The sequence below is a fragment of the Nymphalis io genome, chromosome 6 (genome assembly GCF_905147045.1).
Source record: "Nymphalis io chromosome 6, ilAglIoxx1.1, whole genome shotgun sequence".
Taxonomy (NCBI): Eukaryota; Metazoa; Arthropoda; class Insecta; order Lepidoptera; family Nymphalidae; genus Nymphalis; species Nymphalis io.
Window position 1 is genome coordinate 8,457,407 of NC_065893.1, and position 119,813 is coordinate 8,577,219.

The window sequence follows — 119,813 nt, forward strand, 5'->3', positions numbered from 1 at the left end:
TTTTATACTTATTTAAGACATTGAAACATTTTTAAAATATAATTGATTAATTTGAATACAATTATTTAACTGAATTATTTATTATAATATATTTATTTATGGTAATTACAATGAAGTCTTAAAGTTATATAATTATTAAAAAAAATACTTATAAATACTTACTAATAATAACTGATTTAAAATTTTATAAATTGAGATTGAAATAAATTCCCGTAATAATAAAAGAAAAATCCTTTTTTTTTCGCAGTGGAAACCTTCAGAAAGGTACCCGGGTCCTATGGGGGTGGAACCGGGTTATGTGGGATTCTTACCCACTAAAACCACTGCTATGGCCGTCCTCAGCGCGGATCTGAGAGGCTGCGGGATCGTGTTGATATAACGCATCCGCGGCCTCTCCTGTGCTTTGCTCCACTCGTGGCTCGGCGGAGCTCTCATCAGGGGGCGAATTTCGCCCCCCCCCCCTGCACTCCTCGCTAGTGCGTACGGCAGCGCGAGGCCATCACGTCTGCCGTCCTCCACAGGGCCGTCTGAAACACGTGAGGCCCCCACCTCACGCATCCACGGCCCCAGGGTTACGCCCTATCTTTTAAGCCTCGGGCGTCTGGGCTATGGGAGGGCCGAGACGACGCCGTCGTCGTCTCCGCCGAACAGGATCGGCCCTTTCCCGTTCCCGCTCCGCCGTCTCCTTCTGAACCATGACGGTCTCACAGAAGGAGGCTACGGCCCTCCACGCCTATTCCCTGCGAAGCATCGCCGACACGATTGCTCGCAGGGACAGGTCTTGTCCGACTTCACGGACCAGGATCTCCCTCTCCACACTCCAGGCGGGGAACACTTCCAACGTATGCTGAGCGGTGTCCCGGTCCGCGCCACAGTGGTGACACATCGCCGTCGATTCGCGTCCGATCTTACACAGGTATTCTCCAAAACAACCGTGACCGGTCATTACCTGCGTAAGTCGGAAGGTGACACGTCGCTTCATCCAGGCTTCGAAGGCTGGCAGGATCGCTCCAACGACGCGTTTGTGTGTGTACCGTTCTTCACAGAGACGGTCGCGCCACGTCGCAAGAGCCCTCCGGTGTTCCTGCCGCTTCAACGCCTCGAGCACACTTGAAGTGGGCGCGCTTTCACTGTTTTGGCGGAGGATGCGGGTCTGTAGGTAGACCCTCGTATCCATATCCGCCAGAATATCCAAGAAAGCGCGCTAGGACGGTTGCCGCCTCGTAGGATATCATGCGATATCCCCGCACTATGCGGATGGCCACTCTCCACTGCGAACTTTGGATCTTAGTCCTGCAGCGGCGGACGCCCGATAGTCTGTGAGACCAAACGGGTGCCCCGTAGAGGGCCATCGATCGCACGACACCGGCATAGAGACGGCGAACTTCCTCCCTCGGCCCCCCGAGATTAGGCAGCAGTCTGTGCATGGCATCCGCTACCTTCTCGATCCGGGGGCCTAAGCGCTCGAAGTGCTTCTCGAAGCCCCAGCGACCATCCAGTGTGAGGCCCAAGTATTTCATGTACCTGGCCACCTGGACGTATGAGTTACCAACGCGGACGTGCGAGCCAGGCGGTTCCTTGCTCCTTGGCAGTTTATGGAACCATAGCGCCTCCGTCTTATGGGACGCGATCCGAAGGTCCAACTCGCAGATCTTTTCGACGACAATCTTTTCACCCCAAGCTCGGCGAGCTCTTTGGTTCTCTCAAAAAAAGAAAAATCCTACTGTAACCTTAAAACTGTAAAACATGAAGAGTTGACTTTATTTTAAATAAACAGTCCGTAAATGTTCCTTGTAATTAGAGAAGAACTGATAACAAACTCGTAGTTACTATTTTTCTCAAACGATATACACACTCAACTACATATATATATATATATACAAGTCACATAACATCTTAGTTCCCAAGGTTGGTGGCGCATTTGATGTACTCAATAGTTAACATTTCTTATGCCAATGGCTATGGGCATTGATGATCACTCACCATAAGGTGGCCTATATGCGCGTCCGCCTACCTATATTATAAAAAAAAACGGAACACACTTTACTAAATATCGATGTTTGGAGGTAGAATTTGTGATTATTGGTTGTTACCTACTCAGGTGGGCTTGAACAAAACCCTACTTCCAAGTATATCGTCACCTTGAAGTTGTTGGTGAAAATATCTACCCGGGGCCCGGGGTAAGTCATGCAGCTTAGAAGAAAACCAATAGAAGAATTCGTTGGGGATCATTTGAATTGATCTGGGCTTAATCCTTGACAGAAGATGGAGCTTCGGGCACCACTTTGTGCAACTGGGCCTGAAACTCGCCAACGCCGGAATACATACGGTACCTGAAGTGTACCGGTTGCGGGTGGAAGCCAGAACAACGCGAACTCTCCAGGTTCCGCGAAGGGGGCAGAATCAGGGCTCTAGCCCAACGAAGCTCCGTTGACCTGCTCTGCCAAAGACGATTAGGAATAGGCTACTACTGCTCCCGCCTACATATATTCTTTATATCTTACTTATTCTACTATTTTAATATAGGAAGGCGGCACTAATACCGTTTTTGTGAAGTCAACTCATAGGTATAGAAAAAAATTAAAGCGTTTAATGGCCGATGTTTTCATTACCTGTCCTTCTTTTGATCGATCAAAGGACTTCAAAATATATTTTTTATGTCTCTTTATCTCTATTTCTATACAAACTATGAGGCTAACAGGCTTCGACAATCCTAAGAAAATGCCAGAGTTCAAATTTAAATTATACGTTACTTATGTTTCTAATAACACTATAACATTCTTAAACATAAACAAGTTAAATAGGATCCAGTAAAAAGAAAATTAGGTCGTAATTACTAGTTAGTGATATTTTCCTTTCTCTCGCCACAAAAGGCAAGCGAGATTCTAATACGCGAATAATTCGAAAGCTTCTCTTCGGCCCAGCAGTCGGTATTAAACGTCCGACCTAGTTAACTAAAGTATAAACATCAAGAGTATTGAATTAAATTATGAATATAACATTAGTTTTATTAAAACCGATTCGTTAAATATCGCAAGGCTGCTACTATGACCTAAATAAACTAGGAACATCGTAGCAATTCAATTCTATCCAATTACTGCATACGTATATTGTTAGTATATAGGTAGGCACTGACATAACAATATGTATTATTTTGTCTCGTGTATCGAAGCGCACAAAGAATTGTTTGAATAACTTCCATTTAAATTATTATTAAAACATTTATGTATGAATTAATGTCGGAAACGCCACAACTCTTGTGTTTAACATTAATCTATCGAAAAGTTAAAATGATCAGTTTTGTGATAACTAAATTATTCACAAGTACACACGATAGACCGAATACCATTATCAATAGCGTATTCAAATATATTTTCTTTAATATGAAATTAATAAAATATCAATATTAAATATAGTCCGGTGTACTTCAAACGATATTTATTTTTGTTACTGAAATACATTAATTTTTAAAAGTTTTCAGTCAGTGTCAAACGTGGGCATGTCCACAAGAGGTCAGTGTAAATGGTGACCCGAATACACTCCCGACACAATCCAATTACCTCGAATATGGATGGAGAGTCGTAACTGGTTCACGTTGATTATTATTGAAGGCTAAATTTTGCATGTGACTTTACTCGGTTTTCTGTTGTTTCTTCGTTAGAATGTTTCTCACTGTAATTCGATTTAAATTATATAAATACATATATTTTATAACACACGACATGATTTGCAAGGACTATTTTGTTTTTTTTTTTGCTATTTATTTATATCTTACAGATTATATAGGAATAGGATATATATTGTTTTGGTTAAAGTGTTTTTTATCTATTTCCAGGCAGCAATTAAATGTAATGAAATTAAATGAAATCTTATGAAATTTGTACGCAAAAACAATTTTTTTTTCTTTGTGCCAACTATATAAAACAAAACTTTCAGGTTTTATTTCATAAATGATTATTATTATGTTTTACTTTTTAATAAATTGTAAAAAATATAAATATATTTTACTAAATTATGACTATATACATTTACATAAAGTTCACATTACGGTACGTTTACGTTATTCTCTGTGGAACACTCGACATGTTTCCGAAAAATACGGTGCCATCATCATAAAGTGGAGGCGTCGATATTGCCATCACTGGCAACGTGATATAGTAATATATATATTTTTTAATTTCATACAAAGTGGGGGCAAACTATATATATATATATATATATATATATATATATATATATATATATATATATATATATATATATATATAAAATATTTTCACGTATTTCACTCCTCTCAGAACATCTCCATAAATTATTCACAAGAATATTAAATGTACAAACATTCATCTCACTATATTGTTATACAATATACTGTGAGTATCATCTCGATGAATTCGTGCTGAATAAGATCAATAAAAAATAACGTTATTTTTTTATTTGCACTTCTATAGCCGCCTGCAAGGACGGGTCGGCTTCAAATATTCATACAGAGATCGATATGACTCGGTACAGCTGTATGCGCTCGAGGCCCGAGGTCGGACTTCACTAATCAAAATGTAATTCCAAGTTAATATTGTATTCGAAGCAATACATGATACTTTAGCGTTTAAATACCTTAATTTTATCTCATGTGTTGTGTTGTAAAGCAAACAATAAAAGATTGAAATGATTTATATGTAGCATAACAAAATTATTACCTATATATAAAAAACTGATTTTTTATTTTCTTAAAAATAAATTGAACGTATACTATATTTTGTAACTGGTTCTTTTTTGAATTTTTGATGTGTAAAAAAAGTACTATCAGTACTTAAGGTAAAGTAAAAAACAAGTACTTATTAGTCTGTGAATGTCCCACTGCTAAGGGCTAAGGTTCCACCATTCTGCTCCAATGAGGGTTGGATAGACACATGCAACAGAATTTTACTGAACTTAGACACACGTTTTCCTTCACCGCCGAGCACGAGATGAATTTTAAACACAAATTAAGCACATGAAAATTCAATAGTGATTGATTAGATTTGAATCCTAGATTTGAACCTGCAATCACCGTGACGAAACCTGCATGTGACTTATTTCAATGAAACTGTGTACCATCAACCAGCATTGAAGCAGCGTGGTAAAACCTACGTTATAGAGTGTATGACTTGATGGTTTCAATACTATTATGATATACATGAAGGTTATTCATTATTTCGAGTACCTTTGAACTTTGGAGATTACGCCACAAGCTAAATAATTCAATTATAACAAATGATACGAAAAGTATTATCAATCGCAACATTTACAAACATGTGGTGGTATATTAGATTATTGAGTTTTATTTCAATTGTGACGTATTGTTTCGAGCAACTCTGAAAGTTTTTTTAATTAAATGTAGCAAGTGTACCGATCTTCTTTTAAAATATCGTGACTTTTATAAGAACTTTGTTTTATTGTCATTGCATGAAGATTTTAATATTAAAGTATTTATCTTTTCGTTCAGACTTCATTAAAATTAAGGTACGTTATAAAATTAACATTGAAAGGTGAAATAATTATAAAAACCAAATTATTCACTTACATTTAGATTTTTTTTCAAAATAAAAATAATGTCAAAATGTTGGCATCGTAATAATGATATCAATAGAACATTTAGCGAATCTAAGGTAAGCCTCCACTCTGTTGCAGTCGAGACCTTAGGCTGGCGCCTCTCGCTTCCAGAATTAATAACTTTCTCATCCCAATCACCCCTTACCCCTAAACACCCTTTTTCTCCCTTTCTCATACCATCGAACACTTACCATAGTTTCTATTCTCACTTATCAATATATTCCATTTTCAAAAAAACGTGCTCCCGCAAATCGTTCTAATAAGCTTATCAATTTCATATAAGCCTTTATATATTAAGGAGTGGGAAAAAAGAACTTTTTTTTGTAAAGTCCATTTACGAAAATCGAGTTCCCATGGTACGCTCTGGGGTCCTCCATCTCTCTCTGGCGGTCGGAAGTTTCACGAGTGTTTCGGTTTGCTTCTTTGACTGTGTTTGGGTGTGTAATGATTTGACGCGCGAGTAATTTGGTGAAAAAATGTCGTCGCCTTTCATTGCCGTATTTTTCCATCACGATCCTTGCGTTTTGATGATTGTTATTATGTTGCTTGCTACGAATTTCATATGTGTGTGATTTCGTCTTTGATAAATGAATTATGTAATTCAAAGATGTTGTAACACATATTCATTACTTCTAAATAATTTTACGTTGTATAAAAACAATATTATTACGGAACTAAATGAAAAAACAACAATTACTTTAACTATGTATTTTTTATTAAATATTTCCGAAAGACAGATGATCAAGTGGCTCAACTATGGCCATATATACCCATGAAGATAAGTGGTCTCCTACGCTCATAGACACAGGCACTGTGAGAAGTTAAAGCTTATTCTTCTTCATAGTCAATGCACCGCCCACCATGGGATGTTATATCCCTTGAGCCTGTGATTATACTGGCTCTCTCGCCCTTTAAGCCAGAATACGGAAATATGTATTTTATGTTTTGCTATAAAATTATTAGTAGACTTGTTGATAGTATGATGAAACTATTACGTTTCCATTTTCAAATTTACTATTTTATTGATGTTGTTACAGAAACACATAAACTAAAAAATACTCTAAAGTCATCCATTCGGAAAACATATATCAACATTTCTACATGAGAACAAGAACCATATTTGCATACAAAAATGATATTCAAATAAAACCTTCGGCAGGTTCGCCGTTGGCAGATCTGTAAAATATAATTTTCATAGGAGTAAAATCTTCGGAATGTAGTTTATTTCTCAACAACAAACGTACAGACTGAACAAAATAATTGGTCCAATAGTTTCAACGCAGTCCGAAAAAATCCGGGTGTAAGAATTTTAATTCCTCCGATGTGTAGCCTTATTTTGGTAATAAATTTCCTATAACTTTTATCATTAAGATCAAGGAATCAACAAGTAAGTGATAATATATATCTATTTTTTTTTTAAATTTTAAGGACACATAATATGATAGACTGGACGCATCAGTTGCCATTCTAAATAAACACCAACTACTGAAAACGCATTTGGCTAATTTTTACAAAGTTCAAGCGCAAACAGACCTTTGGCTTAATGTGCTTTCCGAGATTTAGATATGAATACAGAAATTTTCAACTTCTGAACTTCAATCAGCTATTGATTTTTCTAAAGAGAAAAATCCAAATATTTTTAAATAACCCAATCCGGGATTAGAATCCTGTAACATGGCCACTAGGCAACAAGTTAGTTAAGGTCACATATCCATACACTTAAGTCAAGAAAATAAAAAATTAATTATTAAAAATCAAATGTAAATTATTATTAAGTCTAAGGTTTCGAGCTTATAAAATCATTTTTCTGGTAAATAGATAGAATAGACGTGACAGGCAATCCATAAGCAGATAAAATTGGGTAAGCTTTTAAAACGACATAAACTACTAAGAGTTCATAAATTGCTGTTATCTCTTCTTTTAGTATATTCAGAACCGCAAAGCTCTGCAACATGTGAAATCAAATAAAATATTACATTTAACATCTATATATAATTCGCCAATGTTGTAGAACGTTATTACTACCGTGATAACACTACGTTGTAATTTGATATTAAATTGACTAGCTACACAGCCTCCACATCTGGACCGGACAAATGCGTCCCTTAGACCATAGTCCGGACAACACTGCCACCAGGTACACAATCAGGATCGCCACTTCTAATTCTAGACTGAAGCTAACATCTGCACTACGTCGGACGTCATTAGCGTCTTGAGTCTGAGCGTGAAGGTAAGTTAATTTTCTTTTCATAAATGCCGCAGCTTTAAGTTCTGCGATGCAAGCGGTTTCTGGTAGTAATATCTTGCGTGAAAGATAGCTGAATGAAATGACACCTATGACAGCCACGCCGAAGCCTCTCCTTTAAGTGCACGACACAAAGCCGTCATGAAAGAAGCTCTGTGATGCACACGTCATTATATTGCAAATAAGCAAAAGGCTAACTAATATTTGAATGGCTTTGACAAAAAAAACAGTTACAGTCAGTCGAGACGAATATGAGTAACTGTTCTTTTTGTCAAAGCCATTCAAATATTAGTTAGCCTTTTGCTTATTTGCAATATAAAGATCATATATATTGCAAATAAGCTTAAAGATACCTTACTAAAAGTGCAACTTTCCCTGTCAAATAAATAAATATATCTGCATCATAAATATAACTGTCTTAGTATTATTGTGTCGTTACTGAATATTATACTTTCTACAGTTTCCAAAAATTCTTAACTGCGCTAAATTAGTATTTTTTCTATTTATTATCCATTGCCTATAATGAATTGTATAACAAATAGCGCGTTGAAGTCTTTCATAAGAACCCCCATATCAACCATATAAGAAAAATATTAATACAGAACTTTCAGTGTTATTTATAAAATGATGATTAAAATGCATTCAATATATAATATACTTTAATTATATGAAATATAATTAAATAAATATTTATCAATTTATTTAATTTCAAATAGTATTGCGGTCTATAAATCTGCCAAACATGTGAAGTTAGTTAAGTTTAAAAAAAGCAAACAATAGTTGCTAAATAATTATAATAAAAATATGCCAATATTTTTAATGTAAAGATCACTTCAAACTTGAAAAACTAATTACATTCTACCATTTGTTATTCATTTTTGAATCAGTCACTAATATTTACAACTAATATTTTAACGTCTGCTGAAGAAAGCGTTAAAACAACTTATAACCATATGTCGTTTTGTTCATTAATTTAAAAAAAAAACATATAGTAAGATAGTAAAAGGATAAGTGCAATAGCATAAACAACGTCAACTATAAATAGTATACTGTTATTAAAATTCGTTTTATCATACATATTAAATGGTATCAGTTAATTTTATCGATAAAAATATGAAATCCAAACGAAAAACAAATGTTAAATCTTTATAAAACTATCTTGATAAAAATCGAATTTATTATACGATGGAAAGAGCACTTGTAATTGCAACTAAGAGCACTTGCAACCTAACTAAAAGTCGCGGGTTCAAACCTCTGCCAACACCATTGAGTCTTTATATGCTGAATTCATTTCGTGTTGAGCAGTTAAACAAGACATCTGCAAGGTTTGGCTTAGATATTAATCCACAAACCCGCAGCGAACGATGCGGTAAAATACGTTTCAAACCATCTTAAGAGGAGAGGAAGCCATTGTTTAGCACTGTGACATTTATATGCTAACACTAAACTAGAAGTTTGAGCAGCCGATTGGTCACTGTACAAACTTGTAAAAACGACCTCATAATATATAAAGTTAGCAAGATTGAACAAATTAGTAACTAATTTATTACCATTTTTATTATATCTGTAAATAATTACACTGAATTTCAAAACACGGTTGCTTGAAGGTAAAATATATTACTTATTATATTTCTCCTCTCACGTTAACCTCTCTTTTCTACTAGACTTATATTAACACATTATGTTATCAAAATCAAGTTTATTTTTTAAGTAGGCTCTTATAAACTTACCTTTAAATCAAGATTAATTAAACGTAAAACAATAGGTACACATATTAGTTGTTTTCAAATAAACGTAAATTATCTGTAGGAAAAAACAAATATTAATTGCATTTTTTAATTATCTATATCTTTTTTTTTAAATTGTACGAATTGTCTTTTATCGCTTTATTTTTTTATCTACGCTTTTTTAAAGCTCCAAACTATTATACTTTATATGTAATATATTTCATATGTAAATAACATTGCTAATGTAAACAATTTTCTAAAAATAATCTTATAATTTGATGTCATATACAAAAGACAAAGAAGCATCAGTGGCAAGGGAAGGGCGTTCATGTGGACGATATGCATCACAACAGCCGCGGAGCAACATTCCAGTTTAAAGCGAACAGTAGCAATGTGTGGATAATACGAGCATATTTAATTTAAATACTGTTTATGTGATGCTCTTATCAAACTTTTTTGATGTTATCCGGGACAAGATATAAGCGGCACTCCAATGCAAAAACATATGTACACTGAACACATATTAAAGAACAATTTCCATTGAATTCGCACTTTTACTTACTTTTATAGTAATGTCATAGAAATTGGGTTTATGTTATGATAATCTGCCTGACTTCTCTTATGCCTGCCCAGGAATGCCTTCACTGGTGTGTGGGTCACCCTCGTGCTGATGAATTTGCATCAAAAATTGTTCATTCTGTCGGCTCTCGTGCAGCAACTCTATTCTACTCGGGCGGCAATCATACATACATCGAGAAGGTTTTTGTACCATCTACTTTTGTTGTAACTCGCCGTTAGATAACGCTGCATCGACTTCTATACCGTTCAAACAATGGCCTTGATAACTGGTATATATGTTACGGTAAGAGTGATTAATTTAAAACTATGAATAATATTTTCGAAATTCAAGATTTTTACTTTTACCTTTTGGAAAATGAAATAAAATTACACATTTATCGTCTCCGTAATTTGTGTCGAATTTCCGATCTTATTGGATGACGAAAGTGGAAGAATAGAGAGTGCGCCTCTGTTTGCGCACAAACTTGTGCGCTACAATATGTCTTTTGAGAACGGCTGCCATGGCCGAAACCGGTAAGGTGGAAATAATCAACATAACGTAATTATTATTTAGCATATACATTTCCTTTAGTCAATATTGTGGTCTAATTACTACCTTTTAGCGATTACCTCTGCAGAATTGTTAATAACAACCGGTAAAAGTGATGCATTTCACAGTTATTATTAATACTTACCACATTATTTACATTTACCGTAATTATATCTACAGACAGGACACATAGTTTTAATAGTTTTATATAAAGCTATGTTTCTATCTTTTTTTTTTATAGAATAGGAAGGTGGACGAGCATATGGGCCACCTGATGGTAAGTGGTCACTAAACGGCCTTAGACATTAGCATTGTAAGAAATGTCAACCATCGCTCATAGCCAATGTGCCACCAACCTTGGGAACTAAGACTTTATGTCCCTTGTGCCTGTAATTACACTGGCTCACTCACCCTTCAAACCGGAACACAACAATATCAAGTATTGCTGTTTTGCGGTAGAATATCTGATGAGTGGGTGGTACCTACCCAGACGAGCTTGCACAAAGCCCTACCACCAGTATCTATTATAATGAGTAAAAATAATATGATATATAAAATTATATCTATTGAAAGATTTAATCTGGTTATTGTATCGCGTAAGTGTATAAAACACCGTAGTGTTTTACATATGGGACGAAATGTCCTATCTTACCTCTATGTCTGCTGTTGTATGTGAATTATTTTGTACTAGTATATGTTTTAATGTAGTAAGCTCGCAGCTAAAACTGGTTAAAAAGATTTTATGTGATTTCTAATATTTATTTAACGACGATGAAAGATAAAAAAATATTTTTTTCTATATGAAATAAATATAAATTGATATATTTTTTAATAAATTTGGTTACATTTTAATCAAACCACAGCGGTTCTATTCTTTTATATATAGATTTTAAACCAATAAAGTTAACAAAAATTACAATATATTCTTATTATTTAATAACAATTGTATTCTGTTGAAACGTAACAGATTAAATAGTAGAAAGCTGTTTAAATCGACACAAAAGCTGATCCGAAATGCTTTTTTTAATTACAAATTTATTAATGTTTCTTTATGTTTGTGAGGAATATCCATATTATACATACGATAGTGTCAGTGCAACTCTTAGTTACAACTGGGTCTTTCTCTAATTTACTTGGCCGCCGCTCACCAACGCCAACGGTCAGGCCACACAAAGCATTAAGCAACCGTACTCTTTAGATCGTAGTACCAATATTTCGAATTCCTATACTTATAAAATTTTCTACTTGTTATAATTGACCTTGCAAATTTAATACAATGCAAAATTTGCATGTTATTATTAATAGCATAATAATAATACAATATTTAAAATTTCATATTTATTCCTCAAATTATAATGTACAAAAAGTAAATATTTCAATTAAACACAAATCTATAGTATTAAGCAAGTCAATAAAATAATTCAATTTAACCCTGTTGCTAGGTCGTCACTTCCAAAGCCATATCGCGGCCCACTCCAAATTGTGATTAAAGTAACCTAATACACACAATAACAGGTCACGCATTTACCAACAACAGTCGCCTTCTCAGTATCAAAAGACCAGAAACGTAGTATTATTTTTCAGTTTGAAAATCGACTCTGTACCTTTAGGAATATGGTTCAAATTTTGATACCATAAAGTTGATAAAACATTAAAGTACAGTTGTGTGCCTCGTGAAAGCTACACATTTCATTTAAAACAGTAGGTACAATATGCGTCACAATGTACACAACATGTCCACTATCGTACACACGCGCGATGTATGTGTGGGTGAATACAGAAGTGAAACATCGAATGCTATAATAAAGGGATTTTGAGTCTTAACGCTGGTGTTTTAAAGTATAATTAGGGTAGATTGAGACGAGTATTAAGGCAATGAGAATATGTTTTGTAAGTGTGTAAGCCGCAACGGTTCCGACGGTGTATCGAAGAATGCGGAGCGTGAATTACCATGTTTAGGCACATGTCAGTTTGACAGTTTTGCTCTTGTTTGTTTTTGATTAGGTTTAATTATGTAAATTAAATTTCAATAAAAGAAAACCGAATTAGAACTACGTGTCTAAGAATTAAATCGATAATTAGATATAAGATTTATTTTTTTATTAAAAGTTAAATATTACAAATAGAAACTAAAAATCAATGAGTGACTGAGTCAATGGGGTTCTCTGAGTCCTTTTTTTTTAATAATCTTTCAAATATTTATTTATAAGGAATAACAAAAAATAAATAATATTATTATAATTTAGTTAACTAAAGTAATCATATTTATTAAAATTAATAATTAATAAATGCCATTACAAAGCAGCAAAGTGACCAGACAAACGTATCAATTACTAAATTGAATTAAATGCTATAAACCGCGTGGACACGCTGCGCCACAATAAGCGATCACAGCGCATCGCTCGCATTAGCTACTGACAGTTCGCATGCGTGTGTGACTGTGTGTACCACGCTCGTTACGTTACGTGATGCTCACATACACCTGCAAACTTATACGTGCCATCCGTTTAACCCAATTTAACCTCTGTACCCTTGCCATAACATCTTCACTGATTCTAAGGTAATGTTGCCGCTCATAAACTTGCGCCCGCCACCGCATCGGGTGGCGAAGTCCGGCAACGTCGCGCCCGAATTTATTGTGACATTTATATCACATTAGCTACAAAACGGTACCTCTAGCGACATCTATCGGTGCTTCATGAACTAGAAGCTCGGATTTTAGAGCAAGACGGAAACATTTGACAATATCACTTTCACGGTCTCGTACTTAAAGCTAAGCGGTTTGCAGTGTACAGTTTGTTTGTGTCTGTAAACAGCTCGCCCGCCGAGGTGTACCGCGCATGAATGAAATGGATGACCTACAGAACGAGATAGCGTAGTAGGAAAAGTATATGTAAGAAAAGGACAACATAAAAGCGCGAAGCGTGCAGCGTACATCGTTTATCAGATTACATGCGAAGTATCGCGAGCGTGGCGATGTTTTGACACGCGATAATCATGAGATAATGCGGGCAATCTCAACTACGTTAAAGTTGATATTGGCTTTTTATAGCGACAAGTGGAGTGTTGGCAGTTGTAAGTAGGCAGAATAATACCAAAATAAAAATAGCATGCGCTGTTCGTATGACGTATGACGCCAGGTGACTCTTCAACTTTACACGCGATGATCACAAATTAGTTGCCGTATGGTACTTGACAAATGTTTTTCTCGGCTCGCCGTTTTAGTAACTCTCCCATCGGTAACAGTAACAGCTAATTTTCCTAATTTATCGTACTTAATCGAGAAATTATTTTCGGTGGCCACTTAATTAAATAACATTTTAATAACTCCGTACTAATTATATAACATTACTCGATGCCTTTTTTAATTATTTTTTTATTAACGCCATGTCGATAATTGTAAAATAAGTATTGTAATCATTTATAAGTAATTAAAAAGACGATCATATTCATTCAAACACGACGAGATGGATAAAAAAATAATATATCTTTTATATAACAAGGAATGTAAAATTATTAATCACTTGTATTATTTTACTACTATCATACCACATAACGATGATAAAAATTGTTTCCGTTCAATTGTTTAACTGATATGTTGGGAAAGACTACTACTGCCATCTTGTGATGAGTAGTGCTACCAATGTCATAGATATACTTAATAACAAAATTATATTTAATTTATTAATAAAAGATAATACATTCTGTTATTATGATTTTAATATTATAAATTCGGTTTTTAAATCAAAACTAAGTACGTTTCATAACGAAGAAAAGCTTATTATCGAATTGATGATATTCACTAGCAACTATTTAGCAATCTAAGAAATTACGCATTATCTTTACCTCAAAAACAAACTAAATAGATACAGCGATAGCAATCGAAATTCCTTGACCGTTATTTCTGGACCATGTTTATCTTATTGTCGGCTTCGTAAACTTACCGTGTTATTCTAGTATTGGATTTGTTTTCCTTTATTTTAGTAATTTTAGATGTTATTGGGATTTTGAATCGGCTTTAATTGATTTTAGTGTAGCGAGGACACCCACTGCTTTGCCAACAAGTGACGCGGTATTTCGTTAATAGCTTTCATTGCTACAATCGCTTTGAAATTATTTCATCTATATTAAGTAAAATCAATATATTTTTAAATATATATTTTTTAAACAAACTTGATTTTATAAATAACTTAATTGTTGCTTGAATTTGTATGTTGTTAGGCCATGCCAGATAGATAATTAATTTATAATATCAGAAGATGAATTCATACTCATTTTTAGGCCAGTCAATTTAAAATCGACTATATTTTAATTTATCTTTGATAAATAAAACTTGTTCTCGCGCTTTCATGATTTAAAAGGGCTACTTTAAATTAAATTATAAACATTTAATAACATTGTAACATAACATTTAATAGCCTGTTAGTTAATCTCATCTATTTTCATATTGTTCAGTAAAAATATGCATGTACACATGCATATTTTTTTTATTATCTGATCTTATTAATAAAAAAGGCGCTAAAATGTCTAACAACACCTAAGCACTTAGGTAAATCCGTCAGTAAAAGAGATTAATTAAATTTTTCGTTTTATAGCAAAACCCTAAACGAGTTATTAAAACGATTTTGATTTTCTTTTAAATTTGTCTATATTCCTTAGTCTTCAATTACTGTAATTAATTAAAGTTTTTCCCAAAATATTTTTATTATATAAATATATATTTTAAAGTGTAACATAATTGAAAATACATTCTGAAGTTACTTAAAACACACTACAAAAGGACATTCATTAATTCAATGTAAAACATGAATTTTAAAACAAGTAGCTGAATATGTCACTTTACCAGTCAAAGTCGTATTTTACATAAGAAGGTTAGGTGATTTTTCCACCACACCTATCCACGCTGGTTGGTGAATAAAAATAAAAAACAGTCAAATGAGATACCTCAAGATGGTAAACTGTCACGAACGCCATTCGTATTACAAGGAATATTAATTATTCTTTATACAAAACTTGGGATTAGTATGAATCAAAATCATATATTAATCATATAGTACATATTATCTTAAGTTTCTTGTGCCTATGACAGCTGGCTCACTCACACTTAGTATAAACTGTATTGAAATCCGTTCCGTTGTTTAGAAGAAGTAAGCGGAGATACAAACATACAGACAGCGATACTATTTACAGTTTGTAATTATAATAATACCTGATTAGCCTCTTAGAATAATTATTTATTAACGAACAAAAAAAATTGTACCGTTTAGACTCTTTAATTAACCTGTTAATGTGCTGAACACTCCTTCCGAATATTATAAAACGTTAGCATATAATTATTTATCGATTAACTATGAACAATAAGTACTTAACATTATATGAATATCGATTTACATACTTATTTTTATTTTCGCTCGAATCATCTAGTCACCACTGTTTTTGACTCTGTTTACATATTCTCCAAACCGAGGTGTAAATCTTCCATTGATTTACACAGCACGTACTTTAATTTACAGCGAGTTCAATTTAGCTTTGTTCTGACGTATGCTAACGGCCTATTCGAAGTAATTCCTAGAGCTCGTAAATGCATCATGTCGATTTGGTGCTGAATTTTTAAAGCATTAAAATCTTTTAAGAATTACTGATGACCTTATTCTGGACGACGTTATTTAATGTTTTTAAAGTTATTAGAACAAATTATCATTAAACAACGAAAAGTTCGTTGTTATTATAATGTTTTTGTTCAACAATAAATAAGTTGTAATTAGAAAAGAAAACTAACACAATAATATAATTAACAAACATAATTACGATATATTTATAAAATTATAATTTTGATATATTTCATAAAAGTAATTCAACGTAAATATTTACAATTTTCCACAATGATCATGTTCTATTGAAAATGTGTACCAGATTCGTCAAATGAAAAATAAATCGGAATAAGCACGCAGACCGACCTAGTTCGACACTTCGTTTATAGATATTTTTTGGCGTTCGCTCGTCTGATTTATAACATGAATTAAACCGGCCAGATGCTGGATCATTGTTCACTACATTGCACATCTCATAGCATATGGGTGGTCTACGAATCTGTAATGAGGATTTACTAAAAATATCTTGTATGTCTAAGAGAAATAATTTTTTTTTTATAAAAATATATTTACAATGATTGTATTTCTAGTGGCTAAGTTCATAGATAACGAATATAAAGTTAGTAGTTGAAAATATAAAGTTAGTAGATGTTTGACGAAATATACAATTAAATAAAAATGAGTTCTAGAGATAAATAAAAATGCCTTTTAAAATTACAAATTGAAGAAGTTGTAACTTTTGTACTTGCTGCGCCTAGATGCATATAATTTTCTTTGTTAGAACATTACTTAGCATTTGATGTTTTATTTTGTTTCGTAAATCGTAGTGCCGGCATTGTAGTGTGAATAAGTTATGAACGCGTACGACTTTCCTCATCCAGTTACACGAGACCTTCCCTGCCTTTTTCCTTTGATGATTTTTCTTACCAACGTGAGGAATTTCCCACTAGATTCTAAGGTCAAAGTGTATCGGTCGCTGTACGACCTACTTATACTAAAAGTATCGCGTTTTCCGTACCTGATCCCCTTTAGTAAAATTCAAACGTTATATGTTATTATTTACTTGATTCATTTACATTTACGAATATAATATTTATTAGATGTATATTCTACACCTATTGATTTTGTTAAATACTACTCTTAATATTAACTGTGTATTTATTTTTTAAATATATTTTGCCTTTATTTTTAAATGATATTTTTTATTGCATAATTGAATGCAACATGCCTATTAGTTAAATAGTTTTGCGGAGAGATGGCGCTATATGCTGAATTGCCAAATACAAAATAATAAAAAAAATGATTTTTTTTCTTTTTTTATAAATGGAATTATTATTAGTAAGTATAGACTTATATAGGTCACGGTTTTTGTAAGGAACATAGTTGATAAAGAAAAACGACATATTTGTTGTTTCTTCGTGTATACAGTTTAACTAAAACTGTCTACAGCGTTTTAATTCATTCAACATATACGTACGCTTCATATTTTGATTTAAAAACTTGCTCTATTTTATAATTATTTTATTATTAATTAGTTAATATTAAAAGTAACTTTGACAAACAATTCAATAAACTGCAATAAAACAATAAAATAAAATAAGTTATATCCATGTAATTAACTTATTTGCCATCCACCAATAGGTGGCGCTACTACTACTATCTTTATTTTCTATCAAGAAATTTGTAATAGTTGGTATGTACATGATCTATTATAAACATTTTATTACATTTATATATTAATAAAAATAATTGTTAAATGCTTAAAAAGACCAATTCTTTGTCTAAAACCCATTCAAGAAATCATAACAGCTTATTTAGTTCTCTCGTCTGGATTACATCATACAAAGTACTTAAATTTTCCTTCTGTGTACAAAAACTATAAATTATGTTCTCTGAATGTTCTATAAATGTGGATTACATACATCTATTTCAGAAATTGTTATTACTGATATCTGAACGTTCTAACGCTGGAGTCTAGGGCTTAAAATAAATATGACCGTGTTGCTGCCACGCGCTCACAATTTCCTCTCGATTCTCGTCAAATCATAGATATTGGTCGACAAAAATAGCCTAAACCAATATGTAAGGAAGGTAAAGAAGGGAGACTATATTTATTTACGGCGCACTTAACCTCTTTGTTTATGAAGAGGCGACCTAACGTCATATTAACCGATGATTGGATTATAGGATATATGACTGATTAAGAAACTAATAAGTAACTAAAACTGACTGGAAATTAATTTGATGCGTTATGAGAACTAGCCAAACATGAAGTATTGTCACAAAGTGTGAGCACCAATGGATAAATTAAAAAATTGTTGAAATTGATTTTTGTTAAATAAATATTTATAATTATTTTCATTTTTAGTATATGCAACATTTGTTTATATATTTTTTTTTTCATTTCGCCGCGTAAAGAAAGACTTGCTCTTTAGCAAGTAATTAACTACTACGGTGAAATAATAAGACACTAAGACTTCACCAGATGCTTTAATATTTACCAGATCTCACGAGTAACTTGAGAGGTGCACTAGTTATTATACACTACATATTATAAAACAAAGTCTCCAGCCGCGTCTGTCTGTCTGAACGAGATAAACTTTAAAACTAACGGATGGATTTTCATACGCTTTTCACAAATAAACGAAGTGATACATAAGGAAGGTTTAGGTGTATAATTCATTAAGATTTTGTGAAATTTAGCTGAAATATGACGATAAATGTTGAAAATGTGTTGATACCTGATACAAATGTCGTTGTTGCATGTAGTTATTGGATATAGGGATACAGATTTATTTAGATTTTATGATTTATTTATTGCTTGGAATAAATTTATCTCTCTTACTCAGATTATGTTTTACAATAAAACATATTTAAATGGTATATAAATTATGAAATTATACAAATTAAAACATTCAATAAGATTCTAAATTGATAAAAGTATATTTTAAACTCTTATTTAAATATATTTTTTATAAACACTTGGTTGTATATGTAAACAATAATAATGTTCACATCATTATATATGTTTATTTTTTAATTCTTAGTGTACAGACACAGATGTTACATTTTCATTATATCTGAATATATCTCATGATATTTAGATCTGAAGACTTAGTCGCTAGCGATTTCGCCAGACAGTCGTCTACTTTATCATTATATGTAGGCGACCGTCGTATCAATGGCAGACATAATAATTTATTTTATTTTCAAGTAACTATTGCGTTAGGTATAACTAAATTGGTTTTATATATATATATATATACATATATATATATAAATATATATATATATATATATATATATATATATTATATATATATATATATATATAATTATATATATATATATAATAAACCAATTTTTGCATCTTTTTTATGTATAAAACCAAGGTGGTGCAGTGGATAGAAAACGTGAATCTTAACAAAAGATGGCAACTTCAATTTCGTGCAAGCATGCGCATTCAAGTTGGATTTAAGAAAGCATCATTAGAAAACCCTCTTGTTTTTCATATGTACCTATCTATCTAAACGTATTAGATCAGCATGGTTGAAAAAGGTCTCAACATCATTTAGGGGAGTGGAGAAAATGAGAGAAAATATCCTGATCCTGTCCAGTCCTGTCAATGACTTTCTGGCTTTTACCTTACTGTACTTACTATGAGTATAGAACTTTCGTATGAATTACCTAAGAAAAAAAAACGAACCGAGATGGCCCAGTGGTAAGAACGCGTGAATCTTAACCGATGGTCGTGGGTTCAAACCCGGGCAAGCACCACTGAATTTTCATGTGCTTAATTTGTGATTATAATTCATCTCGTGCTTTACGGGGAAGGAAAACATCGTGAGGAAACCTGCATGTGTCTAATTTCACTGAAATTCTGCCAAATGTGTATTCCACCAACCCGCATTGGAGCAGCGTGGTGGAATAAGCTCCAAACCTTCACCTAAAAAAAACAAAGAGGAGGCCTTTAGCCCAGCAGTGGGACATTCACAGGCTGTTACGGTTACGGTTACCTAAGAAAAAACTGTATTAATGCTGTTCCTTATAGACAAAATAATTGTAAGGCTACTTTAAAACACTATCTTCTACAAAATAGTGCAGTCGATGCGACTAACGAGACTAAGACGCGACATTTTTTACGCAGTCTACAGTCCCCTCGTGGGCGTTCGTGAGCATGAGTAATGAATAATAAATAATATTTCCTTCAAACTACGCATCAGTTCATGTCGCAATGATTAAAATCTTGCCCTTATATATATAGGAAAAACAGACACAAATGCGACCTATACCTAATTGTAGAAGTCACTTCTGCACACATACATTAAGTATAAAGATTGAAATTGCTTCCTTTACGCTTATATCTGCAATTAAACACTTTTTGGCTTAATCACCATTCAGTCTTCAATTCAATCACCATTCAAGCTTATTACAAAGTATTGATTATTCTAAGGAAAAAAGCTGACAGCCGTGTGGTACCTGCCAACGGGCTTGCACAAAACCTTCCACTATACTTTATTCAACCGTCATTTCATAAGATCGAGTTCAATAACAAGAATATTTTATTGAAAATAACCGGCAAGCAATTCACTAGTTACTCTTTTTCATAAATCATATACATGTAATAATCACATACAGTTACATATATCGGATGACTTCATAATAATATCGGGTAGAGTTTGTCGATTAGGCGTCGCGACAATATATGCAAATACGTCTCTTGTACCATATTTGCACTGGGACCCCTCCCTCCCTCCTGTTACAATTAAAATATGCAAATTGAATATATTACTTCTTTTATTTAAAACTACGGGGGTGAGGAATATTTATTTTCCTTAGATATAATAAAAGACTTTGCACTTTTTCAAAACCATATAATTATATAGCGAAATAATTTGAGATAAGTAATTAGTAAGTGACGTTTTTTACAAAACAAACTAGTATATTTCTTGACTAAATTATTCACCATAAACGATTGAACGAAATATACGAAAACAATAAAACTTTATTAGTTTCTTATGAGTTCATTCGCGAACATCGAATGGTTCAACGTCACTAACCAAAGCCATTCACATTACACGAAACAGCGACGAGCAATATCGTTTCGTAGTAGACAACTGTTAAACGACCAAATTACAAAGATTGTTAACTATTGGGGCTGTTGCGATGTAAATTAATAATATGCAAATTTTCACGTCCGTTCTAAATACTAGAATAAAGCAACCCGACGTATGCTGCATGTATATATGTGCAATTTATATAAATTTCCGTTTTGTTTTATGTTTTGCAAAAATATTAATTATTTCGGCTATGTTGCTCTTGAAAATCTTTTATTTTATTGTCTTTCTTTTTACATCGTATTCTTTTTTTCGTCTTAAACAATAAATGATGCAAAATTTTAGTTCTTATTCGTTGGTTTAATCCGGAGACATTTGACCTTTAGTTTTTAGTCTTTTGAATCGTACTACTGGAAGCTCGATTGGGTTTTCATAGGAAAAATTACATTCAATCTTCTGATTCAATACCTGAGCAATCAAATTCAGAGGCTTGTCTTAGCTTTAGATGTCAATGGAATGAGATTTTCCGAGTCTCCAGTAAATGTAGGGCCCCACAAGAATATTTTCTTGAACTGTAACATGCCTGACCTGCCTTACCTTTCATGTGACAAAGATAAAACTTTATTGTTGCCTGATGATTAATGAGACCTTTTTAATTTTTAAAGTTTAAAAATAATCGTTATCATTATAACGATGCTTTTTAAAAAATATTAAAATAAATGAAATATGCCAGTGTTATTAGAAGAAACGTGCTCGAGTGGAGAAGACAACCCAGACAAAAATGGCTCAGGATCGATCAGAGAGTGACCAGAAGAGGAGATCTAAAGCCAGCAGTGGACATTAAATGTACCATAGAAAAAATATTTTTTTAATAAAAATAAAACAAAGAATCTTGTATACGATCATTAGTAAGATTCATATAGATTGATGAACGGCTCGTAGGTCAATACTCCAAGGGGATGCGACACATCGAGGGCGCGCACACGTGTTGAAGGGGAAAACGCGTTTGTGTCCAGCTTAATTGAAAAAATAAGTTTATAGAGGTCTTTCTACGTAAACAAGGATTTAATTAACTGAAAAATAAAAAAGTTGTGATCTTAGACAAGGGCAACTCATATCTTTTAAAGTTACGTCAACACAACTGTAGTTCTGTTGGTTTGTTCGACTTTTCTCAAAAGTATCTATTCGACTAAATATCTCGTATATAATATAATATTTGTTGTTAAGGTCGAATTAACTACTTGCTACTGAGAAATAAAAAACACCCATCACTTTTTTTTTGGCCCAACCTGGGATTTAAGTCCCGGTAATCAGAATCTGCGGCCTTATATCTAGCTACTAGACCAACAAGGCCGTCAAACAGAATTGTAACAAGTACAACAAAACATCGCATTGTAGAATAGTAGACCTCTGAAATATCTGTAAAAAAGCCAGCATTAGCATATATATTAATAGTAGGTACTATTTACTGAGTGAGTTTAGAGAGACTACGAACGACGATATTATTTTGCACCGATTTTATTGCATCCATCATGGGCAGATAGTTATCATTTAGTTGAATACAATATCGAAGTTTCCGTGAATCATATATTTAATATTGACCAAATATATCTTTCGGTATACATTTTGATATAGTAAGTTTGTTCTGTCAAATTGTCAAACTAATTTGAATAAACATGGTATTGACACGATAACATTACATAAACCTACTTTTAATTTCTGGTTACGTATCAGAAACCACAAAGTTGCCTTTAGATGTATATGTACACAACCAAATCCACGATCGATATGATTACGATGTTCTTACTCGAGAGTATATTCTAAGAAAATCTGTAAACAAAGAGATTCAAAGTTACCTTTACGTAACTTAATAAATAATTGAATACGCTTTGGTGTGCTTACTGATTACATCACAAAATATCTTTTTTTTATTTTAATTGTAGGTCAAATTCTGCAATTGAATTGTTACCATTTCTATACAATCGATTGAGCTGGAATTTTACATTACGAATTCGAAAAATATGGCGATACTAAATAGATAGTGTTTACAGATATTAAATTTAGGCTTTCTTATTAATTTATTTAATGCTCTTATAATGTAAGCAATCTGAATAGATTCTGTTAGTAACAATCGAACGAGCCCGGTACATGTTCGATTGTTGTGAACGGATTGATGTCACCAGACACGCCACGGGCCACGTGATCATGTGATAACGAGACGAGGAAGACAATTTAAATTTTTTTAGTTCATAATTTATGTATGAGATTATTTATGTTTAAAAACAAAAATTAATAAATGCTGTATATTTTTCATTCAAATGTTCAATTAAATATGAGAAATGGAGATAAATATAGAATATAACATTTAGTTAAATATTATGCTTAATTAAAATACAATCTCTTTAACAACTGCAAAAAAATTACACCAGTTTTATTAAATTTAAGATGAAATCAGCAAATACATCAATATTATAACTTATCGATAGGTTTTGTGTTTAAGTATTGTACGAATGTTGGAATGCTTAAAGTCATTCCGGAAAAAAATTGTACGCCTAGTGTAACATTAGTTGGAAAAGACTAAGGCTTACATGTTTATCTTTATTGCATCAATTCTATTTTTTTTTAATGTTGATACTAATTATTATTATTAGCTTTTCCTTTATAAGCGCATATTAAACATTTAATCTAATTTATAATCTTTTTGCGTCCTTTTTAATATGTGTATAAATATTTAAAAATGCGATAACGATTGCAAAGGCAAATCTAGAAATAATGACTATACAATATATATTATTACAAGTAAAAAGCATAAGCTTGTTATTTCTCACATCCGACGGCACATAAGCTCTAACTCTTTTATGGAAGTAACAACAGGATTCCGTAATACGAAGAAAAAAAATTTAAAAAAAAGTAACGACCGTTTTTGTGCTACAGTAATATTCCATCCAAATTCTGTGCAAAAGCCTCCTTTCTCTTTTTAAATAGAAAGGGGGTTTGGTTTTCGCCAAAGGAAATTATGCGTACCGAATTCTTAGATGATGAAAAAGAAACGATTGTCCAATGCTATTTTATTTTAGCACCGAGTAACTCGATAGTAAATAGAATACATTTTATATTATAAAGATTTTGAGTTCCACTTTGAAATATAAAGCGTTATTAAGGTTAAGGTTTCATAGGTTTATATCGAGAAATTATCGTAAATTCGACACGTTCGCTTCATGATGATCAGAAAATAGTCAATAATGTGTTAGGAGGTAAAAATAACCATATCGAAACTCGATAAATATTTAAAAAATAATAACTTACAATAATAATATTATAAAAAAAATAAATCTATAAATTCATTCCAAACTTTAAAATAACTAATTAAAAGAACTTCACTCGACACTAATAAACAACGTTTTATTTTAAATTATCATAAATGCTTCTAACATTAATTCCAAAACATATTTAGGATCTAAAAATAACATTTCAATAGACATATTACTCGCGTAACATTGCAGTGATGCTCAATAGTAATTAGCTTGTATTATCATCTGCATTCAAATTCAATGACCGGGAATAATAAGATGTACTATAGATTTACACGTAGATATTAGTTATATTATTTTGGTGCCTATTCAATATTAATATTGAACCTACGCCTGTTATAACTTCGTTGATTATGTAAATGAAGTTTCGTGTACTTCGTTCACGTGGTTAAATTATCTTGTTTTCTAATACATAACGTCTACTAATATAGTGTTTTACTGACGCGTGATTCGATATTAATTCCAAATGCCTATGGAAATTATTATCGCTCTAGATGTGTGTAGATAAAGGTACATAAAATAAAACATCGCACTGAAATTAGTCTAAGTGAAAATATTCTGTTTCTAGTAATTTATCGATCGTTTGTAGTTAACGTTTAATTATTATTTTTTTATATAGCGTAGGTAGGTGGATGAGTACATAGGATACCTGATGGTAAGTGGTCACCAATGCCCATAGACATAGGCTTTGTAAGAAATGTTAACCTACGCCAGTGCGCCACCAACCTTGGGAACTAAGATGTTATGTCCCTTGTGCCTATAAAACACACCGGCTCACTCATCCTTCAAAATAATATAATTATTTATGGTGAATATAAATAATTTTCACATTTCAATCAAGTATAATTGATCTTTTAGATAAAATATACTTGAATAATTTATTTTCCATTTAATTCATGATGATATCCTGACCGAATTTCGGCTTAGTCGTGGGATATCCTATCAGAAACATTTTATTATTATTGTAACTAAAGGCACAAAGTATTACATCTCAGTTCCCAAAGTTGTTGGTACATTGGCAATGTAAGAAATGGTTAATATATATCTTACACCGCCAATATCTATGGGCGCTGATGACCACGTACCATCGGTTGGCCCATTTGCGGCCGTCTATTTCATAAAAACAAACAACATTAAAATTGTGATATTGCTAATTTTTTGCCAACCCTTCAAACTTTTAAGCTGATTAAAACATCGACCATCGTTGTTAATACAATGACTCTCACAGCGCAAAAAAGGTTGATAACCATATAAACTTTTTATTAGACCGACGCTAGAATCTCGACATAATTGCTTATCTTATACTTGTTAGCTTTTATTTTTTCATGTGATTGATTTGTGTAAACAATTATACATTACATAAAACCTGCATGTGTACAATGAAATTCCAGGACTCGAATAACCACCACCAATCCACATTACAGCAGCGTATTGCAATAAGCTTTTTTTTTATAGAATAGGAAGGCGGACGAGCTTATGGGCCACCTGATGGTAAGTGGTCACCAAACGCCCTTAGACATTGGCATTGTAAGAAATGTCAACTATCGCTTACATAGCCAATGCGCCACCAACCTTGAGAACTAAGATTTTATGTCCCTTGTGCCTGTAATTACACTGGCTCACTCACCCTTCAAACCGGAACACAACAATATCAAGTATTGCTCCAATACTTAATAAAAGATAAGGCCGTTACTGTATGTAGTTACGAGGTAAAGCTCCTGATTAATTTATTGATCCATTGTACGAATTGATAAACTGATGTCCTAAGCGGAAACATTAAACAAACAGTACCGTCCGATTACGTTTTCATTTATCTACTGTGTATAATAAAACATAGATCGATATTTACTTATTTATTTACATAGTGTGTAATCGGAGCGTGATAGTGGTAACAAGGAATTAAAGAAAATTGCAAGATGGGGCAGTAAATATTTTAAATATTTTATTGACCTTCATTTGGACATGCAATTCTATTAAATATTTTTCTTTTTATATATTATAGGTAGGCGAACGAGCAAATGGGCCACCCGATGGTAAGTGGTTACCACCGCCCAAAGACATTGGCGAGGTAAGAAATAATAACCATTCCTTATTGCCAATGCACCCCCAACCTTGGGAACTGAGATGTTATTTCCCTTGTGCCTGTAGTTTCACTGGCTCACTCACCCTTCAAACCGGAACGTTACAATAGAAGTATTGCTGCTTAGCGATGGAATATCTGATGAGTTGATGGTACCCACCTAGACGAGCTTACACACAGCCCTACCACCAGGTATCGGTAATCTTAGTTAATAGAGAACGTAGTTGTTTTTTTTGTTTTATTCATTAATTTGATAGTTATCGTATGCCTTCTTAAATAATAATAAGTGTTAGAAATGTGACAACTCATTTTGAATACGGTGCTTTTCATAATTAGTAGACTATTTTTGCCAGTGAACTGCAATGAATGCCAATACTTCATTAAATTGTTGGACATACATCGTAAAACTGGTATATGATGTGTTGAAAGGTTTTATGTTTATTTACACACAAAAAATATTATTACAAAAAGTAATAAAAATGCCCAAAATGCAAAAATTATTAAAAGTGCCCAAAATGATCCTGTCGTTTAAATCATGCGTCTCATTTACTGCTACATCAAAACTTGTCATATAATATAAATTGTCGCCTAGAGCGTCGACTGCAACTGTCATTACTGAAATATTTTTAATTTTAAAGTGCTATCGCATTTGTGGTTACAACTATTCAGTTGATTATGAAGGCATTTGGGAAGTAGATCATAAAAATAACTACAAATTAAGCAGTTATTTCAAGGGGCACAGATTTTTTACAGAATTAGGAGAAAAACTTAGGAGATTTATTCAATAAGTAAGGGGTATAAAGTCATATTATGGTTACAACGCCGACAACGTTTTAGATACTTATAGTCTGTGCATATCGAGAAATTTGCTGATGTAGAGCTTTAAAGTCCATGTCATATACAGAATGAAAATAATTCTGAAGCAAGATTGGTTGTCTAGGATATGTGAACATTAGATGTCAATAAATCAATTTAAATGTGGTTCGAAGTAAAAATATTAAAAACACAGCGATGTTTTTAATTAAAAAGCACAAAACTGTTAACATAGTAAGCCAGATAATAATGGGATGTATAAAAAAATGACAGTTTTTCAACCAAATATTTGTATTATTATTTCTTTCATATAAAATACGATTAATACTCAAATATACTATAGTCCATTGTTATCTACTGTCATTAGCCATCTCCTAGTCAATTGCTCGATCCCACGCTGTTACCATTTCTTGGGATGGCTGTCAAATAACTCTTGGACCGCAATTTCAACTTCGCAAAATTATCGATCGAAATAAGTAGCAATCTAATGGTGCGAGGTCTGGACTATATGGTGAATGAGGCAGGAGTTCGAACCCATGAAGTTCTTCAAACTTTTTTTTGGTGCGACGGTAAATGTGCGAACGAGCATTGTCTTGTTGGAATATAACTTTTTTTGGTTTGATCAAAGCAAGATAACGCTCTGACAACTTCGCGTACTATCTTTCCAGTTGTTCGCAGTATAGTTCAGAATTCATAGAGCGTCCATCAGAAACAAATTCGTGATGTATAACACTTTTAAATTTTTTTTTTCAAATTGCCCCCTTGTAGCAACCGAAAAAGCGGTTAGGCCGCGATCTAATCACGGGTACTCGGATTTCGCCAGTGAACCCAAAATATTTTTTCACCCTGGTCAGGTAACATTCGTAACAACCTTATGCTTGTTCCTGGTGCTAATAAATACCATTTAATCACCATTTCTACCTAAAACCTTTTACAAAATTTAAAATATTAGAAGGATCTATTGAGATTTATTGGGAAGAAACAGCATGTTATTTTTTATATTTTTGAACTTACATTAATTATGTTTGATAATGAACCATGTCTGTGAATACGGGGCATTTGGTTACCCGGGATTAGCAGTCCTTCACTTTATCACTTTCATAGGTAAAACGCAACAGCAGCTCTTTTTGGTTCAGCTCGGTGGAACTTTACTCAGGGTACGAACAAGTGGCTGCTCAGCTCCACCTGAAATATGACACGCGAGCCCCAACCTCTATGATAGGCCCTGGGTATCGAAGCTGTTGGTGAGCCGAGTTGATGTGTTTATCGTCTTCCCCAAGTAGCATCAATCTTTTTTCGGTCTCTTCTAGACCACAAAAATCTTACAGAAGGAAGCTACGGCCATCCTCTCTAATTCCATGCAGATCATCTTCGACACTGTAAGACTTGTAAAGATAAGTCTCCTTTTTATTTATATTAAGTAGCTAGACTAGCAAATGGATCACGTACTTTTAAGTGGTCACCGCCACCCATAGACATTGGCGCTGTCAGAAATATTAACCATCCCTTATACCGCCAATGGGCCATCAACCTTGGGAACTAAGATATTATGTCCCTTGTGCCTTGTCCCTTGCTGTAGTTATATTGGCTCAGTCATCCTTTAAACCGGAATATCTACAACAATACTAATTAGTGTTATTTAGTCCGCCAATGTAATGGCATCGTATTCAAAGTTAAGGAATAAACGAAAAGTAAAACAGAATGTTTCAAAACTATTTATTCACTATACGGAAGCTGTTTTTGTTTTTCTTTACTCTTTAATCTTATATTATTTAACTTATAACTTTATTAGATAAATCAAATTTAAATTAGATAAATCTCCATATGGTGTTATATGGAGAAATTTCGAGGTATAGAAATTTAATATAAAAATATTAAAAAAAAATGTTTTTACCTATTTAATATAATTTTTTAAGTATTCCTTTTTGTTTATAGATTTTTTTTCTAAATAGAGCAAAACTTTCCTTTTGGCTGGCTAATTAGAACACGGTAAATAAAATCAAATATTACTAATTCGAAACCTCACGAAAATTGGCAAATTTGTTTAGACGTGGTGTTTGTATAGACCTGACTTGAAATACGACTTATGAAAATGCTCTTCTGGTTAGGCTTGTGCTTTTTCCAGCAACTCTATAGCCGTATTTTATCTCATTCTATCAACGGGAGCCAATTGAATTATGTTTTCATTACTATTTGAAAATACTTGGCGGGGTCATCATAGTGGTGAATACAAAATCAATAACAATTTTTATGATCTTTTAAAGACGGGTTAGAGCTATTATTGATTTAAAAACAAAAAAGAAAAACTTTTTCGTAGCCTAGTTAAGACTTAATAAGATAGAGATATTTATATATCTCTATATAAGATTATGGTGTCTTAATTAGGCTACGAGTAGACAATTTCTTATTATAGATTTTGTCGACAAAATCAATCAACAATCCATTCATTATAATAAGAGTGTAGATACGGCGACCTCAATTAGATTAAGTCAATCGAGTGGCTCATAGCACTCGATTCGATCGCCTAATGAAGAAGTGGAACCCGCATCGCGTGCACGAACAAACACCACCTCAATACCGTCAATAAAAATAAATATATCACTAATAGACCGCCGCTCGCCGACTACATTTCTGAATCCCCTCCCGTACCATACCGTATCGTTTCCATAACTTAACTAGGTTATATAATTACGCATCACATCACTTCATTGTAGTGATAAATACTTTCACACACTTATCATTTATGGAATCTACGCCACTGTCCATTTTAGATAATGGTGGAAGGGAGATAGCGCTACAGGCAAGACTGCGGGATGGAACAACACAGCTGTAAAATAACGTATATTATTATAGTGTCCACAAGCCAAGCGGATATTGATTATCTGCCACAGTTGAGAGCCACCGAGCCCCCCGCCCGCCGCGGCCTCTGTGCTCGAAGTTAATATGGCGTAATGTGTGAGACTTGCTATTGGAAAATCGACTTAATCAGCATAGTAAACAAGTCATTTTACCAAGGAAATAACAAAAAACATAACCCTTTCTTGCGAGGGACAAAATAATATTTGATCTCTGTCTAACAGACGGAGCGGTATGTGACTGCAATATCTCCATCCCGTTCGAGCACATTCCGTAATCATTTACGATGCATTCCCTTGCCATGATTTTCCCGCGGCACTTGCGAACTCAAGTATTCTACCATTTTAGGCGCATTTACTCTACATCTACAAAGACTTCAGATTTTTTTATTACTAAGAGATTATTTTTTATTTATTTAAAATATTAATTGCATAAATATTTATTAATTTGCGTATGTAATCCGATTAACCTTTCCCGAAATTACATTATTAACCGTACTTAATAAATAAAATACCGTACCGTACTTAAATAATAAAAATAATTTCAATTAATAAAATTGACAGGGGTTCATTAATGTAACCTTAATTAACATCAAGTTCATGAAGCAAGTTTCGAAAAATTCACCTCTAACTTAAAAGCATGGCATGTCTAGACACAACTAGCGAACAAATTTACTAGTACAAAACTTTCTTGGGGCAAAGCACTCACTACATTTGCTTTGTTGCGTTAGTGTGTTTACGTGTAACCTGTGAAAAATTGCTTTTCCCGCAGTGTAAGTGGCACACAGACACAACCTCCAACGGGAATGGGGCTCAAGGCATCTGTGTGAGTGAGGGAGTCGGGCGGTAAAGGGCTCCGAGTCGTGAACTAAATAGCTTAGTGTTAACACATATTGACATCAAATTTACCGCGATGTTATCATTTATTCAGGTAGCTGTTAATTCATTGTACATTTCAGCGAGATTGTGAATAAATAATCATCTCGCGTGTCGCCGAATTCCCGCGCGACGTTTTTACTGTTTAGCGTGTCAGCGATTCATTATTTTTGTCGCTTTGTTTAACTGACGTTAACTTGGCCTTAAAGTTATTACAAAATTTAATTGCCCGCTAGCGACGCTCTTCAATTCAAATACTATACCTTAAAGAAAAGTTAAAATTAAATAAATTCATTCACTTGCAACACAGCGCCACTTACGTCGTCAATTTAATTGCGTAATGTTAATAATAAATATATTTTAAATATGGAAAAAAAATATTGAAACCTTACTGAAAAAAAATCTTATAAGGTTTTGAGTACTTTCATGGTATGTTTCTTTGTTAGATAAGTATTTAAACAATTGAATTTTACATTACAATATGTATAGATTCACAATTTGTAAGTAATCCTTTATCTTGATAGTTTTATGCAGTTAAATATTGAATAATTATTTTATATAAAAAAAATATGTCTCGAGAGGGCCTGGTGGTTAGAACGCGTGAATCTTAACCGATGATCGTGGGTTCAAACCCGGGCAACTACCACTGAATTTGCATGTGCCTAATTTGTGTTTATAATTCATCTCGTGCTTGACGGTGAAGGAAAACATCGTGAGACAACCTGCATGTGTCTAATTTCATTGAAATATTGCCACATGTATATTCTATCAACCCGCATTGGAGCAGCGTGGTGGAATAAGCTCCATACCTTATCCTCAAAAGGAAGAGGAGGCCTTAGCCCAGCAGTGGGACATTAACAGGCTGTTACTGTACTGTATATAGGAACAAATGAAAACTTTAAAATTGTTATTTACACTATACAATATTATGTATATTAAAATTAAGTATCACATCATCATCATCATCTAGGTATAAAAATTAACATTGCTTCTAACTAAGTAACTAATATGTATGTAAGACACAGTTGGATATCAACTCTGACTTTTTGTCAGACCTTTAGATGATGTTATGATTTAAAATAAAAACGTTAATATCAGCCTTTTATACTTTTGGTTCATTTCACTAGATTATTTGATAGTTCTGAATAAACATAGGCATAGTGTGGTATTCAATAGGTTTAGTGGAGCAATTTCGTATTTAAATAATCGTATCGTATTTTCGATTGTATAGTATCGATTTCTAATCGAGACACAATCACAATCGGTCAAAAAAACGTGCCAAGCTACGGGCTTGCGCGTCGTAATGAACTTGTAATAAAATTATTGGCTTCATAGAGGGCAGTTGAAGCGACGCCCCGGCGGCAACGAGTAAACCTGCCTAGTGATGTACAATTTACTGTGTTCGATATTGCAAAAACGTATTTTTAAAAACAAATGAAGTGTACCGATTTTGTATAATATTTTTATTTTAGTTGAGTAAAGAAGAAAACGTCGGCCAAATATATATAAAACAGTCTATGTTAGTAGTACTAACAAAGATTACTCACTAAAGACTGTTATATACCCTTATAGCTAGACACAATAAAAAATGACAATCTTTAAACGTATTGGGCAGAGTAGAAGCAACTTTTATGTAAGCTCTATTAATTTGAATTAACTATAACTACTGTCGTTAAAAAATTTTAGTTTAATAATATTTTAGTTAATATTATGAAAACTATTAACAAAAAACGCATTACAGTAAAACCTGTATGCTTATAGACATAAAACTTCCCAATCCAATTTCGTTTACAAGCTATAGAGAATGAAAAACATAGCAGAAAACCATTACTCGTTTTATATCGACTTCGATAAACTGGGAAAGCTCCACTCAGAATCAGTAGTATCTAGAGAGGCGAGCTACAATAAAATGTACCGAGCTAGCTACAAGCCTGAGCAGTTACTTGACACCCCACTCACACTTCGCTCCCACCCTATCGACATATGCGCAGTACTCCCTACACACAACTCACACACGTAACACCTGCGAATCCTTACACACACATACGCAAAGAGTAAGCGTTATGCATCTGTCAATCCATCGATGCAAGCGCTCAAAACATCCGTCGCAGTCAATTCGATTATTAATTGATTGGAAAACGGCCACAGTCAATAAAAAACCTGGATTAGTTTCAAGTAGTTGAAAAACATTAAAAATTTACTTCAACATTTGTCTCTTTTCAAACCGATAACATTGTATAGTTATTTATAATTGGTAGAGCGAAGTCTCCTAATACAGGTATTATGTACTTAAAAGGAGGCTTCATGTACTTATCAAAAAACTTGGTATGGAAATAAATTAATTTTGTATTTGTCTTATGCTATCAATATCGGTTTAAAATTTATCATGAAGATCCACCAACTGTATTCGAAAAACTACTTTATTCCTCTTATATATACTTTATTCCTCTTATACTACTAGCCTTTAACGTGCTTTTAACTTTTTAACTTTTAACTATCAAAATATTAACATTACGAGAAAGATCATATAACAATGTCAAAAATATTTACCCGCCCACAAACAACGGGAATTGAACTTTTTATTACCTTTAACATAAAGGTTACGGCTGCCACCCCACACAGTGTATATTTGCGTCACCAAACATGAAGCTGACGTCTTGCATTGCAAAAATAACCGTATTACAAGTTTATTAACATTTAAGTACACCTACATACTAATAATATAACTGGCAAATTGAATGATATGTAAAAATTATAAATCATTTAAAATTAAAAATGTTTTCTGTTCACAAATGATAATAATTCTTCAATTTACTCAATAAAAAAATGACATTCAAGGGACCAAATAGTATTTACATAAAACTGATAAAAATATAATTATGCAATAAAAAAATAAATACATTCTAAAAATAACATGTGAAAGGTTTATTATGTAAAACATCGCTACAAAACTACAAATAAAATAAAACCTGCTAAAGTGAAACATATTTGCTATATTTATAGGCAGATAAATGATAAATAATTACGTGGGAGTGAATAATCAAATAAACTACTTAACTTTACTTTAAACAACTTTATCCACACCTATTTAAATACTACTGGAAAACTCCTTGTATAACAAAATCCTACTTTAACCAAAAATTAGAAAGGAATGGAAATCTTAAGTACTAAAATGAAAATATGTACTAATAACCTTTTTTTTCACGCAGTGGAAACCTTCAGAAAGGTAACCAGCTCCCATGGGGGAGAACTGGGTTATGTGGGATTCTTACCCACTAAAACCACTGCGATGACCGTCCTCGGCACGGATCGGAGAGGCTGTGGGATCGTGTAAATGTAACGCATCCGCAGCCTCTCCCGTGCTTTGCTCCACTCGTGGCTCGGCGGAGCTCTCCTCAGGGGGCAAAGATAATACCGGGCCCCCCACCGCATTCCTCGCTAGTGCATACGGCAGCGCGAGGCCATCCCGGCTGCCGTCCTCCTCAGGGCCGTCGGAAATGAGACACGTGAGGCCTCCACCTCACGCTTACACGACCCCAGGGTTACGCCCTATCTTTTAAGCCCCGGGCGTCGAGGCTGATGTACTAATAACCTGTGTTAACATTACGTCACTTACGTGACATCATCATGAATTTTAAAGGAATTATAGTTATGATAAATAAATAGTGTAAATAGTAAATCATGCATAAAAAAATTACGAGGCTTTAACCGTATTAAACCATTTTTTCTTACTCCAGTTTACAAATACAGATCTCGGTTGTGTCTATCATTGTGTCTACCATATGACATACGGGGATGAGCTTATCGCCGCGCATGTCAGGCGGGTTGGCGATCGCAGTAAGATGGTGATAATATTAGAGAGACACTGCTACCCTTTCTCTGGTGTATATTACCTCAAGATGACTTCTATAAGACTATCATTTCTTCATGAACTTAAGCCTCAGACTCTTCAGCCGAAATGACACCTTCATCGTTTCCACCTAGTGAGATTGCGCTCCCAAAACCCGATCTATTTCTATGGGGTCGTGAGATTTCCACGTCAGTTCCCTGCGGAAAATCGTAAACAATCTGCTCACAAGCTGCAGTCTCGTCTGACTTCGAGGGCCAGGAACTACATACTGAATTTTACGATAATAATTAATTTAACTATATAAAACTAATCTTTCTTCATTTTGTCTTCAATTCACATTCTTTTTTAAACCGCGAATACTGTAAAGCCATTAATTTACGAACCACAAAGTAGGCTAAGCATCTGAGTGTTAGTCTGAAAAAAATCTGTGGTGTCTACAATTCCTAATACTCCTCAATTTAAGAGTACTTACATTCATACAATAATATCGGTTTTAAATATTTTTCGTTTTAGGTAATAAATTTCATAGATTGTTTTAATAGTACGTTTTAAGACTAAATCAATGTACTATTTTATTACTTTTAATTGATTATTTTTAAGATCAGCGTCGGTGTCGTCGGTCTGAAACTCTGGTCATTCTGCAATGGTTACTTGAGTCATAATGAAACAGTATCAAGAGTTCTTGAAGACCTTAGCGAAAAAGGACACCGGGGTACAGAAAGTTTTCCTGGAAGTGAACGGGCGGGGCGGGCCGGGTAATGAACGCAACGGCTTCAATATTGTGGAGGCATGGCCTTATCATTATAATTTATTCACGCCGCAACTGGTAAGAAACTCTTGGTACGCCTTTGTCCTCCATCTTAATAGAAGTTTGGATTACGCGAAATGATGCTTTGGATAATTCAAAAACGTATAAATTAATATAATCAGTGGTACTTCAAAGTTTTACTAGTAACGAATATAAAATGAAATAAAAAATACTCGTAGCATCAGAGCTTAGTGCAACTTAAAATTTAATTTATTTTCCCTTGTGGTCAAGTGAACGCCGCGCATTGTAAGAAAGGCAAGCCCAAAAAAAGTTCATACTCTCTAAACAACCGCAATGAAACTGAAAGAACTTGGAAAATTAAAAACCTTAATTCCAACTAAAACATTAGTAACATGTTTTCACATTGCCGTGTTTAAGTACACGGCAATGTGCTAAGTGTTCATATTGAAACATTAATAATGCTAGCAACTTTAATATTTTAGATAATAACAATAATTATACAGATACTACTTCGTTAACAAAATTCAAATATCACGTCCAGTGTCGTATATTGAAAATAGGAATTAAAAATTAAGTAATTTTTTAAGTATCAATATTTATTAAGTATCAACTTTGTAAACAATAACGCGAAATTCCTCAAGAAGAGTTTGTGGAGTCGATAAATCAAGGCACACACTGCGGCGGGATCTAATAAAGACTGTCCAGGACTATAAGAATATATAGATACATCCCGATCTCTAGGTAGCCGTATTGTCTACAGCCTCGTCGGACCAAACTTTCCTTTCCGCAGTCAAACATACGTCAAGTGAATCTCGGAATATTTCGCGTTGGTTGAAACGACTGTGATTGTACCATTACGGTGTGACTTCATTTCATATAATTTTATTATAGTTGAATCACACAAGCATCATCTATGTATATATTCGTTAGCGGCAAATGTAAAAAATGACAAAAGACGAAAAAATATGTACTTAGACTATAAAATAATAAATAAAATTATGTATTCTGCATGTTACAATGACTGATTAAAATAAATCAACCAGCTGGTAGTAATTTAACCGATGTAAAATCGTTCTTACTAATATTTGAATGCGTTTTTAAATTGTTAATCCTTACGAATATTATAAATTAGATAGTTAATTTGCTTATTTGTTACGCTTTCACGTTTTAACTCCTCAACTGATCCTCATGAAGTTTTCATAAGGACATTGGGTACCTAACACCTCCTCTCCTAACATGCGGGCGAAGAAGCTAACGGAATCTAGAACAAGAAGTACAGATTATAAATTTCTTATATAAAAATGACCCAAAAATATATACATATTTTATTGATTTAAATTGTAATTTTTTTTATATACAGATACAAAATTTTTCGCCCGCGGTTTCGCTGTATTATTCTTTTCGTGTTTTGCAGGTGTTAATAATATAATAACACGTAAATTCAGTTAGCTTAAAAAGGTCATCAAAATTAGTTAGTGGTTTAACTGTGAAAGCGTAACAGAGAGACAGATAAAAAGAAACAAAGTTACTTTCCCATTTATAATATTAGTATAAATTTTTATTTTTTAATCAAACGATATAATGTGTCCAAATTATTCCACCCTCATAAACAATGCACGTTAACAAAACAACGCGGCGTCTTAATTAAAGTTGCTCTATATACTTACGTACTCAATCTCGCTAAGTTAAGGAAAGGTTAAGGCGCCCACCGCCCACCCGAACATTCCCGAAGTATCGCTTAATGCCGCTTTATTATCTCCCATCGTTGAACATTAATTAATTCTTTTCGAACCGTTACTTTAACAGATTTCGATGAAAATTGACTAGGCTTTTCTTTGTTTGTTATTCTCTTTATAGAGTTAAATAAAGCTGAACTATTATAATTATGCCTGTGAGTGTGTGTGGTTTTAGGTTAAGGCGATATCTTTATTTTCCTCTGAAAAGTTACTGTCAGAAATAAAACTATTATTTAATTCGTTGTCCCAAATTATCAATCATAACAGAATTGTGTTACAATCCGTTCAGGGATTTCTATGCCATTTGTACAAATACTTCTAATTATTTTGCAAATTGTTTGTGGTTTAATAATTATCCTTTACGTATAGAAATATGTAACATATTGTTAACTTTAAGAGATGTTACGAGAGGGCTTACTAAAATAGAATAGTTTTATATTTTCTGGTAATAATAAAAACTATAACAATTTAATATATCTAAGTCACTTATTAATTATCTGTTTGTCTATCGGTGTTTAATGAGCTTTTATTACTTCAGACAATGACAAGATACGCGTTAACAACAGAAGATAACCAAACACAAGACAAATAATCGAATTAATCGCAAGGCGAGCCGATATCAACATTATTAATTCAAAACTCGAAGCCCCCTGCCGCTCTCTCTCCTCCCTACTACCCTAACCCCTAAAGGTCGCAATATCTTCAGAGAGGTCTCTACTCGAAGGTTACAAAATAACCTTACCCAAATAGAATATAAGCTAACACTATATAAAAAATATATAACAATTTACAGTTATGAAAACTGTTTATTGTTCTATAAAGTAAAACTCCTAATATCATGAATAAAAATAATTGTAATAATTTTAATCAGTATTATATTACAAACTATACAAGTGAATTAAGATAGCCAGTAGAAATTAACATGATCTTTTAACATATTTATTTTATATAGAATAGGCTCGTACACCTAGCATTTTGGACACCTGATAGTAAGTGGTCACCAACGCCCATAGACATTGGCATTGTAAGAAATGTTAACCATCGCTTACATCGCCAATGCGCTACCAACCTTGGGAACTAAGATGTTATGGTTCCCTGTAAATACACTGGCTCACCCTTCAAATCGGAGCACAACAATACCAATTACTACTGTTTTGCGGTAGAATATCTGATGAGTGGGTGGTACCTACCCAGACGAGCTTGCACAAAGCCCTACCACCAGTACAACATAAGCAAAGATATAGAAATGAAAAAGTTTCTAATCACACAAAACATCTATTTGCGCGCATTGGGGGTAACACCGACTCTTATGACGTGACGGCAAAGGGATGTCGCTCTCTTACGCAGTCATAATCACCTCTCCGCCTCCGCTCTCTACTACCAGAGCGTGGGCGCATAACGAGTGTACTATATACTTTGTATATATTATATATATTATAATAATAACAAATATATTTTTATTTTATTAAAGAAAATCTTATTGTTTTGTTTATGTTACTCCATATTTATTTATAAATAATTTCAATAACTAATTACAAAGGCTAGGAAATTATTAAAAAAATTAAGATGCCAAAGTGAAACCAAAGTAACCTCTTCGCTTATTGCGTGTTCTACGGAATCTATTCTCAAACCAACCATCGCTCCATTCGTAATATAACATCAATTTTCCTTTTCCCACGTCATAAGGTAGTACTTTGGGTAAAAACTTATTTTCCGTTCGCAAACGTTCTGATGCTATCTGTCACGGGGCTGTGCAAAGACTCTTTGCATTAAACATTTTCAACTGTAACTCTTATTGATTATACTGTAAGGTTGATAATCGTACATAAGGCAATTTGTAAATTGTAAAATATCCTTGTTTCCCGGGAACGGACCGCCCACACCCCTCGCCCAAGCTCTACATGTTATTTACGTGTGAACACAACACCACCAAGGGTTCAATTTATCTGACCTACTAGGCCTTTAACTATTACTACACCCGAAAATACTTGAGCTTCAGAATAAAAAAATTGTTGTAAATTTATTAATACGACTATTATATACTAGCTGGTGCCCGCGACTTCGTAGGCGTAAACACGTGTTATATTTAAAAAATGCATCTTCTTGTTCTATTACGCTTATTTTATCACTCACGCATGTTTTTTTTTTCAATAAATTTATTCAATGAACAGACACATGGTTTTTACTGCTTTATTATATATATATAGATAATATACATTTATTGTTTTATATACATCAATATTCTTTTTAAATATTATTAATGAAAATAATATCACAAAAAAAATTACAATAAATAACTTTTAGCTTATAAAGTTGTGATAAATTTGCGTAAATTATATTTTATTTATAACGTCCATGTGTAATCATCCTATTCAACGACCTTCCTCAATAACTCGGGAAAGTAATCGTAATGTTTAATCGATTTATTTAAAAAAGACTTTCCTGTAATGATTTATAAAAAAGCGTAAAATTCGTATGAGAATCGGTGATATAAGTGTACGTCATTTCTATTTCTAAGCAGGCAAGCGCCGGACGGGTCCACAATTACAATCATTTTAAGGTACTTCACGCGAATTGTATTATGAACTGGAAATATTCCATAATATCAGAACCGTCGTTACAATGCCTTAGCAGAATATTTTTCTTGGCTAGAAAGCCGATATTCCCCCAAGAGTTACGACATTTCAATTTGCCAAGGCGGGCGGAAAATGGAATTACGATTGAACCGAGAATACCCGAATGTCGCCGAGGGCGTCCTGTTTCTAGCCGATGTTTGCCGAGTGCCGCCGAAGTAGCACGAACGCTCGACGCGCCTGCCATGCCCGCCGCATCAAGCCTGTGTATTGATTAGATGTGGAACGCCCGATGTCATACAAATTAGGCCGTATGGAAAAACTGATTTTGGAAAATAATGTAATAAAAATATTTATTGATCGACATAATTTTATTTTCATGTAAATGCTTAAATTTTATGAAGCTGTAGTCTTCCCTAAACAACCAGACAATGTTATGCGATTGCTAGAAAATTCAGTTCAAACTTAAATATTTTTGTATACCTTATCAAATAAATCAACCACATGTTTAAAATCTAAAAAAGAAGGAATTTGAATATGCTTTTTGACTCCCACAAAACAATCAATTCAAAAGACAAAAGTCGGTCCAATAAAATTAAAAAAGAATTTATGTTTTTTTTTCAAAATAATTAATGTAAAATGCTATTTACAATAAGCCGACTTCGGTAGAATAATGTAGACCAATAAATATACATTACATTATTAACGAATGTTGGCCTCGTTCCTCGCTCTCTTTGTTCGTTTCTCAATTTCCCGGTGGTGTAACTAAAAACGACTTTTCCGTAAAATGACGTTAGGGTTCAAAGTGATTTGCTTTATAAACATTTTGTTCCTGTCGATCGTAGTTTTGAAACAGCATGATAATGAACCTTGTGTTTCGGTGATGAAGTTGTGTTTCGTGTGTGTCAGAAGCAATGGCACATTTCATGATTTGTGAGTTTATAGCAACGGTGAAGTGTCGGCGGTTAATGGTGGCAAAGCGTGGCTCTCACCGACGACATATTGGAAAAGTTTGGCGCGAAAAAAAACGCGGCTACAAATGAAAAGACAAATTTGAACACTGCAATTTATAGCAAATATTATGTTAAAGCTTCAATGATTTGTTTTATTATGTTGTCTTATATGGAATGTTACACTTATTTATAGTTGATAAATTTTAAACAATGCAAATATTTCAAAGAATATTATTAAAATTAAAAAAAATATTAATAAATATTTTCAGTAAAAACTTTTGAAAACCGATTGGACTGCTGACCTGCGATTAGCGAGAAGTCTTATACAGGTTCTACACTTAAGAGTAAGAGCATGCGCTAAACCTGTTACTCTCCCTGTCTGTATATTGGGACAACGTTTAGTTACATAACTATGAGCCTAATTATCTCTGTGGCTAGAACATATGAATCGTAAACGAAGATTGCAGGTTCTAACACGAGCACTTTTGCTAATTTTTATTATTATATTTTCTAGGTGGTAGGGCAACGTGCAAGCTCTTTTGGGTAGGCACCACCCACTCAACAGATATTCTGCCGCTAAACAGCATTGCCGAGAAAAAGCCGAGATGGCCTAGTGGTTAGAACGCGTGAATCTTAACCGATGGTCGTGGGTTCAAACCCGGGCAAGCACCACTGAATTTTCATGTGCTTAGTTTGTGTTTATAATTCATCTCGTGCTTGACGGTGAAGGAAAACATCGTGAGGAAACCTGCATGTGTCTAATTTCAATGAAATTCTGCCACATGTGTATTCTACCAACCCGCATTGGAAAATCGTGTTGGAATAAGCTCCAAACCTTCTCCTCAAAAGGGAGAGGAGGCCTTAGCCCAGCAGTGGGCCATTAACAGGCTGTTACTACTAAACAGCAATACTTAGTATTGTGTTCCAGTTTGAAGGGTGAATGAACCAGTGTAACTACAGATACAAAGGATATAACATTTTAGCTCCTAAAGTTCGTGGCGCATGGGCAATGTCAGTAATGATTCATATTTCTTACAGCGATAAATGTCTATAGGCGGTGGTAACCACTCACCATCAGGTGACCCATTTACCCATCCCCTTACCTACAACATAAAGAAGTAAGTTCCATTGAATTTTTAATTAGTAGATACTTGATTTGTGCTTTTAATCCATCTCATGCTCAATGGTGAAGGGAAACACCGTGAGAATACCTGCATACATGTAACCTTGATAAAATTCGGCCACATACATATGTATTCAACAACTTCTTTGCAGCAGCGTGGTGGAAGAAGCTCTAAGCTTTATCCTCAAGAGGAGAGGAGGGAGGAGAACCTTTGCTCCACGGTAGAATATTTACAGGCTGTGACCTTAATCACTAATACTAATACATATAATATATATATCTATATCATTTAACATTTCATTTACAAATGTTCTTTAGACAAAAAGATGTCATTTATATTGTAAATGATAAAAGTATATTGATTTGGATGTTTGCATCTCAATCATGCTGGAACAGATTCTAATGAAATTTTAAATGTTAGTTTAATATGTTGTGGAATCGAAAATCAAATTGCCTGTAGTGTATTTTATTCAAATAAAGTTTACAATATACCGTTTTTGAATCGCAAATATTATACTTAACTGGAATCGATGTAGATGCTATAAACGTTCCTGATACTTCTCTTATTAGCACAAAGAACCCTGCGAGCGACCTTATGCCAAAGTCGGGTAGTAGATGGGGAAGGACCTTGTCTTTTTCCAGTTATAGTTTTATCAGTGGATGGAGACTAGGTCTTTTTGATAAAATAGTGACAAACATCATGTAACCACGAGTGACGCTAAAATAAAGTTGTAATTACAAGTTTTCAAAGAAAACACTTCCTTCACAAAGAAGGATAAGATAATTATTAAAATAAGATAATTTTACATTAACCCATTAATAAAATTGATACCTGTCGTGATAGAATCCGTCATAAGGCACAGTACTGCAGCAGCGTCCCTAATCTCGGTACCAAATATTCGTACTTCAAGTGCACACATTGAGGGAACCCTCGTTAGCGACACGCCCGCTATTCTCAGCCATGAAAGCAGTTGCAGTAACCGTTTTAAAGGACGACAACGCACCTGAAAGCCTTCTTGTGTTTTACTTTTTATCAAATGAGCCTCCTGCCTTGTAATGTGGACCTAGTGTAGCCCCGGTAATGTAACAAGGAACGTCATTTCAATTAAAAGACGTAATTAGAGATGTTTCAGTGATCAATAGGTTTGACACCGCAAGTGATGACTAACATAATCAAGGCACTTTAAATATCGACCGTAAGACCAAAGAATCACGAATTATAAGGTCTACTCTACAAACTATGATGCTTTTAAAGAAAATCCATTTTGCCTTGAAAACAATTCATCATAATGTAAGCCGTGAGTAGTATTGACGAAAAATACCGATAGGCAGAGAGACACAACGCATCAAACTCTCCGCTGAGAAATTGAAGCTCATAAGAACGACGAGAACTACACTAGGGACTTAACGAGGTGAAAAGATTTCTGTATAACACCGCTACGATGACTGTTCAAATCCAGTACTGTAGGCAGAAAAAGATTAAACTACTCAGAGGGGTGAGGAATGCGTCTTCAAGACGCTAGATTGCACTGAATATGTAGTTAAAGTAAGCGGCATCACACACCTTCGGTATATTATTCCAGAATCGCTGAAAAGAGTTCGCTAAGAGTTTTATAGTAGAACTTGGGCAATACCGAAGTCAACAGACATGCCAAGCCGGGACCGATATATTAGCAAACTGAATTGCCAGTGTGCTTGTCACGTATGTCGAAAGACCGAGTAGTTGGAGCAGACGAGTGGAAGTACTAGCCAATTGGATCGATGACCTACAGAAGGTGGCGGAGGCTGCCGACTAGATGCGGAATGTGGAGAACCGGTCTATGACTGGCTCAATGATTCACATACAGGAAATATTATTTGAATTTTATATTATTATAACATGTAAATAGGTACTGAAATAAAAAGTTACGACTGAGTTTCTACCAGCTCTTCTTGGTGGATTTTTTTTAAGAGTTTTTGTTTATATTGTCAATTTTAGTTATATTTTCTGAAATATGCGTACTAAATTAAATTGTTTTTTAAGCGAATGCATACTTGAGTTCCTTTATGTAATATACATACGCCCCAAGTATACCAATGAAGGAGTTAATAAAATTTTCGAATAAGCAAAACTATTCATTCAATTTGACTGGCTCTTTGGCGCAGTTGGCAGAGCTATCAGCTCCAGAGTTGCGGGTTCGCCGCAAATCTGGATGTATTATTTATAAAAGTATGTATTATGTATTATTTTATTTATTAAAAATTATATATGTGAGTATATAAGTCGTCTACGACCCTCTGTTCACAGGTATTAAGCCTACCTGATTGATTGAACTTCAGTAATTTGCAGAGCTTAGCGCGTTTTATACTCTACAGCAGACTAGCTGCTATTCTCTTTTAAAAGGGCAGACTATCTTATGTAACGGAAGCCGATTTGCTTAATATTTTATTTAAATTTTCATAATTTCACGTATTAATTTTATTAATACGTGTTGTAACTATTGCTTTAATTTAATTATTATATTTCATTTACAATACTGATTAACAAACACTATTAAGCTTGCTAACACATTAAAATGAATATATATATATATATATATATATATATATATATATATATATATATATATATATATATACTTTTATTATATATATATATAATAAAATATATATATATATATAATTAATATAGTAGTATTAACTTGGACAAAGTTGAAATCTCAATAGTCTCATTTATATAAAACTATTGTTGTTTTTAATCTCGCCACCTACTTAAGATATAAAAGCACAAAATGGCATAGCTCCCTTTATTGAAGTAAAAAGCGTGCGGATGCTCCTTATAAAAATGTAGGATCTTGGAAAAAGATCATGCTTACCCGAAGTGGGTGGCTGCCCCCCTTCTGATTTATGGTAACATGTCGCCAGGAGCGCGTACGGCAAAGTCGCTTTTTGTCATTAACTGATTTTTATTCTATTTCCTTTTACTGGCCGACAATTTCTACGTAACAAATAATATTCTTTTCTTATTTTAATGATGTAATTTATTAGAACGTCTAATGTCTAATGAAACATAAAGTAATTAAGGTAGGCACCTACTTTTGAGATATTAAATTTTTACCCTGTTAGTTATAATAGTTAAATGTAGATGGCGCTATTAATATTAGTTACTACTTATTGTTTCTTTCAGTATTTACTATTAATATTATTTTTTTACTAATGTCAAATTTATGATGATGAATCCATAACAAAACGCTGTACATAATATATTTGATTCTTTGCATTTATATTTTTTGCATATTAATTTTAATGGAACAGTTCCATCTACCGTGGAATAGTAAACGTGAAATTCATATTAATAAAACTGGGTGATAAGTTTTCAACCTGGCATTTCCATTTACTATGAACATAATACTTCTCAAAGACTGTCGTCTTGAGCTAGAACTGATCAAGGAAACTGAAATATACTCTTCGTGAACCCAAAATTACAAAATAATTATTTCATCTTAAAATAAAAGAATACAATATTTTTAATAAGAAAAAAATATAATATAATGTATTACGAAAAATACCTTTAAAGTGCTATCTATTGGCGAATAGCTGTAACGCGATATAAAGTATAAACTTGGCTATATAATTCTAGTTTAAGTCAATAGATGGCGTGTAACAATATTTAATATACATTTTTGTTTTTAGGTATTTTAAAAAAATATTTTTTTACAAACTCTTCTTTGACCTTATTAATTTAATTCTACATACTTATTCAACATTGATAGTTCATAAAATTTATAGATTAATTGAAAACCCACAGTACGCACGCAAGTATGAGGTTCTCTGTTACTTAAAACGGGAACCCTCTTATTCCACTGTCCACGTCGGGGCCTCCCTTAAGGTGTGTCTATCACCGTCCTAGAAGGTGCTTAGGGTGCAGGCCCAGATGAGTTATGATTTATTGAAATCACTATTGTTAGAATAATAGAGACTTGATAACTTTATGATATTCATAAATATTCACACAGCCTTCATTAACCCACTGTTGGGTATAGGCATCTCTGTTTGTCAGTCATTTGCTTCGGTCCTGTGCCAATCTTATCCAGATTCGACCGACGACATAGTCAAAGTCGCGCTTTTACTGAGTTGATCGGCCCGACTTCCCTTACCTTGTCATCGATCGTCAAAATTCATAACACCAACTTTGATAACGATCTATTTAACTTTCTTTTTCAAAGTATTATAAGAGATTTATTTTAACATAAGGCCGTTTTGTCACTGTAATGCTAACTGTTCTAATATTATAAATGTGAGAGTGAGTTTATTTGTTTGTTACACTTTCACTTCTTAACCACTGAACCGATCATCTTGCATGATCGTAACCTTATGATAAATCCTTAATGATAAGTTTTTCATGGATGGCGCCAAGACAATCATTATTTTACGTTTCAGTGCATTTTTCAGTGTTATTTGAAGTCTTTTTTTTGTTAAAATTTTGTCTTATGTATTTTTACTATCTAATATAACATACAAATTGCATTGCTTGTATTTACATTTGATTCCAGTTTTTTTATCAAAATGTGACACACACCACAATAAAATACTAAAACGCAACGCAAAAACAAGCTTTATTACACTTCCTCATTTCATTTTAATAAAAATCGAGATTTAAACAAATAAATTGCAGTTATATCAGTTATTTATTTAATGTTCCTCAATACATTAAATTATTATCATAAATATTTACATTCATGTAATGATACGATTTATTTATTTTTATGATAATAACAACGAATTAAAAAAAGCAAATTCGAACACGTATAACCTGTTAATTTTCCCTAAAAGGAATATTTGATTGAAATAATTAATTCACTGATTCTTTCTAAATATAGTGCTGGTATTTCATCCGGCATTATGAAAAAACATTGCGACAGTAAGTGCCGGTATAGCATTACCCAGCAAATGCAATTCATGCGCGATCGGTTTCATATGGTTCGGTCAACTATGTACTTAAAAAAAATAACAAACTATCCCCTCTTTGTTCTTGAGGCTCGCTTATAATGCTGCAAACTGCAAGGTACTGGTTTCTACACCGAGGATGAGTCAATGAATGCTATTTGTTTTTTTTCTCGTAAATAAACAATGATATAATATATAATAACTTAACCAGCCTGGACTAAGACTATGTTACACTCGCAAGAATCGAAACCTAAGTTTAAGACAACACTATTTATTTCATTTAAGAAAATATTTTTTCTTGGCGAAAAATCCTGGTATGATTTTCTCAATGTTATACAGAAAAAACGAACTTGCTGTTCAATGGTGCATGTGATGACACATCAGCTGATGATCACATCAGGGTGATTGTCTTTGCCAACTTGAACCCACGAACGGTTAAGACCTCTGTTTTATTGGCTGTATCGTCTCGGCTTTTGCCAAAATTATATAACTTTAATTAAATATTTACATATTAATCTAGTTACCTAATTCGCCTCTTATGACTAGGTACTCTTTTATAAAACGAGTAGTCATAAGAATCGTAGAAGTACGATCTAAACCTTTTTATTATTTATATGATCTTGTACAGAATAATATGCCTTCACTTAGACACAATTACAAATAGCAAGAACGGCTTGTGTTTGTAGAATGAGTAGTCTTATTCTGAAGCGACATCAAAAAGTATATATATAATAGACATATCATAAAACATAATCCTTCGTAAATTATCAGAATATATTAAGCGAGCAGTGTATTTCTTTTACACTAAACCTTCTACAAATGTTTTAGATTTCGTATGTTATTCAAATAACGTACCTATGTCCATATAAAAAGTTATGATGTTTTTAATATTTGCAAAAAATTTATAAACACTGATATATATTATAGTGCAATAAATAATGGCTGCTTAAAATAAATCAAATCAAATCAAATCAACAGCCAATCATTGTCCACTGCTGAACATAGGCCTCTCCCATGGTGCGCCAAAGCTCCCTGTCCTCCGCCTTCCGCATCCAGTTGGTGCCCGCCACCTTCTTAAGGTCATCGGTCCACCTGGCTGGAGGGCGCCCTACGCTGCGCTTGCGATACGCGGTCTCCACTCTAGGATTCGTCTGCTCCAACGGCCATCGGTCCTACAACATACGTGACCAGCCCACTGCCACTTCAGCCTGCTAATTTTGCAAGCTATATCGGTGACTCCGGTTCTTTTCCGGATAATCTCATTTCTGATCTTATCCTTCAAAGATACTCCGAGCATAAATCGCTCCATAGCACGCTGAGCGACTTTGAATTTGTGGACTAATCCCGCAGTTAGTGTCCACGTTTCGGCACCATATGTCATGGCAGGTAAGACGCATTGGTTGAAGACTTTCATCTTCAAACATTGCGGTATAGACGACTTGAGGACTTGACGAAGGTAAAATTAATAAAAACGGTATAAGGGAAGGTTATGTCCACTTACCATCAGGTGGCCCATTTACCCGTCCGTTTGCCTGTTTTATATAAAAAAAATTATATTACTTTTTATTATAATATTTTATACTAAAACCTCTCCTATACGTTTTATGTATAAAGACTTAATAGTTTTTTTCAGTTAGGCATACTAAAAAATCTTCTCCTCTTCAATTAATAAACTAACAAAAAATAAACCCATCGGGAACTACAGCTCGCATTGTTGCCAATGGTCGACCAGCCTTTCGTTGATAAGAGTATTACTAACGGTTTGTTATGGCATCTCCTGGTAAGTCAACTGCGCGCGCCGGCGTAGTGCGCACGCCACAAACCGCACTCACTCGACCGTCTTGAAGCTTATAATATAAATCGTAATTTGTGAATAGATTGGCGTGTGTTTTTACTGTAAGTGAAATTACTTTATTTTATTAATCATAGTCAATAATTTAACAGAGCTGTGATTTTTTATTTATTTTAAATAAGCAAGTAGAAATATAAAATGTATGTGTATACAAAAATAAAAAAGTTTAAAATTACAATATTTACTTTTACGGATAGCTATTTAAAATCATTGTATAACTTATCAATTATTATGATAAAATTCGTTTTTAAATTATTTTTTTTAATTTGAAATTAACATAATGAATTGGATCCTCAGACAACCATGCTATTATGTATTGAGTGAATATAAAAGAAAAGCATATAAATCAAATATATATTTATTATTTAAATATAATTTAACAAATACAATTTATATTGGCTTTTAGTTTAATGTAAGTCACGAGTGTTTTAAAGAAGTAGAAAGTTGTCGAGTTTCTCGACAGTCGACACAGTTCACAGGCAGAATCTTTAAGCGAAAATTTCATTCTAACAATAAGTTCTTTTTTTTTTTTATTTGACAAGTAGAAAAATATGCTACGATATAAATTTACACTATGTTAATATAAACATGTATACGAAATGTAACCAGTGTTTTGTTTTGTGTATTAAAATTTAATGTTTTACATTAACATAATATTAATTATGGAATGGTTCTTGTAACATATTTGTGTTTCAAAGAGACAGAGTTGGCATACAAAATGTATAAGTATAGATTTAACATATAAATTTTCTGAAGTTTCATATTTTTTATATAGACAGGTATCTATCATTTACTTTAGTTTATTTTTTTTTTATATTTTTTGTTATATAAGATAATTATAATATAATATATTGAAGAATATTGAGTAAGAACCAATTTGTTGGAGACTGAATTTATTTTCAGCGTAACAATTAAAGCGTTAATAATGTTATTATTCGTAATTATGAAATACGAAAGCAAGATTTCCTTTTTTTGATTTGTAATTTGGGTGTAATCTTTCTCTTGGTGGGTCTTTATCCGTAATTATGAGATACCAAAGTTATTAAACCAAAAATTAGATTTTTGACATCGATGATTCCCTACATCGAATCTGTTCTCGTTCTCATTTTATTGTTTCAAATGATTTGATATAAATAGTTGTATAATGAAGTGATTTGTTTAAGATATAAGTATGCGGCATACAAAAGTACCTAACTAGAAACCTTACATTATAGCGCCTAAAAGCAACTCTTAAACGCTGTAGCGCCAAGATCAATAAAATTATCATCCGCTCTCGCAATAGCATACTTTGTTCTCTCGCTTGCTGAAAGCGATAGCAATTGCATTTTATAGCAGACTTGAAATAAATTAAATCCAAATTCAAGTATGCGATATGATCTGCTCCTACCTTCACCTTCAACTACCGGTTTCTTAATTCTTTATCTAACCCATCTATATATCTAAGTGAGAAATTTCACGAATTGTAATTGTAAACTGCTTTAATGAAATAAATCACTTAAATTAAAATAAATTTATATATTAATAATAAAAAAAATTAAATATAAAAGAAATAATATATTCACATTTTAATTTATTTTTATAAAATACGAATAACGACTGTAATATTTAGTATTTTGACACCTTGTAAAAAACATTAATATTTTGTTTTATTTTTAATTCAAGTGTTATTTTTTATTAGAAGCAACACTAGTTGCCAATGCATATTGCATTAAATGTAAAAAAGTTTGTGTGTTATGTCATTTCTCCTCTATAACGCTCAACAAGAATTACGCTCGTAATCATAGCATTTTTATTCTACCCTAAATAACAATAATGATTACAAAGCACCTTATCTTACCTTAAAGAACGCTTTAAATTTCTTGGTTGCGACAGCGCACACAACCTGCGTTCTTCGGATGATAATAAACTAGTTACCCCCTGCAGCCGGACACAAACCTACAGTAACTCTTTTACTGCAAAAACCATCAAACTTTGGAATGCACTGCCTACAGATATTCGGCAGTCGAATTCATTGAGTATTTTTAAATACCGCTTGAAAAGCTATTATTTGTCCATTTCCAAGTAAGGTATGTATGTATGTATGAAATAGTATGTGGTTTATAATTTATCTATATATAATTTTATTTTATTACCGTGGAGTACCGGCTTAGAATAGTACTCCCCCAATCTCATCCCGTGGGTGTCGTAAGAGGCGACTGAGGGACGGGGAAAAGGGGGGATGGGCAGCAGCGTCCCCCCTCCCATAAACATCTTACCCCCTACTGCGCTCGCCAATGGCTCCTCCCTTAATGGCAGATGCGCCCAAAAAAAAGGCCCCCAGTTACCGGCAAGCCCGCTAGGCCCGACCAAGGTAGCGGTCGCGGTATCGGCAGGGCAGGGGGTGCTAAGAATCACCGGTTCACGGCAGGGTACCGTATAAAACGACTGAAAATGGCAACGTATAATGGACGCTCGATGAGGCTGGACCATCACCTCGCCGAATTAGAAGTAGAGTTAAGTCATATAAACTGGCATATACTGGGGTTATCTGAAGTCCGAAGACAGGGGGAGGACACGATAACTCTAGAGTCCGGTAACTTACTCTACTTCCGCGAAGGTGATAACCTCTCCCAGGGTGGTGTCGGTTTTCTTGTCAAAAAGGATCTCATTAGCAGCATTGTGGAAATCAGTAGTGTGTCGAATCGGGTAGCGTACCTTGTCCTAAAACTTTCCGACAGGTACTCCCTGAAGGTTGTACAGGTATATGCGCCAACTTCGACATACTCTGATGATGTGGTCGAAGCGATGTACGAGGACATCGCAAAGGCCCTCAACGACACCTCGAGGGCCCACTACAATGTTGTTATGGGAGACTTTAATGCTAAAGTGGGAGTACAAGATAGCGGCGAATCGAAAGTCGGACCTTACGGCTGGTAAACTTTCTCGAAGCGCAGGGGCTTTTTTTGATGAATTCTTTCTTTCAAAAGAAGCCTCAGAGGAGGTGGACCTGGCGAAGCCCCGATAACGTGACAAGGAACGAGATAGACTTTATCATTTCGAATAAAAGGCACATATTTAGAGATGTTTCAGTGATCAACAGGTTTAATACCGGAAGTGATCACCGCTTGGTTCGAGGCACTCTAAATATCAACTTAAAAGCCGAAAGATCGAGAATGATGAGGTCTACTCTCCGACCTACCATGCTCCAAGGCAGCTTGGAGCATGGTAGTCAAGGCTCCGAAAAGTTCCAAATGGAACTTCAAAATCAATTCACCGCGTTGGAAACCATAAGCAGCATTGATGAGAGAACCGACACGCTGGTCAAAATACTGCAAAACACATCCCGCAAGTGTTTTCCGCCACAGAGAAGAGACAACGCACCAAAACTCTCTGCTGAGACACTCGAGCTCATGAGAAAACGACGAGAACTACCATCGTTTTTGTCAGATAAGGCCTTAAACCGAACAATAAAAACGCTGACGCGACGCGATCTCCGACGCTCCAATACCCGTGCCATCAAGGCTGCGATTGAGCAAAATCGGGGATCGAAAGTGTTCGCTCGCAAGTTTGGGAGGCCGCGTCTGACAAAACTTAAAACTGAAAATGGTGGGGTCGTTACCTCTAGGCCTGAGATTATCGGAGAAGTAGAGAGGTTTTATGGGCAGTTGTTCTCTTCAAGATCGGATAAACCCGTGGGAATCAGTATTGATGACCAGCGCGCCCCTCTTATGCGCCATTACTCCGAGGAGCTCCCGGTCGTTGACCAAGGAGAGATTAGGGCGGCTCTAGAACAGCTTAAAAACAACAAAGCTCCGGGAGATGACGGAATCACAACAGAGTTGCTTAAGGCAGGCGGGACTCCGGTCCTGAAAGAGCTAGCAAGCCTCTTTAATTCCGTCATCCAACATGGCAAGACCCCGGAAACGTGGAGCGGGAGTGAGGTGGTACTGTTTTTCAAGAAAGGTGATAAAACCCTCTTGAAAAACTACAGACCAATCTCCCTCCTGAGTCACGTGTATAAGCTGTTCTCAAGAGTCGTCACGAACCGTCTCGCCAGACGACTTGACGACCCAGCCCCCAGAGCAAGCCGGCTTTCGATCAGGCTACAGCACCGTGGACCACATCCATACTGTTCGGCAGATTGTGCAGAAGACCGAAGAGTACAATCAGCCGCTGTGTATGGCATTTGTGGACTACGAGAAAGCCTTCGACTCCATCGAAACCTGGGCAGTGCTCGACTCATTGCAGAGATGTCATATCGATTGGAGATATATCGAGGTACTGAGATGTCTGTACAACGCCGCTACAATGACTGTCCACATCCAGGACTGTAAGACGAAGGCGATCCAACTGCGCAGAGGGGTGAGACAGGGGGATGTAATATCCCCGAAACTGTTCACCAACGCGTTGGAAGACGTTTTCAAAACGCTGGATTGGACTAGGTATGGATTCAATGTAAACGGCGAGTACATCTCACACCTTCGATTTGCCGACGATATCGTCATCATAGCAGAGTCGCTGGAACAACTCACCGAAATGCTGCGTAGCCTAGGCGAGTCCTCCCGGTGTGTCGGTCTCGGTATGAACTTGGACAAGACCAAGGTCATGTTCAATAGGCATGTCGTGCCGGGACCGATATACGTCGAGGGGAAACCTCTCGAAGTTGTTAGTGAATATACCTACCTAGGACAGATAATACAAGTCGGTAGGAACAACTTCGAGAAGGAAGCCGATCGAAGAATTCGCTTGGGATGGGCAGCATTTGGCAACCTTCGTCAAGTCCTCAAGTCGTCTATACCGCAATGTTTGAAGACGAAAGTCTTCAACCAATGCGTCTTACCTGCCATGACATACGGTGCCGAAACGTGGACACTAACTGCGGGACTAGTCCACAAATTCAAAGTCGCTCAGCGTGCTATGGAGCGAGCTATGCTCGGAGTATCTTTGAAGGATAAGATCAGAAATAAGATTATCCGGAAAAGAACCGGAGTAACCGACATAGCTTGCAAAATTAGCAGGCTGAAGTGGCAGTGGACTGGTCACGTATGTCGTAGGACCGATGGCCGTTGGAGCAGACGAGTCCTAGAGTGGAGACCGCGAATCGGCAAGCGCAGCGTAGGGCGCCCTCCAGCCAGGTGGACCGACGACCTTAAGAAGGTGGCGGGCACCAACTGGATGCGGAAGGCGGAGGACAGGGAGCTTTGGCGCACCATGGGAGAGGCCTATGTTCAGCAGTGGACAATGATTGGCTGTTGATTTGATTTTATTTGATTATAAAATTAAAATATAGTAATCAAGAAGTAGGCTCTTACAAGCACTTATTAATCGTAATTTTACAAAATTTAATAACGGAAAGTTATAATTTTAAATCTATTTAATTTATATTATTAACTATTTAATATTTAATATATTTTTTTCTAGAGTTCAGCTATAGAGTAACTGACAAATAATGATGTCATAGATAATCTATATTTATATAGGATATTTTTTTTTATTTAAAAGTACCTATACACATTAAAGCCTTAAATAAATATATCGCAACCGCGTGGACTGGTGGCAAGAATGCTAGCATATAATACATATATATAACATATGATAATAGTAGGTACATAATTACTTGTTTCTCTAAATACTTTGAATAATATACATAATAAACACAATTACAAAGTAATTACTTGTATGACTTTACAACTTGAAACCATAAACGAAGTTGGCAAATGTATTTTATTTCTAGAACAAAACAATGATTAATAAACGATTACATATGAAATGATCAATCAACAGGATGGAATCGAAGTTTGTGAAGCATAACCGTTATGCCTTGCTTAAAGTATTACTCAATGAAACTCATACTACTACACCCGTCTCGGTTAAAATGTAACTAAAATGAATTGTTTTCATAATACAATATAACAATTCAAATAAGTGATGTTGAATTTGCCGGACGTAAACAATGACAATACAATATATTTTATAAGTTTCTTAGGATATTACGTTTATTATAGTGGTGTCTTAAAAGTAATTTTTACTTCATCTTAATTAAAAGCATTAATTATTAAAATACACCGTAATCTAAATAAGCTAAACTCAATAAATATACGTGTATCAAAATGGATATTTTATGCTGGTTCAACCTTCACAATGATCTAACTTAGAAACTTCACAATCAAACACACCAATCCAACGAGAGGAGGTTGACGTTCGCTAGAGCGACATTCTTTGAACATCTTTAGGTTTATCAGAAACGCTATGGGCTACAAGGACAAATAATCGTGATTTTCGATTCCAAAAATCGTCGTTTACCATATTACTTTTTTTGTGCATGCTTATGACACAAAACCTTTTCGCATATTATAATAAATAAGTTCCATTCTCATTAAAATGAATATTATATTAATAACAAAAACAACAGATACTGACATGAAGTAACATAAAAAGCGACATGTTTGTGCATATTTTACGTAGCAGACAATGCCAAGTAATATATATTTGGATATACGATGTATTTTTGTAATTTTAAAAACGTCATAACCTTTTCTATTCCTTAAGTTTAGTTTAGTAAAAAATATTAGTGTATTAATGTTAGGAATAAGTCAAAACATGAAGTGCTATATTGTCTATGGTTTCATTCTAATATCTTTAATTATATTGACAGTATGCCACAAGGCTACTGGTGTGTATCTGAGATGACTCATTAATAACAAGTAAGTAGTGGTAGTTTAATATACAAGACAAAAGACATATAGACAATAATACATTAAAGAACATATTTAAAGCATTTTCTAGGTTTTTCGCTATCATAACGGTATTCAATATGATAGTAATAGTACGATTTTAGTGGATTATGAAAACTGCAACAATAATAAGATCATAAATATTATTAACTTATTTTTGTTTTACAAGATTTTATTTAACTTCTCCTTTTAGTATATGTGAGTCAAATGTAGCAACTAAATTTTAAACCAGTTCTGATCCTCCAATGAGCTGCGCACACGATTTGACCTTCAAAATTCCCGTCAAATAAAAGGTAGTTTGAAGTTTATTGTATATTATTTATAATTATTAAAATATTCATTTTATTATCAAAATTACAATATTGAATCCTTTATTTTTAATTAAGTAGAAATAACAAAAATTGCTGTTGCATAGTAATTGTAAAGTAAATTGCATAGTAAGAAAATTATAAATTTAATGAAATGGAAAGAAGTAAGAGCAATAAGCTTAATTGCTCCTACTAAGCTTAGGTACCATTCCAATTATGAAAATAAAGTGATGCCTAATATTTTGCAGAAATTATCAAAAAATTTTAACTGCAGAATAATCTATTTGTATTTAAACATTATAATGTTACCCAAATCATAAATTTTTAATAGTTTTAGGAAGTTAGAATATTACAAACTGTATGCGTACTGGTACGTGTTATAAACGCAGGCAATGGCGCAAGACGGTCTTGACCAACCAGAGTTCTAACTATTTGCACGATTTCCACACCACGAGTACTGCGTTATAAAGATTTGAAATAACCTTGCTAGCTTATTTCATATTTTGGAAACTTAACAGGCAACAATATTTTTCCAAAATTGTCACAAATTAGATACTTAAGCCTATTATTTTCAGGCTATATGATTAGCTTAATTATATTTTTTTATGTTTTGTTTTAGATTGTAATATCTTAATATCATCATTACGTTCTACCTCAATCCCCAAAGATTATCTCTACAATATTTAAAGGGGTAGTGCTAATAATGGGTCGAATACGAGTACATGTCTCTTGATGCTAAAGGCTCTCAAGGATAGAAAAACTGTACCTACAAATAGAATGTCCTCACAAAATTAACACACCTGTGTACCTAAAGATAATAAATTCCTGCGTTAGAAATGTTCAATTATATCTCAACACAAAGCCAAGTATATGAAACAAAGACATGTAGCAGTTAGATGGCAGATGTATGGTTAGATCGTACTTTCAATGACAACTAGATTACTGTATACTCAAGGTCTCTGTGATTTGTCTTGATCAAAAATTTCTTAATATACCATTACCATGAATATGATACGAATGTAATATTATGTACTTATGACTAACATAACGAAGGCTTAATGTATTTAGTATCGTTTACGTTATTTATTTTATGACCCAATTATATTTTGATACGATTAATAACTTATTGTTTTAGAACTAGGTAGCACAAATCATGAAAATCAAAAACTTAAGCTATTAATACATTTACACAAAACTGTTATTAAAAATAATTAATAACAGCCATCGATTCCTCGTCTTACACTTAAACAACAAAAACGCTGCCATGTTTTTCAATGAAATATAATATTAATTATTCTTTAATTTTTACAACAATAAGTTTGACATATAAATAAATAATACCTGAAAAAACAGTGATGTAGTTTTAAAAAAAAAACTCTTTTAAATCTGTTCTGGCACTCAATAATATATTACATTTAGAATTATTATTAAATTAATTCAATGACTCCGTCATTGCTTATTTAAAGACGAACTAAAACAATATTACAATCGAATGTTGTCGTTCGTTTAAATATTCTTCGCAATCCGTCCTAACGTGACGACAGATTATAATCTTGAAATACCCAAGTATTTGTGCTTAGACAAAGTAAATAAGTAAGTGCTAAATTCTTAAATAAATAACCAAAAAGTTATAAAGTTTCAAATAATATGAACTGTCTAAAAACTTGACGTAGTGGTAAAGTTCACAGACTTGAGCGAAATATAACCAGATTAATGATTAAGGATTACAACATGTAATCATCAATCACGTCATCAGTCAAATTTCAGCTAAATCTGTTGAAAGATTTCATAGACATATGTATATCTCTTTTGCAAACTTCAAACGGCTCTCCTGTAAAATTAACTTATTTCTCTTTTCTTTCTCTGTATGTATAACCCTGAACGTATGTAGACTTATAACGAATGTTTAAGTATTATAGAATTAATCACCTGTTTTTCTTTTAATGTAAATAAACTTAAATTTATTCTGAAAATATAATAAATCTTATAATCTGTCGTCGTGTCAAAATAAGTTTAATATACTTTAAACAAAGAATGTTGTTGGTAAAATGTCTAAAAATAGTGCTTATATTTTATGTTTTGCGTTATTTATTCACAAAGTAGAAATATAAGAGTGCAGCTAAAAAAATAATAGATAACTTAATTTGATATAGAAACAATTATGTCCAGATAAAGACTAGTCCGTAATTATCTCACAACTGGGCCAATACCTGTCTAAAAGTTTTGAAGCCAATTCAAATCTTAGCGTAATTATAGTTGGCGTAAAATCCACGGCTAAAACATACACGCCAAGATTTATTAGTTATTAAGATAATTTAGTTATCAAATTCATATAGATATCATTAATCAATTATATTAAAGCGTGTTAAAACGGCGAGTGCATCTAACATATTATATAATACATAAAGGCCGGCAACGCACCTGCAAGCCCTCGGGTGTTGCAGATGTCCATGGGCATTGGTAGTCAGGTTAACCTCCTGCTCGTTTGCCCACCTCTTAAATAAAGAAAAAAACATCTTTAATTTGCCGACGATTTCGTCATCTTGACAGAGTCGCTGGAGTAATGTTTCGTTTTCAAACATTGCGCGTCTTACGTACGTCAAATTAATGTATGATATGAATAACAGGTACAATATATTAAATAAAATAGAACATTCATAGTTTACGTTCACTGCTAAAGACAAAAATTCTAACTTAAAAACCAATAACGCCTTTTCTGTGTAGTTTTTTTTTTTACTAATGACAGATTTAGCTGGACAAATCGGCTAAGCCTCATTATCATATTTTTCGTAATATTTATTTGTGACTATTATTACATAGAAACAAAATATAAAGATATATAAGCTTTGAAGTGGATAATTTGAGGCTTTGTAATCTCCTAAATAATGTCCTCCAGGCCGATTTCGGCCACGGCGGCCAATCTCAAGAGATATAAGCCAACTACTCAAGAGATATTATAGTGCACAAGTGTGTGCGCAAACACAGTTGCACTCTCTATTTTCTAACTCTCATAATTCGATAGGATGGCAATCCGACACGACCGGGAAGAGTTCAGTCGCATGACCAACGACTTTACGTGCTTTCCAAAGCACGGGAGTGTACACACTTCCAACTTCCAGACTCCGGGCTGCTACTGAGAAATTTCTGACAGAAAAACCCAATAACTTTTTATTGGCCCGACCTGGGAATTGAACCCAGGACCTCTGGGTCTGCGGCTTTATATCAAGCCACTAGACCAACGAGGCAAGCAATCTCCTAATTATTGTTGAATTTTGTAACTAACCAGAAATTAAATGCATTTAATTTCGTAAGTTATTAGAATTGAAAACAAAAATGAATGATGAAATATCATACTTCAATGATTTCAAGTGTCATTTTTATATAAATAAAGTCGAATTTAAACCAACCATTAATAAAATTAATAAATTAATTATTTTTACGAATATGGCCAAAGAACCAAAATCAAATCACGATATATATGTGTTGAAAGAAATTAATGTATAAATAAAATTAATGCATTATTGCACCACGCTGCTCTAATTCAGATTAATAGTGGCAGAATTTATCCGACACGTTACCTTCACAATGTTTTCCGGATTTAAAACGTCTATATATAGTATAAAATATAGTATTATATGTCTATATATAGTATAAAAACCATATATCTCTTATATCTTTCTATTGATATTTCGGCTATCATGTCAATATAGCTTGAGCAAAAGCTATCAGCATAATCCGTTTAACTTACTAACAAAGTGGCAATACACAGCTAAAGTATTTATAAAGTTTATTCATTCATTCTATTTATATTTTAAGTATTTTTTTTGTATCTTTATATTTTTTTGTACTCCTTTTATTTTAGCTTCTCAAATTTTATTCCTAAATTTTAGTAATTTAACATAAGAAATTTTGTTTTTTGTGTTAGTACATTAAGTCGTATTATTTTAAATTTGTAAAGTTGTTAACTTTAATTTTACTATATTAGCTGTTACGTAGTTGAATGGGATGGATGCTGTGGTTTCCTGTAACTGAGAGAGTACTGACTTCATGTCAACTACATCTTTAATAATGTAACGAAAACAATAGCTGAACTTTTGATCTTGCATAAACATTACACACAGACACGTGTGCAAACTAGTTTGCACATGTAAGCGCAAAGACTTTACTAAACTACCTATTCTATTCAACCATGCTTTATATCTTTAAACAACACAAAATTTGGACTTTGGTTGTACATATACTTTGTACATAAAGACATTTGTAAATGTAGGTTCAAGGTGTACGTGATGATAAGAATTAACATCGATTATATCTCAATCGTATTCTGATGGCCAGATTTTTAGTGATAATCAATTTATGAATTGTCCGTAATTGTGTTATCGTCACGTAATTTATATTAAAAAAAACACTCGCACTGATTTTCATTATTCTATTATTTAAGCAAAACGTAATGAAAAACGAAAAAAAAATTAATTAAAAAATATATAACATTTCGTAAATTCATAAATAATTAATTAAGGTATAATCGTAATAATTATATATTAAGGTAAAAATCGTATGAATTATAGTTTACTTTATATTTGTGTAACAAAATTCCTGTTTATAATTAAAAAATATTAGAGATATTACTGTTGTGTAATTACAAGGCGATAACTTATCACATCAGTTTTAATGACCTTTTACTCGCTTGATAATTTATTGAATCATAGTACGTACTTTTTGTTACCGTCACTTTACAATACGACACATGGACGGTAGAATTGATGTTTATATATCAAGTGCGTTAGTATTGTGTTCATAATGGAGAATTTAATTAATTTCCCGGTGTCGTGTTTTAATGTTGGGCTGAATGTAATTACAAGGGTGTTTTTAATCGTTATAAGTGCCGGTGTTTATCAGGGATTCATTATAGCTGAAGTTTTACTGAATAATTCGAATGTGTGGTACCCAAAATGCTTAGCTAAAGCTGTGGAACTCATTCAAGAAAGTATATCGAGAATAACATTGATTGTTTTACGAAAAAGCACAACTAAGGTAATAAATTAAGTGATTTTTTTTCTATAAAAATTATCTGTATAGATAAGCTTAAATAGAAATTTACCTGTGTTACCTATGTAAGCTAATTTTTACTTAGACATATCATTAAAATATCATAACAGGGTCGCAAGGAGCCCGAGAAACAGAAATTGAGCCCGAAACCGAAGCGCCATCTGAAAATAGATCCTGAGGTGGTGATGGTGATACCTATTAAATTTTAATTGGTGGCGTTTTTTACTGTTTTTTACCATCATATGTCAGCTAAGCAAGTTGCTTCACATACCTACAAAATCCATAATCCATATTTAACTAAATATGTTTTTAAATGAAATCTTTTGGTAAATTAAAATTTTCTTAAAAAACAATATTCGATTTCACAGAAAAGATTTGTGCTTAATTTTTATACAAAATAATAATAGCAATTCCTATTTTAAGATTTTAAATAAAATAAAACATTAACGGCCTTACTTAAACGTGATTTCACCTATCTTGTCATTATTAATATGACATTCGAAAAAAGAAGACATTGTTCATTTAATCACCCGGTAAACAACGTTATATGTAAAACCGTAAATAATTATAAAATAAATTATCACTACCTACATCACTGCATATTGAAATGGGAAGGTAATAATAAAAACAACATATCAATAATCGAATGTATATTTATATCTTAATACTTTTCCCATTCGACACCGTTATTTTTCGTTTTCATGAACGCAACGTCTCGTCCGTTATTTTGGTTGTCATAGCAACACTTTTGTACAAAATCGAATGATATTCCCAAATTAGCCGATCGGGAATTAAGTTCTGGGATTGAATTCTATTAACAAATTGTCACTTTATGGCATAAGAATCAAAGCGTAATCGTAACGGATTATCTTTTGCTATTCTTTAATTTAATTATCGACTACTGGCATAAAAGTTAACAATTAAGCTTGGATTTGGCATAACGGTACACGTTAACATCATATCGGTTCGGTACCGATCCGAATAAAATATAAAATAGTCAAAGTTGGATTGAAATTGAATTGGCGACATATCGTAATCGTTAAAAATTAGTAAGAATTGTGACAATAGGGTGGCACTCGAATGTGACGTCAGCAATGGTGACAGGCGGGCTTGACATGGCTTGGCTTGGCTTGGCTTGTCTCGGCATTTGGCGTGGCGTTATGGAGTGTGGCATTATATAGCTTGGCGTTACGTTGCATGACGTTACTATATTATAATATGAAACAAAGTCCATCCACCGTTGTCTGTCTGTCTTAATGCTGAACGATAAACTCAAAAACTACGTATAATTTTCGGTTTCGGTGAATAATTTTTAAGGTTATATATAAATTGGCTGAAACATGATCATGATTGTCGAAGATGTCGGAAAATATTATACCGACTAGGAGCTTCATCGGCGGTCACGTTAGCCAAAAGAGTACGACATATATAAACGTTTTATGTAGACACTTATTCTACCCGAGCGAAACCGGGACAGCTGTAGTCATATATATATAATAATTTTTTTTGTATCATGAATGACTTACGAGCCGAATGAGCTACCATTATAACATTAATAAATCATTAAATAAATAATGTAGTAGAAATAATTTTCTGGCTGGTTCTGCTCTATAAGATTTGAATTACATACCCGTTATTTCTTAAGTAATTAAACTTATTATTATATAATAAATAATTATTTATTTTTACATAATAATTATTTCTTTTCACACCGTACCTCTAAGTGTGTATTTTAACAATGCCTGGAAAATTATAATTACAAATTTACATTGACTATATCCGTGTGACATACATATTTGCCAAGATACGACTTAATAAAGTTACCCTATAGCAATTATTTCTGCAAACAATTATAACACGCACTTTTTATTAATCATTATATTTACATATATTTAAAATCTTAATTAGGCCTATAGAGTACCACAGTAAATAGCTTTAACTTGAAGCGTCAATAGCGCAATGGTATTTTTTTTTATTTCCTATAGGCCAGCGTTTGTCCTTTTACTTGCCTGATGTAAAGCATCGACACGGTCTAGGATGTAGCACGCTTGCTAGAAGAAACCTGCTTACTCTGGTTTTGAAGACGATTTACGTGTTGCCTTGCGATGTAAAAGTCGCAGGTTCGATCCTGGCCCCTTGAACTATTGTCGTCCGCACTCCTAACACAAGCTTTACACCTAATTGGCTTGGTAAATAGGAATATTAGCAATTCCTTAAAAAAACGAACACTGCTATAATTGCTTAACAAAAACTTGTTTAATCTTTGCGGAGGCACCTATTGCCGTTTTAAATTAAAGTACAAACCGACTACTTATATATTAATCTCTTAATTTAAGCGTCCGTTTAGAAACGGTGACTATAGTGCGGTTCGACAATCGTGCATAGCCCGTGTGAGTCTTATATTCTAAATTTCTCAAGCGCTACTCAATCGCTAAAAAATTAAATCGCGCAGACGTCAGTAACCATAGTACTTTTTTCATTTACTTCTACAAAGTCGCAACGCCCTCACCACAAGGTACCTAACAAATTGTTGCGGCCCAAATCTCGTAATATCTTTTTGTAACAAAGTTTTAAATTCCACGGTTCCCGCGTGTCTCAACGAGCGCTAAGTTTTTGTTATAAATCAAATAAATAAATGAAAAAAATAGTTTACGAAATATATTTTTACCAACTGGAATTGACATTTATAACTCTTTATCTTGACTCTTCATCTTGACAAATTATAAAGCATTAAGCTTTCATATTTTTTTTAATCGTAAACCAAATAAAAAAAACATAACTTATTACCTCATTATCTTTAATGCACAGACACGCAAAATATTGCTTTATTATGTAATACCATAACATGATATAAACAATTTTAAATAAGAAATTTATATTTATATACATATAATAAAAATGTAACTGATTGCTGTCTGCACATGGAAGATATTTTAGTAAAACTATTATCGGGGGTCTTTATCAACGCAATAGAACCTAAAACAATGATTGTTAGAATTATTGTCTGTTTGGGTGTGGTTTTCACAAATGTATTGTGGCTAACTTCACTTAAAATTTAGTGTTTGTTTTATTTCAATCGGTTCATAAATAATAAAGTTATGTCAATTTAAAGAATCCCGTCGAACATTTTTTTTATATAAATGCTATAAAATAACTGTTCAGTTGAAAGGCTTGAACTTTGGCTCCCTATAAATGTCTATTGTGTAAAATGATGATGATTGAAAGTTTATAAGAACAAAACAAAGTTAAAAAATGAACAGTTTCAGTGGTTTAGATACTTCCAATGAAAGTTGAGTTCAGATGAATATGATCAATAATATTAAATCGGGTTCAGCTTATACTAGCATATGTACGTCGGTTAACGCGCCCACGCGTCTTATATGTCTATCTGTAAAAGTTGACGTACTATAATCTTTTATGGTAATAAAATTTGTTCTAAAATAATTATTTGCAAAGTCGTTTTTATAAACATGGCATTAATTCTTATAAAAAATATCGAGATAAGACCATAGTCACATTTTAATACTTTTTATAGTTTTGGCATATTTCAACAGGTAGTTTGAAAATACTCATACAGACTTGTTAGTTTTGTTAGTTGTTAGTAGTTATGTGTTTGTTTTCGTTTGTAAACAACTTTGTAAGTTAAAGCTTATAGGTTAGGTAGGTTCGTTTTGTTGCCACATATTTTTTTCAAAGTTTTGTTAAATTTATACTTGGTCGGTTAGTTTGACAAGTAAAGTAAATCCTTAAACATGTACAAATGAAAATTAAAAATGTTACTGTACAAATCGTGACCGCGTGGTATGGTGGTAAGAATGGCAGCAGCATTACCCTTTGATTACTACAACTTATTAAAAAAAACAGACTTATGTTTTAGTTTTAAAAGGACACAATTTACTGTGAAGGTATCGTTTACAGTCACAATAAATAAAGCACAGGGAAAGACATTCAAGCATGTAGGAATAGATTTAAGAGAATGATGTTTTTCAGATGGCTTCTTTTGAAGAGAAGGTTTGGAGCGTATTCCACCAGGCTGTTCTAATGTGCGTGGTTTACCTTGGTAGTAGACACTACAAAAACTTTTCAAAACAAGCTTTTATTGAATACTAGATTTATACAATTAAATTAAGTAAATTAAAATTAATATTGGATTTGGATTGTATTGTGAATAGCCCCAAAAGTCTGTGCAATATTTCAGCTTAGACGATGAGGTAAAACTGACTTAAAGATACAGTTACAACATTTGTCCCATAAATATAAGCTAACAGGTGAAGTTAAATAAAAGCATTTAAAATATCATGTATAGACTGTAATTGAAGCTTAACCATGTAATTTATAAATATAGCAACAAGTTATTGCAAAAAAAACGCCAGCATTTTTTGTATGTCGCTTCATACTTGCTTGCTTGATCGTTTATTTGTGCAATCTTGAGCATTTTCGTTTGTTCGTTTTGTATACTTTTTCACAAAAATGAAAAATTTGTGTAAATAATATTTATCAATATCATAAAACCTTGTTTTATTTTCAGGTAGTCATGTTGAACGGATTTATGAGGTGGTTCCTGCGTTTCTTAGTATCCCTGCTGGCAATAGGCGTGCACCCTTTAACATATTTACTAAACATCAAAAGAAATAGAAAATGTCCGCCACCAACAAACCCTTTACTATTCAAATCGGCTACCACACTGGCAATGATGATCAGAAACAAACAGGTAACATGACTCAATGTTTGAAATATTATTGATAATTAGTTACATTAATAAGAATATACATGTTAATATTTTAACAACCATAAAAATACATGTGTCATGTACTTATAATTACAATGTATATATTTATAAGTGATGTTTATATAAATTTCGACACGGCTGATTATAATATCAAACCTACTAAAACTTACTTCTTATGTTTAGTACGCTTTCATTTTCAGTAAACGAAACTTTATAATAATAATAAATGTATTTATAATAATAATAAATAACTGCTAAAGAATTTAACATATTACAATAAACAATATTTTCTATTGGAAAATACGATATTAATTAAATTAAATTTTAATATACATTAGTTAATAACAGATGAGAAATATACAGTTTAAGTTATATCCTAAAAAATCCTAAAATGCTTCGTTAGTCTAATGGTTAGCTTATAAAGCTGTAATCCGGGGCTCTATAGTTCGAATTCGTTTTGTCAAACAACGGTTTTCAAAAGTCCCAGTAGCAGCGCGAATTTGACTGTGTTACGCTCATGTGACGTTATATATAAGGAGAATAAACTGAAAGAGTTACTATACTTATCATACGTATTGATTATAACTTGTTTCGACCTGAGCTTTTCCTCCTGGCAAAATTATTGACTTTTTTGTTACTCTGACATTTGAAGGTAATTGCTGTCAGCTATTCGTCGCAGGTTAAGAATTCTAACGCAATGTATTATTGAGTCGACCTTAATGTATCGATAGATCAGTCTATAGTATTTATGTTGGAAGTAAAAGCTAAGATAATCTCAATCTTCGTGCTAAATATAATACATAAAGCGAATATTTTGTATCAGTGTCAGGAAAATGTTATGGTACTTCAATAGTATATACATATAACAACTTTATGTGTACTAAGATATCCAACGCTAAGATTAAAAAGTATTAAATGTAGAAAAAATTAAGTTTAAGTAATTATTATTCATTGTCAAATTAATTTAAAATATTTTTTATTCTTGTCTAAATATCTTCGATAATTCTTCGCTTCGTCCTGGCTGTAATTTGGCCAAAAAATATTTATTATGTTTACAATAATGATGATGTTAATTATCCTATGTCCTTTTTTGTACCCCTGACAATATCTGTACAAAATTTCATGATGTTCGGGTGAGTAAAAACGTGAAAGCGTAAAAGACAAAGAAATCAAACAAACTCACTTTCGTATTCAGAATATTAGTTAGGATTGCACAATACAATTATACATATATACAGTATTAGTAAGTATAAACATAATTATAGTCATTAATCATATTGATCTAAAAGTAATTTAATATTAATAACATTTAATGTTCTTACAATTACTACAATAACATGGTATTATTTATTTATATTTATTTGGATCGTGCTAAGTACAAAGACTTGGAAAATATGTAGGATAAAAGTATCTCTCCCTAAATGTCAAGGTTCACAAGTTTTTTCAGGAAATTTTCCTTCACTGCCGGATACACGATTGAATATAAACAAAAAAAAAGCTCATACATACATGGTTTGTTATCGCAATCTTCGGGAAATCGCCCTATATTTATGTTATTAATTAATTATTGTTTCTTCACGCAGAGTCATCTAGTATCGAAACTAAGTAATAATTTTAATGAAAATAATACTTTTTTACCCTTCAGATTACATCAGAAGAATTAGTAACAGCGTACATCGAACGTTGTAAAGAAGTCAATCCGTATTTGAACGCTATAGTTGAGCCTCGATACGACTTAGCCATAAAGGAAGCGAAGTGTATAGACAAAATGATAGCATCCAATGACCGTTCAAGCGAGGAATTAGCTAAGGAATATCCTTTACTTGGCATTCCTATGACTGTTAAAGAAAGTATAGCAGTAGAAGGTAATACAAAATTTTAATCATTAAACCACCCAAATATTTTCATAACAATTATTATTAATATATCATAAGCACTACTAGGTAGTAGGGCTTTGTGCAAGCCCGTCTGGGTATGTACCAGCCACTCCTCCGATATTCTACCGCAATACGAGTATTCATGCAAACCGGTTTGAATGATGAGTAAACCAGTGCAAGTACAGGCACAAGGGACATAACATCGCCAATGTCTATGGGCGGTGTTGAACATTTAACACAAGGTGGCTTATTTGCCCGTCCGCCTACATATGGTATATGTAAATAAAACAACAACATTATTGTAATTTCCAATAATGAATTTATCTAAATTAATATATTTTTGCAGGCATGAGTAATGATAGTGGTACGGTGTTTCCATATAGGAATCCAGCTAAAAAGGACGCAGATATAGTCCGTAGAGCCAGAGCAGCCGGTGCGATACCAATTGCTGTGACAAATACGCCACAGCTATGTATGAATTGGGAAACTTACAACAATGTCACAGGTTTGACTATGAACCCTTACGACCAGAGACGTACAACGGGAGGGTCATCTGGTGGAGAAGTAAGTTTATCAAAACATTATGCGTAAAATAAGCTAGATTATACATTTGTATGTAATTTAGCAACCGTTTTTTCATAACTGAATATTATTAGTTTTGAATTGTATTGGTTATGCTTTCAGTCAGCGTTAATAGCTTCAGCGGCTTCTATAATAGGAGTGGGTTCGGATATCGCAGGATCATTACGACTACCACCAATGTTCAATGGTATATTTGGTCATAAGCCTTCACCGAAACTTGTATCTATTGAAGGTAAGTAAAAATTACATTTTCGTTTTCATTTAATTACAGATAAATAGCCGACAGGCAAATGGACCACCTAATGGTCACATCAGCAAATAAACATTGGAATTGAAAGAAGTACAAAGTGTTCCTGTCATTGTAAATGCGCTAACGAACATGCAATCTAAGATTTCATGTGCACTTTCAATCAGGCGGGTTCTATAAAAACGAGAAAACTAGAACAACAAATATATTGATGTTTTGTTGTAAAATCATTGATTTTTGAGTTTTGCTTCATGAAGATGCAATTGCTGGCATTAATTCCATGAAGATTCCATCTTCGTCGCTTCAATCTGTTCTACTTACATTTATACAGATATATAAATTGTTAATGATAAACAAATTATGGTTAATAAAATATTTTCTACAATCATAAATTCAACTTTAACTATTGAATTGCCTTTACAATCAAATAACCTGTTAGTAAGATTTTTTAACATATTTTTTTTTATTTACTTTTAAACTAGAATTTGGTAACCTAAATTTGATATTGCTTTTTCGTTGTCTCAGAATATATGCCTACCTATATTAATACCTAATAATTTCAGTACGGTAAAAATTAAAGTACAGTAATGTTTAGCTTAATGATATAAGAAAGTATGACAAAACTTTAATTAAGACACACGGTCTTATTCAGTTTTATAAATAAATTTTATATTTTTCCAGGTCATGTACCAGACTGCCTTGATCCAGAATTTGAGGAATTCTTTGCACTAGGACCTATTACACGATACGCGGAAGATTTACCTCTGCTTTTAAAAGTTTTGAGACAATCCTCTGGTCCAGATGTGCCATTGGATAAACCGGTATGTAATAATATAAAAGATGCTTAAGTACTTTTTTACTTCTTTTATATAATTGATCAAATCTATTTTTATATTCCAATTCACTCTTTTCTAAATATATATTTCTTTAATATCGAAAATAAAGTCAGTACTTTTTTTTGTACACAATCTTATTTGACTTCACCCGTTAGTATGTGTTTGAGAATTATTTTGCTTATACTTATATACTCAAAGGTGTAATCTTTTTTCCTAATTTTAAAACAGTGCCCTAACCCCCAAACGTTTATTTTTAAATTTGCAAACTTTTAGTGCCAGTGATGATAAAAACTAGTATAATTTTATCAATATTGACGAGCCGGTTGGCGTGGTTGGTAGAACACTTGCCTTTCACGCCGAAGGTTGTGGGTTCGATTCCCACCCAGGACCGACATTTGTGTGCATGAACATGTCTGTTTGTCCTGAGTCTGGGTGTAATTATCTATATAAGTATGTATTTACAAAAAAAAAGTAGTATATGTAATATATCAGTTGTCTGGTTTCCCTAGCACAAAGCTTTGTACAAGCTTAATTTGGGATCAGATGGCCGTGTGTTAAAGATGTCCCAGAATATTATTATTATTATTATAATATAATTGAATATAACTTTTATTACGTTCTCACGTTCGTAGGTGTATTTTTATGTATAATTCTAATATAATATTACTGTTTCATTATCTCTTCCTGTCTTACAGGTAGATCTTACACGTCTAAAATTTTATTACATGGAAGGCGATGGCAGTAATGTTACTGACAAAATTGGATCAGACATAAAAATGGCTTTGGAAAAAGCTAAAGCTTACATTAAATCTACCTATAACGTAGAAGTTAAAGAGGTCAGTAATCAAATTGCATTAAAATTATAAATAGGTCTCATCTCATGGTTTACTTCATAGTTTAGTAACAATGACTGGATTTTATACATACCTCAGTCTAATCTACCGCTTGCCATCAGTAACTTTTATTATTATTGAGTGAGTGGGTCAGTGGTCAGGCACAAGAGATCTAAGTCCCTAATCCCTAAATCTTTTAGATCTAAGTTGGCGGCAATATGTTATATACATTTCAATTTATTTGAATAGTATAACAACTGAGTAAGTAGGTACTTAGACTTGTTAAATTGTTGTCTAGAGACCAACAAAAAGCTCTTAATGTTACAGCATTAAAAACTATTTAAATACATATGATGCTAATACTACGTACAAAAAGTACAATTAAAGATTATTTACATATTCAGATTGAAAACTTACTCCTTCAAATATTTCAAATATTGCGTTACGTATCACGAATACACGAAATTTTTACAATTTTTATACTTGTTCGTTACATATTCATTGTATTTCAGCTAAAAATAGCAAATATAGAGCACATGTGGGAAATAAGCGTAAGAGTACTTTTCAAGATAAATCACGTACGAAACATCTACACAGATCCAGAGAAACGGGACCAGCTGATATCGATGTGGCCGGAAGTCTTAAAGAAGATGATGGGTTTGTCCAGTCACTCCTTAACGTGTATCGCTTATGGACCCGCAAAGAAATTCTTCGATGCTTTACCAAAGAATTATTATAAAAAACTTTTAGAAGTCTTTGAAGAAATTAAGACTGATTTTAATGTAGGTCTCATTTTAAATATATTTAATAATTTTAGTGTTTTTTGTATCAAATACAAAACCAGTAGGAGTAGAATTTCCAGAAACTTGTGTATGAGTACCACCTACGTGTGGTTTAAGTTATAATTTTATTTTTAGATGTGCACGTATATTTATTTACGAATTACATTTGTATTTAAAATAAACGCTTACTTTGATCACAAATCCAATTCCAAAGATACATTATATCCGTAATCCGATTTAAATAGATCAACGATCTCTATCTTGTTTACTTTTTTCAGGAAGCTTTATCTGACGATGCAGTGTTATTGTTTCCAACGTTCCCATATCCGGCACATTTACACTACAGGATATTTTACAAATTTTTAAATTGTGGATATCTGACGATATTCAACGCTTTAGGGCTACCCGCTACGGCTTGTCCTATTGGGCTCACAGATAAGGGTCTGCCCGTAGGCTTGCAAATTGTTGCGAATAAATGTAATGATCATTTAACGATAGCTGTTGCCAAGGAATTCGAAAAAGCATTCGGAGGATGGACGCCGCCTAATAAGGAACTATTAAACAGCATTAAAACTGCGTAACTAAAGGAATGATAAACTTTTTCTATGTAAATAGCGCTAAAGAGCTATCGTGCAATATAAAGGACTAGAATGACAATGTGTGAATGTTTTATAAAAAGAAAGAAAATGATGTAAGGATCATGATTTATATATATTTATACAAGGATACTATAATGATATTGTTTTTGATTTTTCTTATCCTACCCCACTATATTGTAAGCCCATAAGGTAAAGTTAATCCGTATCTTATCTTAGTATCTTATTAAGAAAAGCTGTAAAAAAATATTTGGTTTGATTCTATCAACGATTATATATATATATATATATATATATATATATATATATATATATATATATATATATATTCGCTATATTTATTTATTTATTTTATTTATTTATTTACAAAATATAAGTAAACATTACAGGTTGAACCTAAAGCATTTACTTATTTAATGAATACACTTATTCACTTAATTATTATAGTTTGTATGTATTCCGCTGCCGTTTTGCGAAATACAGCAGGCGATGAGTTAAACAAGTCGAGGCTTGAATTCCAGGCCAGGACACCATTGAGCAAAGTCAACGCGCGTATCAAAGGTGTCTCGCTCACCAGTACCAATCGACAGCCAGGCACCGCAAATAGCTTGTGTCGACGAGCGCGAGTGTATTTGACAGGAACGTTCAACGATATTAGCTCTAAGACTGAGGGATTGAAAATGGTACCCCTGAGTAACAGGAAGAAATAGCTTAGCAAGGCCATATGTCGTCGCACTTCGAGGGAATCGTATCCTGTCATTCCTTGTACAAATAAACTAGGATAAAAATAAGGATACCCTACGAAGAATCCGTATTGCTTTACCTGTATTTTTTTTACCACAGTAAAGCCACCTCAATAATTTCTTTTGGAGTTTCTCCACCATAAGTTTGTATTTTACCTTATGTAGACTCCAAATAACTGAGTTACTTTCTAACGTGCTTCTGACGAAACAGTTGTACAAAATTTTGACCGCAGCAACACTTTCAAGGTTTTTTGACTGCCTCAAAACAAAACCTAGGTATTTGTATGCCGTTTTAGTAATATTGTAAACATGGTCGGTAAAGCTCAGTTTATCACTCAGCAAGACTCCTAAGTCTTTGATAGTAGATAGTCGCCCTAAAACAACGTCGGTTAAACGATAGTCGTACTTGAATGGAATGTTTGCGCGCGTGAATGATATTATAGAGCACTTTTCATCATTAAACATAAGCCTATTCCGCTTACTCCATTCTTCAACATTTTGGACGTCTTTTTGTAACATATAGCAATTCGATGGCATTTTGATTTTTAAGAATAATTTCAAATTATCTGCAAATAACAAACTATGAGCTGCACTAACGGCATCAGGCAAATCGTTAATAAAAATCAGAAACTCAAGAGACCCTAAATTGGAACCTTTACTTATTCCGGAAAACCATTGTCCATTAAACTGCACATACTGCCTCCGCAGGTAGCAGGAGAATATTTGTAACAAGGCAGGAGTAAATCCGGCGGCTGCAAATTTACGGAGCAATAAGTCGTTATCGACCGTATCAAACGCCTTCCGGAAATCAAAATATGCAGTGTCAACTTGAAAGCCTCTATCCACCCCCATAGCAGCGTATGAGTAAAATGATAATAAGTTACTCGTAGTCGAACGACCAACTCTGAATCCGTGCTGAGCATCAGACAGTTGGATCTCAACCTGTACACTTATCAAGCGATGTAAGATACTTTCAAACAACTTGCCAAATACTGTTTGTTCCGAAATTATTCTTAGGTACCAGAACCACACGTGTGATTTTCCACACATCTGGGTACCGACAGGTTGTGAGACACAAATTAAAGATGTACAACAAAGGTTTACATCTTTAATGTACAACAAAGGGGAAGCAAACACTGACCGACAATCTTTAATGATGTACGGCGGAATGCCGTCTGGACCAGTGGACCTTTTTGGTTTGAGTTTTTCAAGAGCTAGCTCCACATCAGCCAGACTCAAAGACCCTATTAGTTATTACTTAGGTGGTTTATCTGAATACACAGATCTAAAGTATTCAGCAAATAGCTTAGCACATTCGCTGTCTGGTATTGATTTCCCATTATTTAAAATAGGTCTCCGTTTTTTCCCTTTATTACGTTTTGACGCTTCATAGCCCCAAAACGTCGACGGATCAAATCGTATATCCTTCTCAAACCAATCTTTATATATTTGGAAGTCCGCTTAAGGATTACTTAATTTGACTAGCGCTCTATAATAGGAAAACTTAACACGGAATTTACAATGTAAGGTCTTTTTATATAAACGATGAAAATGCACTTTGAATCTAATGAAGCGCCTAGTTGATGGCGAGTACCACACAGGGTAACAATACCGAGATTGCATTGCCCTACGCGGTTTACGGGGAACACAGCTATTTAAACAGTTATTAAGAATAACATAAAATTCTGCCACAGCTGTGTCGGAATCAGTCATATTAAGCACTGATTGCCAGTTCAAGCTCTTTAAACTCTGATACAGTGTATAAAAATCAGTTCTTCTAAAATCCCATTCAGTGCTAGTTCCAACATCACTAACCTGTTCACTTGACGAAATACTATTGTTTGCCTCTAGCTTGCGGACAGCTACTATATAAATAGGAGGATGGTAAGCGTCTGGCAGTGTGAGTGTATCCGTGTTGGTCTGGTGCACAGAGACATATCCCAACGGCACACTGGCCAGAACCATATCCAGTAACCCTCCGAAGCTATTAAGAATGCTTTTTACCTGCTGTAGTTCGCAAAACTCCAGTAAATATTCAAAGTTGTTGTTAATATTAACATTTGTGGAATTTATGTTGAAGTCCCCACATATTAAAACATTTTCAAATTTCTCACAAACCGATTCAATAACGTTAAACACTAGCAAATATATATCTTCGTCCGTATTTGGCGGAATATAAATACACACAAGAGTAACCAATAGATGGTTTAGTATATATAACCCTGCACAAATTAGTTCACACCCTGTAGACACCATATTCGTAACAGTAATCCGTCTAAGCTGAAATCGTGGAGCTGCTATTATAGAAACCCCACCACTGCGTTTCGAACCTGGCTGGTCTGCCCTTAGAATACTAAACCCCTGGGGCACAACCTCTTCGTCTTCAATGCCCGACGTTAACCATGTCTCCGTTAATAAAAATACATCAATCTGCGAAGCACTAATTTCGGCAGCTAGTTGGTGCAACTTCGTGCGTAGTCCACGTACGTTTTGATAGTATAACACTAAACACTCGCTATCTTTACTAGACTTACTTGACCTATGTTTAATTTTGTCGTAGATCGCTGTTGTTTCTGCTACGAAACCATTCGTTCAATCTCGTATTTGGGGGCCAATTTTCCGCCTCCATGAAAAACGAAAATAAACTTTTTGGTACTGTAATTACAAATGAAGCGTACCTTTTATGCTTTAAATCTAACTTCTCCACAATATACGTGTTTTTCATAGGTTTTTTCTTTTGCATATAAGCCTGTACAACTTCGGAAGTAGTATCATGTTTAAGTGACCACAGATGGATAGTACGCAATTTTTCTATTGCTGTTAATTGTGTGTCAACCTCGCCCGTACCTTAAATGACTGGACGAAGTATTTTACGCCGGCGCATGTTGTTCACTACTCCGTCTCGTTGAAATCTCTTAACTCATTCGGTGCCGGACGCACCGATGAATATGCCGCATCAGTTAGTTGTCTTTGCGCCGATTTATAACGAAGGCTTTTTCGTAGTCCACAAACGCTAGGCATAGAGGCTGATTATATTCCTCGGTCTTCTGTATTATTTGCCTAAGTGTGTGTATGTGGACTACGGTACTGAAGCCTTTTCGAAACCCAGCCTGTTCAACGGGTTGGAAGTCATCGAATTTTCGGGCAACACGATTTCTAATTACCCTCGAAAACAACTTGTAAACATGGCTTAAAAATGAAATGGGGCGGTAGTTTTTCAGAAGAGCCTTCCCCTTCTTGAAGAACAGCACCAACACACTTCTGTTCCATGTCTTCGGTGTAATACTATTGCGAAGGACGAAATTAAAGATGTTAGCCAACTCTCTCAGAACTGGTGTGCCTCCTGCTTTGAGAAGCTCTGAGGTATGAGTATCTATCTATCCGTGCAGTGACGGAGAAAGAATACATTTCACTGCCCCTCTCTTTCCCATGGGTGTCGTAAGAGGCGACTAAGGGATATCTGAGCGACCATCTGCTCATCTGGTGGTAGGATGCTAACATCCGCCTGGCTTGTTACCACCGTACGCATGGTGAAAAACTCGTGAAGTGGCTTGCAGCCGCGTTTCGAGGTCAGCCAGCGTACAGCCAGTGCCCGAGCGAGTATTGCCCCGATGGGTGTTGGTCCAGTGGAGACGGCTGTTGAACCAATGTTCGATGTCACCGCCTAACTGTGACATCAATTCCATCGCGCACAAAGAAATTTGGCAACTCCTTTCTTTGTCGCACTACCAAAAAATGGAATTCCACTCACGTGTTCCCCTCCTCTTACAACCCGGGTTCCTTCAAACGAGGCGTGAAGAGGCATCTTGCGGGCCGGCAAGGCGGTGACGGCTAGTAAAGAACATTCTTCCCGACTGTACTAGGCGTCGTCGCGTTTGGACTCTACTACCACTTACCATCAGGTGGAGTAGAGTCATTTGCCATCCCGGACATATAAAAAAAAAAGGTAATTCCGTCATCTCCTGGAGCCTTGTTGTTTCCAAGTTGTCCGAGAGCAATCCTAATCTCGCCCAAATCGATGTCGGGAAAATCGTCTGATAGGTGGCGTGTCAGTCTATCTCGTGGGTCATCCGCACTATGGGACTCAGGTGGAGGTACTCGTGACGAGTATAAATCGCCATAGTACTTTTCGACTGCAGCTAGAATGTTTGGTTTTTAAGTGACGGTTATGCCTTGTGTGGTTCTGAGTTTTGTCAGGTGACAACAGGAGGTATGTGACTTTCCAAGAATCATTGAGCCCATATTGAGTGCTATAGCATCTTCAGTATTCCGGGTATACGCTTGTCTTGTGTCACGCCTTATTAGTTTTTTAACCTTCTTGTTAAGTGCCTGACACTCAGATGGCGTCATATTCTGCTGTTTTCGTCTCCTCGTCATCTCTATCAGAATCACGCCTGAGAACTTCGACTTACGTCCATTGCTCTTTTGTCGAAAGTAATTTTTGGCTTCCTCGTGAATAACACGCATCATTTAACTATTGGTGGCGTTGTCAATGTCCTGCCTGGTTTCCAATATGGCAAACTGGTTCTGTAGTTCCAGCTGGAAGCTTTCGCAAACAGCTTCGACCTGGGGTAGAATTGTTCTAAGAGTTGACATCATCGCCATCGCCAGAGCCTCATTTGTTGATTAGCAGGATGTACCACGAGCAGGTGAGGTTGACGGTAAGGAGCCTAGGTTGTTGTCGACTCCCCTTACATCCCAACTCATTAATTAACTAACTAACTCATTAGTTAAAACATGTGAAATTGATATTTTTTCAAATGGTTAACAACAATTCAGAAAGAATATTATAATAGCTAAGTTGAAATGTGACGCTAATCCTATTTCACGGTCATGTCCTGAATAGTACTAATTTAGTTTATTATCAATATTTTTATATATCTTCTTTGTACTATTGCCTTATTAAATATGTTAATTTGTGTTTTTTTTTAGTTTGTTATATTAATGAAAAAATTAGCGCTATATTTGTACATCTTTCTGATTTTAGTTTGAACATGTCGTGGTAACCTTTAAGTAAGACAGCACTTAATTTAAATACCATTAATTTTAAGTTTTTTTTGTATATGTTTTATTCGTTGTCTTAAATAAATATATAAATAAATATAGTACCCGGCAGAAAATATTGCACATCGATCTTTGAAAAAAGACAATCGGCTAGTTTCGGCTTTGCAGAGCGTTATCTGTGTAGCACTCGCAGACTACCAATGTAGCAGCTAGAAACGTGAATACGAATTTAACTACAGTAAAAATTATTGACAGAAAAAGTAAACATGATTGGGGCTGAAGAATGGAAAAAGGTTTGCTATCACGCGATCAAAATTAAGAAGGAATATTGAATAATTCAAAACGATTTAGATAATTACACTGATAAACTTGTGATAAATACATAATACTGATATTGACCTCATTGAGATCACACATAGTAAATGGAAAAAGTAGAATGAATTGAGAATTTAAATATTTAAAAGCTATTTTATTGCTGTGTTATTTTAACAATAGGAATAATAGTGTTTGTTATGTATAGTATTTCTGCAACTTTAAAAAAATCAACATGATTCAAAAATCATATTTTTATTTTATTTTTCCATAACCTAAAACTAAGACAGCACAGCACTTGCAGAAAGAATTGGTGTATTTTATTCAATTACACAGCAACTCATAATTGTTTTAACAACTCCTAATATATACCGGACCAGTTTCGTGCGATAGAGATAATGCTTATACGAAGCCGAAATTAGTGGATCGTTTCTTCAATAGTTGATATGCAATATTTATTGCCGGGTACTATGAATAAGTTCGGGAACAAACACCCGAAGAACACAAAATATACCTACTATTATATTATATATTTCATAAATTTAAGTTCATCAGTTATTATGGATGGGAATTTAGGATTGCAAATATGATATGGTATTATCTGTTACAGCGGCTATCAAAATATGACATTTGATAAGATGTCGTATTGTGTCCCCAGAAAAGGGGGGGGTTAAGTACCAAATTTTGCCACGCGCGAAAATATTCGTGTCGGACTATAGGTACATTTAATTCAAACTTAAAGTTGTTTTTTTGTCAGCTGTTATAACAATTTGTATATGTGCCTACAATACAATGCATTTCCATTATTTAAAACAAATTGTTTATCGGTAATTGTATTAGGTTAACTAACGATTTTAAATTAGATACATTAGGTACACACTGATAAATATATATTCAATACCACAAAAAATGAGCACAATAAAATGATTACATTTACATTTTGTTAATAATACTAATAAAATAATTTTACTGATGATTATGTGAACTAATGGCTACTTTGGCAGAGGTACAAATTACACTATTAATCATATTGTAGTTGCAGTAAACTATTTATAGTGTAGATGGCGCAGTAGAGATTTTCGAAAATTGGTTTGTGATAACGTTTTTTCAAGATGGCGGTGCTCGGAAACTTGGAATATTAATCAGAACACTAGACATATCCTATTCTACTAAATTTGAACTCTAAATGACCTTTCGTAGTGAAAGCCCCGTTTTATGTCTTAAATGTCTGGACTATAAAGATGTTTTCAATTTAACGTAAAAAAAATCAGGTCAAAAAGGATTTAAGGAAAATATTTCAAAAGTTTTTGAATAAAAATTACTGAACAACATCGGCCTTGGCATGCTCGTTTTTCGCCAATAACCATAATGCAAGGTTAATCTTGGTCTAGGACAAGCATGCGACATTGCGAGAGTTACCTAGTTCTTAGTACCATGGCCTCACTTATATAGCTTCTGAAATAGATACTCTATTACTTAAATCCACTGCCGTATTATGCTACATATATAACAAAGTTTAAATCAAAAGGTTTCCCAGTCACAAGCATGAAGTATGACAATAAGGAACGAAATGTATCTTCAACTTTAATAATATATATTGACTATCACAAAAATATTTTTGGACATAGTGTTAGTTTAGTTAAGGCAAATAAATAATAAGCAATAGGTAAGTTTCACTAAGTACCTATTAGATGTCCTATACATATTTCCTGTTATTATTTTCTGTTAAATTTTAGAATAAAACCTTCCTCCACATTAGTGAACATGGAGTAGAACTCAAATACAGCATGTACATTTGTATATACATTATATGATTCCATTATGATGCTTATATATCGTAACTCATTCCTTGATTTAAAAACATTTTATTTATTTTATGAAAGTACATATTTTATTATAAGAAAGTGAGTGACATGTTTAAATACCTTTTAGTCGTAAAAAGCAGTTTTTTCATCGATATATGTTACATTTAAAATAATTTTTCTTTAATAGGTTAATGAAATAAAATATGCAAGGAAATATTTCTGTTTTTACAATATACTAATAGCTAAATAGTGTATAAAAAGTAATAAGAAGTACACACAATATTTATTAGAAAATATCCATAAAATACGTTACACATTATCATACAATCTACAAGAAATAATTATTTATTGTTAATTTTGTAAAAAAATATATATTTAAAATTAATTACGGACCAAATTTTACGTGGTGGGTAGTTTACAAGGTTAATCTTATTTCCAATATCCTTTATTCAGTTTAAATATAATCAAAAATTTCCTGTTTTGTTTAAAAATGTTAATATGAAAAATAAGCACTACGTAGTCTTAATATGATATACAATTGCAAAAATATTATGATATTGGTAACTAGTACCTAACTGCTTTGGTAGAATAGCTGTAACTTGGCAGCTCGAGTCATAGTGACAGTTATTATAATACTGCCATACGCAATATTTAGCAAAAATGTATTTAATCTTTTAAAAAATATGTTTAATATATTTATAAATGTATTTGTTTTAAGCTAAACTAAATATTTTCTGTAAGGAAACATTACAAAAGTAACTATATTACGTCAAAAATATCTATATACGAAGCGATTCGTGTCAATTCTCAACACACATAAAAGTTACCTATAAATTAATAAATTTAATATCTATCAAACCTATGTGTTACCTAAGTAATTAGTTACCTAATCACCTATACATACGAAAAAGAACTTAGAATACTTATGTTTGATTGAGATTGAAATTTTTAAATGACAATTATTGAATTCCCTGACAGATGGATGACTGTCAGTAAAATTTGATGAGCATGAAAATTAAAAATCCTATTTTTATATTCGACTAAAGAACTCCACTAAAAAGAATTTAATTTTTCTTTTTTCAACTTTTGCATAGCTTGATCGAATTACGGTTCACTATTTTTTATTTGCTGATACTAGCACGACGCACGCGCAGTAGATACTTCGCCTAAAATCTCCCAGCGCCATATTGAGAGAGGCGGACGTTGTATGACTCGAGTGAATAAAATCGTGGTTAGTGCAATAATTCGAAGTGAAAGATTTGATCGTGCCCTATGGATATATACTCGGGTACGTAAAGCGAAAGTAAATGGCTTTAAAAAGTGTTTTATCTCAATCAGAGAGTCATGACAAATCGTATCGTAACCTAGACACAGGCCGTTCTAGTTATCAGTAGATTGCCTAGGTATCATCAATTCGCTGTTTGCTCACATTATTAATTATATTATTACACACGTGCGGGAAATAGCCATAGGTTTCTTGAATCTAGTTACATTAATGAGATTATATGATTGCTTCACAAGGTTCGACGCTCGTATATAAACGGATTTCAAAGTGTTTATGTCGGCAGTTGACAGAAGCGTATATGTATATGACTGATCATAAGTCACCACACCCAGTGACCGGATTGTCGATTTTAGGATATATTAGATTTTATATCGAATGATTGTTCACGTGCTGTCAAGTTTGTGGTTTTGTGAACGTTGTGGCGGAAAAGATTCGTGATGCTGTGCGTGTAATAATGTATATTTTTTAGGAGTGGTGTGCCTCGGTTGATAGGCCTGCCGAAAGGATAGGGATCCGCGCGCGAGGACAATCTTCGGCCCTCCGCCCTGAAGAAACATGGAGTGCTGCATGTCAGAAGAAGCAAAAGAACAAAAAAGAATCAATCAAGAAATTGAGCGGCAACTCCGAAAGGATAAACGCGATGCCAGAAGAGAACTCAAATTGCTTTTGCTTGGTAAATATCAATACTTTATATATATAAACTGTCAAATAAAAAAAAATATTTAAAATAAAATATCTTGGGATTTCAGCTTTAGTAAGTCTTAAACTTCAAAATACCATTGAAATTACAAATGATATATTATAATCCTATAAATTAATTATGGTTATATATATACTCTAACCATATATATAATTATTAATGTTTTTAATTATATTTACATATATTATATTACATATATTTTATTTTAAATCTTTATAAGATTTGTATAATCATATTTTTTTATAACCTATATAAGGTAGATAAATCTATTTTGATGTCATTTTGATTTAATAATGCATCAACAGATAAATGATTTTATTAGGTACTATTTTGTTTTGTGTGTTAATTAACTAGATTGCAATTTCTGCCAATGCCAAATATACAAAAAAATAAATCAACATTATTTTTAAATGCTAAATATGAAAAAGTTATGATTCGATGATTGTGAACAACAAATGTAACAAAATATATGTTAAACCCAACAGAAATATTACATACACTAAATGACAGATATGAATTTATTTCAAAATAAAATCTATACCTAAACCAATTGAACATTCAAAGATATTCTTTTAATCAAAGTCGAATTCAAAATCTTTGTTCAATATAAAAGCTTTAAACTTGCTTATTGATTGTCAAAATATTAATACGGTAATCTAATAAAAAAGTTCATAAGTTAAAATGTTAACAGCATCCGTTGTTGGTTTTTTACTTATGCCTTGTTGCTCCGCCATTAATTCACATTTTTACCGACACAATAAAATTAGTAGAAAAACATTGGTATTCCCACCTTAAACTTTCTATTAATTTAAAAATTATCAAAAACATATGAACTTACCGCTTTATGTGATAATATAATAGACAAGTATGATAAAGTATGGGTGTAAAATACAAAGTCTATTTCTGTAGTCAAGCTTATTCTTATTGGAATGTTTCTCTTGTAACTGATACCTATTTCATACCTATTTAAGACTGTGAGAAAATATAATTTTAACAGTAGATGTTAATGGTAAAAACTTTACATAACATTACTTTCCTTAAAATTATTAATCATAAATTAAATTATATTAAAAAAAAAACAGTTATAATGATAATTTTACACATAAACAATACATATATATCCTACAAGATATAATGATAAAATCTGATAAAAGGTAAATCACTAATTACACAATTTTTAAGGATGGTAGTCGCCATATATTTTATTATTGGTACTATAGAATATAGAAAGTAAAAGTACCATAAGTTACATGTTTGTATTCAACACAAAAAAACGAAGTATGGTATACTTTTTATGATCTAAATAAAATTTGAAATGAACAAAAATATATATATAATAGTATAAAAATAACCTGTTAGTGATGATAATCAAATTTTAGAGATCTATTGACTTTCTAATAGCAAGACAAAGTATAGAAAGAGTCATTTTTATTTAACTAACTTTTTAATATGCAAAGATTTAAAAATGAATGTACAATTTACTATAAATTATCATATTTAAACAAGATATGGTAATAAATAGTAAGTAAATCTTATAGAGCACAAAAATAAATTACATATACATGATTGTAAGGAAATTCTCAGTTGTGAAATATGGCAAGTATAAGATATTAAAATAGTCATGACATAATTTGGTTGGGGAAGGAAACTACAAACTTCAACAGTGTATGAAAAATGTCCAAAATCATCAATATAACTTGTTATAGTTCAGCCATAATACAGAAATATAGTATCTTAATAGGACAGATGAACTATTTTACAAGGTTCAGGCATATTGAATATTAGCATATTTTTATTATAATTCTATTTCTTTCTCAAAGTAAATAGTATATAGCATGAAGTTGTCAGTATATTAATTATTACCATTTTAGTCATAAAAAAACTTTTTTATTTAAAAATTATGTCACAATCAAGAAATACATTTTGTTCATTCATAATGCAAATGTTCTCTCAGTGATTAGTGGTCTCGGCGTGTACTATTAACATATCACATTATTTTCATAAAACCAACAAAACTATTAGTAAAAAAATCAACTAAATGTAAGCCTTAAACTATTAATTAGTTTCATTTAAATATAGTTAAAAAAACGAGAACATTTTAAGCAATGTATTAATGCTATAAATGCATTAATGTGAGTATTTAGCATTGTATGTTATTTAAAAATAGTTTTTTAAATATTCAAGGGAATTGTAAATATTTCATAAAATTAAATTATTTATTTTATAAGTTTAAATAATTAAATTGCCGAATTCAAAATTTAAAAATAAAAAAACTGTGGAATAAATGTTTTAACTTTTTTTTTTACTTAATATATATCTTAACTTTTCATCTGTAGTGAATTTAATTTAATTGTTTTATGTTTTATTAGAAGTATCTTGAAAATTTATTACAAAATCATTTGAATTGACTAATTAATAGACAACATTTAATGATTGTTACTTTATAAAAGTATCATAATCATGAACAGACTAAGAATTAATTATATAATCATTATCAACTAAAATCAGAATTTTTACCTATCAAATAAAACATTACTCAAAATTATGTCACCATATAGTTATTATTATTATTCTATTATATCTATATATGGATACTGGCAATAGCTAAAAAAACAATACATAGTATCAGATATATATATATATATATATATATATATATGAACATATGTATATACATCTTTGAAAACTTAAATGCTAATATCAATATATATCTACATATTACTATATTGAAATGTTTTTGTCGTCTAATGATTCATATTGTTACATATTTTCAATTCTAAAACAATATAACAAGAGTATTGACGTCTCAGGCTAAGATTAATAATGAGAACTGAACCATCTTTCTTAAAAAAACCAAGCCCTTGGAACAAAAAAAAAATTAATAATAAAAGTCTTAGTAATGTTAACACTTTTAATGTAACAGTAAATAACAAATGTGAACATTTCTTAATTTCTGTTTTAAACTTTGCTCAGTGGTTGGGCTTAGTGCAAACCCATCTAGGTAAGTGCAGGCTCTACTTAGTATATTTGTGTTCCAAATTAAGCGTGAAAGACTCAGTGTATTTACAGGCACAAGGGACATATCTTCTGTGTTTCCAAGGTTTGTGGCACATTGGATATGTTAAGGAATAGTTAGTATTCCTTATAACGCCAATGTCTATGGGCAATGGAAACCACTTAACATTAAATTTAAAAAAAAAACTTGACGATCAAAATATACTTTATTCAAGTAAGATTTTACTCAGAAATTCAGTAGTTACTATTTTCCAACATTTCATAATACAAAGTTATATCACTCAAATATAATTACATTTATATATATCCTGCATTGAAGGTAACAAGTACTAACTCATCTAGACTGCCTCGTTGGTCTTGTGGCTAGATAAATATAAGTCTGCAGATCCCGAGGTGCTGGATACAAACCCCAGGTCGAAGTGATAAAATATTCGTGAGTTTTCTGGTAAAGATTCTCAGTAGCAGCCCGGAGTCTGGAAATTGAAAGTGTGTACACTCCCGTGCCTCGGAAGCACGTAAAGTCGTTTGTCCTGCACATAAACTCTTTTCGATCGTGTCGGTTTGCCGTCCCATCGGATTATGAGTGAGAAAATAGTGTGCACCTTTGTTTGCGCACACACTTGTGCACTATAATATGTCCCACGCAGTTGGCTAATCTCCCTCGAAATTGACCGCAATCGGTCAGGAGGACATCATCAATAAAGTTTATTCATTAGTGTTTTTTCGAAAAAAGATTGAAATTTATTAATTGGCAACATTATAAATATTTGTGGAGTTTTATTATAAATACGAATACCTTGAATATGTGAATGTACGTAATATTATTGTAAATATATTATGACACAAAAGTATTCCTGCTTCGTTAAAAACATCCCGAAAGAAGTCTCGAGCTCCAAGATTATAAATAAACCTTTGTAAATAAACTTTTAGAATAAAAACAGTTTCAATATCTAGCCTAACTCCAAAGTAGAATACTATGAGACGATGACTATGAATGCAAAGTAAACTTATCGAACAGTATCAGCATCAGTTGTCTGACTTTTCTTAACAGCGTATGCTGTGAAAATGAATCTCCCTAGGACGACAGGTGAGGATTCCATTGAAATTTTGCGTCCTAAAATACCATAGTACCAGTTACATTGAGATAACTATTGTTTAAGGTTAGCTTTAAATTTTGCTTTTTTATATTGAAAACATTAAATATCTATAATGTTACCCAAAAATCATTTTCCATAGAACTTAATACTACAGTATATGCATCATTCAAAGGCACTGGTGAGTCCGGAAAGTCAACATTCATCAAGCAGATGAGAATTATTCACGGGTCGGGATACAGCGACGATGACAAACGTGGCTTCATCAAGCTCGTCTACCAGAACATCTTCATGGCGATGCAGAGTATGATACGCGCCATGGATCTACTCAAAATACAATATGGAAATTCGTCCAATGAGGTAAATATTTCATCCGAAACATCGAGAGAATATCAATTAAAAACGCTTTGTAAGTGAATAAAAAATTAACTGCAATATATATTTAATTATTTAAAATATCAATAAGCTAAAGTAATGCGTAAGACTTAAACTTTTATGAAATTCATAAATCTAAAAGTATTTTCAAAAAGAATTTTTTGATTATATGACTTAAAGTAGAATAGTGTAGTTAGAGCTACAAATTCCGGTCCATAATCTAAAGCCTTTGTCAGTTACAAATTCGCTTTTTGACTCGCTTTATATAGGAAGCCTGAGCTAGCTGGCGAGTAATTAGTCCTCAAACTACATTACCTATAAAACAACGGACAAATATGAATATAATATTTTAATTATTATATTTTTATAATAATTAAAATATTATATATAATATTTTTATTCTTTTTTTCTAAGAAATATAACTAATCTAAGTATTTTATTGCTTTCGAGTTTAGACACGCTTCATTTAGTCAGTAATCAAGTATTATTACTATAGAGAAAAAAATGAGCGCTACCTTAGTACAATAATCTAATTAAAGTAATTCGAAACATTGCCTTACATTTTAAAACAAACTTTTAATTATAGCGTTATGTTTTTTCAGGAAAAAGCGGAGTTGATATCTTCAATCGACTATGAAAGCGTTACAACGTTTGAAAGTCCCTACGTTGAGGCCATAAAGGGCCTTTGGGCTGATTCGGGTATACAAGAGTGCTACGATCGCAGGCGAGAGTACCAGCTCACTGATTCAGCCAAATAGTAAGTCGAATTGCGTATTCCTATATATACCTAAAGATAAGCTCTTGAATAATTCGTTAAAAAAATCAACAATTAAATTAAATATCACGCAGATAATTTAATGATATTAATAATTACGAAATGATTAATAATTTAATCTGTTATGCAATTAATTATCTCTGTTTGGGCATTTTTATCAGCAGAAACATAATCATGTTTAGTATGAGAGCATTACCGGGAATAACATAAAAAATACGTCACTTATATCAAATTTGTTGTAAGTATATGAGCCGGATATTTTTATTTAGTGTGCTATTTACCTATTTAAAGAACTCGAATCGTGTTTAAAGTGTTCTCCCCTTTTAATCATAGTTATACGTATTTACAGCTTGTGTTAAAGTCTTATTTGTTTCCAAAATAATAACAGATTGCATCATAATTTAAATACAAATAACAAACATAAACGCATAAGTTATTCCAGTATAATGTTTATTTCAGACTGAAAATTACCATTTCTATTGTGTTTTAAATTTAGAATTAAATGTGCCTAAGGTCAGAAAAGGGGGTATATTTTATTGTACATGGAAAAGTCATTAAAACTAATTTATCATCAAAACGTGTACAATGGCTAAGTGAAGAAAAAAAAGAAGAAAAAATACTAATAACGTATTTAATGTTAACTATTCGAGAAAATACGTATTTTTAGGAATGATCTGGTGTGTTTTTATTCACCACCAGAATATCAAATACATAAATAGATTCACCAATTATAATAATCATTTAAACAATTAAAACCATAGTAATAAATAAAAATAAATGTATACTGCATAGAAAATCAAACTCGCGACTGTCGCAAAAGTCAATTTTAATGTTATTCACATTGGTTACATTTCATGGAAATTGAAAGAACGAATTTCCTATAGCTATTTACAGGAGATTGACCGCGTCGCGGCACCAAATTACTTACCGACCGAACAAGACATTCTACGCGTGAGAGTGCCCACGACGGGTATCATTGAGTACCCATTTGACTTGGAAGAGATAAGATTTAGGTAAACGAGTCTAAAAAATGTTCAACTTATGCATGCTTCGCCTATAAACTGCATGTTTCTGTGTCATTGGGTCTCGCATGTTTACATTTCGATGGGTACATTTGTGTTATTTGTGCGTTTTTTTTGCAGGGCTTTATATATGGTGCGAATTGTTTTCTTAATGGTCGTATCATTTTTTTCCGCTTCGCATATCGATATCGTCTTTACCGCAACTATCGTGGTCAAGTTACTTTCGGATCGCATCTGGAGGTCGCCTCATTATAAACAATATAAGCACAATTATCATCTATGGAATTTACAGAAGTAGTTTGAGAATTTGAAATATGGCTCTGAAAACAATTCGCATCATTACTTTATAACCAAAGAAGTTACATGAAAAGTTCGTATGGATGCAATAGGTTGCATGAATTTGCAGTTATTTAAGTGATTTGGCAAGAATTGAGAGTGCCGACTACCTACCGACAGAGCAGGACATTCTACGAGCTCGACAGCCCACTACGGGCATTCTTGAGTATCCTTTCGATCTTGATGGAATCATATTTAGGTATGTCGCGATAAAGTCACAATCCTTAGCAACGCTAGACCATTCCCTAACTTAACCACTGATATTACCACAAATAAAATTCTCTGCACTAATTTTAATGCAGATCGACGGATAATACATTTTTTTATCGGATCGGCTTTGGATTGGATTGGATTAAATTAATCGGGTCTTGAATTTTATTAACTTGCTTAGTATAAAATGGACACGCTAATGTATGAATTGAAGCCCTTCAGGTTTGTAGTTAGTTTGGCTTTTTGAAAATTTGTTTCACCAAAGTAATGAAACACTGCTATATAAAGACGTGAGTACCTATGTGTATATATGTGATGGTTATGGTATTTTGTATATTGTGCAAATTGTAATTGTAGCGACAGTTATCTCACAAACCTTTTTTTAGTATTTTAATGCTGAAAAATCTACACGCCTCGTTGTTGCTCATTTTAATTAATCCATGAAGTATATGGACACAAAAACTGTTATTTCATGTGAACCTGTGTGCGTGTATGTTGCATGTTTGTTTTTTTAGTAAAAAGTGCCCAGGCCTAGCTAGTTTGGGCACTATTTGACGATAATGATATGATAAATAAGTGGACGAGTGAGTGTAATCCCAGCAACGAGATATATAAACCCCGAACCCACAACTACCATTACTAGTATCGGGCTTACATTCCAATGTCTATTGTAAGAGGTGGCCACAATATTACTATGAATCAGATGTTCCTTTTGCTCGCCTTTCTTATAGTAAAATGCATGGCTTGGCTTTATAATACAACTTATAATAACATGTTATATGCGTTGTAATTAATCAAAGTATTTTTTCTTCTTAATTTATTTTGACATAAACATGATCTACTCGAACCTACCAACTCTCACACTATCTTCCAACTCTAAACACATACCTTCTGTAGAAAAAGACAACGATACCACGTATTTAAAGATCGCTATATATAGCACAATAATAACAAATTAACTTGATTGTAAAGCTTTCTGCAAGGCCGTCCGCGTAGGTACCACCGACTCATCAAATATTCAACCGCAATACGTAGTATTTTTGTGTATGAACCAGTATAACTAACCTACCTATACCTTTAGTATATATAATATTGTTTTATAGTAATATTAGTAAAGTTTTTACTATTTAAAACTTCAATGATATCGAATTATCGTTTTGTTATCCAATATATTTGCGATTCATATCATGACGATGACAAATAAACGAATCTATACCTTTAGTATATATAATATTGTTTTATAGTAATATTAGTAAAGTTTTTACTATTTAAAACTTCAATGATATCGAATTATCGTTTTGTTATCCAATATATTTGCGATTCATATCATGACGATGACAAATAAACGAATAGTGCGACGAAAATATAACATAGGAATAATATTTTGCTGAGCAAAGTGACTAATGAACCATTTATTCTTAAAACTCATGCTGTGCAAAAGAAATAATATAAAATGATTATATATTTTAACGAGGCTTCTGTTACTAAAATCTTATTTTTTATCTCAATTTAAATTAAATTTTTTTAACATTTTTCACATATTAAAACAATACGCCCTTAAAGTCTTAGAGATATATAAAAAAGATAACACGGTTAACTTTATACTGCGTATTTTAAAATTATAATCGGATAATTATGAAAATAAAATAAAAAAACCTTAAAAAGTGTAGATAGAGAAACAAATAGACCAAGGGGCCGTGAAACCGCGATTGAGACAGAGATAGTTTGTTAATGTGTGCGTATAATGTTGCCATAGTAACTGCATTCCCTGTTTTGGGAGATAAATAATTTTCATGATTTAATTAAAACAAAATAAGTTTATTAAATTTTACTTTTTAATATTTATTATCCTTTTTTTAGTACTTCAGCATCTTTATATGGTACTGGATTAGCATTTTCCTCAGAAGTTGAAATCTAAAACACTCGATTAAATTATTAGTAAAGAATGGTTGCCACATATATTTCTATGTTAACCTCTTGACTCGGAATCTAATAATATTATAAATTCGTGAAGAATGTAAAATAATGTTGTCGTTACGAAATCATAAATAGGAGAACGAATAAATTAAAATAACATATTTACATATTTATATATAAATGACCATATTTATAATATCAACAATATAATTCAACGACTGTGGCATGTTTGCTGTTCATTACGTTCACGTTCATTCGATCGATTTCCCGTCAATATTTCCTTGTGCCTTACAAGGAAATATTGACGGGAAATCGAATATTAATAATAATAATTCAAGTATCCGTCGAATACATTTCGAAGCGTTCACACAAACAAAACAGTGTAGCGAATATTGTGACTGTACTTTGCTATTGTGATAAATATTCGATTATAATTTTATGTTTATTAAAAATGATCAAATATGTCTAGGACTTTAAGGAGGTATCAAAGAGTTTCTGTGTATTTTTTTTTTCGTTTTTTTTTTTTTTTAATTTAATTAAACTGCCTATCGTGCACTTTCATAGTTTCATTAGTCACTGGTTCTTCGAACGTTCAACCGATGCGGGATATCTTCAAAGTAGCAGGTTCAAAGGAAAATCGTCGAAATTACGTATTAGGTATTTTTTTTTTCAAATATATTGAATAGATTGCTGAACAAATATTTGATGAGTTTCATATATATCAATATAAAAATATATTTGAATATGAAATATATATACGAAATTATTATCATTGAAGCTTCTGTTATAAATTATCTTTTTTTGTTACTTAACATAAATATTGCTATTTCTTACGTTTACGTTCATAAGTATAACTGTAATTACAGTGTTATTTAATTTTATTTAACACTTTCTTATATACTAATATTCATTAACGGATAAAAAATCCACAAACCCACACATTATCACTATGATTAAACCTCAACCTTTTAAAATTCAATCTTTTTTTTCATCCAAATAACTTTAAGCAGCAATAAAATGATTATATTATGCAATTTCAAAAGGTATGTTCTTAATGCTTTTTTGAGGTAGTAACAATTGCATGTTTATTAGAGCTAGAATAAAATATTGCTTACGTTAGTTAATTTATTTTTTTTATTTCTATTGTGATCTTTTTCTGTGTAAATAAATGTTTTTTTAATGCAATTTATATAATGTGTACGTAATTAATATAGCGTGTTTTTCAAATATTAGAAAAAAAAATATCGAACATTTTCGAATGCAATAAGAACTATATATTACAATATGTTTAACTATATTATTTCTTACGATAATTTAACGAATACTGTGTGTAGTATCCGACCAAAGATCGATTTTTGACCGATGTCGAAGGCGTAGTTTTAATAATTCTAAAAAATTAAATTCAAGACTGACTAGAAGTCAATTAAATATTTTTTTGTTAAGTTTTCATAATACATATATGGTATATGTATTACATATATATCAAATCTTAACGAGTTTTAGACTTTCGGACGAGTTTCAGTTTTTCTCAAGTGGTCTTAAGTAGATAATAGTAGTAGCAAATACTCTTTCAATTTGGCTTGTTCGATTAAATGCACTTTTTTTGAAAAATTGAGCAAATAAAAGAAAATTAACCGTCAGTATTTTACCAAAAACTAATTGCAATCATTTAACTTATCATTAGATCACATTAAGTGAAAGTTCGCTACAGAATATTTGAACTTAGCCTTCTCAAGATAGATAATCAAATGCGCGAACGAACTTATTTTGTTTTTATTTACTTGGGCAGTTGGGCAATTTCGACAACGGCCGGCCGACGCAAATCAGTGGTACCCGGCCTGCGCGCATTCGTAGCAGTTCGTTCAAATTTGGCGCTAATTACAAACCTTCGGCTTCGGTCAAAATGGGTCGAAGGTGGTTACAGCCGAAGCCGCAGGTTCGGTCGGACATTACTGGTCATGCGCAAAATGTGCTTATTACAAAAATCGGGTTGTGTGAGATAAAGAAAATGAAATAATAAAAACATTTTACACATTTGTTTTAACCAAATAAGTCAAATACTCGGATTTATTTAGTTTTATATCTATGTATATTTATTATTATATTCCGTAATCCTAATAAACGTGTTATATGAAACAGAATGGTTGATGTTGGAGGCCAGAGGTCCGAGAGAAGAAAGTGGATTCATTGCTTCGAAAACGTCACTTCCATCATCTTCTTAGTAGCTCTTAGTGAATATGATCAAATTTTATTCGAGTCTGAAAACGAGGTAAGTTCATCACTACTTATATTATATTTAATTACATAAACCAATTAATACTTTATAGATTAACGGCCATACTTATGTCTTTAGTAAAACACTGCTTTCTTTTCTTTCTATCATCATTGATTTGGCTTTGAATGAAATAAGAGAGCATTGTTCAACTGACTAAAGCGTTTGTAAGTAAGACCATATGGGTGATAGGTATTTGTACAAGCTCGTCTGGGCAGGTACCACCCACTCATCAGATATTCAACCGCAGTGAGTGAGCCAGTGTAATTACAGGCACAAGGGACATAAAATCTTAGTTCCCAAGGTTGGTGGCGCATTGGCTATGTAAGCGATGGTTGATATTTCTTACAATGCCAATGTCTAAGGATGTTTGGTGACCACTTAACATCAGGTGGCCCATATGCTTCCTATTTTATAAATATATATATAAATCTAAAAACAATTCTTGACGAATATGCGAGTGTGAGAAAATTTCAAGCACTTTATTGCTTAAAAACAGTGACGAGCTATTTAGCTGTCACTGTTTTTAAGCAGTAAAGTGCTTGGAAGAGCTTTGTGCAGCTCGTTTCAGGTGGAACCATTAAATTATCTGTCAATATACAACCTACTATCGGTTTTTATAGCACTTTTTCGATATTTAAATAGTGAGTAGACTAATGAAATTACAGATAAAAAAAAATTAAATTGGATGTCATCGGTGTCTCTGAATGAACGTGCCTTTATATAACTTACATACGTATATATAGATAAATATTTTCTTTTTATCACTACTTCGTTCTATTGGCTACCTTTCAAGGATGTAGATTCCGAGGTTCTTGTTACTTGGATTTTTTGAGAAACTATCAAAATTTGGAAACTTGCACTGTTTATACTCTCGTTCTTCGGAAAAGCCGTTGGTCCTGCACCTGACCTCTCTTCGGTCTGCGCAGTTAGCTAATCTCCTGGCCATCGTGTTTGGAAATCGATCATCATCATCATCATCGCGGTCAGCAGGACATTATTATTATAATAATCTAAACTAAATATGATAAAGATGTATTGCTTTGTGGGAGGGTTTTTTGTTAGCCCGTCTGGGTAGGTACCACCCACTCATCATATATTCTACCGCCATACAGCAAACAATACTGAGTATTGTTGTGTTCCGGTTTGAAGGGTGAGTGAGCCAGTGTCTGTACACTCACAAGGGGCATGGCATCTTAGTTCCCCAGGTGGCGCATCGGCGATGTAAGAAATAGTTAATATTTCATAGAGCCTCAATATCCATGGGCGTTCATGATCACTTGCCATTGGGTAGCTCGTTTGTCCCTCCGCCTACCTATTTTATTATAAAAAAGTGATAAAATATATTTCAACTTACAGAATCGAATGGAAGAATCAAAGGCTTTGTTTAAGACGATCATCACGTATCCGTGGTTCCAGCACTCATCAGTCATTCTGTTTCTTAACAAAAAGGATTTGTTAGAAGAGAAGATCATGTACTCGCATCTTGTAGACTACTTCCCGGAGTACGACGGTAAGTTTTACAATTGATATATTTTTATTATATCAAATATAAAATAAGATAATCAGAATAATATAATTCTGTAACAGTACTCTAAAAATATACAACAGTAATTTTAACGTTAACTTAGTTTTCTGCTTCACTATTTGTCAACTGATCAATTTTGCAGAATAAGTTTATGAGCCTGAAGGTAACGTAATTTACATTTTGTCCCGGAAAATGCACGTGGAAAAAGTAATATGTAACATAACTGCTTTTTTCCCATTGATTTTAATTAGGACCGAAATGTGATCCGGTTCCAGCGCGAGAATATATACTTCAGAAGTATCTTAAGGAGAATCCGGATCCAGATAGACAGTGCTATTCGCATTTTACGACAGCCACAGGTTGACATACAAAGTGCGCTAGATATTAAAATAAACAGTTTGAAGAATGATTACGTATTGTAGTTTGACCGCAATCGTCTTCTTCAAACTGCACGTGTTTTGTAAGCTAAGGTTTTCTGTGACAGTAGATTGGAAGCTAAAAAAGTATATACATTTATAAGTAAAATGCTAAAACATTATAAATTAAATATAGTTTTCATTGGTTGTCAATAAGACGTGTGTATTTGAATATTCCTAAAAATGTATCTTGAGTACATTTCTGTAAAAAACAACTGAAATCGAGATTGTTTTTAACATCGCACGCGGTATTTTACGTTTAAGGTACAGAGAGTGATATGTATGCGTTTTTATAATAATTATTCTTCAGTCTCTCAGACCTTAAATCACAGTATATAATATAGTGTTATCGGGCACTAAACGCATTTCTCGGTATCAATGATTGTGGCATAACAAGTGAATTCTTAAAATAATTTTAAACGTAATTCAACCAATGAGAACTATTTTAGTGTGTACTTCACGCAGTATAGCTAGTTATGGAACTTAGGTCCGCAACGTGACGCCAGTACCGCTCGCGAGTTCATCTTGCGAATGTTCGTTGATCTAAACCCCGACGCGGAGAAGATCATCTACTCTCACTTCACTTGTGCGACTGGTGAGTACAATACAGATTAGCCCCGACGGAATTCGCAACGTAACGATATTAGTATGTATTCATAAAAAACTGAACGGGGAATCCCCTAATTGATAATGAAAATAAAATAAGTTAGTGCGCACTGATAGACTACAGTATAATCGACAATTTTTTTTTTTATAGAATAGGAAGGTGGACGAGCATATGGGCCACCTAATGGTAAGTGGTCACCAAACGCCCTTAGACATTGGCATTGTAAGAAATGTCAACCATCGCTTATAGCCAATGCGCCACCAACCTTGGGAACTAAGATTTTATGTCCCCTGTGCCCGCAATTACACTGGCTCACTCACCCTTCAAACCGGAACACAACAATATCAAGTATTGCTGTTTTGCGGTAGAATATCTGATGAGTGGGTGGTACCTACCCAGACGAGCTTGCACAAAGCCCTACCACCAGTAAACAGGAGTAGAGATAAAAACCTGATATACATATTTCATGCGATTTGCTAATATGTCTATTATATTACTATTATTATATTCCAATTAATTGCTTTTATTTTACTTTTTAAGTTACGATAACAACTTTGTTGACATACAAGTCATTTTTTACGTGAAGCCATAAAGGATACCACAGATTATTTAGACCTCGACCGATAACGTTAAGTCAAATCATGGTCAAATGTCAAATTTTTTTTATCATGTATTATATTATATACTTTTCCTGCTATTGAAATCAACTTCCTTTAGGGAATTCAATACGTCAATGATTTAAATCTTATTAAAGGTTAAATGGTGTGGACGTTAATTATTTTAAATTATTTGATAAATACGAGTAATATATATATTATCAAATAATTTATATATACATATATATATATATATATTACTCTTATTTGAAACATCTTTACTCCTAATAAAACTATTAAAGTTTTGTTTTTGTCAACACCGAACAATTTTTAAGGATATGTTCTGTCTTCCCTAGCATGCATTAAAGTTGGCATTTATAATAATATATCTTGGCTTATTATAACAAAATTTTGCCTCCTCAATCAAAAGACTGTTATATATATTTAATCGATATTATTTATATTTGAAGACAATTAAAATCGCCTACTATATCTTAATACTGTTGAATCGACTCAAAATTACTGCATATATTATTTATAAGCATGTTATATATTTACAAATTTTTAGCTTATCATTTCTTTCACATCAATGTTTCTCAAATGTTTCAAAACATTTTATACGTTATGTTCCTTGAACATTGCAAGTTTCAATAGAGTTTTATAAGTATAAAATTAAATAATGATGTACTACTCTACATTGATTTACTGAAAAATGTAATAATCTCTAACAACAACGATGGGCCTGTAATATAAATGTCTAAGAGGAAATGAGGTTAGTAAGTAGTAATTTTTTTGTGTGCATGTTTTCTCGTTTTGCTTGCATCTTTTATCAGACATGTATCTTTTTATATTTTAGCTCTCTATTTGGTGCTTTTAGCTATTGTTCGTTTTTTTTAGTAAGGTTTTGATGCTTGGTTGGTAGTGCTTTTTCGCTATGATTTAAATTTTATATGAAATAAAGGTGTTTATTTATATTTATAAATAAATATTTTTATTTAAAAATATATATATAAACATCTATTTTTTTTAATCAATTCAAATTCAATGATTATTAATTTCTTTGATTACTTGGGCACTATCGATATTAATAAAACTCGGCTTGATGACAGTTTATAACTAAATATACAAAACATAATATTCGTTTACATGGAGAATGAATCTAATGTGTAAAAAATATCTTCATATCAAAATTCCATCCGAAAGGTAATGATCGATTTATTTTAAACAGAACTCGAGTTTGTATTCGATTTAACAAACTATAAGCACTTCGTTTTAAATTGGTGCGCTTTGCATGCAGATGTTGATTTATTTTTAGATATTCAATGAGCACATCTGCTTTGTAAATTGTTAGTTTTGTTTGGTATTAAGAATAGTTTAAAAAGCAGATTTTACACATTCCAATAAGTAATTGAAATAATATATTTTTTTAAATAAAATAATAATGTTTTGTTGCTTTTTTTTTTCAATAACGCCAAATCGAAAAGTTGACATATTCTCCAAAAATATATTGAACGCTATTATGTAATATAAAGTTAAGTTTAAATATACAAAATGTTATATTTTGCAGTTTTTACAACTATACTGTTTATAAGAAAATTTATTGCAAAAGAAAAAAAAAGAACTGAAGAACAGTCATTTAAATCATTAAATGACTGTTCTTCAGTAGATATATTTGGCATACCCACTTTTATTTCAATGTTTATTTCCATATTATCCGCCTTTCCACTATTTACTTCTATTTATTTTTATTTTTTGCATGCTGCTTTGGAAATTTTTAAAGACACTGAAAACATCAAATTAGTGTTTTGTGCCGTAAAGGATACTATAATGCAGACAGCGCTTAAGGAATTTAATTTAGCGTAATTTCGTTATAGTTATATATTTGCAATAAATATATTAATTTTTGTATTTGTTTTATTTATTTATTTTTTTTACCTTTTTTATAATTTGTCATTTGAAAACCCTCAGTTATTTAATTGGTTGGTGTTGAGTAAAAAACTTGATTATTGTTATTTGCTTGAATGGTACCGAAAGATTTGTTTAGCTTTTGTGTTTTTGTTTGTATATTAACTAATCATATGTTATTATGAAATCTAAATATGACACGTGATAATAACATTTTGAAGATAGTCGCGCAAATACGCTTGCTGATTGTAGACGCGTTATTGTCGGATTGCAAAACCGGTTTAATCACCACTGCGCTCGACACCGCGTCGTAACGTTGTTGACAATGTTGAGTGTTTTGTTCGACTATAATAGATAAATATGACTACTAATGGATCCAATATACAGGTTGAGACGGAACATATAATGCAAATTGATAGGAGTGATTGCTTTGAGTATTCAGGGGAAGGTGGAGAGATTAGGAACCGTGAGATGCACGACAACGATAGAAGACCAAATAAAAGAAACAAGGAGGCTAATAGAGAAGTTTGGTTTACCGTACAGAGGAAAGGTAAAAGGTTTGCTCGTGACGGGGACTTTAATGACTGGGAAAGAATACCAGAGGACCAGATTGAAGTTTGCATTACATCCACTGAACCAATTCCAAAACAATTTAAACTGGCTAAGATTTTGAAATCAGAGAACATACAGAATGTTGTTCGTGTTAAATACATAAACTCATTTAAAGTGTTGATTCAGTTTGACAAAAAAGATAGTGCTGAGGAATTAATAATTAACAAATTCTTTAATGAAAATGGATATAGGATATATAAAACTATGGAAATAAATCATACGTATGGAGTGATAAAAGACATAGATTTAGACCGTACTGATGAAGAAATTTTAGAAAGTTTATATAGTAGTATACCGATTATGGGAGTAAAGAGGTTAAAACGCAGAAATAGCTCGGATGGAAGATGGGAGAATAGCGAGGCTATGAGAATATGTTTTAAAGGGTCATCGTTACCATCAAAAATTAAGATGTTCGACACCACAGTAATAGTAACCTATGTATTCCCTGTTACGCAATGTTCTCGATGCTGGAGATACGGACATACGATCAAAATTTGTCCGTCTAACAAAATTGTTTGCCCGAAATGTGGTGACAACCATCAAAATTGTGAGCGATCTTCATTTATTTGTAATAACTGTGGCGGTAATTACATGGCTATGACCAGAATATGTCCCATTTATATTAAAGAAAAACGAGTTCGAGAGCTAATGGCAGAGTTAAATTGTATATACAAAAAGCACTAACTATTTATGTTCCACCCAGCCCCCTTCCAGCACCTGTTATTTTACAGCAAGCATTTCCAACAATTAATAAAGCTTACGATTCGTCTACAGTTAATTGTTTAAAAGAATCTACCGTAGATGAAAATCTCACAAGATCATACGCTGAAGTCATCAAAAACAAAATAAAAAACCCAAAAAAGAAAAAACTAAGGAAGGCCGGAAAAGCAAACGTCGAAAACGATGATAATATGGAAATAATGGAATTTAAAAATTTGGAGACAGTGGAAGATAGATATTCAGAAACAGAAACAGTACGCAGTGAAGAACAAGGATATGGAAAAAAAGGGAATACATACAAAGATGAGCGAGGATTTGTTGAATGGAAATCAGTACTAAAAATGCTAAAAGATAAAATATTAAATAGTGGTTTGACGTGGGAAGAAAATATTAAATAATGCTTAAGTATAATTTATGAAGCTGTATTATCGACTATAGTGAGATTAATATCGGAGTGGCCATGTTTAAGATTCTTAAGCCAATATGGATAGGAACAATATTCCACAATCTATAAACATACTCCAATGGAATGCTCAAAGTCTACGACCAAAGATTAATATTAAAACGAACTAATATTAAATCAGGAAAAAAATCCATATTGCCTTAATCAGTGAGACTTGGTTAGATCCGGACAGCTATTGTCATTTAAGTGGGTATAATATTTTTAGATCAGATCGCAGAGACGGATTTGGAGGTGTAGCTATAATAACACATTGGTCTATAAAAGCTCAATAAAAATATTTAAATATTTCGAACTCAGGAATTGAATATAAATATGTTAAAATATTTAATTGCGGTGACATTGAAAATATAGTATCTATATATTGCCCCCTAACAGTTAACACAAGAGGTGTTAACTGTTAGGGGGTTTTCTGTTTCTTTTTTTTCTTCAAGGCTGGAATGCATTTTTTTCTAAGTTTAATAACAAGACTATAATTGCAGGAGATTTTAATGGGCATTATCGTAATTGGTCCAGGAAACATGATACACGAGGCTGTCAGATTTTTGATGCACTATTAGAGAGTAATAGTGTTTCTCTGAATAATGGCAGTGACACTCGCATAAAAATAGTCAATGGTCTGGTTCAGAGAACAACTCCTGATATATCATTAGTATCTGAAGACATAGCTATTAAATTAATGTGGAATGTTTTGAATGAAAGCCAAGGAAGTGACCATTTAATGATAAAGATTAAACTAGATATAAACTTAGGTTACACAGTTAGGAAGCGAAGAAATTTTAAAAAAGCAAATTGGACATTATATAGAGAAGTCATCAAAAAGCCCCTACTTGAGTGTTCAATTCCTAGCAACAGTCAACTTGCATATAACAAGTTCATAGCCATAGTCAATGCAGCTGCAGAAGAAGTAATTCCATACACGAAAATTTTTGAAAATCCAGCAAGATCTAGTAATTTTAAGCCAAAACCTTTTTGGTCACAACATATTCGTGGTCAGTGGCTAAGAGACGCTTAGCCTTAGCAGAATTTAGAAGAAATCCCACTCCTAACAATCTTAATAGTCTGCAAGAAAAGATAGGACAGACACAAAAAGATATTAGACGTGGTAGATACAAATCGTGGCAGAATTTTTGTGATAATATTAATGAGGAAACTTCATATTGTGAGATGTGGATTCGTATGAAATGGATCAAGGGCTACAAATCCACTCAGAATGTTATACGTAACGAAATTGCAGAAAGTTTACTACGAAGCTTAGTACCAGATTTTGTATCACCGAATCGCCCAATATTTAAGTCCGATAATGTGAAGCTTAAAACTCCGGTTACGGTACAGGAATTAAATAATTGTTTAAAACGATCAGATACAACACCAGGGCAAGACGGCATAGCTTATTCAATGATTTATAATTTGCCCCATTCTGGTAAGAATATACTTGTCACTTTATATAACCGGTTTTTATCAGAAAGTTTCATCCCTAAGCAATGGAGAAAAGTTACAATAGTTCCTGTACCGAAACCGGGAAGGGATAACAGATCAGTATCCGGGTGGAGACCTATTGCACTAATATCTTGTGTCTGTAAAATATTACATACTATAATGACCCGTAGATTAGATTGGTACCTTGAAAAGAACGATTGTTTTTCATATGAAACAGTAGGCTTTAGTAAGTCGCGTTCTTGTTATGATAATTTGGTCAGACTAATAACTCGCATTCAAATCGGATTTCCTAAAGGTTTCGCGACAGTTGGTTGCTTCATCGATATAGATAATGCCTATAACAATGTCAATGTCGCAAAGCTATTGAACCTTGTTGATGATGCCGATGTTGGAGCTTTTCTGTGTCGATATCTATGGGAATATCTTCGTGAAAGAATTTTAAATATTCAATTTGGTAACAGTCAAAAATTAACCCGCACTTCAGCAGTAGGCTTACCACAAGGTGATCCTTTATCTCCGTTATTGTTTAACGTGGCTACCAGAAGAATTTGTCGAGAGATTTCACAAGTATTCATCTCGCAATATGCAAACGATTTTGTTATATATAGTTCAAATAAAATAGTCAATGTGGCGGCAAACGATATTCAAAATGCGTTAGATGTATTTTGTAATCTCATAAAAGAAATTGGATTAAGTATATCTCAACGAAAAACCAAAGTTTGCATCTTTAGTAAATGCAGGTCTAGAAGTAACACGGCAGTCCAACTCTTAAACAATAATTTTCGTTTACAAGAAGTCGATAGTGTTAAATATTTGGAATTGTGGTTAGATAGAAGCTTAAAATGGGGGTAGGCACAATAATGAAATTAGAGACAAAACTCTTAAATTTTTAAAGATTTTTAAAGTGTTAGCTGGGGTAGTAAATGGGGGATTCATCCAATACACCTACGTCAACTTTATATTTCAATTATCCGTAGCAGACTTGATTATGGTAGTTTCTTATACGATATCGGATATAAGATATAAGTGTCACCTAAGTAAATTGGACAAAGTCTAGGTCTGTCGAAAATAACGTAACTGTAAATGTTTTAAAAGATCTAAACGATATGTGTAGTAATTATTATTGGAGAAATAAAAAAACTTCCTCTGCTCGTTACAGTCTACAGAAATTTATGCCATTATTCTGTTATGTCAAATAAAAAATTACCATGTCATTCTCTCCATACATGGGTCAGTGGTATAGACTTATCTAATAATATATTACCAGTAGTAGAAGGAATAGCGATGTCAAAAACACTGTGTAAGAAATCAGACATGTTAAATAGCTGTCGGACACTTCTAGATAACAAATATAAGTCGTTTTACAAAATGTTTACCGACGGATCTAAGGATACATTCGGTTCAGGTGCAGCAATCTTTGACCCTCAGGCAGATATAAGAATTAAATTTAAAATTAAGGCAGATATATCTATAATGCATAGTGAGCTGATTGCAATTTCGGAATCATTGTCATATTATTATTCATGAAGGAATTCCTTATCAGTGCATACCTTTGCATAGTGAAATTTTAAATAAATTCAAGAAAACATGTAATAAAACTGGCAGGAATATTTTGATGAACGATCGCGACATAAAGGTATATGGTACAAGACAATTGTATGTGAACTTACTCATTGCCCATGGTTTCAAAAAATTAAAAGTAGCAGAAAAAATATTGTAACATTTATGAGACTTCGTTCCGGTCATATTCCGTCAAACAAATTTAATTTTATGATGGGCAAAACCAACACCTATAAATGCGTACAATGTAACTGCATGGATGATGTTTATCACCGATTGATGGAATGTGCGCGGAATGCGTCGTTTCGGCCCCGTTTAATAAAATCATATAATGTGGATATATGTAATAGTTGGCTTGCGGTACCATCATCAAACGAAGCTAAGCTATTATTGAAAATGTATATATAGAATACTTGCTCATTTTCAATAATACCTTATATAGAAAAGAAAAGATTATGGATGTATTATATTATTGAAGTAATGTTAAGTTAATTAGGTGTTAAGTTTTTTTGATATAGTATAATTATTATGTGTTTTGCTTGTACGGGGGTGACATAGTCAATCTGGTAACTAAACTCCCAGGTAAAATAAAGGAAAAAAAAAAATAATTCAAAATATATTTTACTAACATTTAATTTAAAACGTAGCTTAAGATTATGATATACACGTAATATATATTAAAAAATGATCTTGTAATCTATCTATCTAAGGTTATGTCGATAAAACGTAAACAGCTTTCATTTAAGAAAAATATTTACTAATCGTTAAATACTTGAATTATGTGTTATTGAAAATGCAGTAATTTTGAGCGTTAAACATTTAAAAAATATATATTCTTTCTATTCGACAAAATACAGTTTATTTTTTAAATAAAAAAAGAGCTTTTTTAAGTCGAAAGTTTTTCGTTTGCTAAAGTAATAATTTTAATGAAACTTTTGTTATATGATTTCAGACACTGAAAACATTCGGTTTGTATTCGCCGCAGTCAAAGATACAATACTGCAGTCCAACCTAAAGGAGTACAACCTCGTCTAAGTGACACCGAAGCTCCTGACACAAATCTGTGATTGTGTGTAACCGTAAATAAACATCAACACTTCACGACCGACTGTGTAAATTTACGAACTGAGGACGAACTTAATCATCTAAACTGATTACATGAAACTAAGATTAGATCGTAAGTCATTTAATCAAATATTAGCACCAGTTCGGACGATCCGCGTTTCTCGATCCTCACCGTGAGAAAGGGTCGCCTCAGTGCGCGTTAGGTTTTTTGACAAGTTTTTTATGATGAAGTTATTCACAACTTATGTATGTGTCTGTATCGGTGAATATTAAATTGTGCATTTTAAAGTCGCGGCGGGTCTCGGCCTCGCCACGGATCGCTTTTAGTCATTGTTTTAGATTTTTTGTAAAGTTTGTTGCCATTATATCTTTCTACATAAGTATACATTTATTATGTCCAGACGAATGGATTTGAACAAACTAGTCCAAACAACTTAGGCGAGTTTTTATCATCCTCGTGAATGGAGACGGGAGACGACTCGTCGAGCGGGAGGCCCCGCGCCCCGCACCCCGCGCCCCTCCCTCCCGCGTTACTATTAGGTATTTATTTAAATAATGGAGTCGCATGCGGCGACGACTGAGCGCGACGACGATTGCATTTTATCTCTTCTGTTTCGCTTGAAAGTTTATATTATTATCATTTATATACATTGATTGTATTTTAAAAAAACATTGCGTTACTTTTGTACATTGAATTTTGTTAATTGATACATGTTATATGTTATTATTTAAACTTTTTATGTATGTGTTAAAATGTTGTTTTTCTACACGAATCGACTTGATACAAAATGTTTACTTTATGTGTAGACTTCGTGTACGCATGCCCCGATGTATTCGGTTTCTTCCTTACGTTGCCGTGAACAACAATTCCATTTCACTAAACTTACGTCTGATAGTGGTTACTACGTTAGTTGTGTAAGGATATTTTTGAAGCATTTGTATAACTTTTTTTACTAGAAAACCCAAGACACATAGAAACGCAATATGAATTGTAAAAAGCGGTGCCGAAGTTTTTTGCGTAAGAATTTTTACCACGAAAATGTAATATATTGTACATTTTGGTCTACACGTGCGGAGTGAATTGAGCTGACAGTTCAATGGCAAGTTTTGCTATTGGCGCGTCTTACGGCGTTATATCGCACGAGCGCGAAGCAAGTCGCACCTTAGATTGTTGTGCAGATGTTATAGTATTTTATTATACGCTTGTGTGTGTTGCTTTGTGTTATATTTTTAGTTACATTTATTTATAGTTAGAAACAAAGTTTCTGTTTTAAAGATATAACTTATTGAATTAACTTATTCGTTGTTGTAACCTTCGTTTCCTCTAATACCGTTCGAGAGTCGAACTGCGATGGACACTGTCAATAGCAAAACTGTAAGCTCGTAAGTTACAGCTGTCTGTAATGCTCGAAAGTTTAACATTGGAACTAATCGCACAAAAACTTGAATTATTGTGTAATTTTTATTGATGTTATTCATGCAGTATCTGTGTTCGCATTGTACATATGACTACGTTTCGTTTGATGCAATTGTATAGCAATATCTAAGTTATGTTGATTAGCCTGGCGCTTGTACAGTATGGGACATCGCGGGGCGACTCGGAGCGAGCTTCGGCCGCGCGCGTACATCCAGACTGACCAAATATCGGATCTATGTAATTTTTTACATTTATCGAAAATAGAAAAAAATTAAATAATAATAGAAACGCACTGACGCTATTTAATATTTTTTTAACAAATTTCACGTCATTTTGATACTATTAATTTTGAATATATTTATTTTTATAATCGTTTATTTTATTTAATACGAAATAAGCCACTAGTCGAGGTGGTTGAAATACTCGATAGTTTTTGTGAATGCGTGATATGAATTCATTAAGAATTGTATAGTGACTAGTTCACTTATTTAGTAATTCTGACAATCTTGAATTTGTATATTTTAAAGCATTTAATTATTTTAAATACCTATTTGAATTAAGTGCTCATAGTGAGTTATACCTGAGAATTCATTTATTCATGTGGTAAGGCCAGCATAGTTAAACTTAGAATATTTAAGCCGAATCGAGTTTTTAAAAAATCTGGTTATGAAAATATTTTATACACTTTCGAGCCTTAGTAAGCCATATTCGACGAAGTTTTATTACGAATGAACGTATGTGACAACATTCACACAGTAAGTAAATATAATTTATTCCATAACATATATGTTATATAACGATCACAGTGTTTCCTGTACCAAAACTGCCTTTATGACGAGTAGATGTGTAACTTGTATGTAGTCGACGGATGTATGACGCGGTCGCGCTTGACGCGATGTCTTACATTAATATCTTCCTTAGGAATGGACTGAATTACGCGTTTTCACGGTATTCTTACCTGATTTTCGTTTTTACGATTGGGAAATGACTATTACAATTGCAAAAACTATATTATAGTCTAACGTTGCTTTACCTTTTGTGTGAGATTGTGAGAATTTTAGCTTAAGTTTCGACTGAAGATGGATGCCTGTATGTAATATTGTAAATTATAATTTCTCATAAAATATAATTTTTTTCAGCTATGCGCATTGTTTTATTTTTTAAAATGAACTTTTTGTAAAACCCTAAAAATTATTAGTTTCGTTACGTTTTTAAGAGTATGAATTATTCATATATTATGGTATTCATGCTGTATGTTATATATTATACAAATATTATTAAACAATCACGAGTTACATATTTAAACTCGTGTCAAGTTGATATGTAACCTGTATTTTTCAAATCGAGCCAAGTATTGGCGTGCTAGAGTTAGGTAACAAGGGCCCAAATCGGGCCCCGTCTCCTCTTTCCACGTAGATTATATTGGCCCTCAAACTTTTTTTTAATGGCCAATAACAATTTTAGATGAAGAAATATTAAGTATGACCTTACAGCGCCATCGTCCTCTAGGGATCTAAGATACAATAGATATGATAAAGATAAGACTTGCACTTATTCCTAGTAGGATAAAACCATTCGTGACCTGTCTAATGAGGTAAAAGCTTTATACGTAGTGTAATAAACAAAGATGCAGATGCATCTTCACTCAAATCCAAATTTGATGCGCCTTGTTTTCTATCGCAATTAATAATGATAATGGAATTATGATTTTTTTGGTCATCGTGCAAGCCCGTCTGGGTGGGTACCACTCAACCAAGGTCGGTGGGGCATTGGCGACGTAAGGAATGGTTAACGTTTCATAAAAATTGTATACTTTAACATATTAAAAAGGCAACTTCCGGAAACATAAGCTGATGTCAAAAACATTTTAAGCTAATTGGGCCCGCTTTTCAAAATTTATATATAATTGTTAGCACATGCTTGGTTTAAAGTATACTTCTAAATAAAAACAAACCAAATTTCTTCATAGATTAGGTACTCTCTTCGATGCCCTTATTTTATTGCTTCAAAATTAATACAAAACACTAGATATATTTTATGACAATAAATTAATTGTGCTCTTAGTGGATTTTTACATTTAATAAAATACAATTTCGCCAAAATAATCTAGATCGAATCTAAATGTGGAAGTACTGCTAGCATTCTTGTCATATAGCATTCTACAACGTCATGATTTGTATAGCTAAGTTATTTTGAAATGAAAACTTGATGTCACATTTTTTCGCAATAATGTTTGTAGCCTTCGCATGTGAGTTCAGTAGCTACCTAACAATAAGTATCGGGAAACTAAAAAAATACCAAGAATTGTAAAAAAATAATGTTGTGACTATTAATAAAGTAAAATCGATAAATTTGAAATTTCTAATCAAATATATTGGGGTTTTCTATTAATAATTTTGCATCATCTGGACAATACATAATAATATTTCCAACAGTGCAAGGTCTTTCGCAGCATTCACTCGCTACTTGTCTGCGGACGCGTCGCCATCGGACGTCTGCAAATTCTCTTCGTTTATTTCGATTCTTAAGTAAATCCTTTGGTGTCAGCTCGTCTAAAATAAAAATATATAGATAATTTTACAAAGTCAAAAAACGATAATGTAAAATAAAAAAAAGTGAACGAATTAGGAATGTACCTAATTTCCGAACCGATTAAAAAAAAAATCGTATTGATTTTGCGGTTACTAATTGTATTATTACAATATTTTAATTATTTCTCGTGCAAAACAAAATTTGAAAATTGGAATTTAGATTAAACTGATTAGCATTCGTGCTACCATCCCACGGGGTTATTTTTAGAATTTGCTATATTTAATTTTGATTTGTAAATATTTATATTAATTCACAATTAATAATTATTATGTAAATAAATATCTGTATTATTTATAGATTCACTTAAATAAATAATTGAATGACCCCCGACAAATAAAAATCAAATGTTTTTATTGGCACTTTAAGTTTAGTATAAGTACCTACCTAGTAATATTTTACATTTTAATACAAGTATAGCCGCGTTGGAAAACCGCAATTTCAAATAAATAGGACATGAGCTGATAATCTTTAGCCGCTTAAATAGATCTTTATAATTTATAGCTAGAAATCATCTCTATAACATCAGATTTCGACAGAAAAAACCGCATTAAAATCGGTCCTTTTTTTGAGAACTACGATGCCACAGGCAGATACACACTTTCAAACTTAAAATACCCTTTCTTTTACGTCGGGTGGTAATATAATAAGACCTTACTCAAGTACATATATAAAATATAAGTCTTTGTATTGTGTGTTGTCATTGAATCGTTATACAAATGGCCATAACATAAATAACATAACAATGTTGGTAAGCTTAAAAGGTTATTTTTATAAACATACCTAACATATGCGATGTGTCTCTTTTCACTATTTTATAAACATTATTGCAAAAGTCATCTATGATTGAAGATAACCATTTGCTACACGTGAAAACCCTGTCGGTTATCTTGTATATTTCCGTGTCTTCTGTTTCTTCGACTGCATTCACATTTCTGTGTAATAAGAACATGACGTAAATCTAAAAGAAAAACATCAAAATTATTAAACATAACAATTTAAATCTTAAGTTAATATAAAAGAATAAAATATTTTAATGAAATTTATACTTAATCATTATAACTCATTCCAATATGTAATGAAACATCACATACAATGTATTTCAAATCCATTTCTAGTTCCGGTTGTGTATTTCCAATAAGAGCACAAATAAATGTTTCGTCTGTTTAACTACTGATTAATGAATGGTCCTACAGTGTTTCTGGGCTCAAAACAAATGCTCTCTTTGGTCCATAGTACGGAATTACTTAAACTTGTTTACATCGATATGGTTTACAAAACATTGTCATTATGATAAGAAGTTTTTCTAATTTGGGAGAGTTGTTATCACTATTTTTGTTAATAATATTTCGGTTAAAGTATATCGGAATAGTAATTTAGGGTCTATAGACGAACAGGAAATTTAATCCGTATAAAAGACAGACCTGAAGTAGATAGGTAGTAATAAAATTATATTATGTATAATTTAAATTGTTACTATAAAATTTGTTACGAGAAGGCAGTTTTTATTTGTTTTAAAAAATCTCACTTATAATGGTGATTTTATTATAACCGACTTTAAAAAATGACGTTCGCTGCTTCCTTAGTCCAAGGGCACATCGAGGCTGTTATAAAAGCTTCACAGAAACTCGGAGTTCTGAACAAGGTGCGGCGTTTTTTCACGCCACAACAACTGTGTCTATTGTACAAAACACAGGTACGGTCTTGCGTTGAATATTACTCACACCTTTGGGATGGCTCCGCTAAGTACCTACTGGAGGCCTTGGATCGGTTGCAGCGACGTGCGGTCCGCATTATTGGCGACGTAAAGGTCACAAACACCCTCGAGCCTTTACAATTGCGTCGAGAGATAGCAGCGCTGAGCGCTTTCTATCGATTGTATCACGGCGAGTGCTCTGACGAATTATTCTCTCTAATTCCTGCTTCCCCCTTCCTTCATAAGTCTACGCGTACTGGCTCTCGATGTCACCGCCTAACTGTAACATCAATTCCATCGCGCACAAAGAAATTTGGCAACTCGTTTCTTTGTCGCACTTCCAAAAAATTGGAATTCCTTACCAGCTTACTTGTTCCCCTCCTCTTACAACTCGGGTTTCTTTAAACGAGGCGTGACGAAGACTAGTGCAGAACATTATTCCTGACTGTACTTGCCGTTATCGCGTTTGTACTCTACTAGGTGGAGTAGAGTCATTTGCCCTCCCGGGAAAAATATGAAAAAAACCTATATGTCTTTTTTTATTAACTTTCGACATTTACTCGAACAGCTTGACCGATAAAGATGATTAAAGCTTTATTACATTAAGGTTCCTCTGTTAATGTTATAATTGATTTTATACATATTAATTATACACATTTCTATAAAATTTTGTATAGGTTTGTATTGAACTGATTGCACAAGATATTTTAATAAGCATTTAAGAAGAAAACACGTGAGACCTTCAGTAAGTTTTATTAGCATATTTAGTATAGGTGAACGACTTGTTATAATTGTTTTCAAAATAATTTATTTGATTTTAAATTACAAATTGTAAAACTGTTTAACTACCAAACACTTTTATGCCTATTCTAAATATTACAAATAAAATGGATCGACTTCAAAATGAATTTAATTTATTTATTACCAAAGACGGTTTTATTTATTATAAAAATCTTCATTTAGGTTTCTATTTAGAACATATAATTGCATATGAATTTAGAACATATAATGGCATATGAATCTAAAGGTTACATATGTTACCATAATCTGTTAAAATGTTGATGCAAACATTTTGTTTGTCAAGGACGTTATCCAACGCATAAAAGTCCCCACATCACTGTTCTATTTTCGTCGAAAACAAGTTAGTTGTTTTGTAAGTGCACATACCAACAACTGTATCTAAAGGCAATTAATTGTTATTTATGTCGCTTCTGATATCAACTAATAAAGGGTCTGAGGTCACTATTTACTAACACAATTTTTTTCTTTACATGCAAAGATATACACATATAGCTTTAGAAATTATTCCCATACACAAAAATAACAACTATATTTGAAACAATAAAAAATCTGTGATTTTTTACATTTAATTATAGATTTGCAAAGGTATAAATAAAATAATAGGGCTTATACCTTAAATACCTTTTAATTAAACTTATTACAAAACATGAACATTTAGAAGAGTTATTGAAATATCTCACAAGATGAGATATTTCAATAACTCTTCTAAATTATTTTCTTTTGATCATTTCCATTTTGTATCCAAGACTATTTAATTTTAAATTATTTATTAGTTTTTATACGCAATTAATCACATACACCTAGCAGCATCCGTCAAAAGTGGAAGAGTCATAAAATACTTACTGAATTGGTTCCTATAATGTTATTTTCATCTAAGGCCATTAATTAATTATTAACATCCATAACGTTAGCGCCTCACTCATAAAACATAAACTCGTAAACAACTGATTGTAAGCGCGTTTACCCTCACATGTAAGTAAAGGGTGTTAAAATTTTGATTAGGCACCTACCTGTGCTTTTTTAGCAATCGCTACAAAACCATCAAAAATAAATATGGAATAGTTGTATGTAGATCGTCAAAATTTGTAGAAATATTAGGAGTCTGCGCTTATATGTACCTATTTTATGAAACAGATATATCACAGTAATATTTCCAGCATTATGCAAGTCCCCAGGGATGAGTGGGTACAATCACTTTGTTGCAGTATAAAAATAGAGTGCGTCAATTTAATTACAGGGAGGAGCATAGCATGAACCTATGGTTGACGTCGCAATGACAGTATCACAGAGTACATAACTACTACGTTTTACATTAGCGAAAGTGACCATTGTACGATCATATGCTTATCTGCTTTCCAAAAATATATTAAAGAAAAACCTTACATTTATAAACTCGAACATAAACGCTAACTTAATCCATTTATATTATATAACATATTATCATAAGCATTCTCCAGAATATCGAATGTAATACCACTTTGATGGACCAACATGGAATATTGTTTTACATTCTAAAAATTTTAATAATATTTTACGTTAGTGTCGTAAATCACACACATTCAAATATTATATTTGACTTCGGTAGCTAGTAGGACTTAAGCACTTAAGTTCTTGACCCAAAATTGCCAGTTTATATAGTAATAAACTGCGTTGAAGATACTACATTGCTCTCAGTTTCAATTCAATTCAGGCCAATCCGACACGACCGGATGGACTTCACGTGTAGGCTTTATGTGCTTTCCAAGGGACTACCAATACCCAAACATTGGGCTACTTTTGAGAATTTCGTGACTGATTAAGCAAAAACTTTTTTATTTGCCTAACTGAGATTTTAAGCAGACTTAGGTATCATATAAGCCAAAAGATTAACGAAGCAGTCCTATGACCAAAGTTACTAGTCTTGGGACTTAATTTATATACATATAATAAATAATATATACTTATTTACGAAGACATAAATAAGTAAGCTTAATTATATAAGTATAAGTATAGTATAGTATAAGTATAGTATAAGTAAGTAGTAAGTATAAGTAAGCTTATTATGTATATTAACTGATATTTTGAAATCATTTATGTTGATAAAATAATCCACAAACCTTTAAAATTTTTAGGAAGAATAATATAATTAAAAGATGTTTCAATTTAATGCTGATTCCTTTGAATTAATCAGACTGGAGCTTGACCCACATGCCAGCTTTGATAACGTTTACTACATTTTGTGATTCTTTAAATTGTTGTGTTTTTATTAAGGTGTTTTATACAATAACTATAATAAGAATATGTTTTTGTATTTTTTTTAATTTTACATTTATAAAATCATGTCATAGAAAATTTGAAATTAAATTACTTATATATTATTACCTCACAAGACACTACAGTTAACATTACTGCAGTAGATTTCAAACGAGCCGGAAAGAAAACGCTTAAACATTGCGACACTATTAAAGATTATAACATTTGATAACATATGAGATAGGTACCTATCTCATAAAAAGTTAAAGTACGATTACTTATCATGCCGTTGTTACTTTTTTGCAACCTTGTCTTCTGAGCCAAATACTTCCCTCTAATAGTGTTAAATACTTCTTATTTTGTAAAATTGATAGGTATGCAATATTTCAATTAGGTAACACATAGCTGAGAAATAACAGATGAAATTCGGAAACAAAAGGAGTGGTGGTGAACCTACCTTAGAGATGTAGGTAGCATTAAAGCCATCAAAACAACACCAATTTTAATATCTCGCCAGTTTCAATTACTGATTATTTTATATATGTTATTTTGTCCCTTACGACATTTGAAATTGCTAACGTCCACAATGTAGGGAGTTTTAAATCATTAGGTATTTATATTTTTTAAACGTTTTTGAAAATTTATCGTTTACAAATTAAAAAAAAGATAGATAGATTGCGGATACAGTTTTACATCGATTTTTTTTCAACAGTTCATCATCACTGTACCCACATGTTACAAGTAACCTTTTTTAATTCCTAATAAAAAAATGTTCTCAGTCTTGCCACAGTAGGTGCATTTACTGGTTTTCACCAAGGTTGCGACAAATCACCTGGCAAACGCTCATGCAATAGAATGAATGACGTGAAAAGCGATAACAGTTTTATATCAGAGCGCGACAAATCTTTGATAACATTATCAGTATGCTCTTTTACTATTTCGATTACTGGTGTTTAGGGCATATGTTATTTATTATGTTTTAGTTTTATTGTATTTGTCATTTGCTTTCAATTATAATGTAGCGGTGAAAACCCTAAAATGGCATTCTTTGTATTTTTGTATTTGCTAATGAGTATTCATGTACAAAGTGGAAAAAGTGAAGGTAAATTTAAATATATGCTTATCTTTTTATTTTCTTGGAAAATTATATTTACCTATATTTACTCCGATTTGTAACGTAATGGTTTCAATGTGAAATATAATAGAGTAATAATCAAGCATCTACTCGTATATTTTGCATCATAGTTGTGATAATTGGATTGGTTATCTGTTGAAGTTAATATTGTATAAAAATTGTCAAAACATATAAACGTTAATCATTAAAAAATATTGTGATAATTGCACCTGATTATCATCAGGTGATCAATAGTCATATAGATGCATTAGCTTAAAAGACTTGGGGCTAGTCCAGTCCAACAATTTAGGCAACTGTAGGTAATGCCGTCTGTCCTCCGGAATGCTTAAGGCGTAAAAACACAACAGAGACTGAAAGTTTTCGGTCGCACTATATGCACATCGGTAAACTTAATAATATTGATATATACCTTTCAGGTGTATGTTCTTTTTGCGTGGGTGAACAGTTCGAGTGTATTAACGAAAATTGTTACTGCGCCACAGGCTACGTACCAAATTATCACAATACAGATTGTACGTTGTGTCCAGGTAATACATTTTTCCCTATATTAATTATAAATAATACTTTTTATCAAGTTATAATTTATACGTCTAGATATTATTTAAGTATACGTACAGCCAAGTTTTTTTTTTACGTCAGTATTTATAATATTTCTATACAAATCTGTCGTATATTTTATTACATTTTGTTACATTTTCCCATCATTATATACGTATAATTATTACGAAAAATTAAGATTAATTTATTATTTTGCTCAGGATTAGGAGAAAAATGTTACGGGCCTTGTTGCAGCGATCAAACCAACGAAACTCTTCAATGCTGGCGGGGTATCTGTCAACCTTGTTATGACCCACACGGTAATTGGATTTGCAGGTTTGTTACAAATAAATGCTATAATATTAAAATAATAATACTTTGCATTGCGTAGTTACTAAATAATATAACGTAGCATTTTCGTCATCCTTTCTATAAATATATTATATCAATATTTATAATCAATCTCTTAAATTTGACAGCGCTTTATTTCAAAATATAGATTCGATATATGTACCTCTCTCGAATAATATAAGAAATACATCATTCGTAGTCATATTTCTGTATTATTATCACTAGGTCTTTAGACTTGTTTGTTTAACTATCCACTATTTATTTGTTAATTGTTAGGTACAAAGTTATCTGGTATAGACCCTACTCTCACGTAGCCATGTGGCGTACTGTCTACATTTAATCAAAGATATTAGGATGAAACCGCAGACAATATAGTACTTTTTAAATGTTTAGACATATTCCTAACAGGTTAATATTTCTAACTTTTCAGAGACTCATTGGACCAAATTATACTCGTGTCTGGCTCCCAAATTATAATGGCTATCGCTCTCGTGCTCGGAATTATTGCCACTTTTACATTGCTCTACAAACTTTGTGCTGTGACAAGCCTAAGGTATGATATTTATCGTAAATCATAACGAATATTTGAAAAAAAAATAATGATACTCCAACGCATACCTACTTTTAGGTGTACTTATATGACTAATTTCAAGTTAAGTTTCTTCATGGTTCTAAAGGAATAAGTACTTATTGTCTGCAGTACCACTTTGATCTAACAAGCATTCAAGCATAAATCTGAATATGTACACTCTATAATTCTTAAATTCAATATTTTATTACTTATTAAATAATAAAGAATATATTTATTGAGATACCTAAAAAGGTAAAATTAGGTAGATACCTAAAAAGGTATCTCTGAAAAATTGTGAAAACCGCTTCAGGTAGGTTATTACCTAAGGTAAGCTTAAGAGTTTCGTAAAAAACGCTAGATCCGTGCTAAGCTTCTGACTAATAATAGGTACATTGCTGACTGTGTGATGAAAATGTTTATTCTCGATTTAATCCGAATACTTCAAGCCTTTTCTCACAAATCATTATAAAAACATACATTTTATACTTATATTTTTTTTAATAATATAGGTATGTTAAAAAGGCTAAAAGGAAAAGTAGGTACCTATTGTTTTTATATCACTTCCTTTGTCATCGAATAATGAAAAAAATAAAATATTATTTTATAACAGGCTTTGCAATTAAACTGTTATTTAGTTCCGTAAAATAACATTTTTCAATAACCCGATCTTTTCTTTACTAGACCTCTTGGGGCCCACTCGAATGAAAGTCGACTATCAGTTGGGAGTTTGCAAATATACGTAAATGAACGTTTAAGGGATGCTCCACCAAAGTAATGAAACTAAATGTATTAAATTTAATATTATACTTTTAAAAAAAAGTTTGTTAAAACCAGTTTAATTTGCAGGTATTCAAGAACAGCGCCCTCGGGTTCAGCGGTATATCCTGCAGCTGTATATCTTAATGCGGGATTTGTATGTTAATATATATTGTAGGATTCATTTTTTTAGATGTCTGATGATTGAAGATGCATCTCTCTATATCCTATTTCAATCGAAGAAGGATTGAATATAAACAAACCTTAGATGCAGAGCCGAAATGGCCCAGTGGTCAGAACGCGTTAATCTTACCCTAAATTTTCATGTGCTTAATTTGTTTTTATAATTACCACCAACCAGCCAGCCTACCAACCAGCATTCGAGCAGCGTGTTGGAGCAGTAGACAGAGTAGGCCTTACCCTATGAGGAGGAGCTTAGTAGCTTAGCTTAGCCCAGCAGTGACAATCTTCACAGCTACTTACATAGATTTGCATATTCCAAACGATTTGCTAATAGCTCTACTATATATATATATATATATATATATATGTATTATGCACTCCAAACAGTACACATTCCCTATAATTTTACTTCCAAAGATTATTCAAGATCTCGACTAATTGATAGCAGGATCAATTCAATGACAAAGTTGTTTATTTGTCTTAAATCCTCCTGGTTGGATTAGGCCATGTGTAAATAAGTACATACATACAGATATATGTACCTATTTATACATGGCCTATTCATTCATTCATTATATAATGATTTATAGTGTAATTGCCATGACATTTACAGGATTATAATATTATAGGTATATATGTTACAAGTACTTACATATTCCTCTCATTTATTACCAGGTACATGACAACAGCTTACCTCCGCCGCCGTACACTCCTGAACGAAAAAGTGATAATGAAACGAATACAACAATTCATATGTGAAAAATCTCATCAATTTGTACCTATATAATTATCTATAATCTTAGTTAGGTAGTTTTTTCACAACTATTTAATCAGCGTATATTGTAATTATAGGCTTTTTCTACAGAACAGCAGTGCTATTCTGTAAGAACTCACTTAATTACTCACCCGTGAAATGTTGACAACCGATTCTGTTGACTGTTGGCGATATACTTTTTTCATACGTGTATTCATGAAACGTTATGGTCAATGTCGCAAAATTCTTTCAGACAATTCACGAACGTTTTCTACGGGGAGTTTCGAGTTCGTTCTTACAGAATAGTCCTTCAATATAGACCTAGCTTAACGTAATTGTAAAGTTAAAATGACTACACCGGCAGGGTTAAAACGATTTACATTGCGAAATTGCAGGTCCAGTTCTTTTTTTTAACTAGATATAAAACAAATTAGTAGTGTACAATTTTATTCATACGAATACATACACAACACGAATACAACACTTTTACTTTAAGAATAAAAAATATTTCGCTAAAATAAAATGTTAACCATGTCTTTCTATTGCTTCACAATTCATTTCAATTAATTTAAAACTTCTACATAATTTAGCTATAGCTGTGAAATCTTTAGAAGTAGAGGAATACATTACATATTATATATTCATAAAGACCGTTTTTTATAAATTTATACAAAAAGGTCAGCGGACTGGGCCACCTGATAGCAAATCCATCATGTGGTCCATTAGCGCGCCGTAACTGCCCTTACACATTGACGCTGTAAGAAACATTAACCATTCCTTATATTATCAATGCACTACAAACATTGAGAACTTAGAAGTTATGTCCTCTATACTTATTGTTAAACTGACTCACCTTTCAAACGACAATACTCAGTATTCCTGCTTTGCGGTAAAAAAAGTCCGTTAATCGCATACATTCATCATTTTTTTTCGTAAGATTTTTTGAATAGAGTGGTAGGTTTCCCATTGCCTTCTGCACCGCAGTGTTGTTATCTGTCTTATACACAGTGTGTTACGAAGTAGAATGACCGGACCCCTATACTGCCGTCAGCTTATCGAACTACATCTTCAAATATATTTATCGCAATCTCGGTAATATGTTACTCGACGTAACAAGATTCAACGCGAGAGGGTGGAAGCCAAGATAATGTGGAGAGGTAACGCGGTTCTTGTTGTGGCAATCGTGTATTGCGCATCCTTTGAACCTCTATACATACACGTAATAATTACTGTTAGGGTATCCGGCATAAAATCTAATCTTATTAAGATGTTCATAGAGTCCAGCGATACTCAACCTTTTCATGATTGAGACCACAAACAGCAGTTTTAGGTATTAGTCATGGTCTCGCGGGCCGCAAACAAAAAATATTTAGGTAATGATTTCTTAGATTTCGAGATTGTATTAAATTAAATTAAACAATTATCGTGTATATTTTAACATTTTTTTTATCATTTCATCACGTTTCAAACACTGTAGTGTCCGTGGCCACAAGCAGTTGTTTAATTCAAATTATTTAGATGTTAACAAAAACCTTTAAAATTAACAATAGTTCAAAATAAATTAACATCAACCACAAAAGCCTGGCGAGCCGCAGGTTGAATGCAGCTGCCATATACAATGGCTACTTGTTACCTATATTTAAATATATTACTAACATGTACAGCAGAGGTGTTAGTAACTGATGTTACTTCACATTTGCCAAAGTATACCTTCTGTCAACTGTAACATGAAATTTACTAATGATCATTATGGAAGACGCTACTTGTTAGGTTATTATAATATTTCCATAATTTAAAATAAGAACAATTATTCAGAACCAACATATTAATAAATACATCAGTAGAAGTAATAAATTTTATTATTTGTTAATTTTAATATATTTAATATAATAACTTTTTTACCAAACAAAACCAATGACGTTCTGAAACCGATTATATTTTTATTAAATCACATACAATATAGAAATATGTAATTATTAAATATATTAAGTGAAGCACATGAATAAGTATTTCTAACATTCGGCCATTCTGACTGTTAAGTTTGTCCTCAAACTTACTCGTCCTCCACTATTTATAAGTTGACACCACAGCCCTCATTAATGATTATGTGAGCATTGACTACAAAGGTTTGGCACCTCACCCCTCATCACATACTGTGACCGTGTGAGACTTTCCAACCACCACAGTCCCAGTCGACTTCCACAATCATAAGATTAGCACCTCATCACATACTGTGACCGTGTGAGACTAACCAACCAAACTCAGTTCTTATTTATCTTGTTGGCATTTCACCCCTCATCACCAGTGTGATGATCACCTCATCACGGTCACACCGTGTGAAACTTCCCAACAACAAATAATTCTTCTTTACATCAATCATTTTACTTTTTTTTAATATTCATATTTTCTATATTCCTCTTTCTAACTAATTTAATTTTCCAAATTTCAAAAATATAGTTTAAAAAATTCAAATCCAATTATGTAATTCACAATCATACTTTGTTATAATGCATATTTTCTTAAAGATGTTAAAATATAAATGAATATTTAAAAGTTAAATATTTTGTAACAAAGGAAACTCTTCAGTTATATAAAAACTGTTACAATTTGTTTACAGTGTACACCGCTTACAATTAATATCATTTCATATTTACTAGAATATCCTTACATTCTTTAAGAAATTTCAACAAGTCTTCAGGCTCTGTAAAACGCGCGGCCGACGCACCAGCACTTACGATCAGCATTGTACGATCATCTATACCGTGTTTAATGCAATCTACCGCCTTCTTACCAAAAATATTACATGCATTTAATAAATTATTTTTATCAAAGAAATATTCATCTAAACAATCTCCTACCCTCATTCGTTTATCGAGCATTTCTGTTAAAATGACACCGAAATTAGTTTCGGATGGAAAAGCTTTACGAAGTAGTGTTTGCCACTCTGACCAGCTATATAAAATAGTTTTTTTGACTATTATACCATTTTTTAGCATTACCCGACAATTTAGGTAAAGCAATATGTATAATATGAGATTTACTTCACCCGTATATTTCTGCACACTCATTTATTTTTGATAGCCATAAATCGATACGATGATTCTTTACAGACGGGTCAAATTCCGGTAACAAATTGGTATTATGCGGTAAACTAGGCCTTATTAATGTTTGAACAAAATGAGCTAAATCACTAAAGTTTACTATTGCAGTTGAGGAATTAATCAGGCACGTTGTTCATTGATTGTCAGAGAACTGGGCTGCAACCTTCCGTCTGGCACTCACCTTCCTTTGAACCCTTATCGTTATCTCGCCGGTAGCAGAATAAACTCTTGAAACTGCAATATCTCGTCCGGTCGCAGAATGTAGCCTCGGAGTCACAAGATCTCGTCCGGACGCAGAATATTTCGCTCCCCTTTCAACGCCATCTT

At 32.8% G+C, this 119,813-nt stretch overlaps 4 protein-coding genes across 16 annotated transcripts; 3 read left to right on the plus strand and 1 right to left on the minus strand.

Annotated features, from left to right (window-relative positions):
- The first annotated feature begins 48,988 nt into the window (after positions 1-48,988).
- Positions 48,989-71,730, plus strand: LOC126768910 (fatty-acid amide hydrolase 2-B-like). 5 transcript variants are annotated; one of them, XM_050487325.1, is made up of 10 exons: positions 60,797-61,092; positions 61,218-61,286; positions 65,636-65,818; positions 67,482-67,701; positions 68,060-68,277; positions 68,398-68,527; positions 69,224-69,363; positions 70,074-70,214; positions 70,724-70,993; positions 71,272-71,730. In XM_050487325.1, exons 1-10 carry the CDS (start codon positions 60,859-60,861, stop codon positions 71,572-71,574), a joined length of 1,908 nt encoding a protein of 635 aa, XP_050343282.1. In that variant the 5' UTR covers positions 60,797-60,858; the 3' UTR covers positions 71,575-71,730. The 5 variants fall into 5 exon arrangements, with proteins under 5 accessions (XP_050343284.1, XP_050343282.1, XP_050343283.1 ...); XM_050487327.1 differs by lacking the exons at positions 60,797-61,092; positions 61,218-61,286 and adding an exon at positions 48,989-49,081; XM_050487326.1 differs by lacking the exon at positions 61,218-61,286.
- Positions 71,731-72,083: 353 nt separating this feature from the next.
- Positions 72,084-74,297, minus strand: LOC126769229 (uncharacterized). Its single transcript, XM_050487865.1, has 4 exons — positions 74,148-74,297; positions 73,646-73,757; positions 72,489-73,576; positions 72,084-72,278 (listed from the first exon to the last, which is right to left on the minus strand). The coding sequence occupies exons 1-4, from the start codon at positions 74,295-74,297 to the stop codon at positions 72,084-72,086; spliced, it is 1,545 nt and encodes a 514-aa protein (XP_050343822.1).
- Positions 74,298-79,166: 4,869 nt separating this feature from the next.
- On the plus strand, positions 79,167-105,922 carry LOC126768986 (guanine nucleotide-binding protein G(q) subunit alpha). 9 transcript variants are annotated; one of them, XM_050487514.1, is made up of 10 exons: positions 80,445-80,741; positions 81,208-81,411; positions 85,723-85,907; positions 86,525-86,679; positions 87,582-87,710; positions 88,126-88,254; positions 92,322-92,451; positions 93,814-93,967; positions 94,886-94,993; positions 103,251-105,922. In XM_050487514.1, exons 2-10 carry the CDS (start codon positions 81,294-81,296, stop codon positions 103,331-103,333), a joined length of 1,191 nt encoding a protein of 396 aa, XP_050343471.1. In that variant the 5' UTR covers positions 80,445-80,741; positions 81,208-81,293; the 3' UTR covers positions 103,334-105,922. The 9 variants fall into 9 exon arrangements, with proteins under 9 accessions (XP_050343467.1, XP_050343470.1, XP_050343471.1 ...); XM_050487510.1 differs by lacking the exons at positions 80,445-80,741; positions 87,582-87,710; positions 94,886-94,993; positions 103,251-105,922 and adding exons at positions 79,167-79,314; positions 94,234-94,341; positions 97,382-97,509; XM_050487513.1 differs by lacking the exons at positions 87,582-87,710; positions 94,886-94,993; positions 103,251-105,922 and adding exons at positions 94,258-94,341; positions 97,382-97,509 and having other exon boundaries at positions 80,444-80,741.
- A 7,118-nt stretch (positions 105,923-113,040) lies between these two features.
- On the plus strand, positions 113,041-116,927 carry LOC126769031 (uncharacterized). The gene is made up of 7 exons (XM_050487568.1): positions 113,041-113,200; positions 113,650-113,760; positions 113,992-114,106; positions 114,552-114,674; positions 115,374-115,463; positions 115,539-115,605; positions 116,307-116,927. Exons 1-7 carry the CDS (start codon positions 113,137-113,139, stop codon positions 116,388-116,390), a joined length of 654 nt encoding a protein of 217 aa, XP_050343525.1. The 5' UTR covers positions 113,041-113,136; the 3' UTR covers positions 116,391-116,927.
- The last annotated feature ends 2,886 nt before the right edge of the window (positions 116,928-119,813 follow it).

Excerpts from the sequence above, each read along its gene's own strand:
- LOC126768910 (XM_050487325.1), top strand. The coding sequence starts at position 60,859 with ATGGAGAATTTAATTAATTTCCCGGTGTCGTGTTTTAATGTTGGGCTG. Across the intron at positions 65,819-67,481 it reads TGATGATCAGAAACAAACAG|ATTACATCAGAAGAATTAGT; the intron begins GTAACATGACTC and ends TTTACCCTTCAG. Across the intron at positions 67,702-68,059 it reads AGAAAGTATAGCAGTAGAAG|GCATGAGTAATGATAGTGGT; the intron begins GTAATACAAAAT and ends ATATTTTTGCAG.
- LOC126769229 (XM_050487865.1), bottom strand. The coding sequence starts at position 74,297 with ATGGTTCTGGCCAGTGTGCCGTTGGGATATGTCTCTGTGCACCAGACC. Across the intron at positions 73,577-73,645 it reads ATCAATACCAGACAGCGAAT|GGTCTTTGAGTCTGGCTGAT; the intron begins GTGCTAAGCTAT and ends AATAACTAATAG. Across the intron at positions 72,279-72,488 it reads TTATTTGGAGTCTACATAAG|GGGTACCATTTTCAATCCCT; the intron begins GTAAAATACAAA and ends CCTGTTACTCAG.
- LOC126768986 (XM_050487514.1), top strand. The coding sequence starts at position 81,294 with ATGGAGTGCTGCATGTCAGAAGAAGCAAAAGAACAAAAAAGAATCAAT. Across the intron at positions 87,711-88,125 it reads TTGGAAGAGATAAGATTTAG|TTATTTAAGTGATTTGGCAA; the intron begins GTAAACGAGTCT and ends ATGAATTTGCAG. Across the intron at positions 92,452-93,813 it reads TATTCGAGTCTGAAAACGAG|AATCGAATGGAAGAATCAAA; the intron begins GTAAGTTCATCA and ends TTCAACTTACAG.
- LOC126769031 (XM_050487568.1), top strand. The coding sequence starts at position 113,137 with ATGGCATTCTTTGTATTTTTGTATTTGCTAATGAGTATTCATGTACAA. Across the intron at positions 114,107-114,551 it reads CACGGTAATTGGATTTGCAG|AGACTCATTGGACCAAATTA; the intron begins GTTTGTTACAAA and ends CTAACTTTTCAG. Across the intron at positions 114,675-115,373 it reads TGTGCTGTGACAAGCCTAAG|ACCTCTTGGGGCCCACTCGA; the intron begins GTATGATATTTA and ends TTTCTTTACTAG.